Source organism: Colossoma macropomum, unplaced genomic scaffold, assembly GCF_904425465.1.
Source record: "Colossoma macropomum unplaced genomic scaffold, Colossoma_macropomum, whole genome shotgun sequence".
Lineage (NCBI taxonomy): Eukaryota > Metazoa > Chordata > Actinopteri > Characiformes > Serrasalmidae > Colossoma > Colossoma macropomum.
This window is the reverse complement of record NW_023494802.1, coordinates 4099942-4207500: the sequence shown is the minus strand read 5'-3', so window position 1 is coordinate 4207500 and position 107559 is coordinate 4099942. Positions and strand designations below refer to the sequence as shown.

Genomic DNA, 107559 nt, shown 5'->3' with positions numbered 1-107559 from the left:
GACGGCCAGTAACGATTGTGTTACGAGATTGCATCATCTTGTGACAAAGGAAAAGCACTGGACGAGGTGTTTCAGGCAGCTGAGAAAAGCGGTTTCTGTGAGAGAGTTTCTAACTCTGGTGTTTACTATAAGCTTTGTAACTTTGCAGACAGTTTTCATGCACAAAAACTACAACACACTAAAGAACTGAAAAACTCGAAAAGCATAATAGCTCCTCTTTAATACTCTTACTTGTACACCAGTGAATCAACACTGCAGTAACAGTACTCTTACACAAGCAGGAATTTTGGTACTCTTTCCAACCCTGCAATGCACTGGTCAAGAGGTTCTGTAAACTTTAAAGAGGTTCTCACTCATTCATCTCATTACAAAAATGTGTCTCTAAAAAACCAGGTACTGAAATATTCTTAGGGGAACTGAAAGTAGATATTCTATGGCTTCACATCTAAGAACCTGTTTGACATCTTTATTTTCCAGAAAGTATAACACAGTACTCACCAAAGTGGAATCACTTCTCCGTCTGTGTAGTTTCAGCTTTGCATTGCCAGTTTAGTAGGTTATAACAGACGACGCGATGGATTTAAAATTTACAAAAGCTTGTGTTCTGCTCCGTGATCAGTTGAGGGCTGGTAGAAACACTGACAAGCTGTCTGGAGAGACAGAAGCAGCAGCAGACAGAGCCGATCTGCTTTGTCCCTCATATTTCACACAGACAGATATTCCCTTTGTAGACTCCTCACACAAGAGCTAGCCTCAGTTCCAGAGAGGCAGCTGTCTGGCCCGATCCAGGCCTCTTCCTAAGCTTCGCTCGCCATGAAAGCAAACATGCTACAGCTTCTGTGGTGGAGCTGAAGTCCCAGAAAGCCAGGTAGCAGAGAGCCAGGTGTCAGAGTGTGAAAGCTAGCATTGAGCTGTGAAGAATAAAAGTGCTTTTCGAGCGTCGAGTCAGTGAGGAAAGCACTGGGCGCCAAAAGCTGAGTAGATGCACATGCTGTAAATAAATTACACCCTCGTCTTGCACAGACAGATATATGATCGGATCGGGTTGCCCGAGTTCTACAGTGTCACCACGGTCCTTCACAGTAAACCAGGGCTGGAGAAGCGTTGAGTGTTTCAGCTGCCATGAATCTGCACAATGCTTTTGTTTTCTCACAACAGCCTTACAAGTTCCCCTGGAGAGACCCCAGAAAGGACATCTAACAGATCATAACCACTGGAAAAGCTTTGGTACCTTTTTTAACATACCTGAAAGATACCAGTTTCATAACCTCAGAAACTGTCCAGCTGCACCTTTAGAGGAACTAACATAGGTGCATGGTTGAACTGAAAGTGACCATATAGGCTGAAAAAATTATATCTTGGCTTATTAAGCTTATTATAACATTTAAGTCATTTTAAATATCTTTACTTGTTTTAAGTGAACTTGCTAAGTCAAATGATATATTTTATTATGTTTGCAGATAATGTTGCTTATGGTAAGAAATATGCTTAAAACAAGCTAAATTATCTGCCAATAGAGTGAGATCATTTAACTTACTAAAAGCACCTAACCCTTGTGTGGTGTACATGTTTCTGTTACTCAGTGTCACCACATTACTGTTTTTTAAATCAGTACAGCCATAACAATTTATGTAAAAATACCAGACGTTTAAAATATCATAAGTGGCTAGTGTAGGGTTCTCCTTTAGCAGCTGTAGCCAGTCAGCAGCATGTCCATGTTGTCCACCCTCACACACCACACACACACACACACACACTCACACTAACAGCAGGCCATGTAGGATGAGAAAAGAGTGAAGGGACACAGCACCTCCACACTTTTATTCCCCACAGGTTCACCCCAAAACCACATGTGTAATATAAATGTGTAGGGGCTGTACAGTGTGAAGTCACTAAAAATGTGTTATTTTATATGTTCTTCATTGAAAATGAGCAAAGGCCAAGGAATCTGGGGTTGAAATAATAAAAAATCATCATTTTGTCTTTTAGTACACCCCGAATCTTATACAGTGGGGCAAAAAAGTATTTAGTCAGCCACTGATTGTGCAAGTTCTCCTACTTCGAAAGATGAGAGAGGTCTGTAATTTTCATCATAGGTACACTTCAACTATGAGAGACAAAATGAGAAAAAAAAATCCAGGAAATCACTTTGTAGGATTTTTAAAGAATTTATTTGTAAATTATGGTGGAAAATAAGTATGTGGTCACCCACAAACAAACAAGATTTCTGGCTCTCACAGACCTGTAACTTCTTCTTTAACAAGCTCTTCTGTCCTCCACTCGTTACCTGTATTAATGGCACCTGTTTGACCTCGTTATCTGTATAAAAGACACCTGTCCACAGCCTCAAACAGTCAGACTCCAAACTCAACCACGGCCAAGACCAAAGAGCTGTCGAAGGACACCAGGAAAACTGTAGACCTGCACCAGGCTGGAAAGAGTGAATCTACAATAGGTTGGTGTGAATAAATCAACTGTGGGAGCAATTGTAAGAAAATGGAAGACATACAAGACCATTGATAATCTCCCTCGATCTGGGGCCCCACGCAAGATCTCTTCCCGTGGGGTCAAAATGATCATGAGAACGGTGAGCAAAAATCCCAGAACTACACGGAGGGACCTGATGAATGACCTGCAGAGAGCTGGGACCAAAGTAACAAAGGCTACCATCAGTAACACACTACGTCGAGAGGGACTCAAATCCTGCAGTGCCAGGCGTGTCCCCCTGCTTAAGCCAGTACATGTCCAGGCCCGTCTGAAGTTTGCCAGAGAGCATATGGATGATCCAGAAGAGGACTGGGAGAATATCATGTGGTCAGATGAAACCAAAATAGTACTTTTTGGTAAAAACTCAACTCGTCGTGTTTGGAGGAAGAAGAATGCTGAGTTGCATCCCAAGATCACCATACCTACTGTGAAGCATGGGGGTGGAAACATCTTGCTTTGGGGCCGTTTTTCTGCAAAGGGGACAGGACGACTGATCCGTGTTAAGGGAAGAATGAACGGGGCCATGTATCGTGAGATTTTAAGCCAAAACCTCTTTCCATCAGTGAGAGCATTGAAGATGGAACGTGGCTGGGTCTTCCAGCATGACAATGATCCCAAACACACCGCTCGGACAACGAAGGAGTGGCTCCGTAAAAAGCATTTCAAGGTCCTGGAGTGGCCTAGCCAGTCTCCAGACCTCAACCCCATAGATAATTTGTGGAGGGAGTTGAAAGTCTGTGTTGCCCAGCGACAGCCCCAAAACATCACTGCTCTAGAGGAGATCTGCATGGAGGAATGGGCCAAAATACCAGCTACAGTGTGTGCAAACCTGGTGAAGACTTACAGGAAACGTTTGACCTCTGTCATTGCCAACAAAGGTTATGTTACAAAGTATTGAGTTGAACTTTTGTTATTGACCAAATACTTATTTTCCACCATAATTTACAAATAAATTCTTTAAAAATCCTACAAAGTGATTTCCTGGATTTTTTTTTCTCATTTTGTCTCTCATAGTTGAAGTGTACCTATGATGAAAATTACAGACCTCTCTCATCTTTCTAAGTAGGAGAACTTGCACAATCAGTGGCTGACTAAATACTTTTTTGCCCCCTGTAATAAGCTTACATCAATCTCAAAATGAGATATATTGACTAAATTTTAGAGATTTGATCTTTTATTAACCCTCTGGAGTCAACAAACATGTCAAGTTCAGTGTTTCTACATATATTTCTCTTATTATCTTTGTGATAATACAGCACAGAAATACAGTTTAAACATTTCCTGAATCTGTAGAGTCACCTTTTCCATTCCATCTTATCATGAGATCGTACGTGACTCACATCCGGAGTTATGAGCCTATGAAGAGGGGCCAAGATGCACAATATCTGCGTCTCACCATGTGGAGCTGGTGGATTTGTGTGTCCATCTGCGTTTTGTGTCAAACTGACCAACAGACACTCAGGAAATCACTACGGACTGATCCATCATGCCAGAAACCCTTCATTCTTTATTCAGTCCACATCAGAGACACATGTGAAATGGTGTGCAGAGAGTTTACAGCTGCTGAAGTTGCTGCAGCGGTTTTGGAAATTAGCAACAAAGATAACAGAGTATTTTAATGTGAAACATACCATGAGTATCATGTTATATGCAAGAGCCTTTAAAGATGAATTTAAGAAGATATACAAAAGAATTTGCACCTCTACACACCTCTAAAGTTCATTCTCATGAGTTAGTTTAGCATTTTCTGCTTCTCACCATCCAAGTAATTCCAAACTGGGCTCTGGGGTGGTCAGTCCAATGTTCTGTGAAAACCAGCAGCCTCATTGTCTATTATCTTTCCTCAGCAAGGGCAGTATTTTAAAATGATGACGTGTCAAATTTCTATTTCAAGTCTGAGTGCATTCCACTCATTTACATTTTAGAGGGGTCACTGGTGGTGGTGTAGGAGCTCACTGACAGATGACACTGAGAGAAAGAGGGAAAAATCAGAGACAGGAAAAACCTCAGAAGAAACTAAACAGAACAGCGACTAAGCAATGGCTAAGAGCTCCATGAACCACTGAACACGCTCGATTTCGGCTTTCACGAAGGCCGCAGTAAAGATATACATAATGCGAATAAACAACTCGAAAATGTTAAATATTCAAACACGATTTTTTGCATCAGAACTACACACATCGGATGTGACATGATGTGAAAAAACAAACAAACAAACAACAAAAGCTATCAAAAAGATATGCTTTGCTTCTCACAAAACAGGCAAACCACCAAATGTTTCCACTAGAGGTGGCCGATATGGCCAAATATAGTATCACTTTAATTCAGCAAGTTTTTCACAATACACGATGTGTTACAATATTTATTTTTTCTGACATCTGATAAGTTTGAGCGGACAAAGTAGTGCCACTTTTCAAAATACTATCAAAAACTATGAATCCAATTACTTGTACAACATTTCACACACTGTACTGCACTAACTCCAATTAAACAGGACTACTTAGGCTCTCTTTTTAATCAAACAAGCAGTTGAAAACTGATTTTTAAGTGCTGATGATATCCACAAAGTTCAAAAAAGCATATTGGGACACATTATGGTATGCAATTTATCATGATAACAAAAAATATTGTCATATTGCCCAGCTCTACTTTCCTCTTTGGAAAAGTGAAGGGAGAACAGAGAGTTTGATTGATTTTGGAGATGCATGTTCACATGAGACGAAGCATTCATTTTCAATGAATTTTGCATTTTCAAGTGCAAATAAGATCTCTAATGCTCCTCATACAGCAAAGAAATGACACTGGGCTGCTTTCCATTTTGGAAAAGTGAGCTTCATCACGTCATTCAGCAGCTGAATCTTTGACTTCTTCCTCATGTAACTTGGATGTTTATATCCCAAATTGAGCTTTTGGAGATTCTAAGCCTTGTGTCCAGTTGCTGGGACACAGTTGCTGATCCATTACCTTGGTGCCCGCCATGGCAACCAAGTCAGCCAGTTAGCTTTAGTTAGCCAGAGTTGAACATGTTCTGTTTTTCATACCGTGTAGCTAAGCTAATGCTAACCAGCTCCTCTCCTCTTTTTTCTAGCTTAAAATGATGCAGGACGGAAAAAAGTGTCAGGAATGCTTTCATGGCAGTTACTACACCCCCCAAATCCAGGCAATGCTGTATACCGCTGTAATATTTGGAGATGGTTTGAAGGTTTGAAGGACACGTCCATCCCTATTCGTGCATACGTAGTTTCATATGGTCAGGACTGGCACTGTGCTTTCAATGTGTTAAGGAGGACATAATTTGAGGAAACGCTCAGTGGAACTCACTTAGAAAGTTTCAGAAAAGAACGCAAATGATGGTGTACGGCATACAGACATAATACAGAAATACAAATACTGTATAGTACACAATAAAATATAGCAGGATGTCCACAGAGTCACAAAGAAGGATCAATAATACAACCGCAAAAACACATCAGATATTCTGCAAGAGAATGGCTTACAGCCTCACCATTGTTCACGTATTACATACTTTATAAGCATAACTCACACAAAGACTTCAAACAAACTTCAAAAAGTCTACAAACAGCATCCACAAAAAGCGAAACAGTGCGGCATCTCCTACCTTCGGGTTCTGACGGAGACGCAGTACTTCCACATCACATTCCACAGGGCCATGACATCACCTGACGGGACGTGTGACATTCTTTAGAGAAGGTAAAAAGCATGGCGTGCGCTAGGAGGACGCCTCAAAATCAGACACAAACAGGGCCATCTTTGAAGAAAGCTAGAGAACGTCTACTGAGATGCTTCCCCCCCAGAGCGCAGGCCGCTTCCCAATGATTGCATCATTGCCTTCAAAAAAAAAAGTGAAAACTCACTCTCCCTGAGTCTGGCTGTTGGTTGCTGTGGTTGTTCCTCTTTTCGTAAGCAAGTCCTCTGCTGGTTTTTGACCCACTGTGCGTTCACAGTTCACCAGCCTGGCCACAAACTTTTCAAGCTCACCGACACAGTCATTCTGTTAGCCAGTACTTCCACTCTGACGTCTGGCAGTGTGCACCAAGTATGCGCCCTGAACTAAAGCAAAGCACACTTCTTTCAGACTTTCTCTGTTTTTCGTGCTTTCTTGTTTTTCCCTACTCCCGATCCCTCAATCCAGAATTCCCCCCTCATTCTGCAGGACTAGACTGGTGCTCACGGAAATGACCTGCGTGTTCCAACAACAACTAGAACCAGGACAGCATCCAAATATGACTATGCCCTCAGAGCAGCATCCAAGCATGGGGGGGGGGTTACTTTGAGGCCACAGAAGAGGTTAGCCTGTGCTCACAATCAGGCTAAAGTTCAGATGTGCTATTGGAGCATAATAGAAATGTAGAAAGTGTGCACAGGCTTGTTCTTGTTTACTGAGCAGCTAAATACAGACGCGTCATTGTTCCGCGCTGGCAGGACCGGGCTGCACTTAAACTCTGTGAAGTCTAGATTTCTGGCACCAGCAGCGGACAGCATAATGAGCTCTTTGAGATTTATGCAACTGTAATGGAAAAGGTATTATTCTACAGCCTCTCCACCTCATTCTAGGCAGGTCAAATAGACCAACGAGCTAAAAAATGACTAAAGCACCTTACCTGGTTTTATTTAACTCAGGTAAAGACTCTGAATGAGACAATGCTCCCAGAATGTTTGCTAGGATGAACAACAGCACATATCTTTCAATGACTAACCTCAGGAACACTTCTAAACAACTTCTGCTCTGTTTCTACTTTTTACAGTGTTCACTAGTTCAATTGTTTACCATATGACATTGAACTGAACCATTGTATTATCATAATTGTCATTCACAATTTCACAGTATGTATCATATTTAGTTTTGTTTGTTTTGAGGCACTAGTGCCATAATTAACCCTTAGAAGTTAAGTGTTATTTTTTGAAATACTATTCATTTTGTTAGATAATTAATTACATAGTAATTCCACAGTAATAAACTGTATTGGATTTACATTTTCTATTGGCAGGGTCAAGTCAGCATTTCTGACTTTTTTCTGTTTATTTCAGTGAAGAAATGACAAAAAAAACAACATGGCAAAGATGTAAAGGATACTTTTCTTATGCAAAACAACACTGTACACGTCATCAAATCTAAATCATCAATTTAAATCATAATAAAATATCTCCACAGAAATGTGGATTGAATTAAAAGTTTAAAATCTGCACATTGCACCAATTTTCTTCACTTGTTTGAGAAAAAATTCAGATTAAACTATGTTTTTTTCTGGCTACACAATGATATCACAGTCATGTTAGTTTTTTATGCATAAAAAATGATCGGCATGAGATATTTTTTGATTAGTACCTTTAGTCAGAGAACATAATTGTACCATAATCCATTGAAATTATATATGTAATATTAGCTCCACTCACCCCGTCTCGTCTCCAGGCTTTTTATTTTATTGTTCTGTTTTAAAATATTAGGTTATGAAAAGATACAAATATGCACTTTTTACCTGGAACTTATTTAAGGTACACAACCTTAAAACCACTGTTGTACCTGTGAAGGTACATTTACATTGTTTGTACCTTGATGAACATAAAATGTACCTGCACAGAACCTTTATTTCTAATGGGGTGAGAGCTAAAAATGGCAACAAATTCAAATAACTTTTTTTCATCATTTTAATGATCTTTACATTATTATATTCAGTTTAACAAGACTAAATATTTAAGTTTTGGCTTACAAAATCTATCACTAAGCCAACTGTATAGACAGATTAAAACCTTCATCACAATAGTAACTGAGCACCCAGGAATGACTGAGATTACAAGCATCTCATTATTCCTTTTCTAAGCGGATTCTGAAAGCAAAGTTAAAAAGAAGTGACTTTCAGGGCATCTGCTTCACGATGTCTCCTCTGACTTCCAAACCAATTCTTCTGATGAGCATCTGATAATGTATTATTTACATATTAGAGCAAGCTGTGCTGAGATATGCCTCCTGGGATGATCTCCAGCAGGGTTTGATGTTCACTCACACACCTTTGTTATCCCATATGCAAATTCAACTCTTTATCATGGCATCATCAGCCCTGCTTCCAGATAACTCTGAATTAAAGATGCTCAGAGGCCTTCAAGCAGGAGTTAGGCAAGGGCGGATTCTCAGGATGCTCAGCTTCAGACCAGCTGCTCTTCTGCGCTGTTTTGAAGCCTGTCACATCAACCAAATAATGCAGATGCACAGATAAAACAATAAAGGTAGACACTGTTCACTTGAGAGAAAATGATTAATAACTCAGAACCGGTTGCTAATGGTTGTAGCACGTAGCATGACATCTCTGCTTCCTCACAAACTAAATCAAGCCTTAAAAAGAAGACATGATCCAAGAACAAAATACAGCCACTTTTGAAATAACCATAAACAACAGGTTCTCTGTCATGGAGAAGAACCTTCTAATGATGCAAAGAGCTGTTTAACCGCCTTAAATGGTTACTCGATTTGTCATGGTTCTGTGAGACCATCCTTCATTTATTATTTCCCAGTCAAAACAGCGTTTAAGAACAAATGAGGAGGTGTTTCTGAGGAGATCAGAAACCTGAGATCTGAGATGTGGAGTACAGCTTTATAGAAGTATATAGAAATATAACCAACTTCTAAGACTGAACTTTGGAGGTGTGGAAAATATCACTGTAGATTTCTTTCAAAAAACAGAGAAAGTCTCCCAGAAGTTGTATTTATTTAAACAATTTGTGGATAAATTTGAGATTTTGTGATACACAATTAGTTATACAACAGTAGTTACACTATTAAGCTGGCTGGACAACTTTTTTGTATCATTTTCACGGTTTGCGCTTTTTGAGTTAAAACCACAATACTCTGCAGGATTGAATAGTCTATACAGGAATAGGGCTTTTGTGCTTTTGGGACCGACTGCACATACGCTTTTCATACACTGTTAGAAATAAAGGCCCTGTGCAGGTACATTTTTCATTCATCAAGGTACAAACAATGTAAATGTCCCCTCAAAGGTACAACAGTGGTTTTAAGGTCCAAGTGTGCACCTTAACTACATTTTTTCCCAGGTGAAAAGTACATATTTGTACCTAATGTTTTAAAACAGAACAATAAAATAAAAAGCCTGGTGATGAGACGGGGTGTGTGGAGTCCATACAAATCAGAAAATATAATTTCAGTGGATTATGGTACAATTATGTTCCCTGACTAAAGGTACCGAGATGTGCCCTTGAGGGTACCACCCCAATGACAAGAGGGGTACTGCCTCAGTGACAGTTTACTACCTTTTTTCTGAGAATGCAGTGTTCATTCAAACATGATTTTTTTCCCCATAGAAAATGAACGGCACCTTAGTAACCACTAAGGGATACCATAGCAATACATTAGCAACCACCTGGAACACCATAGAATGACTGAGCAACATCTATAGCAACTACCTGGGACAACACAGCAACAAATGAATTTTTTTCGAAATAAAACGAAGTATCATCTATCTTGCTTGGGATCACAAACGTGCTGTTTATGAGCTAAAAGGTGGAGGTGAAAAAGACTACTGACATCAGCTGAGGGAACAGACAATTAGCATTTGTCTGCTTATTTGAAAGACTTATTGCTTTTCTTTGTGTAAATTTCAAGCCACATGTGATCTACTGTGGCCTGCTGTGGTCTTCACATGGCTTTAATGTAACATAGTAATGGATATTTAACAGCGCTCAGAGTTGCCAAGACCTTCTACTGTTATTTTACATACAATAACAGTATTTTTGGAGGTTAAATTTAATATTACAAACATTTTGAATTATTATGTAGTGTAAATAATGTACTATGGCTTACAGTATTTAATAACAATAATGTATTTACAATCATTTATATATATATATATATATATATATATATATATATATATATATATATATATGCATAGGACCAGCACACTTCTCTACATTTATTTTTAAACAAAAATGGTTTTATAACAGTGGGATACTTTAAACCATTTCCTAAATAATTGCAATTCAAGTCATTGTGATATTCGCTCGCCTAGTTCCAACCTAGAATGAACACATGTAATCTGGCCAATCAATGCATGTTTAATTAGTTACAGCAAGTGTGTCCCTTCTGGGTTCCTTTTGGTCTCCTCACTCTGATGGCAGGTCTGCAGATGGGGGCGGGAGGGTATGTGTTCACTGTCTTACACTATTTTCCTCTCTTTTTATGACGATAAATTGATTTCAGTAAAAAGAAAAAAAAAACACAACTAAGTGTAAATCGAATCTGACATGTGGGACAGCAGTCAGCAGGACTTTATTGTCCTCATCCCACATGGGAAAGGTCAGTGTCAGCACAAGGGTGAGGAAAGGAGACTGGTGTAAAAAATCAATTCTTTTCTGAGACTCAGGCAGACTGATCACTGTGTATTAGCAACTCTGATGAATTCTGTTGAATAATTTAACAAATGCAACATCATTTAATCAGTAGTGGGGTTCTTTCATGTTGGATTCAGCCCAGCTGCCGTTTAAAAGTACAGTCTTGGAGGAATTAAGTGCTTTAATAAGTTAAGATGAGCGAGATAAGACTACTGTTCTACTATCTGCAGTGCCCCAGCTCAATCTGCACCTAAAACTGACCAAAATAAATGTGACACAAGTGCTAACTGATAACCACAAAACTATCCTGAGCTTGCAGGAGCTTCAACACGACGTAAGATCTAGAAGAAGTACCTTGAGGTTTACGCAATGCGCTTTAAATGCAGATCAACTATAAGCTTTTGTGCTTACCTTTTAAAAAAGCCGTTAGAAGGCTGAAGGCACAGAAACTGCCAATAGTCTAAGCAAAGAGCCTTGAACCGCAGCATCGTCGGGGTCGTGCTGTTCAATCAGGTGTCAAAATGACAAACATCCTTAATCATTAACGCTCAGAGGAGGAGCCAAAAAAATCACCCTGAGTTTGCACTGAGGGACACGGTAATCCCTTTGCTTTGGCTACCAATGGAGCAGAACAGAGTTGTCATAAGCATCCTCAAGAGGTTGCTGGTGCCAGGGCATGTCCTTTTGACCCAGTATGTCCAGGAGGTGCAGGAAACCACATGGCCACAGCTCTGCTGAAGGCTTCCAGCTGTGTATCGTACAAATCCAGGTCACCCTCGCACCCACCCCGGCCCTGCTTCCACAGCCTCTGACGGAAAAGCCCAGGAGCTTCTGCAGCTTGTCAAATTTAGACCTGCCACACGTGTACGCGAAAACCGCCTTCACACCGACTGCACTCGTGCATTCTGCTCCACTAGTGAAGTCCTTCAAAGGTCCGTCCAATCATAAAAAACAAAGAAGTTCCAATGTCTTGGTGTAAAACGCTGAGGTTTCCTCAAGTGAGCGCTTCTGGGCTGCAGCCATCCACCGAGAGCCCAACACACACATATATATGCCGGTTGCTGGTTGCCAGGCAACAGCACCACTACTGAACTTGCAAATGCTCGCTGACGGCAGCTGATTGGTCAGCCTGTAGGTAGGGAGGGAACTCCCTCAATCTTCTGCACGATGATGTCATTGGAACAGAGCTGGGAGAAGTAAGTTGTACTACACATGAAATCTCCAAAGGTGCTCCTGTTGTGATTAAAGGAGCAGGGGAAATCCTACATGTCCCTGATAAACACATGTACAGATGTCTAAGCAAGTTGACCCTGATCATTTCAGTGTTGGGATTATATCCAGTGTTTACATGCGCTCAATAATCCAATCATTTTCAGATTTCTGCAATTATTTGATTATTCAAATGGTCATGTAAACAGCACACTCTGATTTCTTAAATCAGAGTAAGGTCAAGAAATCTGATTAAGAAATCCGATAAAGAGAGCTGGATTTTAGTTCAGTAATCAGATTTCTCAGTGCATGTAAACTCTTACTCTGATTTCTGAGTCTGCGCATGTGCAAAAACAGACTGCGGTACCGGAAATAAGCAAGCAGGGTTGCTGCGAGATGCAGCAAAACACTTTTGGAGCAATGCTGAAACTGACTACATGCTTGATGAAATGAAGAATTTAAATATTCTTAATCTTCTAGATGATGTATGTTCATATTTTCAGGTAAAGTGGTGCAACATTTAAGCCGTGACATGAAGTTTGAGTTTTACATTACGTCATGTCTTCTTCTGTTTATTGGCTGGTTGCAAAGCAGAAAGCCGATTACTGCCTGACTCATGTAGACTTGGAGTTTCCCCATTATCTGATTACTCAAATGCATGTAAACACGCTGATCGGATTACTGAAAAAACTGCAGTTTTCGGAATATGAAGTGCATCTAAATGCACTCAATGACACATTTAAATCAGATTTAAACCTGATTGCTCAACCCACTTTGTGAGGTGGTCTGACACACATTTCAGGCAGATGTCCTTCTCATGTAAAAGCCACACAGACCTCTGAGGTCGTGGGTCATTCTTTAGTCATCGTCACACTCATTAGGAACTCTGGGTCTAAATAGAATTCTTTACTGGAAAAACAGAATGCCATTTTCAGATACATTAGTCCTACAAACATTTTTCCCCAGAATGTCATGGATTCTTGGAAATACAAGGTCGTTTGGCAGTTGAAATATGATAAATGCATTTATTATACCTTTAAACATTTTCATTGAACTGCTACCTCAGCCTTACTACTCACTTTCATCTGTTGCACTTCACCTTCTGCACTCAGCCACTTTATTATAATGTGAAACATCAACTTCACTCACTTTATATGTGCGGTCACTATGATCTGTACATTGTCTGCAGTTGTATTAATCTTTGTGGTTGTGCTGCTATAGACTATTGTTAATTTTCAGTGCACTGATAATAATACACAACTATTATTGCTGCGGTGGACCAACAGCTGGTGTATTTTGCTCCACTCCCACCCCTTTGCTCAATGGCTGGTCTCTTCTGTCCTGTGGATAATGGTTCTGTTCTGTATAGTTATCATATATTGTACAGAAGAGTTTATTGTACGGTGTCTGCATAGTTTGTCTGTACTGTCTGCACTGTTGTGCTGCTGTTCTATATTTAGCACCGTGTCTTGGAGGAACTACATTTCGTTCCTCTCTCAGTGCATCTGTGATGAGAAGAAATGACAATAAAGCTGACTTTGGCTTTACATGCTACAAGCAAACTGCCAAAATTGTGCATTGAAATTACTTTGTATGAAAGTAAGTGACTGTTAAACTTAAACACTTCCATTCTTATGGCAGCTTAATACATGTATGTCATATTTTGACCTCTTAATGACTTTTTTATTCATAAGGTAAAGTGACATTTGGAGGACATGTATGCATGACAAAACATATGAGGTTTGTAGCGTATTTGTTTAAAAAAGAAGGTTCTCCAAGGGTTCTTTAGTAAAGAAAATGGTTCTATATAGAACCATGAACACTCAGCTTTTTGAAAAGGATTCTATAAAGCACTAAAATGGGTTCTTCTATTGTTACAATGTCAAGCTTGTAATAATAGAAGAATCCTTTTAGTGCTATATAAAAACCCATTAAAAAAAGGTTCTATATAGATCCATTCATTCTCCATCAATCCAAAGAAGCCTTTGATGATGCAAAGAGCCCTTTAATCATGCAAAGAGTTCTTTGAGTGTTTATGGTCCTATATAGAACCATTTTCTTTACTAAAGAACCCTTGAAGAACCATCTTTTTTAAGTGTGTAAGGTGCAATATCAGATTTTCTAGATTTTCTAAAACAGCATTCATTTTTCCCATAGAGAAATCTGCTTCTATGCAGTGTTAGCTTGCATGTATAGCTTGCAATATTTATATTCTGGCTATGTAGTGACCTCGTAATTTTGAGGATCCAGTGACATTCAGAGGAAATATGTATATGACAGAACATACCAGGTTGGGAACAGTTTTGGTTGCCATAGGATGCAGCAGCAGCTTTTCTCCTAAACACTATTCATTTTCCCCATTGAGAAATCTGGTTAGGCCTGAAGCTCCTAATATGGACATGACACCAATTACAGAACGACAACACCTTCCTCTGCTGTTCCGAAAATAGGGAAGACCCCACCCCCTGGACTGCCACCACTCAACAGAGGCATCACTGCTCCCCAGGTCTGCTCCCTCTGTGAGTCCTCTAAATTAAGGAAATTAGCAACTTGCAACTGCTTTGCAAGAAAAATGGAAACAAAAAAGGCAGGCAGCTGGTTATGAGCTGATTTGCATATTTCATGCAATATAACTACAGTATATACTACTATACTATACTATATAGCTTGTATATCATGAAGTATCAATAGCCCTGAGCTTGCTGAGGTTGGGCCTTCATCATTATTCAGCACCATCCTCCTCTCTCCCATCCCTTCCTTCCTCTTGGCAAGACGTTCTGGAGCCATCAGCATCTTCACTCATTCTCTCACTCTCACCCCTTTCACCTACATCCCGCAAACAAGATGGCTTTATTGTCAATTATTTTGGCCAAGAGAACGGCAGCAGAGGAAGATCTGCTGCAGCCAATACTGAGCGCCTACTGTGCACAGAGACAGTGAAGAAATCATCAGTCTTTCTGGAGTCTGGAGGGGGGGAGAAAAATCCACCAGCAGCACAGCGACAGATACAGAAACTTCTCATTGTCTTTGCCTGAAGAAATGAGCCACACTATGGCTGTCTCTGTGAGTGAACACCACAGAGCAAATTAAATGACCGCCAACTTAACCTCAATTCAGAAACAGACTATGATAACACCTACTAGTCTGTATTTGATAAATAATTGAATAAACGTGTTAGTGTGATGTTACTGTTTGGCAGTGGTGACCCATGACTACTTGAGCTAGGCTTTCAGTTCATTAAATGTCAAAATGAGTCTTACAACAAGAAGAAAACACCTCCATATGTTAATGCTAATAATAAAAAAGTTATTCAGTATTTAAGTAGTATTTTGACTTACTTTTGTACATTAACTCAAGTCATTTTGTAGGAATGTACTTTTACTTGTGTCATTACTTTACTCAAGTATTAACACTTTTATGTAAGTATGAGTTTAGGCTTCTCTACCCACATCTAGCACCCCTATGGGATTTCAAATACTATGTAAGCACCTGCTGGGGCATATTAACTTTTTTTGGCTGTTCAAGATTAAACACAGACATCTGAAGCTTGTAAAGCATGTTTCATATGTTCCATCTGAAGCTTGTTACAGACATTAGCATATATATTTCCCTGTATGTTGTAGTTGTACAGTGATTAAAGAACCCTTGCATAGAGCTGCTGCTAATGCTGCTTTCGAGTGTTGGTGGGGTGATGAACCAGCCATGATGAACACAGCATTGTCACAACTCGGCAAAATCGTGCTGCACTGAAAATTTAATATACACAACTTAATCATCCTTCTTCAAAGGGTGTTCATGTTGTGGGGAAATCATGTTTTCCAATAAAATTGAGACCACCTGAAAACAGCTTAACAAATGAGTAAAACCTTGTTAGGCTATAGCTCGTATTCACAGTCAGTGACGCATCAGAAGGCCTAGAGTGGTGTTTTTTCTCACAAAATTGGTCCCTTTGTGAATTAAAATGTGACAAGTTGAATGTACATGAGAGTTAGCATGATTCATGCACATTAATGCTATAACTACTAGCTTTCATTACTTCATCAGCAAAATTAACATTTTCAGGCAGTTGACATGACTATTTTTGTCAAGTGCTGTAGCTGTTATGAACCAGCTCCATGCTAACTCCATGCTGTCAGAATCCATTTGATGTTATGATTCATTTTAAAACCACTCAAACTAAGTGCGTGGGCTGTACTCCTGTGTGGGAGAACAGTTTACAGGCACTGCAAACTGACAACACATAAAAATCAGCAAGATGGACAGATAACTACTCATGATCACACAGGGAAAATGCTATGTAAGCTATAGAAAGAGTGGATGTGGATGTATAGGAAGAAGGTGATGAATCTGATCACTTAGTTTCGGTACACGCCAAAGAATACCAAATCTAAGTGATCTGATATTACTGATGGAGAGTTGATGGAGAATTATTCTTGTGGAAATGTTTAAAAAGATGATCATATTCGTTTAGCCTTGAATACAGAATTTAATGAACCATCAGGGAGGAACTTATTGCCTCCATGGAGTGAAACTGCTTGTCTGGATAATTTGATGCAAGTTGATGCAGTTGAAAAGCACAACTCTGTTAACAGAGGAATTGCACTGTCATCATTTTCAAGCACCATTTGCAAAGCTGGGGCAATAAAACAAGGTACAAATGTAAGCTATGAAGGTGCCATATGTACCTTGTTAACAGCCCTGCAGTTGCATCCTACTAACAGCCCTTCAGTTGTACCCCTCTAAGAGCCCTGCAGTTTTACCCTGCTAATGCCCTGCAGTTGCACCCTACTAACAGCCCTGCAGTTGTGCCCCTCTGACAGCCCTGCAGTTGTACCTTGCTAATGCCCTGCAGTTGCACCCTACTAACAGCCCTGCAGTTGTACCCCTCTGACAGCCCTGCAGTTGTACCCTGCTATTGCCCTGCAGTTGTACCCTACGATCAGCCCTTCAGTTGTACATTTCTAACAGCCCTGCAGTTTTATCCTGCTAACAGCCCTGGGGTTGTACCTTGCTAACCCCCTGCAGTTGTACCATTCTAACAGTCCTGCAGCTGCTACCTTTTAACAGTCCTGCAGTTGTACCCTGCTAACAACTCCTGCAAGTGTACCCTGTTAACCCCCTGCAGTTGTACCCTGCTAACGCCCTGCAGTTGTACCCTGCTAATGCCCTGTAGTTGTACCCTGTTAATAGCCCTGCAGTTGTACCCTGCTAATAGTTGTGTCTCTTCTTGGAAATCACTGTCAATCATCACTGAGTGAGCATTTGGCATACACGTTTTCTGAGACATGTTATATGATTTTCTGCTCTTACAAATGTGCTTACAAATGTCAACTACCTAAGCTGAAATGTTAATTTAAACCCTAAATAAAGTTTAAATCTAAGCTTAAAGTAATGGTGCAAATTAAACTGAATGACAATCAAAAAGTAAAACGTACTATTTTACAACTAGGTTTAAAGTTTGATGCAACTGATTAATAGATAAGCCTTGATTTAATCCAAGTTTAAACCTAATCCCAACCCTAGAGAGAGCAAGAGATAGACAGAGATGCTGATTACAGTTTGACTGCTTTATCTCAGAATCACATGAAGTGTGAAGTCAGCATGCTCTCATTTGTAGCTGAAGCTGTAATAACACAGGACTCTTTTGTCTGGGTGGCATTTCGAGCCCATGCGGGCCAAGTCCACCATATGTCTTTTCAGGCTGCTTAAAGATATTGCTGATGTTCTTTGTGCTTATTAAATTATGCAGATGCTAGAATCAAAGCAAAACCTTCCTGATGTATAAAGCTTCACCTGCTTCAACTTTATGTTACTTAGCCATCTGAAACTCACAGAAACTCATCGTTTTAATTAATGAAGTCGACCTGAAATGAAAAATGTACATGTACCTGGTCATATTAAGCACAGTATGTCATATCTTATAATCCGAAATACAAACTTTTTGTTTTCCTGCAATATTCCTTACATAATAATGACCTTTGCTCCACCTCTAATGCATCACCGAATAACATGCCCTTTAAGGAGCGGCAGTTAAGCTTGCAACTTGCAAGCTTGCAGGTTCTAAATGGAGCGCAGCTACGCAGGTTGCCAGGTGGAGCAACTCCCATGGAAAGGGTGGTCAATACTTTTTAGATTCAAGGCCAGCCACTGCCCTTATCTGGCCAGTCCTCACAGGTAAGGCAGCAGTCTACGTCCACTATGTGCGATCGAACAAATCACCAGAGACGGGGACTCACACTTAATCAAGTCAAAAGTCAGTTAAGTGCAAGTCCATAAGCAGCTGTCAGTCTGTTAAGCACAAGTTCAAATCAATTCACGGGTCAATTAAGCATCCAAGTCGAGCAGCAAGTTAGTTAAGATGAACGTTCGTGTCAAGTCACAAGTTACTTAAGCGTGAGTCCAAGTCGAATCACGAGTCAGAGTCAAGTCTCAGGTCTGTTAAGTGCACGTCTGTGTCATGTCACAAGTTACTTAAGCGCAAGTCAGAGTCAAGTCACAAGTCACTTAAACACGGCTCAGAATCAAGTCACAAGTCAGGTCAACAGGCGAATCGAGTACAACACAAGTCTGAGTCGAAACGGTTTCAAACTGCAAGTCTTTCATTATAGAAACACTTTAAGTCTGAAGGACAGAACAAAGTTTTACATGCAGTAAAGCAACAGCTAATTTAGCTTTAGTTGTCAGCTCATCTAGCTAAAGTTTTAGAAAGTTAAGATCACGTTCCTTTAAAACTTACTAAAACTTCAACTGGATTAGCTACTATGCCAGCTAGCAAACATGTGTACAAACTACACACTAACCCAGGGGATGGCAACCCAAATGTTAAGAAGAGACATTATGTCAAGTTTCAACAAAAATCAAACCACTTTGGGAGCCACAACATTTTATGTGCATTTTCTTGAAGTAACAGTTCACCATCTTGGCTGTAAATATGTCTCAGTATGTGCTGATGTCCTAGTACAGGCTAAAAAATACAATATAAACGAAAACACAGACTTACTTTGCTCTGCTTTAGGCTTTAGCTCAGCTATTGCCGCTTTTCTCGCATCTCTGTCAGGAAACTATTCCACAAAAGTAGAATATTTTCTTGTAAAATTTCTAGCAATGTTCGACTTTTTACGAGGCTGAAGTCAGCTTCTCATTCGCCAGCTTCTTGTTTGAATTTTTCCGTTATGTTAAATGATGCCTGAGGTGCCAGAATGCAGCTAGCTAAGTAGCTAACTGTTGCACCATTTAGGATGGAACGTGAAAATTCCAACAAGAAGCTGGAGAATAAGAAGCTGACTACAGGTTCATGGCTTTTTAGTGTTTTACAGTTTCTCATTGCACACTAAACGTATCAGAAAAACAGCTGGAGTGATTATAAATGCAAATAAGTCCATTCGTCTCTAAATTATTGATGTTCATCTTGAATCTCTCTCTTTGCTATCTCGTTAGCTACTAGCTGGGCGAGACTATTGTCTGTGTCGCTCTGTGACCAGCAGTCTGCACACCAACCTTCAAGGTTAAAGGGTGAATAGGCAGTTATAAACTAACTCCAGTGTTTAAGACCATTTTATTGTTAAAACTTGTTTTAAAACTGTGTTAGAACGATCAGCAAGGTTTTATTTTACTGCAAAGGAGGACTGTTTTATATTTACCTGAAAATCTAATTCTGCTGTGGAGCTGCAATAGGGCAGTAAAAGAGACGCATGCGGCTGCAGAGCCTCGTGTTGTCGACCCCTGCACTAACCAATCATTTCAAGTTGTTTGCTACTTTATTTTAAGCACCTTATTTGCTGTGTGTAGCACTTCAGTTCTGTCTTCCAAATTAAAGGCTTTTCTGTAATGAAAGGCTCGTTATTTAAATCTACTAAAAACCTAAGACTCAAGACGCACCTCAGAGACTCAAACTTTGATATGGATTCTGACTCCCACCCAGTGCAATTAATTTCCAATCAATCCATGTTAAACAGTCTTCAGTTGGCCATTGTGCAACCAAAAGAAACTGAAAAACTTCTGATGGATACTATGATCAAGCAAAGTCCTTCAGCTCTTCATCTGATGAAGGTGTACTGCCCAATCTAAGTTTATAACGGGGAATATACATTATATAGCCAAACATTTGTAAACACTCCTTCTAATGAGTGAATTCAGCTGCTTTAAGATGCACCGACTGCTGACACAGGCATTCACAGATTGCATGCTCTCCATAAAAGAGCATCAATAATAGAATGGGACGCACTGGAGCAGCCGCACATGAGCCTAAGGTCACCAAGCCCAATGCCAAGCATCAACAAAAGGGGTATAAAAGACCCAGAGCATTGGGCTGTGGAGCAGTGGAACTGTGTTCTCTGGAGTGATGGAGCTCCATCCTATACCTTTGGGATGAGTTGGAGTGTCCAGAACTGATCATCCAACATCAGAACCAGACCTCACTAATGCTCTTGAGGCTGCAATCAAATCCTCACAGCCATGTTGCAACATCCAGTGAAAAGTCTTACCAGAAGAGTAGAGGCTGTTACTGCAGCAAAGAAGGGATAGACACATTATTAATACCCTTGATATTGGGAGAAAAGTTGGATGAGCAGGTGTCTATAAACTTTTGGACATACACCGATCAGGCATAACATTATGACCACCTCCTTGTTTCTATGCTCATTGTCCATTTTATCAGCTCCACTTACTATATAGGTGCACTTTGTAGTTCTACAATTACATACTGTAGTCCATCTGTTTCTCTACATACTTTGTTAGCCCACTTTTACCCTGTTTCTCAGTGGTCAGGACCCCCATGGACCCTCACAGAGCAGGTACTATTTGGGTGGTGGATCATTCTCAGCACTGCAGTAACACTGATGTGGTGGTGTGTCAGTGTGTGTTGTGCTGGTATGAGTGGATCAGACACAACAGTGCTGCTGGAGTTTTTAAACACCTCAGTGTCACTGCTGGACTGAGAATAGTCCACCAACCAAAATTATCCAGCCAACAGTGTCCTGTGGGCAGCGTCCTGTGACCACTAATGAAGGACTAGAGGATGACCAACACAAACTGTTCAGCAACAGATGAGCTATCGTCTCTGACTTTACATCTACAAGGCAGACTGACAAGGTAGGAGTGTCTAATAGAGTGGACAGTGAGTGGACCAGTGTATAAAACTCCAGCAGCACTGCTGTGTCTGATCCCACTCATACCAGCACAACACACACTAAAACACCACCACCACGTCAGTGTTACCGCAGTGCTGAGAATGATCCACCACCCAAATAGTACCTGCTCTGTGAGGGTCCATGAGGGGTCCTGACCACTGAGAAACAGGGTAAAAGTGGGCTAACAAAGTATGCAGAGAAACAGATGGACTACAGTCTGTAATTGTAGAACTACAAAGTGCACCTATATAGTAAGTGGATCTGATAAAATGGACAATGAGCGTAGAAACAAGGAGGTGGTCGTAATGTTATGCCTGATTGGTGTATATACATGCCCCATTTTAAAATAAACATATGCAGTCAAAATTGCCACATTCCAAAAAATATCACTGCAAGAATAGACAGTTTCAGTTACATCACTGATATTAAACATGCTGACTGCCAATAGACTGAGTCAATGTAAATGCTAGATGGTCCTTCAGCCACACAGGACGAGAAAAAAAACAACACCTCCTGTCTTACATCATACATTCTGATAGAGCTGAAAACTGTAGCTCCATGGATGTGACATGTGAGGGCACACTGGATCAGAGATGCTGACTGGATTTCACTTACTCAAATCAGTGATCATAATATGACTGTGAACCGGCGATTTAGCCAAACACAGCTTTTAATTGTTAAAGTCCATCTAAAGCACAGGCCTTTGTATATGTTAAACTGTTTGGGAATATTTATAAGACGTACAAGTCATGTGATCTGCCAAACTGGATGTACGTGGGCTAATTTTCAGTGTTGCTTTAACCAAGAAACCCAACCCATAGACAATCATGAGCTCTTTCTTAATAATATTCCATATGTGTGCAAAAAATGAGAGAGAGAGAGAGTGTCAAAGAGAAAGAGAGAAAGAGGGGAGGGGCACACAGCCCCCCTCGCTGCTAAATACCTAACAACATGTCACCGCCTGAGAGACAGTGGGTAATAACCCCCCCATACCCCCATCCTCCATAACCCCACTCTACTGACCCCCAAAGTTACATAACTTATTTGTGTTAAAAATTGCAAATGTTATTAGTTTATTAATTAGTATGATTATAATTACAATGATAATAATAATACTGTAACATTGTGATTATAATAATTAATATGGTTATTATGTACTCATGGTATGGTAATACTGTACCTCACAGTCATGCTAATAAGAAAGGTGTCAGAGAGAAGGAGAGAGAGTCAGACAGAGGGAGAAAGACAGAGATCCAGAGAGAGAGAGAAAGAGACAGAGAGTCAGACAGAGAATTTAGAGAGAGAGGGAAAGACAGTCAGAGAGAGAGAGAAAAGAGAGAGAGAGTCTGAGAGAGGGAAAGACAGAGTCAGAGAGAGAGAGAGAGAGAGAGAGAGAAAGAGAGAGTCAGAGAGAGAGAAAGACAGAAAGAGTCAGAGAGAAAAGGAAAGAGAGAGAGTCAGAGCGATAGAGACAGAGAGAGAGAAAAGAAGAGAGAGAGTCAGAGAGATAGAGTCAGAGAGAGGGAGGAAAGGCGAGGGGAAGAGAGAATCAAAGAGAGAGGGAAAACGACAGAGAGAGAGAGAGAAAGAGAGGGAGAGAGAGAGACCTACTGAGTGAGAGAGGAGAGTGAGACCTACCGAGAGAGAGAGAGAGAGAGAAAAGGAGAGGGAAAGAGAGTCAAAGAGAAAGAGAAAGACAGAGACATATCGAGAGAGACTGACTGACCCACAGATAGACAGATATAGACAGATAGCGAGTGAAAGAGACACACTGTAGATAGATAGGTAAAGAGAGAAACAGACCTACAGAGAGAGAGAGAAAATGCATGAAAGGTGACCAACACAGAGCAAGTCAGCGTGAGACAGATAGATAGATAGATAGATAGATAGATATATAGATAGATAGATAGATAGATAGATATATAGATAGATAGATAGATAGATAGATATATAGATAGATAGATAGATAGAGGACACTGTTCGTGTTATCTTATTTAATACAGCTCTTGACTCTGAGGCTTCAGCTCAGCTGACGGCGGTGTGCTGATGCGCTCCACTGCTCTGCCTCCATCATTACTGCTGCATTATGAACAGCGCCTTTGATGTGGAGGACATCTGCAGCGCGTGCTGCAGCGCGTGCCTTGTAACACTGCGCCCCCTAGTGGAAAACAGCAATAACAGCATCTACAGCCAAGGACACAGTGTTCAGGAAACACAGCTGCTGCACACTGGTCAACAGTCAGCCACTCATCAGGTAAAGACCGCCAGTCTGAAATCTCTGTGCTGATTCTGAATGAACAGTGTCAATAAAAACTATGGAACATACATGACATGATAAAAAATAGAATTTTTATTTGCTTTTTTATTACATTTCAAGACAACATGCCAAGTGACGTCAGGCAAGGGCATACACTACCATTCAAAAGTATGGAAGCACAGGTAATACTAATAAGTGTTCTGCTTATACAGTGATTTGAATGTAATCAATGTATTATACACCAGACACAAAAAGGTTTCCTATGGTTTATTCAGACATTTTCAAATCTTTTGTGAACAAAAGTAAGTTGAATTATATATAATACAGCAATTCTGTATTTACAGTACTTATATATACATTGTTAAGTGCCTCAAGATTTCATTAGTTTGGAAATATGAGGCACTCTGTATATTCATTTAATTCAAAATCAATAATTATTGAATCTACAGCTTTGTTTATCTTTTGGGCACATTTAAAATTCCATTTAAAATCTTCAGAAAATGGTTTTATATTGTTGAAAATACTGATTCCAAACTTCTGAATGGCAGTTTATTAATTAACACAAGCAAAAAAGTACAGTAGCTACAGTACCCGTAATATTAATGACTCCTCAAAACATGCAGCGTTTTACTCCAAAATGAGTTTTATTACTGACTCACTCGGAGTTTCATTTCAGATTCTCTTGCTGTGCAAAATAATCATGATCCTCTGTGACTGCGCTCACTAAAATATTGCAGGAAGAGCACCATCCTCACCCCAGAGGAGTAACGGACAACAGCAGGAAGAATGAGACACAATGAGGTTTAATCTAGAGTAGACTCTTCTTAATCCTGGACAATCTGATGTATCCAGGCTTTGCCCACAAATGCTTGTTTTCATAGCAACAGTTGCCAGGTTGGACAAGCTTTACAGCAGGTTGACAAAAATCTCATTCAAGAGACTGACTCACAAATAGAGAGACAGAATGAGAGAGAGACAGACAGACAGAGAGACAGACTGACACAAAATGACAGACACAGTCAGAGAGTGAGAGACAGATAAAATGTGAGAGACAGGCACAGAGTGAGTAAGACAACATGAGACAGATAAGAGAGACAGACTAAGAGACAGATAAAAAGAGAGAGACACAGAAAGTGAGAGACAGACAACATGACAGACAGAGAGTGAGAGACAGACAAAATGAGAGACAGACAGAAAGTGAGAAACAGACAAAATTAGAAAGACAGACAGAGAGAGAGACAGACAAAATGAGAGAAATAGACAGAGATCGAGAGATAGAAAAAACGAGAGAGACAGATAGAGAAAGAGATAAAAAAATGAGAGAGACAGACAGAAAGTGAGAGACATACAGACACAATTAAAGACAGACCTAGATTGAGAGACATACAAAACGAAAGAGACAGACAGAAAGTGAGATACAGACAAAATGAAAGAGACAGACAGAAAGTGAGAGACAGACAAAATGAGAGAGACAGACAGACAAAATGAGAGAGACAGACAGGCTGAAAGACAGAATGAGAGAGATAAAGAAAGAGAGACAAATTATGAAAGATAGACAGAAAGAGAAACAGACACAATGAGAGAGCGAGAGACATACAGAGAGACAGACAGACAGAGACAGGCAGACATACAAAATGAGAGACAGACAGAGAGAAACAGAGAGACTGACTAAGAAAGAGACAGACAGACAAACAGACGGGGAAACAGGTGGATATATTGAATGAGAGAGAGACAGACAGACACGCTGATACAGAGAAAGAGGAAGACAAGAAGAGAGAGAGTTAAATAGGGAGATACACAGACAGAATAAGAGACAGACAGACTGAGAGACAGAGCGACAGAGAGAGAAACTGAGACAGAGTGAAAGAGACAAACATAGAAAAAGAGAGACAGACAGAATGAGAGACAGAGAAAGAGAATAAGAGACAGAGAGACAAAAAGACAGAGAGACACACAAAGAGAGAGAGAAAGATGGAGTAAGAGACAGACAGAGTTACAGACAGAAAGAGAGAGACAGAGGGTGACAGACAGACAGACAGAGTAAAAGACAGACAGACAGATAGAGTAGGAGAGGTTTTTGTCGAGTAATCAAGCTAAAATTAGCTTGGGGGCAGAATTCAGTGTTGTTGTTTACACCCCAGTTGTTTCAATTAGCCACAACAACACAGTCTGTCTTGGTCTTGTAGTATTTTAGACTGGAAGCTTAACTTTATGCAATGGCTCTAAACATCAACCTAAAGCCTTCAGGATGATTTTTGTCAGCACTCTATAAAGGCTGTCCAACCTCAAGACAGCTACTATGAAAGAAGACGTTTGTGGGCGGAGCCTGAATAGATCAATTCTAAGATGGTTGAGCTCCATATATAGACTACACATGCAGAGGAGAGATGAGGAGCTCCATAAGAGACGAGAGGATTTGGAGAAGGGGAAAGGGTAGAGGAGTCCTAGGCTGGGCTGGACGCTCTGCTGTCCTCTGTGTCCTGCAGGACGCTATCTTGAAGGGCTGCTGCTTCCAGAGGGTGGGCAACAGAACTGGTGAAGACTGTTATCTTCCCTAGCAGGAAAGGCAGATCGACAAAGAACACGCATGCCACTTCACTGTGATCTAGAAAGACACTGTACTTGATTTTACATTGTTTCAAGGATGAAAAAAGCTAAAACATCTAGTTCAGGATAGGACAGCTGTGGTTAAGATCTTTTGATTCCAGTTTCATGATATGATGGTTAAGTGGGGAATGAGGAAGAATGATGAATGAAACTGTGGACTTCTCAGATTTGCTTGTAGAATATACCAGGAGTCGGCAACCCAAATGTTAAGAAGAGCCATTCTGTCCTTTCAACAAAAATGAAACCACTTTGGGAGCCTCAGCATTTTACATCCATTTTATTGGAGTAACGTTTCACCATCTTGGCTGATAATATGTCTTAATATGTGCTAGCTAATGTCCTAGTATAGACGAAAAATATAATATAAACGAAAACACAGACTCACTTTGCTCTGCTTTAAGCTTTAGCTCAGCTATAGCCGCTTTTCTCGCATCTCCAGCAGGAAACCTTTTCACAAAAGTAGAACAGTTTCTTGTAAAATGTCTCTTAACGTTTAACGTTTTACGAGGCTGAATTCAGCTTCTCATCTGCCAGCTTCATGTTCTTTTCCCGTTCCAGCCGCTAGAATGTAACTGCTGCACCATTTAAGGTGAAACGGGACAATTCAAACAAGAGGCTGGCGAACGAGAAGCTGACTCCAGCCCCACAACTTTTTAGCATTTGACAAATTAATCAAATTAGCAGTTATACATTAACTCCAGCATTTAAGATGCTTTTTTACCTAAAAATCTAATTCTGCTGTGGAGCCACAACAGGACAGTAAAAGAGCCACATGCGGCTCCGAAGTCAGATGTTGCCGACGCCTGAAATATACAGTAGCCTCTGAAATATTTGGGCATTTATGATACGCTTTATTTATTGTGCTAATCAATAAAATGTCCAACCATGTGGCATTTATTATAAACAGACCATTCCAAGACTTTCTTTTTGGTAAAGCATTCTATTAAAAGGTGGCTGGTGAGTTTCAGTCTGTCATCGTTTGAGTAGTTTCTTTGCAGATTTCTGCAGGTTTGCATCCAAAAATGTCTTCTGAATTCATAGCCCCTTCAATGAACCCAAGCTTACCAACGCCACTGAAAGAAAAACAGCCACAGTAGACATTTGTGGTATGCATCCATGTTGGGGCAGTTTGCATAGTAGCCTACTTGCTAACCATAAACAGTAAAGACAGAATTACGTCAAATAATTACATACTTGCGAGAGTGCTACACACAATTATCTGTCGCAAAAAATGCATAGATAACCAGCATGGCAGTAGAGAAACTTTTGTGCAGCTGTGGTTAGCCAAGGAGCTAACACAGCAGTTAGCAAGCCAACTAACTCACCTAACGTAAACAATAAAAACACAAAAGTGAATATAATTATGTCAGGTAATTATGTAGTCGCCACAGTGCAATACACAATGCTATGTGGCAAAAAAGCATAGGTAATTGTCATAGCTGGCAACAGCGGGGAGACTTGTGTGCAGCTGTGGTTAGCCAAGGAGCTAACATTGCAGTTAGCAAGCTCATCAACTCACCTACCACAAACAATAAAAACACAAAAGTGGATATAATTATATCAGATAATAATACAGTCGCCACAGTATAATACACACCGCTATGTGGCAAAGTATAGGTAGTTGGCATGGCTGGCAACAGCGGAGTGACTTCTGTGCAGCACAAGCGCGAAACCACAAAAGTAAAGATAATAATGCATAATAATGCATAATAATAATAGTAATAATAATAATAATAATATGTGCATCATACAATCTCTGTGGTGAAGAAATGCCCTGGATGTCTGAGACAAAATCGCACATCATGGCAAATTCCATTGAAATGAAAATAATCTGTCCTGCGAGAAATTCGATAAACGCAAGTGTGATTGTCCTTTACAGTACCATCAGTGCAGTCTGGTTGGCATTCTTCTCCAGCTTTTCTCCACAAAAAGAATCTACCATCAGTATGATTTTCAGTGTTTTTCTCTGAAACAAATTTTGCTTAACATTTTATAAAGTAACCTAAAGAACATTAACGTTTACCAACGGTTAAATGGCTAAAGTGTCCAAATACTTTTGGAGACCACTGTATATTTGAATGCATTGTAGAGAACAATATTAAACAAGCTTAGCACAAAAACCTTCCCTTGCTCTTTTTAACTTGTAAGGGTGTAGAAGAGGTCAGGCTTAGAGAGAACGGCAAGATCTCTTCTATCCATCACACTGTAGCCACGGGGAACGACACGTTAATGAAACAGGCCGATCAGTGTGCTGTGGGTCTTTGAAGATGAACGAGTGAATGCTTTAATCACCACTCCATTAGAACTTGACTGTGTGATCAAACAGAGCAAGTGAAGTCTCATCAGTCTCTGTGGATTCGCCAGTGCAGCAATGTAGGGGCCAAGCACCAGAAGTGCAAATAATGTGCTAGCTGGGTGACAGCCTGCGCAGACTGAGGAGATACACAGTGGTGACATTTTAGGCATACATAATCAAAGATGCATGGCTTCATGTGCCTTGAGCTGCATCAAAGCGGTTTAAATTGGAGGCATGAGCTTGAGTAAGCATGTTTTGGGACTAGGCATTTTTGTCAAACTAAAATTAAAGCCTGTTTAGATTTATATTCCACAGTAAATCCATTGGTATGGTATCAAACAACCCATGTCTTTTCAGAAAGGCAAGCAATTTCCTACCAATATGATTTTCTGCTTATGGAGGTTTTTAATGAATATTTTTGCAGTAAAAACAAATGAAAGAAATGAATGTATAATTAACCAGCACTTTTCTTGCTCTAGGATAAACAGAAAAAAAACAAGCAGTTAGAAGAATGTATAATTTAATGCACTGGAATTACAGCAAATACATTTAATCAAAGCTTTAAATGAAAATTTATAATGGAAGAGTAAATATGGGAAAGCAATTTCACAGTCGCTCACTTTGGCAATGGCACAACATACTTCTAATGTAAATTGAATGCTTTATAAAATGTAAGTAGCTACTAATAATAGGGCGGTGAGGTTTACACATGCACTGAAATGAAAACCGATTTAGGAAATGCAGCTGTGTTCCGCACAGAGGATAAATGGGAGATGTTATTGGATGAGAGTTAAAACAAGTGTACAGACAGCAACACTGATCAATGCGTGACTTATGAAACACGAAACTGGAACAAAATTATTTTAAAATAGTGCACTGTTTGGAATTATTGTCTAAGCATACCTTATACACAATCCCTAACCATGCAAGGCAAATGTTTTGAGTTATTTCTACATTTCTTTTATTTTCAGATAAAAATGCTCACAATACTCCCAGCAGACTAAGGGATAAAGGAGATTTCAACCAAAAATGCTAACATGGGTAATAACAACTGAATGCTAGTAAACGTACACCATGCCAGCTAGTGGCAGTTAGCATGCAGTCAAACTGCCACTACTGTTAGCCATATTAGCATGACCTATCCCTTTGAAATGGATCTAAAATCTTAGAGAGCACTGTCTTCTGACATTAGGGATGCTTCCACGTACCAGGAAGGCACGTGACCGGACTAGAGGGCCTCTTACCTGCACTCTTTGAGAGGGGCAGGCACAGCTAGCTGCTTATTGTACAACGGAGCAGGGCAGCAATACTGGTGCAAAGTATCTACAGACCTATGACACAAGGAGAAACATACAGTCAGAAACCCAGAGGCAAAAGGGCGCACGTCTTTTCATCGACCTGAACAAGCGTGCCTGGAGATAAGAAATGTATAAGAATGCAAAAATACAGCGTATTGTAATGTAGCGAATCATGGCTAACGTGTTAGAGTGTGGCTAGTGTGTTAGCTTGGCCTAAAATTCTAGACTGTGGCTGTACGTTAGACCAACATACTATAAAGCAGGGGTTCTCAACCTTTTCCACCCCAAAGCCCACCTGTTTATAACTATAAAGCATATCGGCCCACAGGAAGGCTAAAGCCAACTTTTTAAAACTACAATTTTCTTTTCTTAAATGCTAACACTGAAAACCTGAGAATTAAGGTCTGAAAAAGATCAGATCATCCATTCCGGTTGTCAGTAGATTTGCTAAATTTGCAGTTATGTTAAAAAGAAACATGACAGGTTAAAAAAACATGACTGTAGTGATATTAAAAAGGGAGAAAAAGAATAGAAATGTACGAGGTAGATGTGGACTTCTGATTTGGAGCTGCAGTCCATTGAATTTTCACTGAAAATACTCCACTGGCCTTCTCAAGAGGAATCGTTTGGCCTCTTTAGTTTTGAGGGTTTTAGCTCCACTCAGCTTTTAGATTAATGCTTTCACTATCAACATATTATTGAGTTTAACCACCCAGGTCGCTGACGCTCGGCCAAAAATATGCTCCGTTACGACCCATGAGTTGAAATCAAATGCATGTCTTTGCTATTATGTTATGGCTCGTCTGTCGTTTTTAACAGCAGCTCATGCTGAGAGTCTGTAAAAAGTCAGATGTAAAATCAGGCAGATTATGCTGACAGTACAACGCCGACGTGCTGCTAGAGGAAGAAAGACAGCTCTGTTAATAATTGCAGAGACTGTGTTCCCACCAGCACTGAACTGAACCAGGGCTCGTTTGGAAGCACGTTTTTTGCCGTAAAAAACAGTTCAGCTGTCTGCTGCAGACCCAAGTATGGGTGGAGTGTTCACACACATCAAAAAGGAGCAAACTAAAGAAAAAAGGTGTAAGTCCACACCAAACAAGGCAGGTGTGAAAGCGCCCTGAGAAACTGCTCCATATCTGACTTGTGAACTCGCTTGTCTGCATCGCGCACCAGTGTTGACTGATGACAGTTAATCAGCCTGCTACTGCGATGTTTTTATGTGTACGTCTCTATTAATATTTTATTGGTTATGATTCGATTTTTAGATTTTTAATTGTTAAGTTCATCTTTTTTTCCACCTTACCGTCCCATTACGAACTACGGCCTCCCCCTAAGCACAGGCCCATAGACCACTACAAATTGCTTCATGGCCACTGGTGGCCCACAGGTTGAGAAACCCTGCTATAAAGGACAACTTTTTGTTTCAGAAATTGTATTCTTGTAATGTTGTATGTGCTACTAAACTGAAAATTTAAACATTAATGTGTTATTATGGTACATTTTTGCTGTATCGAATAGTTGACACGTGCACGGTTACTCAAGTACTCAATTAACTGTTCGAGGTGCCATTATTTGAATACTGAAATTACTGTTTTTTAAATGTTTTGCTTGCATTTGTGAGTATTTTGTGTCATACTTTGCTATTATGAAACACAAGTACCTGAAGATGATCTTGCTGCCAAGGACGCATAGTTAAGGATAACTACTGTTGCTATGTCCAGAAACAAATAACATGTTGGCTCATCATCCACTGAGGAAAAAATACTTCATGTAGCAGACAGGACCTTATCAACATCCAACATGACACTTTTTAGCCCTGTTAACTCATTAACTAACATGACAACCTACCAGTTTTCCTCAGCTGTTTTTTTTTTTAATAATAAAACGTTCTCAAATGTATTCCTCTGCATGCTTCTAGATTATTGTACAACATTGAGGGCATTTACATGCACTCAATAATCTGATCATTATCGGATTTCTGCAGTTATCTGATTATTCAAACGGTCATGTAAACAGCACACTCCTATTTCTTAGATTGGAGTAAAGTCTAGAAATCCAATTAAGAAATATGTTAAAGAGAGCTGGATTTCTAAGATTTCTCACTGCATGTAAACTCTTACTCTGATTTCTTTCAGATTTCTCAGTCTGTGCATGTGCGAACACGGTCCAGTGCTGGAAATAAGCAGCGATGCCGCGAGACGACGCTGAAACAACTACATTCTCGACAAAATGAAGCATTTAAATATTCTTTGTCTTCTAGATGATGTTTGTTCATATTTTCAGGTAAAGTGGCGCAATTTTTTTTTTTTTTTAAAGTTTTACATTACGTTTATGTCACATCTTCTTCTGTGAGTTTATTGACTGGCAGCAAAGCAGAAATCCGATTACTGCCTGACTCATGTAAGCCCAGAGTTTCCCCATTATCTGATTACCCAAGTGCATGTTAACGTGTCAACCGAATTACTGACAAAATCAGATTTTCTGTAGTTATTGGATTATTAAGTACATGTAAATTTAATTCTCTAAATATTGGATATCCATTCATTAACTCTAAAACTTGAATACTCTAATAACAGAATTAGTCAGAACTCACATCCCTACCAAATGGGTTGAAAGATCAATCTCATTTATTTCAAAATAGCAATTTGAAAGAGCAATTTTCAAATCGCAAGAGCTGAAATTTTAATCACAACCTAAAGGCTTGTGAACTGCCTGTAGTTAGACCAATCAGAACCAAGTGAGCAGCCATAAGATGACAACACAACCACAACTAACTGGCCATCTGGCATCCAGAGTTCAGTGTTTGGGTCTGATGCTATTAAATGTGAATAAGCTGGTCTTCTTGGCCAGAAAAACAGTCCTGGACCTTAATGCATTGAAAATTTCACAATTTAGATCATAGTCACTATACTGGTCTGAAACTGAATTACAATTAGATATTTTCCTAAAATCATTCAAACAAGGCACTGCTGTATCATGTCAAATTGAATTCTGAATTTTGTGTATTGTTACATCCCTAGGGTTCTCAACATCCATTAGTTGGCATATCCACTAAAGCAAATGTGAAAATGGCATTCTAGGGTCACTGATGAGATGGGAAAAGGCTCATGCTAGACAGACTATTGATGAAATCTGAAATGTGTTTCTGATAATATCAAGAGTCATTTATTTCTGCCAAGAGGAAGGTCAATTGGTTAATGATTAGCAGGAAAAAGGAACATTTTGGCCTCCAAATGACGCCACTGGACCCTGTCCACATGTTCTACAATGGCTTTACTGTGTGGTGCTAGACCAGTTTAGTTTAATGTTAAAAACGGTCTAAGAAGTCATTACGAACAGCTAATCTGGAGGGAACAACAATGAGTTTACTGTCATGTATATGTTTCCAGACTGAGTTATCTCCCTCTGAGCTCATAGTTCTTTCATATTTCACAGATAACTCTGCACCAGTGTACTGCAGACCTGCTCAGTGCTAGCCCCCATAACACTCCCCTTTTATATTTCATTTGTAAATACGTATTTTCACCATTAATTGTAAAACTGCAGCAGATGTAGATTTTTAAAGCCTTTGCACACATTATAGATCTTGAATAAGAGCCAATTTTGTGTAGTTACAGTTTAACTCATGTAACAAAAACATGCTGTTAGCATGTTTCTTACTATTTCTTACTATTCACATGTGCTTTACAGGCTTTATGATAATCTAACCTCTGCTCACTTTGTTCCATATTGTGGAGACACTATGTGATGTAGACGATTGTGAGGCCTTTAACCCGAGGCTCATGGACACAGTCACCTTGAAAGGGTCATATGATATTCCAGCCTGAGGCATTCTGGCCTCTGTTAAGGACTCTCTCCGCTACTGTTTTTAGACACGAAGCAGCGCATACGCTCAGCAGAATAACAGATGGCCATTTTTTCTTTATTATACAACGGGAGGTGTTAGGCAAAAAAATAAATAATAAAAGTGGATAAATACAGAGGCAAGACAAAAAGGCATTTTTAACAATGCTTTGAATGTAGAACACACAAAAATGGTTATGCACACCCAAGTGATGCAGGCTGTGTACCATAAGATTCAGAGCACGATGATGACAGATACAGGCTGATTTCAGGCTAATTGCAGACACATGATAATTTCATAGGTGTAGACGAGGAGGCACCGCTATTAGACAGTAAGATCCGGAGCACAATAATGAAAGATATAGACTAATTCTATAGCCATAAAAGAGGAGGAACTGCTATTAGGCTGTGTTGAATGGATCACAAGACAGATACAGGCTAGTTTCAGACTGACTGCAGATACAGGCTAATTTCACATACATTAAAAGGGATGACACTGCTGTTTGCACAAATGCAGAAACTGATAGCTCTTCACAAGTGCTGCTAAACACTGAATTCACAAGATTCACAAGAGAAGCCAATGACGAGGGAAGCATCAGCGGATGATTTCAGGGTGTTGCGTCTTACAGCCAAGTGTCAACGCAGCTTTCACTCCCGGAAAGAGTGCAAAGGCCTGCGCTGTCAACAAGAAGCAAATGCAGGCCGTGGGTTCAGGCCATTGTGTAACAATGCAGACGACTGTTCTCAGAGCTCGCTCGCAGGGTGTGAGTCAGATCTGAAGTTAGGATGACTTTCTAATCTAATCAGCCAAAATCAGCTGGAACGGCAGGAACAGCAGAGGAATGAGTCAAAAATAACACAGTGACAGGCTTCAAAGACGTCCACATATGTACAAAGGCACACAAACACTGTTTTATACAATGTCAGAACATGGGGTCACACGTAAGTCTGATACATACTGAATGTAAGCAAGTATGAAACATCCAGACTTTTTTCCAAGTAATTTTGGGGCATTTCCTTTGGTCCATTCATCATGAAATTTACACTCATATATATATATATATATATATATATATATATGTGTGTGTGTGTGTGTGTCTGTGTATGTATAACTACCTGTAAAAGGTAACGTATAAGCATCTATGTGTCTATATGTCCTATACGTATTGTACATATGTAAGTATCTATATGTAACAGTAATATACCACACACATATTATATATGTACTTAAATTTAATAAGAATTTACAAAGGACCATTTTCTGTCCTGTAGGTTAGCTCTCCAGGACATCTCTACCCTGACAATGTAAGAAAATAAACATAAACACACACAAACCACAATACAACCTCCTAATATCTTATACAATTCAAGCAAAACAACTTTGCTCAGCAAACCCAGTGCAACAGCAGCACAAACACTTTCTCTCCATTCAGCTTTGGATCACCTTGTCATGTCATGCTCATCCTCAAGAACACTGCTGAGGCTTTGCACTTGTGACCCACACACGTTCCCTACCTAGGCTTTGTTGTCTTTCATTATCACTGGAAGCAGCCGCTGCTCACGTGACATCCTCCCTGCGGAATATTCTTGTTTACGGACACATGAATGAAGCTTAGAAATAAAAAAAACAAGCCAGCACAAAACCATCACAAAACCAGCGACAAGCTTCTGTAAGAAAGACGTGACTCAGCAAGTCCAACGAAGCTGAAGTTAGATTCTAATTCACCTCTTCTTCGAATTTTCCGTTCCACCTTAAATGGTGCAGCAGTATGTAACTGCTGCACCGTTTAAGGTGGAACGGAAAATTCATGTAAGAAGCTCCCAAATAGGAAATCAACACTCAATGACAACACGAGCCCTCAGCATTCTGAAGCTAATAAGCCGCCAATAGCAGAAAACATTTCAGCTACTCACATTTTGGAGAGTCTGTACGCCATGGCAGGTCTGGGTGTAGGTCTGCTGCACGTGCTGTGCGTATGTGTGCGCGAGTGAGGGGCTGGAGTGGAAGACTGGGCACGGGAGCTGCACTTAGGCGCGTGCACGCTGGCTCAGGGGCTCGGCTGCTTCATTCAGGCTCGTCACAATAGAACAACACACTGTCAGCAGGCTGTGATGTAACACGCGCATCACACATCCGTGCGGGCAGCAACCAAACAAATACTAATACGGGGGGTCATGATGTTTTACTGATGCACAGAAGTCAGAATGAGATTTTTTTATTTGCCAAGTACAAGATGCACGAGGGATTTGTCTCAGTGCACGTGTCAGCATCAATTTCAATTAGACCCAAAGTGACTTAGACTATATATATATATATATATATATATATATATATATATATATATATATATATATGTGGAGAGAGAGAGAGAGAGAGCTGGCACCAGTGCCTTTTCTGAACATGTGTGGGCCCCAAATAACATCCTACTTCATTCATTTCAATGAGGAGAAAAAAGTTTAACCATTTTTTTTTCAAATGCCACTTTCAAAAGTAGGGCCACTCTACCCATCTTTGTAAAGTTTCCACATAATTCAATTGTTCAGATGTAAACAAAGTCCTTCACAGTTGTTTGACGTGAAATGCTCTATTCTCAAGAAACTTACAGAGACAGAATCTTTTCAGTGGTGGTGATAGAAACCAGACGTCTGAAGAGGTTAATAGCTCTAAAGAGTCCCTCACACAAAGTTATGACATAAAATAGCTACAAAAACGGTGTCTGATGTGATGACGTTGTTTTATGATAGTTTTAAGACAAACCTTTTGGCCTATATATATATATATATGACTGTTTACATATTAACAATTAAATTATGCAGAAATTCAGTGGAATTCATCATCAAAACGTAGATTATCATGCTGCTACTCAGGCACTGTATTACCCCCCAGAAAGATCTACATAGCTAACTACATCACATGACACAGTGTAAGTGCTGTTTAAGGGTAGATTTGTCACAGGATTTGATCACATTCATTTATTTTTACTGCTGATATCCAGCATATTATGCTGAAATCACCAATATCTGGTGCCTAATTTAAAAATATTCATTACGGGCAACCAGGGTCAATGATGCAGTAGCAACACAACATAAACTCTGCATGGCATTTGGTTTGGCAGGTAGGTGTCATTTAATGAGCCATAACCTCCTCCATGCATATGAAATTCACAGCCAATCTGTCACCCCTCATTCTGCTCGCCTTGGTACAATCCAAAGCTGAAATGCACCATTGGCTCCTTGGTCTCCATGGAAACTGGAGGAGAGGCTGCAGTCAGAAAGCACAACCTTCCCTTTCCACAAATGGACTGAATGGGCGACACCAAAGGAGCCAATTAAGAGCCTACGCACAGGAAGCCGTAGTGATGGAGAGCGCCCTCTACTGATATTTCAGTCTCTGAAAGCCCTTCTGGGATCCACCTAATCTTGTGGGAAAGATAAGTGACAAAAGCTTTTGTGGCTAGAATGAAATATTCATGTTTACTATGTGGATGACTTGAAATGTGCAATACTAGTACAAACATGCAATGAAAACAGATAAAGATGAATCATGGGCTTTCAAAATATGAATGCATATATACATATATATATATATATATATATATATATATATATATATATATATATATATTGGCCAACACAGGCCTTGTATGAGTACAAATGTAGTAAAGGGAAAGCATCACATGCTCATTTTAAGTTGAAAAGCTGTGCAAAATTTAAATAAAAATAGAATGCAATGATGTGCAAATCATTTAAACCCTATATTTTTTTAGAAAACAGTACGAAGACAACATTTCAAATTTAAAACTGAGAAATTTTATTGCTTTTTGAAAAATATATACCCATTTTGAATTTGATGCCAGAAACATGATTCAAACAAATTGGGACAGGGGCAACAAAAGACTGGAGAAGTTGTGTCAAGCTAAAAAAATCACCTGGTGGAACATCTCACAGTTAATTAGGTTAATTGGAGCAGGTCAGTCACATGATTGGATATAAAAAGAGCTTCCCAGAGAGGCTGAGTCTTTCAGAAGTAAAGATGGGGAGGTGTTCACCACTCTGTGAAAGACTATGCAGGCAAATTCATCATCTGGCCCTCAGGCAGCACTGCATTAAAAACAGACAAAATTCTGTAGTAGAAATCACTGCATGGGCTCAGGAACACTTCTGAAAACTACTGTCTGAGAATGCAGTTCATTGCAGCATCCACAAATGCAAGTTAAATCTCTACCGTGCAAAGATGAAACCATATATGAACAGGATCCAGAAACGCTTCTCTGGGCCCTAGCTCAGTTAAAATGGATTGAGGCGAAGTAGAAAAGGTGTCCAGTGGTCCAACAAATCAACTTTTGAAATTCTTTTTGGAAATCATGGATGCTGCATTCTCCAGGCTAAAGAGGAGAGGGACCATTCAGCTTGTTATCAGTGCTCAGTTCAAAAGCCAGCATCCGTGATCGTAGTGCATATGGCATGGGTGACTTGCTCATCTGTGAAGGCATCATTAATGCTGTGCATAATATACAGATTTTGCAGTAAGATTTGCTGCCATCCAGATGACGTCTTTTTCAGGAAAGGCCTTGCTTATTTCCGCAAGACAATGCCAAACCACATTCTGCATGTGTTACAACAGCATGGCTTCGTAGTAAAATAGTCCATTTGCTAAACAGGCCTGCCTGCAGTCCAGACCTGTCACCCACCGAAAGCATTTGAAAACAAAAAAAAAACATGATAAAGGAGACCTTGGACTATTGAGCAGCTTAATCCTTTTCCGAGCAGGAACGGGAAAACATTTTACTTTCAAAACAACAGCAATTGGTCTCCTCAGTTCCCAAATGTTTACAGAGTGTTGTTAAAAGAAGAGGTGATGAAACACAGTGATAAACATGTGCCTGTGCCAACTTTTTTGAAATGTGTTGTTGGAATCAAATTCAAATGGGCATTTTTTTCAAAAACAATACAATTTCTCAGTTTCAACAAATGATATGTTGTCTTTGTACCTTTTTTCAATTAAATATGGGGTTTAAGTGATTTGCACATCATTGCATTCTGTTTTTATTTACATTTTGGACAGCATCCCAACTTTTTTGGAAACAGGACAGGGTTGCATAATAAGAACTGTACCGTGAGAGAGAACTAGCATGTGGGACTCTTCTGGGCCTTTACTACAGTTTAATTCTACCAAAAACAGAGACAATCTTCTGTGATACATGTACATTTATTTTGCTGTGGCACGCAATATATTAGATCACCCAACAACACATGCCTACCAACACTAACACACTTGAACACAAACATGTAGACACACAACAGCATCAAGTCTACTGTTTTTCTCTGGCCTGTGTTGGCAGTAAAAACTGGAAGCAGATGATGCTAACAGGAGTGTTAATAGAGGACAGAGGCAGCAGTGGGAGAGGAGCAGATTTAAGCTCATTAAGCAGTTTTGAGTGTTGTTATTACAGCGTGAAGAAGCCGGCTTTGACCTCTTAAGCCTCCTAATGAAACTCTCCACTCTGCAGTACAGCTACTCGCCCATTATAGCCATGAAGTCTGCATTGATTCTGGCAGGAAGCAGCCAGGAACAACTGCCAGGAACGAGAAGAGTGTCTCTCCCTTTACCCCTCTCCCTTTTCCTCTCTCTCTCTCTCTCTCTCTCTCTCTCTCTCTCTCTCTCTCTCTCTCTTTTACTCTCTCTGTATGTTTTTCTCTCTAACAGAGAAGTAGGGGGTGGCGATGGGGGGCTGATGGAGGGCACGAGAAAGAATCCTCATTCATGCGCGGAGCTCAGGACGAAACACCTAAAGAGATTAATTAGAATGCATGAAAATGCCTACAGCTTTAATATACAGCACAAATTAAAAAACTAAACACACAACAGCCGTGATGCACCAGAACAGCAATTAGACTGGAAATGATTACTAACAATTCAGGTACCTTACAATAATTAACTAAAAAGGGAGACCTATAATAATTAAGGGTGTAAAAAATGCATCAGTGCTTCATGATGCACTGCTCTGAAGGCGGTGATTAAACTGCATATTAGAATTCAACTGCATTGCTTCTAATAATATTCAGTAAAGAATGCACACAACATAAAATCCTCAGGCTATTTTCAAATGTAAGAATACAAAAACAAAAGCTTGTATTGTTTTATCTTCTGCATTGCACTTCTTGCAGTCATATCCACAGTGTTTTTAAAATAAAGTCAGAATCTAAAATGTGAGATTTCATGATGCAATCAGATTGAATGTTTGTCACCTAACTGAGGTCAGAGATTTATAGGCCTAATAACAATTCTGCAATCCACTTAGTCTTGTGGGAAAGATAAACGAAAAATGCTTTTGTGGTCAATCTGAAATATTCATGTTGTTATGTGTATGACTGTAAATGTGTCCAAATAATCAAACTCATCAAGCACTATATACACCGATCAGGCATAACATTATGACCACCTCCTTGTTTCTATGCTAATTGTCCATTTTATCAGCTCCACTTACTATATAGGTGCACTTTGTAGTTCTACAATTACAGACTGTAGTCCATCTGTTTCTCTGCATACTTTGTTAGCCCCCTTTTACCCTGTTCCTCAGTGGTCAGGACCCCCATGGACCCTCACAGAGCGGGTACTATTTGGGTGGTGGATCATTCTCAGCACTGCAGTAACACTGACGTGGTGGTGGTGTGTTAGTGTGTGTTGCGCTGGTCTGAGTGGATCAGACACAGCAGTGCTGCTGCTGTGTTACTGCAGTGCTGAGAATGATCCACCACCCAAATAATACCTGCTCTGTGGTGGTCCTGTGGGGGTCCTGACCATCAAAGAACAGGGTGAAAGGAGGCTAAGTATGCAGAGAAACAGATGGACTACAGTCTGTAATTAACTAAAAACCTATATGGTAAGTTGAGTGTATATATGTGTATATATAATGTATGGTATATATATATACACACTCCCCATAAGTTGGGACTGATCAATTATTTCAGAATGCTAATCATAAAGGGAGCATCCTGATATTCTAACAGCCTCTAATCGTCTGGGAGGGCTTTACACATTACTGTGAGGATTTGATTGCATTCAACCACAAGAGCATTGGTATGGTCAGGTACTGATGTTGGATGTTCTGGAGGCCACTCTAGTTCATCCCACAGGTATTGGATAGGGCTCCATCACTCTTCAGAACACAGTTCCCTTGCTCACATCTCAATGCTGGGGGGCTTTATACCCGTCTATCTCACACATGGTGATCTCATGCTCACATGCAGCTGCTCCTCAGCGTCCCATTCTACTGTGCACAATTGTCACCTGTGTAAAGTAGACAAAATCACTAATAAGAGGGGATGTCTGGACACTTCTGGACTCATAGTGTCTATAAACAACGTCGATGCGCTTCAGCATGGCCTCTGAATCCCTAGAGGATGAGGCAGGCTCCTGAGAAACAGGTCATTAGCAGACTGCAGCTCTACCTTTATCTCTTTGAACACCGCTCCCCACCGTTCATTACTGGCCTATGAAAGTTTCATGAGCAGGCACCGTCAAAGCACCCTCTGCCAGCAGCAGGACGAAGGGAACAGCCGGGTTTTCTGATTTAAAATGTGCTGAGATCGTTCTTCTACTGTACACCAGCAGACTGGAGTCTCCCCTGCATCCGTTTGGAGAATTGATAGTACAGTTACCAGAGGAGAGCTACAGGAGACGAATTAGATTACTGTGTAGCTGCTGAATCATATCAGTGGTTACAGGCTAACATTGGCGAACTGTCGCTATTAGAGCTAGGCCTTCAGTTAGGACTTTAAATATTAAAACTTGGTCAAAAACAAGAGGAAAACACACATACAATAATGCTGATTTCTGCTAGCACCCCTACAGGATTCTAGTAGTATGTTAGTACTACGATTCTTATTAACCTTTTTTGGCCTAAATTAAAAACAGACATCTGAAGCTTGTAGAATACATTCAATGTTTTATTTGAACCTTGTCAAAGATATATTAACACCAATATTGTAGCAGTTTTACAGTGACTCAGCAAACAGGCCTGGCATGGAACCATTTCTAACGCTAGCTTAAACCTGGTAAAACTACGGCTTGTATTCATAGATTGGACTTCCAGAAGGTTTAGAGTGATGTTTTGTATGAAGAAACTGGTTCCACTCATTCTAAATGAAAACATTGGTTGACTCCATGTCCTAAGTATGTTATTGGTTAACTTGATTTTAATACTGGTGAAACTTCAATTGACCTCCTGTCGTCCTTACTAATGGGAGAGCTATCTTGGTTGTATCGGTCACACTTTATTTGGGTGGTCCCTTAAATCAATAACAAACATTCTGCTGATATTCAGTTGATTATCAACAACATCAAGGTTGGGGATAGGGATAGGAGTAGCTGTAGGTTTTGCTTTGAGGTTAGGGTTAGGTTTAGAATTAGGGATAGATTTAATAAAATCACACTGAACTTGAAGTTCAGTTGCATTTATTGGATATTTAGTTGGATGTTACTTAAAGATATACTGAGCATTTACAAAGCATCTACAGGACCATCCAAATGAAGTGTTACCATTGTATCTACCTAGATACCACAGAAAAAAAAATCTGATTGCTTATTTTTCCCCTTGGCTGGCTCAAGAATTTAATCCTTTTATTCAAAACAAAAGTTAAATAAAAAATGATAGAAATAAGAAAAGCAATGCAATAGTTGCACGACAATTCTATTAAATAAAAATTACAGACATGCATTTTTTTCTATTTCACAGAAATCATTAGGCCTAGAAGACCCTGAGAACTCCAATCTATATGTTCGTTCCTAATATTATTGAACTTCACAGCTGTAATGCACAAGAGTGTATAAATATGAAATTTTACATATAAGTTGATTCTTATGCTATCATGGCATGATTGATTCTTCTAAATGGATATTCTTTCAAGAAATCAAATTTCCTCTAACTTCCTCTTTAGTTTTGCTCTTGAAGCTACAAGGCTAATGTAGCTAATAAGGAAAGCTTACAGCCACCAATTGTCATGTAAACTGCTCAAAAATCATCACATATTTGCCCCAAACTGTGATGAATTGTTCAGTTATCTCAAATAGAATTGCTTATGTGATTTCTGAGATTTTATTTGATATACTGTTATCAATAAACCTGGACAAAAGCACATTAGCATAGCTAAAACAGCATCTGGAAGCATGAATTTTTTCAGTTTTTATAGATAACATAAAACATATGGTTACAATTTCTCAGGATTATTAAACTGATGTTCTGCCTGAGGACAACAGCTTGTTGGGAATTCATGCACATCGTGAGCTGTGGAAACTCACGTTGCGGTATTTCATTCTGCTTGAAAAGGCCTCCACAGTCTGATTATACTTCAGTTAACCATGAGCACAGTGAGAAATACCCACACATGTCATGCAGTTACAAAGCCAATAAATGACTCTAAATTTTAACAATAGAAGTTTAATATGCAAACCATTTAACAACTTTACAAAAATGACTGCCTTTAGAATACATCTTGTCAGATGTTGCTAGCATTCTGAGACCACCAGAGGGCAGTAGTGATGCGCTCAGGAATAAATCCAGCACTGGTACAGTTCTGAATTTGGTCTCTCACAGTCTTAAGAGTAGAATTTCTTAATGTGTCTACTGAAGTGAAGTTTGACCTAAGAGTATGGTTTAAAATGACTGTTACTCTTATCACTGTGAGTGAAAGTTCGGTGAGAGGCCTCCACGTTCCCTAAACTCAAATCCAGCACCAATGTTTTATGACTAAATTTTAGGGGGGGGATAGTTTAGCAAAAATGTATTTAATTTTCCCCTTTGCCTCAAATATATTCTATCCATCACGAAATGTTTGGTGTCTGAAGTTTGATTCTTTAGTTTTGTACTGGAGCTACGAGGCTGATGTAGTGTAATGTAGGCTAATGTAATGTAAAAGGTAATTGAAACTTACAGACCTTCCACTGTTATCTACAAAAATGGACAAAAACACAGCACAATGATGTTTAGTCACTGGGCACAGTAACAGAATTCAGTCATTGTGAGGTGGTCACGTGTGGGTATATAGAATATTTTAATAATGGCTACTAACATGTCTCAGATGTTAGGATTAAAATGCAACACTTAAACAAATATTAAAGGGGGTTAGTTATGATGGTATCCACATCATGCCAGCAATGAAAATTAAAAGAAATATTAAAGTAAAGTAAAATACTCTGGCCCTACGAGACCTTGACAAAAGCAATAGCATTTGACCAGTTCTGAATTGTGGCACCCTTCGCCTTGTGAAATCTAGCTGTAGCCTGTTCCGAAATAAGAATATCTAAGAAATAGCAAAGCCAAGATGAAGATAACTGAGTATCGGGTGTAAACCAACCCTTCAAAATAGACGTTCTGAAAAAGGGCCGTTTTTCATGACGTCACTTTGTGTGCAGAGATGCTGCTTCGAATTCCAGCTCAAACACCTTCCTAAAACGCCTTCCCACGTGCCTGTCCATTCTCAAAGAAAAGAAAAATCAACAAACAGACGTCCTCAATATCACTGTAGTTTCCTCTAGACAGCAATGAGATCAGATGGAACGACAAAACACACTTTAGCTGAAGTCTCTCCTTCTGCTCAGATGTTTCTCCTGAGAAAAGGAGCCCAGTAATCTCATGTGTCTCCTTTTTTCAGTAGAGATCTCAAGTGATATTTCTCCTAAGGAATTTTAAGAGAGGCGTGGGCAGCAACACTTCAACATTACACTGGAGGTCTGCAGGTCAAACACAATGACCAGTCCAAAGGTGCGAAGAGCAACTGAAGAAATCTTATGGCAGTAGCACAGTAAGGTCAGGCACTTTACGTCGGATCTCTATCTCTCTCTCTCTCTCGCTTGTTTTCTCTCTCTGTGCTGACCTCGCTGGACAGATTACAGGCATGGTTCTTTTATCTTCTCTTGCTCATTGACCTGAGCTGTCAATGTGTAGCAGCACATGGTCTTTCCTTGGCCTACTATTTAACCACATCACCGCACCCTAGTACTTCAGCCGTGACCTGGGCAGACAGGTCAGTCAGATTTCATCTGATACACACCAGAATAAACAGCATAAAAATGACAGGAATAGCTCAACAAAAGCTTTACATTTTCACCTTCACTCAAACGGAATCAATCAGCTGAGACGTGTTTGGCGTTATGTATGTGGTTTCTGACTCTATATGACATAGTTAACTACAAAAACTGACACCCATTAGTTGCTCATTTTTATAGAAAACATCATATAGTGTCAGAAACCATATAAGCAAGTCTATCAGAAACTACTCAACAACTCCACACAGTTTGAAGCAACGGTGTGATGATTTAAGCATGTAATTAGGACAGTGCTAATTTCTGGGGTCAAATTACTTGTACATCCAGTGCAAAACAAAGAAGCAGACTTCAGATACCAACATGTGTACGGGAGAAAACTGTAAATTTGATAATATAAATGAAAACTTTATATTACTAAATAGAATTTTATATCCACCTTTGAAAACAGTCAAATATGTACACTCTGCAGAGCTGCACTGTCAAACATACAACATTCACAACAACGCATTATAATCAATCAGACAATATGAGCAGTTTTTAGTGAGGGATATATTTTTAGATATTCACACAGTTATTTTAGAATATTTACATATTTTGCCCTTTTGAAAAGACCGCAGGTAGGGCCTTTCATATTTTAGAGCATTCTGTTCTATTTTGTTAATATAAGCTGGACTTCTTCATATTTATTTTAAAGCATTCAGTATTACACAGTCGAGTCACATTATAATGACCACGTCATGTCCACAAGCTGGTGGTGGCAGCGTTTTGGTCTGGGCAATGTTTTCGTGGTATTCTCTGGGCCCACTCATCCATGTGGGAGGCATTCTCTGATTTGGGTATGAATCATCCTTGCAGATCACGTACACCCATACATGTTGAATGTCTTCCCTGGGGCAGATGGGATCTTCCAGCAAGACGATGCGTCTAGATGTCACACGGCTAGAAATGTCCGACACTGGTTGGAAGAGCATGACCAAGACTTCCAAGTACTACCCTGGTCCCCTAATTCCCCAGACTTGAACCCAACTGAGCATCTGTGGGACCACCTCGATCATCGTGTTCGCTCTATGGATCCTACCCCACACAGCCTCCAGCAGCTGTGGGATGCACTGCAGTCAGCATGGCTCCAGATACCTGTGACAACCTACCAGGACCTTACTGAGTCACTCCCAGCCCACCTAGCTGCTGTCCGTACCGCGCACGGCAGTTACTTTAGATATTAGCTGGTGGTCATAACAATATAACTCAACTGTGTATTTGAGAGGATCATATATTGTTTTTAAATGTGATGTATTATTTAAAAGCATTATGTATTATTTTAGATCATTATATATATATGATTCAATAATATATATATAATTCAATGTTGCTGAGTGACCATATTCTTGTGATTGTGTCTGAGCCTGCAGCTATTGTGGACACTGAAGCAGATTTCATTCTCATAAATGGTTCACCCTGCAGCTCTGTTAGTTTTTACTGTGACCTTTCAGGTTAGATTACCACCCCATGTTCTTCCGTGACTGTACTTCTCTATCACCTAAAATATAACCCATTATGTATCATTAGGCCGCAGAGGCCCGAATGTCAAGTTATTGCATGTCTTGCCTGTGGAACTTCTTGTTAAAAGCATTTTAAAAGCTCTTCGTAACTGTTGGATCTTTCTTGCCCCTGCTCTGCTCTGCTGTATGGCTGAACTAACACATGCACAGATTTTTTATTCTCCTCTAGAGGAACTATTCACACTTCAATCTCCCTCCCTCGAGAAGCAGCCCAGAGCCTTGATCAGAACATCCATCTTCTCCACTACTGCTCCACTGCTGCTACGTCTAAGGCGGGAAATGGAGCTCCGGAATTGCAAATGTGTTTCACTTCTGTTCTTATCAGGCCCAGAGTCACATCAGACGGAGACAGAGGCAGCTTCAGTGAGACGGCGAGGCAGCATGAAGCCCACAGACAGATAAAGCTTCATTTCAGATTGTGTGGTCCTCCCTGATACAATGATAATGCAGGTTCAAAGTGACACAGCTGTTGGCCTCATATGCACATATATGGATATTTTAAAAAAAAAAACAGCAGTGTTTTCAAAAATCTCTACATCCGCACAGGAGCACAAAAACATCAGTAACCAGAAAGTGTTATGACACAATCTATGTTACTTGACATAGGTGCTATGTCAACTTGACATTGAAGATGACAAAATCAGCCTTTATGACATCTGCCACTTACTTATAAGCCTTTATGAATGATACGTCAGTTGTCCTGAAGGGATTATGTAATTGTCACGTGGCCTTATGAACGTAACCTACATTAACTCCTTGAAAAAAAAACCCAGCTTATTACACACTAAGGCTTATTATTCAGTAAATACAGGGACTTCAGTGCAAACTGGCTGAGCTATTCTGGGTTATCCCACCTGTGGGCCATGGCCATTTAAAGGGTTTAAGTCAGGAGTCGGCAACTCAAATGTTAAGAAGCGCCATTTTGTCCTTTCAACAAAAATCGAACCAGATTGTTGTCTGTGTTGCTATGGTGATCAGCAGTCTGCGTGCCAACCTTAAGGGTTAAGGGGTGAATTAGCAGCAACTCCAGCAGTTAAGACCATTTACTGTTACAATTGTGTCACAACGATCAGCAGAGCTTTATTTTAGTGCAAAGGAGGATTATTTTATTTTACCTAAAAATCTCATTCTGGAGCCGTAACAGGGCAGTAAAAGTGCCACCCCTGGTTTAAGTGTTACTTTATTAATTAATTTATTTATTTATTTATTTAGTCCCTTAAACTCCATATATCCAAACAGTTATTGCAAATGAAACACTGGCCTGACACAGCAGTTGCTGCATAATGATCTCTCTCTCTCTCTCTTTCTCTCTCTCTCTATCTCTCTCTCTAGCTTCATGTCTAACCTGATCACTGTTCAGTGCTACATTGTGGCTCTAAATACACATCAGGACAAATATCAAAAATGACTCTGTGGAATTCCGAAATAAGATTCTGTCATTTGCTCGTTTTTTCAGATGAAGTTGGGATTTAAAGAATGAGGAATGCGGGCCATCATCCCCAGGCAGCTCAGTTGCTGACGCCGTCCATCAACATGACTTTCACTGCTCTTCCCTCTATTTCTCGTAAAATCAGACTCCAGAAAATACAGCAGTATCACGGCTGCACTATATGGACAAAATACCACTATTGCTACAATACGTAAAAGTATGGGACCTCTGGTCAAAATTTCTGTTACTATGAATAGCTAAGCGAGTAAAAGATGACCTGATTTCCAAAAGGCATGAAGCTACAGATGACTCAGTTCTTTAATATTTTAAGCAAGAGTATTTTTTATTTCTATCTTACAGTATAAAATGACAAAAAAGGAAAAAGGCCTGGAGCAAAAATTTGAGCACCCTGCATGGTCAGTACTCAGTAACACCCCCTATGGCAAGTATCACAGCTTGTAAACACTTTTTGTAGCCAGCTAAGCGTCTTTCGGTTCTTGTTTGGGGGATTCTGCCCATTCTTCCTTGCAAAAGTCTTCTAGTTCTGTGAGATTCTTGGGCCGTCTCGCATGCACTGCTCTTTGAGAGCTGTCCACAGATTTTCTATCTTCTTTTAGCCTTCTCCTGCTTTGTGGGCAGCAATTATCTTAATTTTCAGAGCGCTATGCAGCTGCTTAGAGGAGCCCATGGCTGCTGGGAGGTTGGAGGAGTCAGAGTATTTATAAAGATTTGAAATTTGCATGATCTGGCCTTTCCTAATGATGACTGTGAACAAGCCACAGCTAATTAAGGTCTAAGATGTATAAAACAAAAATAATCACTACAACACTAATCTTGATAAAATGTTGAAAAGAATATTTCATCTTTAACTTTATGTCTTTTGGAGATCAGTTCATCTTCTGCTCACTTAACTGTTCAGAGTAACAGAAATTTTGATCCTCTTGTCATTGGGGTGGGACCCTCAAGGGTACAGCTCAGTACCTTTAGTCAGGGAACATACACAGATCAGGCATAACATTATGACCACCTCCTTGTTTCTACTCTCACTGTCCATTTTATCATCTCCACTTACCATATAGGTACACTTTGTAGTTCTACAATTACAGACTGTAGTCCATCTGTTTCTCTGCATACTTTGTTAGCCCCCTTTTTTCTTCAGTGGTCAGGACCCCCATGGACCCTCACAGAGCAGGTACTATTTGGGTGTGGACACAGTATTTTTAAACACTGTGTCCACTCACTGTGCACTCTATTATACACCCCTACCTTGTCAGTCCACCTTGTAGATGTAAAGTCAGAGACGATAGCTCATCTGTTGCTGCACAGTTTGTGTTGGTCATCCTCTAGTCCTTCATCAGTGGTCACAGGACGCTGCCCACAGGACGCTGTTGGCTGGATATTTTTGGTTGGTGGACTATTCTCAGTCCAGCAGTGACACTAAGGTGTTTTAAAACTCCAGAAGCACTGCTGTGTCTGATCCACTCAGACCAGCACAACACACACTAACATACCACCACCACGTCAGTGTTACTGAAGTGCTGAGAATGATCCACCACCCAAATAGTACCTGCTCTGTGAGGCTCCATGGGGGTCCTGACCACTGAAGAACAGGGTAAAAGGGGGCTAACAAAGTATACAGAAAAACAGATGGACTACAGTCTGTAATTGTAGAACTACAAAGTGCACCTATATAGTAAGTGGAGCTGATAAAATGGACAATTAGCGTAGAAACAAGGAGGTGGTCATAATGTTATGCCTGATCAGCGTAAGTGTAGCATAATCCACTGAAATTATATTTTCTAAGTCGGATTGACTCCACACACCCCGTCTCGTCTCTCCAGGCTTCTCCAGGCTTTTTTATTTTATTGTTCTGTTTTAAAACATTAGGTTATGAAAAGATACAAATATGCACTTTTTACCTGGAAAAGCTTATTTAAGGTGCACAACTGGACCTAAAAACCACTGTTGCACTGTTGAGGGAACATTTACATTGTTTGTACCTTGATGAACAAAAAATGTACCTTTACAAAACCTTTATTTCTCACAGTGTACAACTGCTTTTGGACGGATATTTGAGGGCATTGTTTGAATATTTTTTTCCCTGCTATGCAGAATGCAAAAGGAATCTACACAGCTGAAGTTATTGGTAACAAGCCAAATCACATCAGAATTTATTAGCCCCTACATCAGAAGCATATCAGTGGATCTCCATGTAAGAGGGGAGGTCCTGATGGTTGTTGGACATATTTGTGTAATGGATGCAATGTTGCACTATAGAATACGACATAACATGACAAATAACATGCTAAATGCCAGATTTAGGCCAGTATGCTCCTGAATCCTTAATATGGCAGGGTTATTAATTGGCCTGCATTGTTCTTTAAGAGTTGTTGGAATATTTACATTTGTTCTATCGAACCAAAATTTGTCAAAACACCCACAGCACACTCTCTGGTTGGTCAGAGGTCTGTGGTTGGTCAGAAGAACTGTTCGAAGCTCAGTTGCAACCCTCAGTATTGCTCAGGAAAATACTGTGGTGACCATTAAAGGGCAAGTATCCTAATTCTCTCCCCTACTTACAGTAAGTGTGACTGATGTGTGTGTTTATATGCACCAAACCTTTTGAATGACCCTTTTTTCTTTATCCATTTGAATTAAAAGGCTGTTTTTGTTACTGTGCCTTTACGACTGATGTATGTAAATGAGCTCATTTGTGATTGGCTGCCCTGTCCAAGCTGAAACACTCTTTGTAACTTCAGCATGAACGGAGCTGAAGTGCTATACACTGAATAGGCAAATATATGCAAATGCACTGGTTTTTATGACCTCACAAACCCAATTATTTCAAAATATGCTGTTTTTGCAGCTTAGCTTCCAAATATAGACTTTATGGACTTTTTAAACTTTAACAATATTCACATCCTAAACCAAACTCTTTTATTAAAAAAAAGAGCAAAACCCTTTTTTCCATGATGTGGGCCCTTTAACAGCTACATAACGCTGCTCCAATCAGTATACAATACACAGTGTTTAACAGAGACGCCCCCTTGCTGTCTCACTACTTACTCACATGCTGAGGAGATAAACACCACTCGTCCGATTTCTTAAGGGCGGAAAGAAGGTGAAAAAAACAAAATAGACGTCAGGGGAACGCGTCCCCAGAGGAGCTTCTCTCTGTGGGCTGCAGAACTGTGCCGTGTCTCTGAGGCACAGCGAGCCAGAGGTAGGGATTCTCCTTGTGCCGTCTCATCCGTACACTCACACCCTCTTCATCATCCTCCAGTGGTGGGAGAAGACAGATTCATTAAACTTAGGGTCTCCAAGATGACAGAGGGAAGATCCATGAGAAATAACTCACACTGCCAGTCTTTACCCTGCTTACACAGATCCACTCGCATCAAAGAGCAGCAGAGTGAACGATCCGCCGCTGTGAAGGACGCTCAGTCCTGACTGCTACAGTTTCCCGCTATGGTCTTAAAAAAGGGTCTTTAGTAAAGGCACGGTTCTATACACAACCATGACACCTCAAAGAAACATTTGAGTGTTTAAATTTTGCTTGTGCGTTTTAAACACAATTTTTACCCCACAGGAAATAAATGGAGGACTGTTGAGAATTTAACTGCCACTGCAGCTGTCACTATGGATATACACTGCCCCTCATAAACATGAAAACACACACCCACACACACACACACACACACCCACACACACACATTATTAGCAACCAACTGGAATAACATAGTGATGACCTAGCAACACCTTAGCAACCACATGGGGTGCCTTAGCATTTAGCCTCAAGCCTACTTGAGTCATGAACTTCATTCATTAACTTTTTGTCTGGATCTTGTTGTTGTTTTTATTTTGTTATTGTTGTTTTTGTTGTTGTCCCATTGTTCAAAATAGCATCTTGTCAAGTAAAATATCTTAATTCTAATCAATCCGTCTAATATTTCTTATCTTGCGATGGTTGTGCTCTTATTATAAGATTATGTAAGTTATTTCCGGGCATGTTGTACGTGTTTTAAACCATTTTATCAAGAAAAATGATCTCACTATATTGGCAGATAATTTTCAAGCATAGCTTCAAGCACATTTCTTAAAACAAGCAAAATTATCTGCCAACATTGTGAGATAATTTATATAATAAAATCATTTAAAACATGTAAACATGTTTGGAAATAATTTAAATAATCTTAAAATAAGCTAACAAAGAGAAATATTAGATTTATTGACCAGATTTCGGATAATTTAACTTGACACGATACCATTTTTTGCAGCGTGTTGTTGTTCTGCTTTTCTTACAAGTCATAGAACCTTTTTTGGTATTCTATGGAACCTTTCTCTACACCTCATGTAGAATCTATATGAATTTTGACTAAAATATATTTTCTATATTTGTAAACATGCAGCGGTTCTAAACATTTCTCTCTAGATTTAAAAGGTAAATAAATATAAAAACATAAAAATATTATCTGCAAGTTATTTTGAGTACAGTGGACCAGAAAAGCCACCCTCTAGATATGCTTTCTCTTCAAAGCTGTGTCTTCCTCTTTACTGTGGTCAGTGTTGCCTGTGGTTAGAAGTGAGCTGTCACATGACCCCTGCGGAACGACCCTCTTGCGTAACTGCAGTGACGTGTATGTGTGGACCAGTAGGGCAGCATACACTGTGTCTGAATGCAGAGTCAATGATCAGTGATCATAAATGAATAAATATGATCACAGATAGACAGACACACAGACAGGCATAGATAGATAGACAGATAGACAGACAGACACAGTTGACTGTTAACCAATGACTGAGCTGATTTCTACATAACCTCTTGAGCAATAATCACTTTTGCAATGAAGTTCTTTTCTTGATGGTAGACCACTGAACCAGTGTCACACTACACAACACAACACTACCAAGCATCAGGAGTATGTTCTCCTCAGAGCTCGCCCAATTGTTTAGATGAGAAAACAGAAATTCTGCTTATAAACGCCTTAAATGCCAGGGCCCACCAGCAGGCCCAAAGCTTTATTATACACTTCTATAACATAAGAATAAGCCAGTTTGCACTGAAGTCCCTGTAGTTACTGAATAATAAGCCATAGTATGTAATAAGTCCAGGATTTTGAGGGGTTAAACACCAACTTGGAACAAAAGTACTGTATTATGCTATACGAAAAACAAATTAGAAAGAGATTTTTTGTGCATAATCATAGTGCATTTGGCACGTGCTATTGTTAAAGAGAGCAGACACTTTCAATGCACTTTCAAATTGCTCTTGTTTGTTTGTTTAGTTTAGCATTGTTAGAGTCAGTGGCTCAAGAGTCAAAGGCTGAGGTGTTGATATGCTCGTTACCATGCCAATGAGCATCATGTGAGTCCAGTCAGAGTGAGACGAGCAGCACTGAACGGTGTTTGTGTTTTTAATTACTTTAAAATGATGTCAGACTCAGGGAAACATGCTTCACATGTACTTATTAAAGAAGGGTGAGAGGAAGACGTCGTGTTCTGAGACACATAAGCTGGACACCCGTCCCACCGCCGTCTTTTAAAGTTCAAAGCATAAACTTCGTCTCCTCTGCAGACCAGTTTCTGCTTCAAACACGCATGCGCAGAATGTAATTACACTTTCCGATTGGGAATGTATTCCGAATGGCCTCAATCGGTTTAGTCTATTCCGATTGAGGAGTATACATGGTCGTATTCTATTTTGATTGAGCTGCTAGTCAAATTATTAACGGCTGCATGTAAATGTGGCTAATGTAATTTACCTGTTTTTATATGTATCTTGTTTTATATTTACAATATTTAAGACATTGTGAGTTCTAGTTGTTAATCTATGTTTAGAAAATATGATAAATGAGAACCCGCAGTCAGTAAAGCACTGTTTAACCTCTTTAAAATCCTAGACTTATTACATCCTAAAGCTTATTATTCAGTAACTGCATGGACAAAAAAGCAAACTGGGTATTGTAAAGTTACAGAAGTGGGTAATGGCCGTTTAAGGGGTTAAATACACCTATTGGAGCCATACTGCCTGATATTATTGGTTATCACAATATTTAACTCTTATTTTTATATCAGTCAGGACCTAGTCCTCATAAAATAATCTCACCCCTGTCTGAACCAGCTGATTATCCAGCCACTGGTTACTCTTCTCCTTTTAGTCTGGGAGGGCAAACTCAGACTGACAGCAACTCCCCTGCGAGCATGCAGGACAAATCGTGTCCACCCAACCTGTGATGGTGTCAGACTGAGCGTTGAGAGGGGTCACTTCAGTACTGCTGCTTCAGCATCTTCCAAAACCATTGCGAAGGGCACTGCACTAACAGCCAACAAACATCGCCATTAACAGGCCTGGACCACTCTCTGGGGATGGGGGGGGCCCTGAAGCTTCACAGATATGGGCAAGATAGTGTATAAAACAGTCATAAAAAGATAAGACTGATTAGCTGGCTTTACAGTTCAGCTTAGATTTATATCAAATCGTGACTGTAGTGGATATGTCCTCTATATATTTCTACTGTTCATGCTATAAATATGAAACAGCCAGTGATCTTTACGCAGATCTAATAAACTGCAGCTCTCTCTCTCTCTCTCTCTCTCTCTCTCTCTCTCTCTCTAAAACGGTCCTCGACGTGACTGCATGCAGCTTAATGCATTTTCCGCCAGTCCACAGTTTCATAGCATCTTTCTATTATCTAGAGGAGCAATAGCATATCACAGCATCATCTTGGAGAAACCAATTTAAGTGATCAACTGCAACTGCAGCACTGGCTCCATGGCCTGTAACACTAAGCAGTCACTGCAGATATGTTTTTTATTTTAAAAAGAACAACAGAACAGGAGCACTTTGTTTCCAAACCACACTGAGCCATATGTTATGAATGTAAAGCGAAATAGGAAAATAGGAAAGATTCCAGTGTCAGTGTTTGACAATGATTCAATTCTTTAGAAAGTGATCCAATGAAATCTCAATTTTCACCATGTATTGATTCATTATCTAGATTTTTTTTTTTTACTTTGAATACACAAATGTGTCTGGAAGAACTGTTAAAACATGAGTAGAATATGGACAATAAACATTTTGTTACGGTTTTCCTGGTCAGGGTCTATCCCTTTCCTTTTCTGCTCCAGTCTTTACTCTTGTTTTTCCTCTAGCTCCACCCCCTTGTTACTAATATCCACCTATGTTTTGTAAATCTTTATAAACCCTCATTTGTACTCAGTGTTTCCAGCTGTGTCTCATCATTTTCCTGTCTTTGTATACACTTTGCTTTGCTACTGTTTTTGTGCATTGTTTGATTCTAGGGCTCGGTATCAGAGGCAGGGACAATTCACTAAGCTGTAAGTAACAAATCTTGACACTCGAGTCCCAAGTCAAGACAGTTGAATCTCAAGTCAAGTGCAACTACACATTTAAAAAAGAAAGGCTATAAAACCTAATAAGAAAAACTTGGTAGTTGAAGAAAATTTTGATGATTTTTGAAGAACTGGGAACATAGGACTAAAATAAAAACTAGCTCAACAAGCTAAAAACAACTGCTAGTTTTAACTAAATGTAGACGGCCAACAACATAAACCAAAATAACAGTGCTGAGCAAAACTTTACAGAAAAGCTGAAGTTGGCTTCTTATTTGAATTCCCCATTCTACCTTAAAAAGTGCAGTAGTTAGGCAGCAGAATGTAGCTGCTATACCAAATAAGGTGGAATGGAAAATTTGAATATAAAGCTGGTCAGCTCAAGCTTTGTGGTGAATATTATGTAACAGTTTTACCTTAAAGTAACAGCTTCAAAATCATTTTGATGGCACGCTGACTTAAAAGAGACAATGGCGTCTCTGTCATTGGCACTCCAGGCCCAGAACACTTGCTACAGTGCTATGTAACTTTGGAGCAGTGAGCACGAAACCTCTTGCAAGAACTGCATAACGCTTTACAGCACCAACAACTCAGGCTCTTCAGCTAGTTATAAGAAGTAGCTCAGTACTCCCAGCCATCATAATGGAGAGGCTGCAAAGAGACAGATGATGTTGTCGGAGGAAGTGAGGAAGAGAAAAAGAAAGAGTGACCGACCAAGAGTGGACAAAAGTACATCTCGGATTGGCTTTTACTTGTTGACGAGAGCTAAAAGAGATGAAAGGATGCAAGACAGTCTCACGGCTAACGGGAACAAAAACCACAATCCGATAGCAGAGTGTTCATCCCTGCCAGCGTTATTTACAAGAGACCGCAACGCAGGCTGTAACCTTATCTGTGTCATTCCGGTCTCACGGAGTTTTATAGTTTTTCCAGATGCCAAAAATGGTCTAACCTCAGTCCCGTTTCAGGCTAGCATACAAAGAGAAAAATTCATCTCACGCCAAAAAGTTTGGTCAGTCTTTGCAGTGATGTAAAAGTTAAATACACTCTGCATCTGTAGGTGGCGCACAAGAGCAAGAAATACTACTTCTCACATGATGTTGCTTTTACTGCAGAAGCCATTGAGCTCGCTCAAAATGAGAGAGCTTTGCTTCGTTTGTTTGCCTACAAGAAATTAAAAAAGGTAAGTTTGGTAGGGTCAGTTTCTCCAGTAAGACTGGAGATTAAGTGCTGAGTGAGTGTTTATTGATGTTATTGATACTATTGATGCTGAGCTAGTTTCTAGCTTGTGGAGGCAAACTTGAATTCTCAGGCTTCACTTGCCTTCCAAAATAAAACAAGCCAAGCATAAACACAGACATTTAGTAATGGTGCTGTACACCAAATACAAATTTGATGCTGTTTTGGCAGGCCTGCATCAGGAAATGAATCCATTCACAACTCCATGTTACTTTCTCTTTGAGTCCCGAGTCTTTTGGCGTCATGAGACTGAAGTCCAGAGGTGGATAGTAACAAGTTACATTTACTCAAGTACATGTACTTAAGTAAAATACTGAAAGATAATTCATTTCTACTCTCTACTTTTTACTAAGTTAAATTTTTTGCTGTTCATATTTAGTTACCAATTTCTTGTTTGTATTTAATTTTATTCTGTTTTGTTGGTGACAGCATGTCTACCATTGTGTGATTGGTCACAGCTCTGATTTTGGGAGCTTTAGCGTTTTATTTTAAACCAAAAGAATCCCACAAAGAGAAGAGTGTTACAAACTTCAGTTCCTGTGCTGATAGATGTTGGATGTTCTAATAAGCTTCACTCCAGTTCTGTAAGTTACTCAGTACTTAAGTAGTTTTTTTGACCTGATACTTTTTGTACTTTTACTCAAGTTGTTCTTTGGGAAGGTACTTTTACTTTTACCGCAGTCACAATTTTATCAGAGTCTCAAGTCATCAAATCTGTGACTCGAGTCTGTAGAATTTTTAAACCCCTCATTCGTCATCAGAACCAGGACCAGGAGGCCAGTCTTGCATCTGTAACACAGTTCTTTATTTCTTCATTGTGTGAAAGTTTCACAGACGCCATGCTGGCCCACTCGACATAGAAAATGGCCGTCTTTATGTAGGCTGGGTCAGGCATATTGTTGAATGGACCATTGCCAAATTAGGTACAGCATAACAACTGTTCTGAGAATGAAAGTGGGTGCAGCCTCAACCAAAAATGAAAGTGGGTATATCTAGACTGCAATGGATTTCAGAGAAATCAAGAAGTGCTTACATTTATAACTTGCGTGCAGAATGTATTTTAGACAGACAATCGCTAGGCTAGATTTTAGATCAAGCATGGTTGTTGGATCACTGAGCGATGCTTGCTTGTTGGCTCACTGACTGTACCATAAATGTATTTTGTGATTTGGAACAATGGCTTCAACATGGTGGTGGTAGTATGATGGAAAACTGATTGAGTGAGGGGGGCAGACCTATGAGAACTTGGACTGGAGTTCTGGGCAGCTTCTGTAGCTAGAACCTTCTGTAGCTAGAAGGCCAGACCCCCCTTATAGCTGTAGTAGGACTGAGGAACAGGGAGGAGATGGGGTGGCAGTGGGGATCGTGAACACTTCGTCATGGCAACAGAAGGTGAGGATGTGAATTTATAGGGCATTAGATTGGAAGAAGGAGGGGTTTTAGGCTAGTTCCCATACTTCAGTTATAACATAACTATGTTGAATTTCAGTACACTGCCATAAAAAACAGTATGGGTAACTTTTTGGCCCCCAAGTTATAAGCAATGAAAATGTAACAAACAACAATGTCTTTAATGTCTAAATGTCCAATTGTGTACCTTAAATGAGTTTCAAAGTTACTCTACATTCACTTGAACATTTGTAGGTATTAAAGGTGCATATTTGTATTTTTTCATTACGTATCTTTCTTAAATAAAAGAGAAAATAAAAAGCCTGAAGTCATTTTTAAAATATGCAATAGTATACAATGCAGTTATGGTCCCTAGCTAAAGGTACTGAAGACGTACCCTTCAGGACAGCAGCAGTGACAGAGTTTGTACCCAAAAAGTACAGTTTTTTTTTCTGAGTTTATTGATTTATTTGTGTTTTTGTCAGTTTCCTATCCTTTCGACTTTCTGTTCTTTGTTTTGTCACGGACCCTCCTGTGCTCTCTGTGTTTGCCTGCTCTGTTTTTCCCAAGAATGTTAACCTGGACTCAGATACACAGACTCAGCATTTGAGGCCAGCTTTATTGTGGGGATTTTTGCAATTGAAAATAGTCTTGTAATTTTATTTTGGTCAAGAAAATGAGTGCATAATCTATTAAACTTTATTACAATTAATTATAATTGATGGTAACATTCAAAATTGAACTGGCAGATGTAATAAAAGGTTGAAAAATTACTTTTATAAAATATTTTTTTATGAATTATAATTGATTATAACATTACTAAATCGACACAGTTCAATCATTACCTTCAGACTGCTGTCTCATGATGCACTGATGCAATTTAAGACCTTTACACAGAAAAGCAATCCTCAGGAGTAACACTCAGACTGCAGGTAAGGGAGGCTTGAAAACAAATAAACAAAAAACATCCCTCATTTCTGTACCTGAATATATTTTGTGGTTATTCTTCCCACTCAGGAACACACTCAGCAACTGCAGCTCATACAAAGTCCTGGAAATGCCTCACACAGGGTCAGCACCTGCCCTCAGCTGTGTTCTTGCCAGCAATAACAGACTAAACACTGCAGATAAAATCTTGTGCTTGTTCTCATTTTCATTCAGATGACCACTCTTATCAACAGATATTTTCCCCCATTGCAGTTATCCAGACAGAGAGGGAGCTACGCTGCAACCGTCCCCATTGTGCCAGGGCCTCGTTCCACTTTCTCTCAAAACAACAAAGCAAAAAACTGCTCGAACTGCCGGTGGGAGGAAAAAATAAACATGTCTTCAAACACTATTCTCCAAAAATAGAACAGTGAAATCACTACCCCACTTGGTCAGACACACATAACAACCAATAGCACACCTCCATGCATATCCAAAATATATCTGGCTGCCACAAAGAGTGAGGCTGCAGCTGAAAATTCAGGTCATTAATTGGTAGCTTGTACAGATAATATGGGGGTTTTCACTTCATGTGTCAGAAATATCACCCGTGTACAATTCTTCCTGAAAGTAAACCTTTTTTTAACCTAAGTTTTACCATCCAATTTAGCTGTGGCCATTTCTCAGCAGCTAATTATGTCTCCCACTATCATACAATGACTGTGACTCCCAATAACTCCCAAACTGGGAAGGTAAACCTTAGGGCATGAAACTTTCAAACCAGAATTAATGCAACCTCACAGAACAGCTCAACATGCTTGAAGGAGCTAACGCTAACTGCTAATTCTGTTATGACAGCATTGGCTTGCTTTACATTGAGAGATGGAGATAGAGGACCATCCTACTCACCCAGAGAGAGAGGACAAATATGCTGTCTTGGACTCCCAGCCTCGAATGACTCAAATCATGATCTCTTAACATTCATTTAAATAATGTTTCATTTAAATAACATTTGAACTCCTGCATGCATCCTAACTCAACACCTCCTTTGAGACAGTTACTAAGACTTTACTATTATAAAATGCTACAAAAACACATACAGTCTGATAGGAAGTGACTTTAAAACCAAATCCCTCAGTATCATTAAAATAAAACTATTGGTTGTAGTGTCACTCTATATTGAACAGATAAAATGTCACACAAATTACATTGAGTATGTCTAGTGAAAGCAGCAATGTGTATAAAGTAGTGTGCAAAAGTCGAGTCGAATTGTCAGACAAAATGGCCAAGAACAACTTATCCTTTTTTCACCATTAAGAAAAAGAACAGAAAACAGTCTTCACGGAAAATTATACAGAAGCCCCAGCTATTAATATCATTTTTCCAGTATTTAGTGTGCCCACTTCTTACCTTATCACAACTTCCATTCTATGGCAGGTATGTTTTTACACACTCCAAAGTTCAGTCTTAGAAGTTGGTTGCATTTTCATCATTTTGATTGTTTCTTACGATCCCAAGTAATCCCAAACACAACTGATGAGGCCTGGACTTTGGGTGAATAATAAAAAAAAATAATAAAATTATCATTTTGTCAATAAATGGAAGGTGGTCTCTGACTTTTGCACACTGTATGTACTCTATTGTGTTACTTTTGAAGCTTAACAAAAACTGGTTTCTAGGTAAAACGCTTATAAAAGACTTGAGTAACTGACCTGACTGCACGCGTCAAATGCAGCTTTTATGAGGTTTATTTCTCCAAATTGAGAAAGCCATAAAGTGGGAGCTGATCAGATGCTGATGCAGAATGCAGCATCATAAAAGGCCTTTGAAATTCCATTCTGGAGCCCCATGTTCACCGCCCTTTCTCATCTCTTCTGTTTATCTTCATCTGCTCAAGGCCTCCATGCACACACCGCCAAACGCCTGTCAAGTGATTTCTCAAGATGTAATAATGGTGTCGAATCGCATTTGAAGAGGGCGGAAAGCGAAAAGGCGGAACGTAATGAATGTAAACAACATCATCTTCATTGCTTCGCAAAGGCTGGCCAGGTCCCTCTCCAGCTCTGGCATCAAATAATGTTTCAGAGATGAGTTTGTTACTATTGATCACAGGGCAACCCGAGTGAAATATGAGGCAGAAAAAGATGACCAGTGGACGACAGCCGAGTTCATCATTTAGGAAACAATTTCAAATGCTTTAGCACAAAAATGCTGAAATATTTGTACACACCAATGTAGCCACATTAGTGATGGGCATTCTGGCTCTTTTCAGGGAGTCAGATCAATTGGCTCAGCTCACAAACAAGAGTTGACTCTTTCAGCTCCGAAAACATCTCTTCATTCAATAGCATTGGTGTTTTTCCCCCATTAAATTAGCCAAAATAGCAATACTTTCTATCATTAAATTTTCAATAAAACCTTTACCTACCTGAACTGACAAAAATGTCAATGTTATTAACGGATGAACTTCAAGAATCATCAACAAACAAAAGGCAAGAATTACATGAAACTGCCAATCAAAAACCAGAACCACGCTAACATAACAAGCAACAGGTGTTAAAGATAACAAGGTGGAGTTGGAAAGTTCCAAGGAGATCCAGGAGGGGTTCTGTGATTTTCTGCTACAGTGTCATAAGATCTATATATTTGTTTCCTCTCAATTTACAAAAAAAGTGCTCCTCAATGAATCAGCTCTTCATTCAGTAGCATTGTTATATTTTTCCTCTGTAAAATTAGCCACGTTAGCAGTATTGTCTATCATTCAATTTTCAATGAAACCTTAGTCTACCTTTTAATTAGCTAATTGACAAAAGATTAGGTAAAATGCAGGCAAATCTATCAACCAGCCATCAACAAACAAAGGCAAGAATTATACGAAAACCACCAAGAATTAAAACCAGAGCCAAAATAACATACCAAGCAACAGGTGCTGGGAATAACAAGGCGGAGCCAAAATGTTGCAAAGAGATCCAGGAGGGAGAGGGGGCGGGTCCTGAGATTTTCAGCTACAGCGTCAACCTATATGTTATGTCTTAACTTACAAAAATCACTAGTAACCACCCAAAACTGTCAGTCAAGTTGCACTGAACATGTCTAATGATACCAGTGATTGCATGTTATGTATTTTATTAGAGAAACGAGCAGTAAAACGGAAAAATGTGCATGTTTTTCTGTGTAGAACCAGCACAGTTTTGATACATTTTGATGCCTGAGCAGCAAAGCAATTGCAGACACAAAAACATAACACGAGTGTGCATTATTATACAGTCAGTTTGTGAATGAAGAGAAAATCCAGCTACAGTACCCGAAAGAGGCCGACTTCCACTGGCGGCAGGGGAAAGTTCTCCTGCACAGGGGCGATATAAGGTTGCCCGAGTTCTCTGAGGCTTCCAGAGGAAGAGAAGCATGTCTCCTACGGAGAGTGAGAGAAAAAAATAGAGTATATAAGATATACCTCCTCTAAAGACATTAACTCCACTGCAGTCTGTACATTACAGCAACAAATCTCATTATAAGCAAATGGACTCCACTGTAAGCAGAACACACGACACATACTTAGCACTGATTTAATAAAGCATGCAGTGCAGAACTGATGCGCTTGAACTGAAAGAGTATACTTGGGCCGTGGTATCTGACATACAGTAATCTAGGGATCATGACAAAATTTCCTATGGACAGCAGACTTCTCTATTTTCAGATTTCATTTAGGTGAAAATGCATATGATTTACAAAAACTAGAAGTAAACTAGAATCTTTATTTATATACGTGTTTTTAGATGCTTGCTTTTTATTGCGGAGGTACACAGATTTTTATTTCAAGAAAACTGCAGTTGCGCTGTCAATGTGAACTGTTTTCACAGCAGGGGGTTCTCACCTCTCCTCTTTCACTCCTCATTGCTCACTAGCAGCTCAACATAGAGACATAACATTTTACACACAATAGTGCCCCAGTTAATCTGATAACAGGGTTCTGGGCAGGGACTTTGGTTATATTGTTTAAAATATCATTCAATTACCATTATTTCCATTCTGTGGGTGGAATGACCACTAAGTGGCCTACAGAAAGTTGACATGAAAAGCTTAGTTTACAATAAATAGCTATTTGCTAATACTGGATATATGAATATAAATAGATCTGCGCTGTCTTATATAGGAGATCTGCTCCAACCCTATTCTTTCTCTTGGTCCTTGAGGTCATCAGATCAGTTGTTACTAGCTGTGCCACGGTCTTGGCTGAAACTCAAAGGCGACCAGGGTTTTGCTGTTGCAGTCCCAAGACTGTGGAACAGTCTACCTCTGGACATTAGGTCTGCACCCTCTACTAATGCTTGCAAGTCTAGATTAAAAACCTATTTTAATCAGTTAGTCTTTGATTCTGTGAATTGATTGTACTGGATGTTCTTTTGTTATATACCTTATGTTGCCTTTTACATGTGTTTTAAACATATCCCCTTTGTACAGCACTTTGGGTTTAAATGTGCTTTATGAATAACTTATACTTACTCATGTGCTAATATGTGAAATGTGTTCTGAAGGTAGTACTGACACAAATACTGTCACAGACATTTAAAAATGTGATACTGTTTTCTTTGTTTAGTCTTTATTCTACATTTTCTTGTGCAGATGTTTTTCTTGAGGTCCACTTTTTGGTTTTATGCACTAAAAACAGTTGAAAACCCATTTTCCAACTTCTTTACCCCAGGCTGTTTTTGTTACTGTGCCTTGTAGACTGGTATATGTAACGACATGTACAAAAATACTCTGCTCTGATTGGTTGACTTGCATTGTGCTTCATTCAAAAAGCAGTCTAGGCTGAAACACTCCTTATAACTTCAATAAGAATGGGTAGAGCTAAACTGCTGTAGGCTGAACAGGATATATAGCTGTGTGCAAAGGTTTAAACACCCTGGTCAAATTATGTCACCAAATAAGTTCATTCTCTACAGAGAACACACTTAAATATGCCATTTTAGTCCACAATATTATCCATTTGAGTTTAACACAGTGGAAAAAAAACATAACCCTAAAATGTGGCACAACTTTTTGCACAAGCCACATTTTATGTTTTATATGTTAAATTCAGGAAAATAAGAACAGTAAGCGTGCATTAAATGTGCAGAAGTGTGTACTTTCATGACAGTGACATCTCAAAAACAAGGAAAAAATGCATATCGGGACTATATGGACTAGAGTCAATGGTAGGTGTTCTTTAAAACTTTAACAGCTTTAACTTTGTACATCAAACTTTTATTTCAATATTGTGAGGAAAAAAATCATTCCATGATATGAGTCCTTGAATGGACAACCTGCTACGTTTAATCTGTGCTACTGAAGGCTACATTGATTCGCACACAATACATAAGACAGCACTTGAAACACAAGGACACAGTGCAGTGCAGGCAGAGATGGATGAGGGAGAGGTCAAAGCGCACAGACATCGAGGAGGTAATGAGGAAGGAATTAACTCACCCGGCTCGTACTGTGGCAGGACGTTACTTCTGCCCTGCCTGAGGGCATGGTGCTACGCTGCCCGTAAATACCCGTAACACATTTCCCCCGGGAGCTTAATTGCCACATCAGGTTGAGGAATGACGCAGGGGGCCAAGTTTAATTGAGTCATTTCCCTGCAGACTGCGTGGGGAAGATGAGGCTGATGCGCATAAATAGCCCAAAATATAATACCTGGGTTACACCAGGTGATCTGCACTGACGGCCTGAACACATGATAGTTTTGGAGAGATACTCAAGCAAGACTGGCTTTCAAATGGACACAATAAATAAATAAATCAGTCAATTAATCAATCAATTGATCAATCAGTCATTTACATAGCTATAAAACCTTAGCACAAACAACTGTAATTATAATACGAAGTGCTCCACAGAGTTCAAATGTCAAATGACCTGCTTTTCAATCTCATCTCTACCTGCTGCATCTGTATTAAATGGTTTATTAGCATCAACAACAGCTTCAACATTAAAAAAAAAAACATTAGAAGTTTTATAATGCTTTTTAAATGTTGAAGCTGCTGTTGATGCTAATAAACCATTTAATACAGATGCAGCAGGTAGAGATGTTGTTTACTCAAAACATACTTATTATAGGAACCAATAGGCAGGTGCTTGAGTGTTTCGAGTCAACAAATTATGTGTTCTGTTCTAAGTACAGAAAGTACTGAAAGAAAATATCTGTCCATGGTAATTGACCATATCCTACAGATGTGACATAGAGATTAGAGTATAAACTGCTGGACTACTCCTTTAAAAAACAGAAAAAGGGAAAGTATTAGTATACAAGGAGTTTTATCAATGTTATTATTATTATTATTATTACTATTACTATTATTATTATCAGGCAGTCAAGGTCTATACATACCCTTTAAAGTACCCCTAAATTTATTTAAACCTCTGCTGAAAAATACACTGTTTAATATTATTTTATGTATCATTGTTATTGCCAGAAAGCTAAGACAAATGCCATAGGGACATCCCCAAAGCTTAACAACCACCAAGAATGTGAAGATTTATGAATATGCACAATTACACAAATTGAAAAGCCCCTTTGCTTCCCAGTTTCCAAACCTCTACACTGCACAGCTTTCACCTTTGGCAAGTGAGCAAGAGGCTACATTAGGGAACACATTTGAGCAGATTGAGCAGAAGAAACATAAGCTCCCAAAATTATTAATCACAAAATAGACTAGTCACATTTTCAGTTCATCACCCAATAAGTGTTAAACAACAACTGCTAATTTTTCACTAACCATCACTGCTTACACTGCTAGGAGAGCACAGTGGAGCTGGTTATGCTAGCGCCAGCTTAGCAAGCTAATAACAGCTTAACACACAACAGAACAGTTAGATTCTTTCTTTCTGTCAACTCCAACAACAACACCACAAAACTAAGTCTAAAGCTTTTTTGGACTAGTTTTAGGATTAGTTTTACATGAGGAGTTGGAGTAGTGTAAATTTTACTGGCGTTTCTCACATCGATAAAGATTCTGGCACCTGTTAGCTTCAATAAAACGAGCAATATAAATAACCCCAGTTTATATTAATCCTGTGTGAATCAACATGTCAGTAAAAACACTGTCCTATCCGGTGGAAAAGGAGTTTCTTAAGTATGGAACTTGTATTCTCTGTGGCTAGAATTGAGCTAATATGTAACGTTACTGTCCTAGGTTTGATTTTATGCGGTGAAGTTGACTGTTGGCTGTGAATTTCCAAGCTAATGGCAATGCTAATGATGCACTGCACTTAAAACAAGGTAAACAGTTAGGGTAAAGGATGTAATGACTAAACTGAATGTTTTGACATTTTGTACTCTTTTTTGGAGTAAATGAGGTGCGTAAACTGAGTATCTATGCCCATCTCTGTCTCTTATACTCAGATTTCTTATCCCACATGAGTCGGTCATAAACATTACAGATGTCCTGTGGTAAACTGGCATTACCCCACCTCCCCTTGGAAAATGAATCCCCTACCAATAGGGCTTAAGGCAGTGAGCTAGTAAAGCTGTTTTAGCTTGCTCGCTAAACTGCAGCCTCTAATGCTAACAAAGATATCTCCACATAAAACAGCCTGTTGCCTCAGATTTTGAGTCTTTATCCTCCAAACCTGTGTCAGTGGAGATTCAGTGAATTAGAATCAAACGTGCTGTGGTGTTCAACACTTACAAAACCATGCAAACTACCACTACCTGCTTGGAGCGTATATACTTTGACTACCATATTAGACAGTTTCTGTATCTCATTATGAGTTTCCCATTAAAATTAGCTATCTACCATTTTTGAGACTCAATGTAGTGTGGGTTGGGAGTGAAGTTAACACAGTCAGTTATATCTCATTGTCTTTTGGTGGTTTAACATTTCATTTTCACACACCATGTCTAACGTTAATGTTGTTTTGAACAGTGCCCGATGTTGTAAATGGCCGGCCTAGTGTTCCTATGTAAGCTAACAACGCTGGAGGTCTTTAAGAACCATCTGACAACATATCTTTTTAATACTGATTTTATTGCATTTTCCCAAATTAATTTAAGTTTGTGTTGGTTAAATGTAACAAATTATGGTGTAAGTGACCTGAGTTATGAACATAGTGGCATTAGTCTTGGTATTGTTCTATTAAACTCAAAGTAGATGCTGTGCTCTGGATCAGCTGGCTCACAGCAAAGCCATCTGTCTTACTTTTTCAGCATCAGAGCAGATTTGTTAAAAATTTAGCAGACAGTGTAGCACGGCACTGTCAGTCAACCGTGTTTTACCTATTCCAGCTGCTGAAACAACAGATGAGGTTGGTAAACATATTGACAACTGAACAGAAAGTCAATGAACAGTGTTCTTAAAGATATTACATCATCGCTTTGTCTGATTCCAACACTTCCAATGAGCTATACACTCTTTACCCACTGCTCTCCAACCTGGGTCTGTGAATAGAGGCTAGCTCCTATGTCTAGGTGTTCTACATGAATGACAATGACCAAATGAACACTGAATAAATGAACATAGCCTAAATATTTAAACCGCTTTGGCCAGTAGGAGTCCTGAACTGTGGTTTATTTAGTCTTCTGTCCCAAAATGGCACATAAAAAATGTTAATGGATAGCTATGATTCAAAAATCTTATTGGTTGAACCACATTCGAAGCTGTTGTAACATATATACAATATACACACATGAATGTATTAACAAACTTACACAATTATAAACTCATCCCAGAGGTAGTTCATCGGCCAAGACAGGTTTGGTGTCCAAATTTTGCTTCTTTAGGTTAGTGCTAGAGCTACAAGGCTAATGTTGCTAACAAACACTAGAAGTCAATAGACACCCAAATCTTTTCTGTAAATATATCCCCAAAACTTCTCTCAAGCCACTCAAATCACATCCTGGTCTACATTATGTCGATGTGATTTGGGACATGGTATGACTTACTATGAACTACAAAAAATATAAAACTACAAAAATAGATAAAATTTCACCATGTAGCAAAACACTAAGGGCAGTCGAGGGGTTTTACGAGGCAAATGGTGAAGCATGGGTGAAGTGGTGGGAAAGTCATGTAAAACAGGGCCTCTCATGGCTAAGGCTGCGTGTATTCCATAAAAAATCTGCATCGTAACCACAAGGGATCCGCCGGTAACAAGTTTTGCAGAGTGGAAAAGGAGCGGAGTGGATCTTCACGGACAGTGTTATGGGCAGGAGTTTCGACACCATGCCACACATCACACTAAATGGACAGACTAAAGAAACCCGCATTTATTGTGCTTCTTCCAGGCTTAATTCTTCCTAATAAGCTCATGTAAACAATGTTAGCAAGTGCCTTAAACACCACAACTAGCAAAAACACACAGCGTATTTCTACATTAAAGTAAGCTACTCACCAAGCTAAAGTGGTTAGAGGTACTCATTGTCATTTCTCAAAGGCTTTTTTTTGTCCAACTGTTCAGCACCTGTTCACTCTCTGGTTCAGTCTTACCCCCCCACCCCCCCCACACTTTTTTGATTAGCTATTGCATGAAAAGTAGGACATGACAAGTGGAGCTTTTCTCCAGAAACTATGGAGAACTATGGTTATGCCATACACTGTTAGAAATAAAGGTTCTGTGCAAGTGCCACCAAAGTGATAAGAAGGGTACTGCCCCAGTGACAGTTTCATACCTTTTTGTCTGAGAGTGCAGGATATAATGCTGTTTTGGCCAGAATACACCCTGCTGTCTAAGGCCCATTTCACACCAGCATGGTTCACATATTAGTCTGGAACCACACCATGACGCTTGCTATTTCACACCGGACGCGACACAGACGTGTGTGCGTTTTCATGTAATAAAAATGTCTGTCCGTTTATTACTCATATAAACTTTATGTTGATGACATAAAGAGATCAACAATAAAATTTGGACTAGCTGCCTTGACTGTTGCTGGCTTTCTCACCAAGTGACGCAGCTCTATCTAAAGAGGAGGAGATGCCTGTGGGTTCACAACATTAACCTACTCAAGGGATTTCAACCTAAATTCAAAGAATTAAAACTAGATTTGTTGATTTATTCATTAGCCTAGATTGTATATTATATTACACACACACACACACACACACACACATATATATATATATATATATATATATATATAAAATAGCATAGACATTGCATTTCTTACTGTTTCTGCCTATAAAATTGCTGGCATGCTGGGAGCGGCACGCATCAGAGATAGACCCAAAGCACATTTTTGCTCTTTATGCCTGCGTTACCGCCATAGTGCATTGGTTATCGCGTCCGGTGTGAAATGGCCTTAAACGCTTCACTTTCCAATACCTGTGAATGTACCTTGAAGCACCCAAGGGTGAGAATACAATGTCTTGGATCTCAAGGTCTTCAGTCTACCTTATTGTTAATTAATCAAAATAAAGAATAATGTACCTTAATTAGGCTGTAATATTGTGATGAACCATTTGTTTAATTGCTCCTCAATAATGGGAAGTAGGCATGTTTTATGTGTGTCTGCAATTTAGTACCTCTCCCAGCTGATTTTGCAGCTGCAGATACAAAAACAGTTCCAACCCCTCAAACCTGCTCTGTTAAAAAAAACTCCAGTGTTAAAAATAAAAGCTAAATGACCAATCGCAGCTTTCTCTAGAGATTACATAACATCTGTTGTCCACTGACCACCAAAAGCCCCAGCCATTGAAGACATCACAGTCACTTTTGAAAGTATTCTTAATTTGATAGTAGGATTTCATCAGTATGCCAGTGCCTTCACATAACAACCCTCAAGTTACATTCCCAAACTCCTCTTTTTAAAATCTGCCTTTTAAAAGCTGTAATTTAGCTCTGCCTAAGGGATAGAACTGTCCCAGCATAAACAGATGTAATAAATACTAAATCTTTCCTGGGCAGACTAATGACTCTTAAATTATCATTTGCTATATCTAAATTGAAAATCAATAGAACTGTGTAATCTGAACGTCCCAGTGCATTATTTGTAGGCTTACATTGCCAGAAGCTTGTGAACTGACTTATGAAAGCACTTATTTAGTGCTGCTTTTAGTATGAAGGCCCACGCCAAGGCTTCCAAGTCAAATTTAGATCAAGCAGCTATAGATCTGGTGACAGTCGAGAGCAGAAGTGGAGCATTGCATCTCTCAGGAATAGTTACAGTTACGACTAAGACTTCAAGGGGCATTTGGGCTAATACTACAGTTTAATATGCAATCTCTGTGTTATTGCAGTATTTTGTAGTGAAACACTATATCTCTCAGCCTCATCCGTCTGACAGAACTCACCATTTTAAATCATTTTCATGGTTTTGTTCATCAATATTCTCTCACTACAATAACCAGCATGCACTATGCAAATACATCATACAACCACTGACAATCCCTGTGGTGTCAGGAAATACTGGCTACTAGACTAGCCACTGATCTACAGGCTAATAAATACAACCAAGCTAACATTAGTATAATTCTTATCTCGGTTGTCGATTCTATCTTTATGCAACACAAAATGGACAGCATAGACAAGTTTTTGTTAACCCTTTCAGCCAGAGAAAATGGGCCAAACAGAATTAAGGTTTCTAGCTACCTTGCTAACTTTAGAAGTTCCCAATTCCTAGCAGGGACATTAGCTATCTGCTTTCCTTCTCTGTTTGCCAGTTAGCGAAAAAAAAACCCCCAAAAAAAAACAGTCTAAAGAAGTCATAGTTTTCAAAAGTTTCCAATATATTTAGACAGAAAGTGTTTTTCCTAGTGTTTAAACCTGAAAATTGCACTCTGGCTACTGCAGAACCGCTAAAGAAGGCAAGTAAACGTGTATAACAGATGATAGACAGTGATAGTTGAGTTTTTCATTGTGGACAGAATATCCTTTTAAAGCACATGCATCAGACTCTAGTCCTGGAAGGCTACAGCATAGCAGAGTCATTAAACACTGATTCAACTCGCATGTTAATTAGCAAAGCCTTGTGTTGAAAGAGGATCATCTATGTTCCCAGGATTCTATGTTTCTAGGGATCTATGCTCCCTGGGCCCTTTATTTTGTCATTCAGATTTTTAGCCCTAAGATGCCAGAGTCCTATTTTCTCTCTTTGTCATTTTGGAATTAGCCCTATATTTCTGGGGTCTTAACTGGTCCTATATGGTCCTACGTCCTAAAATCTGAAAGTATATTGATGTACATGCTGTTTCCAAACAGATTTCCTTAACACATCTTGACTGAACAACTTACTGAGCAGGAATTGCACTAACAATGCAATTTCTGGGCACATCCTCAACGACAGCATCTACCCTCCATTTCAGTACTGTTTTTATCATGCCCTTGTCAACTTGCCCTCAGCATTTCCCCTGATACCATCTCAAGTTTGCTCACTAACCTGACAGTGAGCAAGCTAAGGGCTACACAACTAGCAACAGCAAAAGAGAAGGACAGTACACCACACTTAAACCAGACAAAGCAATTATTCATCTATTCTCTTAAAAAAAGATGGGGCTACCTCAGCTTGGCTAGCCTGAGCTGTGATGGTTCTTTAAGAGTTTTTTGATAAAGAAAATGGTTCTATAAAGAACCATGGATTGATGGACAGTGAGCATGAATGTGTTATAGACAGTTCTACATAGAACCTGTTTAAAAACAGGGTTCTATATAGCACACCAAAGGGTTCTTCTATTGTTACAAGCTTGACACTATAATAATAGAATAATCCTTTTGGGTGCTATATAGAACCATTTTCTTCACTATAAACCCTTAAAGAATGATCATTTTTAAGAGTGCACAACATTTGCTTTGCTAGCCTAGCTGAGGCAAAGTGCATTCCTACTGAAAACTCTGCTCCTCATTGTTCCCTGTATGACCTTCTTTAGTTTTGCACTTTAGCTACGAGGCTAATGTAGCTAATAAGTAATGGAAGCCAATATCCCTGATAGCAAGAGGATAGTGGACCACTGTTGGCCCACTGATGTCAAAGCTGGTGGTCCACTGGTGTTTTGCTCAGTGTTTTCCAGATGGCCCACCGGTGGTTAAGCAGAGTATTAGACAAAATTCCACTTATCATCGCTTTTTTTTTTCGTTCATCACTCACAGTTCAGTTTACTGACTTTTTCTTCCTACCTTTCTTTAGTTATACTTTGTAAATTAGTTTAGTAAATAATTTTAATTTAGCACAACGTCAACAACATCTGTAAAATCATTTTACATTAGGCCTAGACATAATTTTTTTCTCTCGGTTGTTTGTAATATTTGTCTTATTTTCTAAAATAAAAGTCTGTGCACATTTAAAATCTGTTTGGGGAGATTAAAAACTAGTTAGAGTTTGTATGCAGGACAATAATCTGGGTGGTCCACGGGTGGACAAGCAGTGGCAAACAGTCAGCAGGGTGCCAACCTTATTAAGCCAGCGGGCCGATATATGCTTGCTATCTGGAATCCCACCAATTAATACTGTGCAAAACACATGCCTAGATCATACAGCTGTTAAGCTGCGTATGTGGTGCTTTCTGACACTTTATGACCCATAATCAAAAGCTGCATTGCAAAAAAGTTAAAAACAGTTCTAGCAGCCATCTTGAAGCTTGAAATGTCTGTACATTTGTCAATTGTTATGAATAACAGTATAACATTCCGTGTCAGAGACCACATAAGTCTATTCGAGATGAAGAATCTGCCAGAGGAGACAGAAAAAGCAGAGGAGAGCGTATCCAGCCGTGCATCTCAATGACGGCAAAGACTCAGTGTCAGCAGTGAATAAAGAGGTTTTCTACTCAGACATCCAGCTAATGCCTGACCTGTGGTCAGAAACACATTATTCTTACAAGAGGCAGACAGAGACTGATAGAGCTGTGCAGTAGTGCTGCCAACACGTCTATTGTATCTCACAAAATCTCAGAGACAAATAATGGCAGCCTATAAAGGCAGCCAAACACTGCACAATGCACAGCGCTCATCAAAAGTCTGGTGACACTTTGCAAGTTGTTTGATTCTGTTACTTCTCACTTAAATATAGAGTTAGGTTTAGTTAGCATAAAGCAGCTATGTGCTAAGCCATATACAAAGGAATTACATTTACACATACTGTTAATATTCTCAAATGTAGGGAAATATATTTACATATATTTCTGACACATATGTACACAGTAGAAACTGTCCTCATTACATATAATTAATCTACAAGTATGTGTATATATTTTAATATATTTACATATATGTTAATAAATGTCCAAAGCAGGGCTTCTCCTTAATAATAAAATAAAAATTTTCTAGCCTGATCTTTACTTGAAAGCTTTCTAAGACTTCCTTGTTTGGAGATTTGGTGTTAAGACATCACATGTATTGGAATATAAAGGAATATCTGTACATGTATTTTTGCTCCATATGGGTGCATTTTTAGCTTCAACACTCAGGTTCATCTCTTTTAAAGTGTCTTCCTTGGTATGAGAGCAGCAGGCCCATGTAATGACATTTTGAGGGGCAGGGCCTTAGGAAAAAAGTAAAACCTGAATGGAAGTTTTAATTAATTTACAGCATATTCCAGACACTCTTATCGAAAGAGACAGTCCAATTATGTTTCAGGGCAAAGCAATGCTAGTGTTCAGTGTTTTTCCAAGCAAGCCTCAAATATCAATATATTGGTCAAAGGCAGAGGTGAAAAGAAAGTGAAAAGCTTTCCCAGGATTTTGTTCCAACTGGAGAGGATTTTTACTTTCTGGACCCAAATTTACCCCCTCAGGTCAAAGCAGTAAATTGAACCCAATGCTCCAGTGTTCAGAGCTGTGACATTAGCTATTAACTATCACGCCATCTTACACCTGCTCTCTTTAAGTATGTAGTCTGCTTAAGAGATCACACTGCCTAGATCACATTGAGGAGAAATTTTTATTTCACTGCTGTCAGAACAAAACTTTGTGTCTCCATTTTTGTTATTTTTCTGTTTTTGACATAATTTAAAAATGCCTGTTGGCCTTTACATTGTGTGCGAATTTCACGATGTATGGACCAAAAGAAACAGCCCAAAATGGAAAAAAGTCTGGTTCCATTGACTTACATCAAAAGTAAAGTATGTTTTTTCCTTCTCCTGTAAAGTTACCATTTTGGACAAAAGAGGTTTTGTTCTGACAGCTACAATTTACTTTGGAATGTGTCTGAATGTGCCCAAATAATGATCCGACCACTTTCTTTTATTAAACTATAGTTAAAAGCTCATACTGGAACTATTTTTGCCCAAATGTGGCTTACACACCTAAAAGGTTTAAGTGCTGATGACTGTTGACATCACAACAAAGGAATAAAATGTGTGGCCTATTGCTCTCAAATTATGGCTTCTGTATGTTTTTGCAGTTTTGGCAGAGAAACAACAGTGAGATCTAAACAGTTTAATAAGTTAAGCTATTGCAGACCAACAAAGAAATACATGAACAGCTTGGTGTACCCAGACTTTTGACAGGCAGTGTAGTTTCTGACTGCATGTATGTAAAAGTCTGGGTGGGGAATGTGGGGATGTACCTCTTGATGTGTGATAATCTCGGCGTGCATTCAGGGATGCAGGCGTATTTGTTTGCGCAAGTGAGCTGTGGCATTTAGCAATGAGAACACTGAAGGGGAAGTTTCAGAGCACTGGAGGAATGTAGAGCTAAACAGCAGGAAAGACGAACGCTCCCAGAAACAAGTCACGTAGCTGGAAGACTGTCAGAGATTCTGGTTCCCCAGATTAATGTAAACATAACAGATAGTTTCTGGGGGATGGCTAAATATGGAGGCAGTGATTCGAAACATTGATTGCTTTGAGTATTTTCAGCACTGACACATCCAGGTGCGTGCGTGTACTGCTTTGGAACATGTGGTTCATCCTCAGGGTTTGAGCTTCATTCCTGAAAGAGGCTCATCCCCAGCGTAGATGTAAATCAAGCCTTTATCTAAGACTTAAAATGCCTGAATCTCTTCTGCTTCCTGTTTCCTCCCCTATGCACAGCTTGGGTTTCACTTTTGATGGGTTCTTTTGACAGAAGCATTGTGTTTTCTTCTACCAAAAGCTCCACAGGCTATTCTTCTGGTTATGGTACATGTAGAAAAATAATGCTCAGCTGTCTTACCTGGAGCGATGGCATACTACACAGTACACTGCAAATGCCTAGAGCAATTTGCTGCTCATGCTCAAGCAGGTGTTAACAGTAACCACCAGGGTGTATGTTGTGTTATGCATTAGGTATTAGCTTCTGTACAGAATATGCTGCAATGCCTTAAGAGTAACAGCAAAATAATTCATTTTTTGATTAAATATATCATTCCTAAAGGAACAATTCACATTGCCAGGTGACATTACACAAATGGGGCCTTAAATCTGTTAGGTAGTTAGCCACAGATCTAATTAGCAATGCCTAACCAGCTATTGAGCCACCCATTTCCAGTGAGCATAGCCTTTGTAATAGAGGTACAAAGTCAAAAATAAAGCAGGAATGAATGAATGTTGAAGCCTGAACGCTGTCTGAACTCACAGATCTGAAAGATGACGTCCAACAAAATACAAATCTGTATGTTGTCTTTTTTATTGATGTCACTCACCTTTGCCCTACCGGGTGGACAGCCCCATACATCACTCTCTCCCTCTTCCCCCAGCACTCTCACACAAGACCCTCTCCATATGAGGCCCCATTACGGCAGGTGAAAAGCTGTGATTTGTCTTACGTGACAGACCCTTGATCACAACCCTGTCCAAATGTGTTGACCTTCACAGAAAGTGAAATTAACTCAGATTGTCTGTCCTTGGGCTAAATTCCCAGTGGTAGTCCCAAGTGACCGACTGAGTCAGCTCCTTTTTCACTAAAAGGAACATTCCATTTTTTCAAACTAATATCTGCTGTATCTGTAACATGCTTGATCATCACAGACAAAAATGTTGTTTCCTTGCACTGAAGAGCTTCAGACAGTTTTGAAAATATGTGGCTCCAGAGCTCTTTTACTGCCCTGTTGCAGCTCCAAAGCAGCACTGGATTTTTAGGCAAAAATAAAATAGTTCTCCTTTGCAGTAAAATAAAACTTTTTAACAATAAATGGTTTTAAATGCTGGAGTTAATGTATAACTGCCTATTCATCCTTTAACCCTGAAGGTTGGCATGCAGAGTGCTGGTCACATAGCAACACAGACAACAATCCAGCCTAGGTAGTAGCTAACGAAAAAGCAAAGAGAAAGATTTACTTTTGAGGAAACAATTCCTGCCAGAGATGTGAGAAAAGCAGCTATCGCTGAGCTAAAGCTTAAAGCACAGCAAAGTAAGTCTGTGTTTTCATTTATATAATATTTTTTTAGCCTATACTAGAACATTAGGACATGCTGAGACATATTTGCAGCCAAGACGGTGAAATGTTACTTTAATAAAATAGATATGAAATGTTGTGGCTCACAAGGTGGTCGGATTTTTGTTGAAACTTGACACAATGGCTCTTCTTAACATTTGGGTTGACGACCCCTGGTTTAGGCAAACTTAACTACTGGGCAGATTTTTTTAACCCAATCATTTTCATATTTATTTTAATATTTTAATTGTTTAAATGTCACATCAACAAAATGTATTACCTTAACTTCTTATCCTATTACATGGGTTGACCAAATGCTTTTCTATGCTCTTTTTTCCACAGTACTGTTTCACTGACTACAGGCCTCAGTGTTACAGCACATTGCCTAGAGGCCCAAAGACTAACCTAATAAAGTGGCTAGTGAGTATAAGCTATATTAGTCCATGTGCTGCCACTCGCTCTGTAACCAAACTGAAAACCATATTTTACATTTCTGTAAAGAATCCCACAGTGCATTGCCTAATTAGGAGTTTCTAAAAAATGAATTTAAAATGATGTGCCAGCACTGAATCAAACGTCATGCTTTGCACGAGTCTCAGACTTCAGCTATAATCATTACTGAGTGAACTCATCTGTCCTAATGTGACAATGTGCAAAGCAATTAAACAAAGCATGTGATTAGCCCTTTCCCATCAGCCTCCATATACGAATGAAAAGATTCTGCTGTCATGACAGGCCTATTTTTCCCCCCTTTGCTGTGTACTGTATCAAAGCAAAGCGATCCTGAGGGAGACAGACTATTTATAGCATCTCTGCTTCAATGACTCTAAATTATTAATAACTCAGGTTTTTTTTTAGCTAATAAGATCAATTTCAATGAAGTTCACGAGCTTTTGCCATGTTTGGGTAGTAATCAACAGCAGAGCATGGCTGTGCTTGTTGAAGGGGTTGTCATGGTGCTGCAAGCAGCTCTTAAAGGAAATATATTTCATTCTTTTTTTGAACATACTATAGTTCCCTGTGCTCTGTAAAAGACATCTGTGAACAGTAAAAACAAATAACTGCTTAATCAGTCTTTATGTGATGGGTTTTACCCTGCATTTTCAAAGTCATTTTCTAGGTTTTGATGTTGTATGCCAATAAGCATTGCTCTCACTGGCTCTCAGTAGAGGAGATGGAGTAGGGGGTGTAAGGGGTTGAAGAGGTCAACATTAGCTGTAGCAAAGCAGAGTATATAGTAGGAATGGGTATTCCAACTAGTTTTAATATTTTCAGTATCTGCTAAAGTTTATGAACTCTATCAGTGGGAAGAAAAAACAGACCTTGTCCCAAAATTATAAAGGGCTATAGGCTGACCTTATTAGGTGACAACATGAAGATACGTTATTAAAGAATAGCTATCAATATATAGCAATGTTTAATGCAGAAACCGTATAATTCACTGTGTAAGTATGTTTCGATGCTTTTTTCCACTAGCATGCAATTGGGGTTTTCAATGCAATGTTAGCACCAAGTTAACGGTGGTAAATATGTACATTTTACAGCTTTTATAGCTTTAAGGGCAACATAAAAGTGGCCATTTTATTTACCTATTTCTGCTAATGATGCTGTTGTTGTGTTTTTTTTGATACATATAGAACTTAATGTAACAAAGCTGAAACTGAGTTAACAATTTTTATTGTTTGTGTTATAAACTACATTTTCAAACAAGAAAATACATTAATAGGAATGTACGTCACACATCAGTTGCATTATATCCAGTGTGCGAAATACCCCCTGGCATTTCAGGGTCCCATGTTGGCTGGCTACTCCAGCGTTGAATGACTGCAACTCAATCGTCATAGTCTAGCTTTAGTGGCAATAAAATGTTTGGTTTATTCTTCTGTTGAAAATAATCTTCTCTAGTTTGGTAATGAGGTCTTCCTCACATTAATTGAGATCTGACACATCTCTTTTTGACACAGTTCACTCTTTTCAACAAACTCTTGGGAAAATTGGGCAAGTTTTTAGATTTACAGTAACAGTTGTTATGCTATGAAGAACCTACTGGGTGAACTAATTGCTACAGCGCCACACTGAGTTAGAGCAATGCTGCAGCTCTAGTTAGTTAAGAAAACGGGGCACAAAGAAAGCTCAGATTCTACACACGGAGATTGATGAAGTGATTTTACTCTTGCAAACAGGGAGGTGCAAACTCTTTTGGCAGCAGATTTAAATGAATAACTTCCTGTTTTTTTGGCCCAGTACTGGATTGTTGGTTCATGTGATTCAACACAGATGTTTGAAGCTTGTAACATGCACTTAAGTAACACTTGCTTTACTCTGGATGTTGACTAGTTCAGTAAAGAATTAAACCCAAAGTATGCCCCTGAATATTATTGGAGCCTGTTAGCTTGTTAGATATAGGTCCAGCTTACTCTTACTAGGTATCCCACCAAAACCCTGTTAACCCTGTCAAAATTACATCACTGTTTTACACTGTTCTGTCCATCGCAGAAATGGCAGCAGTGATGATAAAAGTATGAAAGTATAAAAGTATCACGTACTTTCTGTTAACCTATAAGACCCAAAGCCTGCAAAACTGTAGGTAACTTCTTGCCTTCATAACTTCCACATATCAGACCATTTGGCAGACCCGGCTCTAACTAGCTAGCATGACATCATTGAGCTGTGTGACGTCAGCATCCGTGAGTAATTTGGCTTGAAAAATCACCAACAATCTTGATATTATTGCTCCGCTTTTTGGCCAGCAATCCAGCACCAAAATCACCCAAAACCCATCTGCTACTGTTATATGTCTGCTTTTAGCCTTCATATTATAAACAAAGGGTTAAAAATAGTCGCTTCTCTTTGGAATCCTCCCACTCCACGTTAAATGGTGCCGCATTTACATTCGGCGCCTCAGTCACAATTTAAGGTGGAACGGGGAAATTCGAACAAGAAGCTGGAGAATGAGAAGTGACTTCAGCCTCGGAAAACAGTTGAACGTTGAAAGACATTTTACGAGAAACTGATCTACTTCTGAAGAAAAGTTTTCTGGCGGAAATTGGAGGAAAGCGGCTATAGCTAAAGCTTAAAGCAGAACAGAGCAAGTCCGCATTTTCGTTTACCTAACTTATACTAGGACATTCGCACATACTGAGACATACTGGACATAAATGTTGTGGCTGCCAAGGTGGTCTGATTTTTGTTGAAAGGACAAAATGGCTCTTCTTAACATTTGGGTTGTGACTCCTGACCTAACCCAGCCTTTAATGCAGAGGGTGCCGGTCGGATTTCTCGCTCATCCGTGTGTGTTATGTGCCGCCACAGACTGTCCGGGCGTTGCACTTCCGCACTTCCAAGTTCCCCCTTTTGCGTTCCACCAACATTACGTTATTAATTAAATATTTAGAAAATCGATTTTTGACATTTGTAAATCGATTCAGAATCGTTCACGTCCGCATCGCGATGCATCTAAGAATCTACGAATTTTTTCCCGCACCCCTATTGTTCAGTAACTACAGGGACTTCAGTGCAAATGGGTTGAGCTATTCTCTGGTTGTAGAAGTGTGTAATAAAACTTTGGGCCTATCGGCGGGTGATGGGCTTCATGTGTTTTATAACTAAGCACGTTTTAATATTGCCTTGTTATTTTTGTTTTTGCCTATGTGATAAGCATTGTTTACTTTTATTGTTCAAACATCAAGCCACCCAGGGACTGCAGATGACAATTAGCCATCTGGCATCTTTTCATTATGAAATAATGATGCTGATTAATGTGTATTCCCGGGTTAAATAAACAAATAAAAGTAAATTAAAATGACTACAGGATTCTGGCATTAACAGCAAGCAAGCATGCACAGTTTAGGATTAAAAAAAGGACCGAAAATGTTACATACCTGACAATTTTGGAGCTGCCATAATCAGATCTGAAACACAAAGCAAAATGGTACAGGGCATTAATCCACAGATGCTTTAGACAATGGTGTAAAGATGCAAAAGTAAGCTGAGCAGCTTGAACTGTGGGAAGAATTTTAGATCATGGCAGGATTACGGAGGGATCTTGGGCCAGCCTAATTGGACTTCCTCTGGGTGAGTGCTAACCTTCATCTTCTTAATTACAGCCACTGCAGCTGCCGCTTTTACAGCACGTTCCAGCCTGGGTGGCAAAGCCAGGAACAAACAAATGTATCAGCAATGTGGACTTCTTTTTCACTGCTTCCATCACTGCACAACATGTCCAAATACATGTCGTTATATCACCCATACCGGTGATCTGCAAGTACTTTCACAAAGATATGACACATCCTCATCATGCCCATGGAATCTGGCCCAAAATGTATGAATTCACTTCTATTAAAGACCCCTATCCAACATTTCTCTTGTTTTTTATTATTACATTTTTTTGAAGGCCCACTTGTAACATTTTATTGGTTTTATCTACCAAAAGCACTTATAACCCATTCTTACACGACCATTTCCAAACTCTCTCTCTTAGAATTAAACAGGCTGCTTTTAAGACTGATATATGCTCTGTTCTGACTGGCTGCCCTGTTTTGCTCCTTATTCAAAATATACTGAGTAGGCGGATAGATGTAAATGCACGCGTTTTTGTGACATCACAAAAACAGTGAATTCAAATGGGCTGTTTGTGCAGTTTACTTTCCTTATATGGATGGTATGAACTGGACAGTGAATGGTACCATTTGAAACATACTACATCAAAATGTTTAATTTAAAAAAGCAAGCAAAATTCATTTTTTTTTCCATTATTGGGGCCCTTTAAAATAGCTTTTTTTAATAAACATTAACAACTATTCATTTAGTATTTTAAATAAAAATGAATGATAGAAGTCTGAAGCTTTAGCATTATAAAACAGTTGATAATTTAGTGCTGAGGTATTTATAGTGGCCTAAACCAATAGTTGATAGTGCTAAGTAAAAATAAAATGCCATTGGGCAAACGGTATACAAAATGTAGGCATATAAAGCAATGTAGGCTCATAAAAAGGCTGTGCTCAATAGATATGTCTGAAAATAGGTGGGAAACACACATGGTAGACCTTTACAACCAATCAAAATGGGATTCAAGTTAATGCTAATAGATTACAGCTTATTAAAGACAATATGATGAAAAGGCCATTTGCCTGCCAGATGAGGACAAGGCTGAATTTGTAAACAATGCAAAAGTATTAACCTATTTTTAACCTGAATCTATAGCGTTTAGTCTATTATTGTGGACAATAATGTCAATGCTTTTTCTCTGTAAACTTAAAGCAATTTTACCACTAACAATGTTTCTTAGGCGACGGTTTGAGGGCTTACTCGACAGATTGAGTGAACGGCTCCCTCACTCAGCCTGATCACAGAGCCGTTCTGATCAGCTTTAAGGCACACAGAGTTCAGTTCCTTCACTTTCTGCAGAACAGGCCTCAGAGAGCCTCCATGTTCTTATAGTAGGTGCTGAGCGTGATTGGCAATAAACACCAGTGCAGCCCTAAGCAAATCACCCACACTGCAGCCACCCAACAGGATATATCACAGAGAGGCAATAAACTTTTGGGCCACAGCATGGACCAATTTCCTCGAGCTGCCTGCTTTATATACTGCCTACATATACTGTGTCCTACACTTCTCAGCAGCGACAAAGACAAAGACTACACTACACAAAGGCTACTGCTAAAGGGTTCTTTAAGAGTTCATTAGTAAAGCCAGCGTACATACATTGCAAAGTGTTAATAATTTTGGATATAACCAGTTTTTGAAAAGAATAATAGCTGACTCATAATTAAAAAAGCATTTTTATTATTCTAATAAAAGTGGTAAGCATAATATAACACACATATTTTTGTATGTGTGAAGCCACTCCCACCAACGTATATCATACAAAATGTTCTTTGCAGTGCAGTTCTTTTTAAATATTGTTGATGTACTCAACAATAAAAATCTCCATTTTCTAAGATGTTTATTTTTCTACATTGTTTGACTACAGCAGCTATACTTTACATTGTATAAAAATTTCAACCCAACTGCTGCTAGTTGCTCAAACCTTAGTATATCAAGTGAAATATGTAATCAGCCATGCTTCCAATATGCACTGTAAAAACAAAAAAAGACTGGCAGCATGGGTGTTAAAAAACAGTAAAAGTATGTTTTCTCAATGATGGTAAAAATCCGTAAAATTACAATCATTTCATTACCTAGAAATGCTGCAGTTTACTGTAATTCAACAGTTTCACTAGGTAAACTGATTAATCTGACATACAGTATTTTACCATCATAATAACAGTAACAACTTTTAAAATACACACAGAAGTGTAAAATAAAGGTGATCACTTGTTTTTGTGGATTTACATTGTACTTATGTACATTAACAACAGTAGTGTTAAAATGCAATACATCATTTTAACCTCTTTTTCAAAAAACAGGAAATGACCACTGTGAAAACATATTGTATGCAGTCTTTTACAAGGAAGGGAAGTGCATTCTATGTTTTTTTTCCGTAAGCTGAGTTTGAGGCTTGTGCACCAGTTTCAAACACAACACAGAATGCAGTGTAGAATGCATCCAATTTGCATTTGAAATAAACTCAGACATTTGTTCATTAACATAATCAAACAAACTCTGAGTAACTTTGTTTACATCTTGTCTTAATGTTAAAATGGCGTGTAAAGTGAGATGGTTTAAGGTGAATGAGTGCTGCCTGAAAGACGCTCCTTCAGCACTGCTCTGAGAGGAGGATCGATAGGGTTACTTCTAGAGGTCAGGAAGGACAAGCGCAATGCATCTGTTCTTGCTCCAGAAGACAAAGCGCAGACTTGTGATGTCTGGAAGAAATCCAGCTGTATGGAGATCAGTCAGCCCTCACTTACTGGACCTCTTTTCATTTTCAAGTAGGATTTAAAGCTGCACTATGTGAGATTGTTTATTTTTTTTTTTGTTAGTATATTCACAAACTGTAAAGCCTGAAACAATAATTCACAAATCAGAGTTCTTGGGGTTTTTTGGGCCACATCATACTTCTTTACTTATTAATGCAATTATCACAAGCACAGGCTCAAAAAAAAGGCCCAGCTCAATGTTTAGGTCTCAGATGCAAAATCAACATTATGCTGATGAAGATATGATGACAACAGATGAATAAACAATAACTAACTTACATCACATCAACTCACATACCTGATTAAAGAAGCTATTTATAAAGTCCTTAATGAGTTGAATAAGGAGTTTTAGATGAAATTCGGCCTTAAACTTCAGCAATCTATGGTACTCCAAGACTCACACTCCCCATTCCTATTTAAATGGCTTTACAAAAGCCTGTTTGTTTATGCTTCTTTTGTACACATCTGAACAAATAAAGCGTATATTTTGATTGACCTGGGTTGGTAAAGTTAGGATTTCTCTAAAGTCATCTGTAAGTCTTCTTACAGAAAGAATTTTAAAAGTAAAGGCTGGCTGCTTTTGAGAGAAACAGCATCAAACAGGCCTTTGTTCGTGAGCAGCAGCACTAAAGTGGCTGGAAGTCTTTTGGTTGAAGCTGGCCCAGCATTTATGTCACCATGTGTCTACAGAGCTATGAAATGTGCTGATAAACATTCCACATATTTCATCTCTTACAAGTGAGCTAATCATTGATTTTAGCATGTCCTGGCTAAACTCCCAGAGCAAGCAGATGTAAAGGAACAGGTCAATGCAATTAGCCTGAAGCTGGAAGATGCATTTTCAACAGGACCCTCAAGTTTCATCAAAAAAAAAAAATCTAATCTTCTCAAATCTGAGTGTTCCTGAACAAAGCCCCCCAACACAGTTTCCCTCAAGTCATTGAACTCCTCAGACCTGCAGTCACTCTCAGAACCACAGAGAGCACCTTCTGTTCCTGCATAAAATTACATTAAAAACTTCAACCTAAAATCAAAATGGACTTTTTTTTACCTTGGTAGTTCATGGTCCCGATCATATTATGCACGATTCTTTATATCATATAATCTTTTCTAAAAATTTATATGTTTCTTTTTTATAAAAAGGGTCAAAATCACAGATTACACAGGCCTACAAGAAAGTGTCAGAGTCTAAGTCTTCCAAGTGGTCAAAAATGTATATAATAGCATAATTACATTTTTTTCTGACAGTTTCAGTATATAATCACAGTATATGTACACAAACACACACATATTTGTGTGTGTATAACTATATCTATATCTATCCATATAGATTGTATTGCAACTATTTTAGATACTGGAATAAACCATTTTATTTGTGGTTTAAATAAAGCAACAGTGGCTTATTATTCTGGGATGTCCTTCACTTTTTAATAAGAAACATTTTTAACAACTTATGTTAATCAGAAAAACTTTTATTGTGCAAAACAGTAAAAAACAAAAATCAACAATACAGAGATAAACGTGTGTCAATATTGTTTCACAAGCCCTTCAGGCCCTGCAAAAATAGTGTGACGTGTTGTTTCACGTGTGATTCTCTACAAAGCTTTTTTGTTATGGTTGAAATTTCACAACTTTTTGTTCAAATTTTCTGTTCCACCTTAAATGGAGCAGCAGTTACATTCTGGAAACTGTACAGGTACCTGAATGTAAAAGCTGCTCCATTTAAAGCGAAACTGGAAAAGAATAAGAAACTTCAGTCATTTGTCTTATACGTGTGTCCCATACACTCGTGCCTCCAACCGTCAGACACTGCTGGAATTTGGAAAATGTTTGTGTTCAGCTGCTAGCAAGCAATGAGGCACAAAGGGGTTATGTAAAGAGGCTTAAAGAACGTCCAGGATTCTTTACCAAATAAAGACTTCCTGTGCATCCTAGTACAAAACCATTTAAGAACCTTTACTTTTAATTAAAGATATTTGCCTTGCAGTCTGCAAGAGCCTCAATATGTTTTTAAATGTACCATATCCACAAAAGAAATGTTCACAAGACCCACTTTTCCCCATATGTTCTCTACGCACGTATAGTATAGTTGGAAGGGAAATACATCCACTGCCTTTGCTAATGAGAAACGATTTCCTCAGCATGCCAAACCCCCAAGAGTTAGCTGCAAATGTTCAGTAGTTTAAAGAGTGCCATAAAATATACAGCACCTCTGGAGCTAAAAGCCTGAATATAAACAACACATTCCAGGTTCTGTGCTGCTAATAGATGTGCAATGAATATAAATATCATTCCAGTGGCCTAAGAATTTAGGAGGATTTCAGAATCAACAATTATGGTTGGAAGAGGTTGTCCCTGTGGTAAAAATACTGAGCGCAAAACATTGTCCTAGATGTTCACATGTTTCCATCAATCACAGTGATTGTTTAAGCCAGGGCTCCAAAACTACACACCCACCAGCTACCAGCCAAACTACCACATCCAACATTCAGAGGCAGCTTGGTACAGTCCCTCATATATTTAAATCTGTTTTGTCTTTAAATTTTAATAATGCTTTATCTTTAAAGTTTGTCTTCAAAATCAGTTTTTATCTTTATTGTAATTGAATAGTTCACAGAACAGGAAACATAATTTTTTTTCACCTCAATAATTACAGGTGCATGCAAAATGACATATTTTGCTGATTTTTAAAATGAAAAGATATCCTCTGCAGTAAACCATTTTAAAAACTAAAACTCTTCTGCAATGTTATATTTTATATTCACATTCATATTTATATTTATATTATTTCACTTCCAGAATTTACTGATATTTAGTGGGATCCTTTTATCTATATATCCATGCAGTGCTTTCTGTGCCACTGACTGCTACACAACCCCAAAACATAACAGACCCCCCCCCCACACACACACACACACCCAAGCTTAACAGTTGTCAAGGTATTCCTTTCATCAAATGCTGCTCCTTTTTTCTCTAAAGATAGTTTTGGTGATTGTGGCCAGAGTTCCATTAACACTTCATCAGTCCACAGCACTTGTTTCCAAAATGCCTCTTGCTTTTCTAGATGTTGTTTTGCATAGCTCAGATGTTTACTTTTGTGATAAGGCCACAAGATGTCCTTCTTATGACTCCTCCATGCAGATCATGTTTGTTCAAGCAATGCTGCACAGCAGAATGGTGCACTGTCAGTCTTGTCTCAGCTGAACCTTCTTTGGTTTCATGTGGGGGTTTTGCTTTGCCTTTCCAGCCAGCATATGAGCTGTTCTATCGAAGAGTTTTCTTGGTTTTCCAGATCGTGGCTTAGCTTCCCCTTAACTGCCATATCTTAATGACATTTCAGACAGTGTCTTTTTATATATGTCTTTTTTATAGTCTTCAACTGCTTTTGTAGGCATCAAATAGCTACTTTTTCAGATACTTTTTCAGTGTTAGCACAAGGTTTTAAAAATAACATAATTTATAACGTTCTGGGATTGCCATCAGCTAATGGTTCATAATGGCAATTCTTGACCTGCCCAACCAGTCATAACGGGTTTTTCAACCACCTAAGGTTCTGCACATGCCACAATTACTACTGTGTCTGTTTCTAAGTTCTACATTTAAAAAGCAATGGTTCATTAACATTTGCAGAAATGTTTTTTTTATGTTTTTTAGTATTTTTTTTTTCAAAATATGTGATTTTGCAAGCAACAGTATAAGCCTAAAAACACTTGTAAGTGGGAAACAATCCATCGTCACGCATACGGCGAACTCTCTGAAAGAAACGGACTTCATCTCCCAGAATCCTCTGGGAGATCACGACTCGGCAACTTCCCTCGGACTCTGACTCCGACACGGACTCCATTACCCACAATTCTATGGGAGATCACGTGACTTCTGACACTCGCTCACGTTCCAATCAGCGCTCCCAATCACCTGAATATTAACTGGCAGCACCTGTGTAGTTTACTTTATAAGCCCAGGCTTTAGTACAGTTCAGTGCGAGGTATTATTTCCTGTTGAACTACAGAGCGTTTGTATACTGACTGCCATTATCCCGTGTTTGAACCTTTGCTTTGTGTATATCGACTCTGCCTTTTTGTCTTTTCCCTTTTGTGCTTTTGCCTCTACTGACTGATCTGTGTTTTGGAACTTTTTGCCTATATTTTTGACTTCGTCTTTTGTTCTGCCCTTTTTCGGTTTGTTAGCCTGGTATTATTAAACGCCATCATCTTTTACTTCCGCGAGCGTCTGGTTTCTGTTGACACGTCACAATCATAAACAGTTTCGCTAAAACAAACTAAAATAACATCTGGATGTGCTCAAGTTCAGCCTGTGTTTGATGAAACATGTTTCTTGAAAACCCATTCAGTTATTAAATGACTCATTAAAATTCATCAGAATTTTCATTCTGCAACCATTCAGCTGCCCCCTCTTGGAGTAGACAAGAAGAGTAGATTACTAAAGGACCCCCAGGTAACTGGAGTTTGAGACCCCTTGTTTAAACCATCTGTTCACTAAAGATAAAGCAATGTAAAATATTGTGTTAGTTGTTCTATAAGACAATCTTTATATTATATTATATTATATATTGCATATTATGTTATACACTATTATTTATTATGATTTGAAATAATTCTCATACCTGTAACACATTAATTCACATGCCCTACACTGCATCTACATGTACTTTTCAAAACAAAGCAATAGGCCACACTGTACTGAAGTACATGGTGTACATCTGCCTCCAAATCCTATGTGAGGTGAAGGACAGCCTATTCAATAACACGATCATACATCTTTTGATCATGAAATCCTCCTAAATACACAGAAAATAAAGACAATTTCTCTGCGCCTGCAAAAACAAAGCCAAATGATATTCAGACGTAGTAGAATGAAAGAGCTCTAGAAGGGACTCTCTCCATTTGTGCTGTCAGAGTAAGCGCACTGTAATGGTTATATCAGAGCATGAACAGAATGGGCTGAAATTGCTACCTGCTTGTTATCCAAGTCCACTGCAGCACACAGAGAGCTGTGCATTGCTTATTACTGTGTGAGTGACGGTCTCAGTACATTCCCAATGCGCTAAATATTTATGTGAGTGTGCACATTTGTCTGTGTCTCAGAACTTGTTTTCATATAGTTTTAGGACGATAATGTGGTGAATATGTAGATAAACCTGAAATAAGCAGGGCAAATCCACCTTCTTAAGACCAACAAAATTTCAGAAACTGTAGTACTTACATATCGTCACCGTCAGAACAAAACTTTGTATATCCAAAAAGGTACATTTACAGGAAAAGGAAAAAATGTTATTAACTTTTAATGGAGGTTAATGTCTACTCATCCTCATATTTTGACACAATGTAAAGGGCAAATTATGTCAAAAAATTACAAACAACAAAAATGGAGATGTGAGCAACAATCTATATGATGCATATGGGATACATTTCATTACAGATGGATACTTACATGTATAATAGATCTGAGACATATTATTATTACATGTACAGCACATGGCAGAAGTTAGAGACCACCTATTATTTATTTCATTTTCAGTCAAAATACCCATTAAGCAGCATTTTTCAGCAGAAGAAAAAATATTTAACAGAAAATTACACAGAAGCCTCAACAACTAAATGTAATACCATTTTGTCAGTATTTAGTGTGTCCACCCTTTACCTTTATCTGATGTTGAGGTCTGGACTCTGAAGTGGACAGTCCAGTGAAAACTGACAGATACTTTATTTGATTTACAAATGTTCTTCTTTTTGTCCAGCGACAGTTTTGGCAATTACCAGGTGTTGCACCATTGTTAGGAGCCCAATTTTATCTATAACTTTTACTCATTTTTTGAAAATCCTGCTTTTTCTTTGACTTTCTCCTTCTGTCAGTGATTTATATCTAATCTACCCTGAAATATATCCTGAAAATGAATAACATGTACTTAATGACAATGTTAATGGAAATAAAATAAATCGAGTTTTCCCTGAGAACAGAGAACACTATATATATATATATATATATATATATATATACCTAAAGTGCTGTGCAAAAGTCAGAGACCACTCTTGATTTATTTGGTACTGTAAGTTATATACAGGGAGATTAACTCAAAAGAGGCCCTGAATATTCTGCTGTGTAATCGATCCGACGCAGGGGCATCCCGGCTTGTTCGAAGCTCCATATACCAAGGAGCACATTGCACGCTGTTTCGTTCAGATTGCTTCGTCCTAGTGACAGTTATTACAGAATATTCGGGGCCCCTTTCGAATGAATCTCCCTGTATATATATATATATATATATATATATATATATATATATATACACACATTGTATGTACATACAATCTTGTATCTTCAAAACTTTTGTAACTTTATAGAGAATAGTAAAAACGTTCAATGTTTCAATGTAAATTCATGTAAAATGATTCCAGCTAATTCTGGACTATTACAGTTGGTCCACTGATGAATGAAATTTTCACACAATGTAAAGGGCCGTTGTCATTTTCAAATAACATAAAAAAAGAAAAACAACAAAAATGGACATACATGTTTTTGTTCCGACAGTGACAATATACATGCTTACATAATACATACAAATACTTACAGATATAAAACATATGGAGCTCAAGTCCCAACATTGTATAAAAACAAGTGCATGTGTTTGTGCGTGTATGCATATATCTGCAAGTAAGATAAATTGGAGGAATATGCGCTGTTTACACAGCACTCCCTGCACAGCTAATGAAATAAATTCATCTTGCGGTGCTTTAAATTTAAAGCGGTCTGTTTAGTATGCAGCTGCTTTGACACGGGCAGGAAGAGGCATCATGTCAATGGCTTTTTTGGCGTAAAGGACCGGCTCTCACGCTCCTCCACCCAGCGTTTAACTGTGTTCCAATGCAGCTGGGGATACTTCATTGACTGCCCTTTTTCATTTGGCATGGAAATGTCAGTACCCATCGGAAAGATCATTCTACACTGCTTCTGGTGGGCTGAGAAGTAATTCAGGGATCCGAAAATGCCTCCGGAGACTCACACCAGCGCTCGTGCACCCGCAGCCTATTTCAAACCTCCAGCATCCTGTAATCTAATCTCAGCCTCAGCTAACAGCACCTCTAACTGAATGTACAGGCTTTGCTGTGATTGCTCTTCTCTGCCTTTGCTTGCACTGGACTGCGTGGCCTGAAACAGCAATCATCTCAGTATAGATCCCTTATAAAGCATCTTTGCAGGGCTAATATTGCTGACTCAGTGCATATCAATCTCTCTGTTTCTGCCTTAGTAAGCATAACCAGCAAGAAAGGCATTAGGATACAGAAGATGTGGATTCTGATTGAGATCTTTAATAGGATAACATCACTGCTTATGAGATATCTGCACTGCATGTACTAGGGATGCACAATGATAATGGCAGGCCTGTCACAATTATTACACAATCGGCTGACCATGTTTATTTGAGCTGATCAGAACAAATATAACGTGAATTGGGTTTGTTTTCATCTGTTGAGTCGAGGAAAATACATGTAAATAAGAGAAAGCAGAAACTGCATTTACTGAGACACATCATGGGTTACAAAAACAACAAAAGTTCTAAAGGACTGCTATAACACCTTCAGAGGGCGATGGTGAGAAACTTTTAGCAGCAGTGAGTGATGTTTGTTTATTAGATGTTTGTTAATAACACTTTTAGAGGGTGGCGGTGAGTAATGTTTGTTTATTAAATGTTTATTAATAACACCTTTAGATGGCAGCAGTGAGTAATGTTTGTTTATTAAATGTTTGTTAATAACACCTTTAGATTGCAGTGGTGAGTAATGTTTGTTTATTAAATATTTATTAATTACACCTTTAGAGCATGACAGTTAGTAATATTTGTTTATTTGATGTTTGTGAATGACGCCTTTAGAGGGTGGCGGTGAGTAATGTTTGTTTATGTGATATTTGTTAATAACACCTTTAGATTGTGGTGTTGAAAAATGTTTATTTATGTTTTCTACAGCCCACTGACTCTGTAAAATCAATGGTTTGAAAGTATGCATTTTGCAACTGGGTTTCAAGTGAGTTGCTGGACATTTTACTTGCAACTCAAATGCAATTTAATATTACATATGTTTCAAGGAACTAAAGTTGCATGGAAGTTTCACCATGTAAAGCCAGCCTTACAGGGCTCATTTTTCATACTGCAGCCTTCTGTGATGTCAGTATTAATAGAGGTACATGTGGCTTTACATCCTCTGTTTCATTTTTTGATCTGGATTGATCAGTGGTTTGGAAATATGTTGTTCAAAATGATCATGTGGTGCATTATGTGCTTTTTGATTAGCTGTTTCACAAAACTGAGTTGCTGCATGCTTTACATTATGCAATTCAAGTGCCATTGAGTTTCATGTAGGTTTTGAGCAACTAAAGTTGCATGGGAATTTATCTGTGTAAAGCCAGCCTAGGTTTCTTCACACTCACATATCTCATTTGCAAAAATTCTTCTTTAGGGAAGCTAAAGTGCTTCTTCAAAAACGCTCCAAAGAAGTATCTGGCAGCTTTATTTTTAAGAGCATGCACAGGGTTAACTGCCTCTTCCTGCTCCTGGTGATAGCAGCATTAGTATTCTGGCTAGAAGAATCCCTTTAATAATCTCCAGCAGGCTGATACGGGGAGGCGAAATCACATATCGACCTTCAGTCTGGTGGGTTTACTACAGCATACTGAGGAAAAACATGCGGACCACTACTCAGCCTTGCGATTCTGAAACGTGCCTTTGTTTTGTGCAGTGACAAACTGCTTCACCTCTTCTGCACATGCACAGCACTTTCAGTTATGCTATTATTGCAATTTGTAATTACTTAGTGACAAAAAATAAGGAAAAGTAGTTAAAGGAGTTCTGCTTAGGGCAATATTGCAACAGTATGACTTTTTTTTATTCTTATATAAGTAAAAAATTATATTGTATCCAATATTGTCTGTAAGTGGAGAGAACCGGTCCCTGTGGGCTTCTTTTCATTAGTGAATTAAGGCACATCCACATGATTAGAGTCCACAGGGGTGGTTAGCAATTTCCTTTGACATTTCATTCGTGACCAAAGGCCTGTATACAGATAAATATCATGCTAATTTACCAGCTGAAAATGACTAGCCTAAAAACTAAAAAATCTGACACACGCTGCTACACATGGGTTCAAAACTACACCACATGTGGACACCTGCTGACCCAGTGTTTCCTCTGAAATGAAAGGTATTAATAGGGAGTTTGCCCCCCTTTGCTGCAGTAACTGCCTCTACTCTTCTGGAGAAGCTTCACACTGACACGTTGGAACACTGCTGTGAGGATCTGATTGCATTCGGAAAGTGTGCAATGTCATTGTGGTCAATAGGCCATTTTGGTAGTAGGCCAATTATGTAGCATAGAGTAAATGCTACACTCCATACAGTTGTGAATTGTAATACAGCTAATTTGGACATGCTTATCATGTATCATGAAAAAAGACATTTTCATGATACATGATAAGCATCATATTTTTTTTTTTAGCTTTGATACAATTGTATGCTATAGTTCAAACACCCAATTTTATGCACAAGACTTTATAAAGAAGGAAGCAGGTCAATGGTTAAAAAATGAAGATGAAAGCTTGTAACGCTCAACGTGACACCCATGTCCTAAAAAAAAAAAGTCATGCCCTTCAGTATAAAGAGCCAGTTGGCTTGCTGGTTATGGAAAAACTCTCAATGTGTAGATATGCACAGCAGCCAGAACAAGTTGAAACTATTTATGCTGTTTTTATCAGATTTTACCCGTAATTATACATTTTTGATACATTAATGTGACTTTTTGTTTGGGGTTTATAGACCTCTCCACATTTAAAGAGACTGCCTGGTCTTGAATGACTGGATGACTGCCCATGGGCATTGCCAAGATGCCCGTTCAGTGGACAAACTGTCATATATGGACTTTGGTTACACATACTGGAAAATAAAAGGTGCCATTACTTCTGCACAGGCCACTTTTTAGGTTAAACCCAATATGTTAAATTTATCAAATAAACAGTGACTGTGCATTAAAATGTGCAGAAGTGTGTTCTCTGTGACTCATTTGCATCATTAAGTGGTTCTCCAGACTGATGGAGAATGTGCTGTAGGTGGTTCTATATAGAACTTTTTTGAAAAGGGTTCTATACATCACCAAAAATTGTTCTTCTATTGGTTTGATGTTAACAATAAAAACACTTTTTAGTGCTATATAGAGAACCCTTTTCAAAAAGGTTCTATATAGAAACATATAAAACACATTCTCCTTCAATCTGAAGGACACTTTCATTATGCACAGAACCCATTAATCATGCAAAGCGTTCTTTGCGTGTTCAAGGTTCCATACAGAACCATTTTCTTTACTAAAGAACCTTTGAAGAGCCATCTTTTTTGCATAGAGCTGTAAGTATGAACAGACAGAAAAGCTTTGGTAGCCCCACATTAAAAAATACAATAAAAAACTATGAATACAATTATTTTTATTCAGTGTTTTACACTGTTCTGCAATAAATTAAGCTAATCAGGATTAATTTTGCTCTTTGTAATGAAACATGCAGTGGCTCAGTGTTCTTAAAATACTGACGATGTCCACGATACAGTCAGAAAAGCATACTGGGTTACAGGGTAAGCCATCACGATAACAATATGATCATACTGTCCACCCTCCATTCCAGCTCATCCCTAAGGTATTGGAAGGAGCTCCATCATTCCAGAGAACACAGTTCCACTGCTTCAAGGCCCAAAGATGGGGGATTTATACCCCTCTAGCCGACATCAATATGGACATGATGACCTTGGGCTCATCTGGAAAGCAAAGGACTGAAGAAGCAGAGTTTATTCTAAGTGGAAGGGAACAGCTTGCTTTACAAATAATAAAAATACTATCAGTCTCACAAACAGAGATACAGCAGAACAACAACAAGCTATGGATAATAACGAGGAGTAGATTCTGAAAAGCTCTCAAATATACCATCAGCAGGTTTTTATTACAAAGATGCATTACTTTAAGTACAAATTTGACTACTGGTGGCTTGTAGATCCACTAAATCTGCACAGATTTGTTCTAAATCAGGAATATATTGACTGCATATCCAGGTGGATATTCAAGTCAGAGAAAATGTATTAGATATTATTCTATAAGTTCAGGGTGTTCTTTTATCCTTATTTTAGTCTCAGTTTTGTTTAGGGTTTGTTTCCCAAAAGCAGTCTTTATGAATGAGCAAATGTGTGCACTGTTGGTGATTCCATACAATAAAAATATACTCCAATATATTGTATTTACATTTTGGAATATGCTGACAACATATAACAATTCGTTCATTTTTCATATGGATAATCAGTGGCAGTACATGAAACAATATTTTGCAGTTTTTAATGAATATCTTAAGTGCATGTAATAGCATGTTTTCTGAAAGACTGCAACAGATCTCTAATGTTGGAGTGCTTGATTGTGATGTGAATGTGAGTATATGAGGGGCATATGTGGATCAGTAACACAGTCCATACAGCTGGGGTCAGAGAGCAGCCAAACAGCAGCATCACCAAAACAAATCCATAGACAAATATCCAGAAAAAGAGGGAAAAGGTCAAAACCAGTGGGGCACTAATGAAGAGAAACACTACCCACTATAACTCAGAAGTAGGAAAAGCAGAACTTGGGAAACTAGAGCAGGAAATTAAGGCTAGGTAACTTTAAAAAACATGGCTCAGATTTGCAGACCAATCTATAATACTCTGCAACAAAGAACATTCAATAGAGGCCAAAATACTATCACACGACATTTTTCCAGGTCATGTAATATCACTATTTAACAATAATTAGTATAGGCATTTCCTGTAGGTTTTGCATTTATATTCAGGTCCAATGCCACAGAACCCATGTGTCAAACACAAAGCCCGCAGGCCAAGTCAGGCCCATGACACAGTCATACTTGGCCTGCGAAACTATTTTAATTTTCTATTCTTACTAGCCTGTTTCACCCTGAGATGCACTACAGTCCCCAGCATGCACTGCAACATAGTGTGCGTTTTGACCTCCTTCCCTCAGCAACAGACTATGGGCCAGCAGTTGCACAAAAAGAAAAGATGCTTGGTTCTCTTTTTCTAGTTCTTCTTCTCTTTTTCAAGAAGCTGTTTGAAGATCAATCCTTTGTTGCTAATACTGAATTGAGGTATTATTTGAGGTATAAACTTTTTATTGAAAAAAACACCTCAAATACATCACCAATATTCAAAAAATGCTTGATTTCAATCATTTATGTTATCGTTTCATTGCCCAGGCCTAGAGCTGTATATTTACAGGTTGGGCTGACAAGACACAGGTGCAAACAATACAAACAAACAGGACACAGGTGTAACAAAGGACAAATGGGCAGTGCCAGGATGAGAGGGAACCTGAGTGGGCAAAATAATTTATTTTTATTTAGAATTCTTTTGAATAGGTATTTAATGCCTATTTTGCTGTTGCACTTCTGGCATATTTTGAATACACTGGCCCGTTCGGGTCATGGCCAATTGTTAAATAAGAATGAAATAAAAACACAGCTGGCCCACGGATTTGCAGAGATCTTTTAATGTGGCCCATTTAGTGGTTGAGTTTGACACCCCTGCCATAGAAGAACCATTTTTGGCACCCTAAAGAACCCTGTTTGGATGAGATTTGTGAGTGTGAAGACCCCTTTAAAGGCTTAAAGAACCTTCATATAATATAAAGTTTCTAAATTTTGTTCCTCTTAGAACATTGACATTATTTGGAGGTTATTTCAAGGTTCTTCAGACTTATAAATCTCATTTACAAAAATAATTTTCTAAAGAATGCTTATTGGTATAATAAAATCTATTAAATCCCTTCTGTCCTTTTGTTTGTCTGTTTGCTTGTTTTTGCAACAATCTTCTCTTTTTCAAGCAGCTGTTTGAAGATCAATCCTTTGCTGCTAATACTGAATTGAGGTGTGGTTTGAGGTAGAATCTTTTTATTGAAAAAAACACCTCAAATGCATATCACCAATATTTAAAAAATGCTTGATTTCAATCATTTTTGTTATCGTTTCATTGCCCAGGCCTAGAGAGGGGATACTATGACAATGTAAGACATAACCAAGTATATAAAGTATATACAAATACATACATACACCCTTGAGTCCTTTTTCAGCATTTATTTTTGCTCATTTAGAACAAACACACTAAAAAAAACATTACTGCATGGTCAACCATACTGTACCTTCAGTGGCCAATGTATGTGAATGGCCTTATACTCAAAATTCTTGTCCAACCTTCTCATTAGGTCAGGCATGTCTGCTCAGAACCCATACAAATCATGTTTAGCAAGAGGTTCTCGTGTTTTTTGTTCCAGTCACAGCAAGTGCTAAAAATAAATGACTGCATTTTAAAAATGTACCAGATCAGAGGTTCCCATCATTACCGCTCCAATATCAAAGCACAGGCAACTACAAATCCTTCACCATGTCAGTCCAAGGACAAACATTTTTTAGAACTATTACTAAAATAGAATTTCCAGCTCCTGAAAATAGATGCAGCTTTGGCAGGCAGTATCACACAGTGCAGTTCTAGGCAGTCTGGCTGAAACAATGCGTGGGTCTGTTTAATTTACTACGTCCTGCATAATGCACACCGCAAACTGACGTCTGATTGTGTATTCTTTTTTGTGTAGATGTTCTTTTTGACATAATTGTACATCACAGAGCATAGAAAACATTAAGCCTACACCTACCTTCTACATTTACCTAACAGTCCATTACAGCATATTGCCATTGGTATTACACCTGTTCTGGGTTTACAGCTGTATTAAAAAGTTGTCTGACTTACTATAAATAACTTGTACTATGTGCAACCAAAAGTTTCTTTAATAGACTGACTTCTTTCTGACTACAGAGCAAGTCTTACTTTAACTGGACAACAACAACAACAACAACAATAATAATAATTATTATCCCGATAAATTTGTTCAGTGATTCAGCACGCAGTATCCGGGTCAGGTGATACAACACTGCCATGAACTTGTTACGACTTCCTTCTCCCTACGAAGTGCAGCAAATAGGCCTAATAGCTACTGCATCTAAACAGAGCACAGTGTGTCTAACAGAGAACCACTTTAGATTCAGGACAATTCATATCGAACATAAAGTGCAATATTTAGGTGTAAAGGCCAAAATTTCATAACTCACAAAGTGCACTATATAGGAAGCAGTGAGCCGTTTGAGATTCAGCCTCAAAATTTTCCGAGGTCTGATCTTATAGATGTTTAATATTACCCATTAATTTGCTGTTGTTGTTGCAGTTTTCAGCACTTTACCTGCTTGATTTATGTTAAAGAATGTGAAATATTACACCAAAAAGAAACTTGTATCCATTACATGGCTTTATGTAACTCTGAATCACAAAATGACCACTGGAGTCTGCTTTTGCCAAAAAACTACATTTAAATAAAAAAAAGAAAATCAATAAAGTTTCATTTTGTACGTTACCTGTATTTTGTTGAGTTATTTTTCAAAACAACCCAACTGCAGTTTGTTTGATAATACCTAGAATACACAATAAAAAAGTATGATTTATGAAAATTTATTTAAATGGAGATATCTGTTTTCACATATATTCTGTACTGTGTAAAAATCGTGATTCATTTATTTAATTTCCAGTCAAAGTGGCCATTGGGTACAAGCTATTCATGTTTAAGCATCAGGACAAAGCAGAAAACATACTTAACAGAAAATTACACAAAGGTCTTAATAACTACATATAATGTCAAAATTTTCATTCTTTTTGCTAGACTTGCGAATCTGCAGGGATATTTTTCACACCTCTGAAGTTCAGTCTTAGAAGTTGGTTGCCTTCTCCAAGTAATCCCAACCATATTCAATGATTTCAATTTCTTATGCAAGTGGATTAAATAAACGAAGCATGGTCTCTGACTTTAGCGCAGTACTGTGTAAGTATTGTGGTGTCTACCATGGGCCACACTGCCAGCAGGGAGCTTAGAGGGTGTGACCATGCAAAGTGGCTCTCGGGAGGTGCCACACTCCCAGTTTAGAAAGTGACTGTTGCTGTTGTTGCTGATGTTGACGTTGTTATCAGTGTAGTTGTGTTACTTGGTGTAAATTGTGTTTGAGGAGGGTGGGCTTTGCAGTTAACTAGTGTTTAGAAGTGTCTGGTCAGGGCCTTTCTCACTGCCACTAAGGTGCCTGTATGCGCAATGTTTTCCGCATCACACTCTATGCTGATGCTACAGTATGTATATACAGAGTATGTCCGAAGTATTCAGACACACTTTCTAATTAGTGAATTTAGCTACTTTAAGGGGCAGCCATTGCTGACACAGGCATTCACACAGCTTGTATAATCTCCATAGAAAGGCACTGACCAATAGAGTGGGACACTCTGGAGCAGCTGCACATGAGCACTTGGCAAGGTCACCCTGCCCAATGTCAAACACAGGCTAGAAGGGCACAAAGCCTTCCAGCATTGAGCTGTGGAGCAGCGGACCTGCATTCTCAGGAGTTGTTGGGCTCCATCCAATACCTTTGCGATTGTTCGAATTCAAAACTGAACATCCAACATCAGTACCTGATCTCACTAATGCTGTTGTGGTTGAATGCAATCAAATCCTCACATCTAGTTAAGGCCTTCCCAAAAGAGTAGAGGCTCTGTTTTAGAAGAAATGGTGAGGAGCAGGTCTGTTAACTGTACTGAATACATTGCATGGTCCCAAAAGAGCTGTGTTTCACTGTGACTGCTTAATAACTACTCATATTTCTCAACAGTAGGTGTCTATAACACTTTATAAAGAATACAATTGGCCTGCTACTGAAATGATTTACCACATTATATCAAATAAAAAGAAAACCTTCTCAAACAAACAGCTATGAAAACTTCTCAAATATGGCCATTTCCTTCCTTCCAAACTCCTCTGAGGAACCTTTACAAGAACTGCAATCTGATGGAGTTAAAAGCCCTCATCAACCCTGTAATTAGCCGTCCTCCTGGGCTTTGCCAGTACATCCAGAGGCCAGCTCACCAACTGCAGCTCGTTATTCAGTTATAACTGTCTTCAGGGGACAATTTATGAATCAACACTTTGCGTGACAGACATTATAAAAAAATGTGTGTTCATCTGAACTGGATATGTCACAGCATTGTGTTCTTATCATTTCTTGCAAAGTGTCAGTTAAGACATGCGCTCTAAACTTTATATCAATTAAAGCTTTGAATGATTTTCATCATCTCAGAGGAAATTCAGTCAAAACAACATCAAAAGGCCAGAAACGAGGGCATGACACGGATCCTGAAGCAGATGGTAGCTACATTGTCTTATCTCCTTCATCAGGGAACCCAAACACATTCCTGCGTGATGGCTTAGCTGAACTATTTTTGGTGCTCTATACTCCGGTGACTTCCAAGATAGAAAACGCTTTGTAACCAAGAATCACAGTAACAAGCCGGTTAGAGCGCCAGCACAAGTGAGGCTAAAGAAATCAGGTTTCTGAAAGCACACATTGTAAAAACCTGACTACCATGACAGTAAGGAAATACAGAAGGCTCTGCAGTGCAGTGATGACTTTTAGTCATATCTGTGTATTGTTATATACAGTACAGAGACGAGCCAAAGTTAAAATGGCCATTAAGTACAAATCACTTATTTTTCAGGAGGATATTAGGCATAAGACTTAGACAAAGACTGAGAAATATGATGCAAAATAAGTGAAAAAAATGCAGTTTCCTAAAGTGGAGTTCAAAAAGCTATTAAAAGCTACAGAGAAAATGGGGTTCCAAACAACCACCTGCAATACCTGGTAGACACCAAAACTGTCCCCATCAGATAAACAGCACTTAAAGCTTTCATCTTTGAGAGAGGAGAAAATCAAGCTGCTTCAGATCTGAAAACATCCACAGGTGTTTTTGTCCATCCTTCCACTGTGAGAAGACAACTCAACACTGTGGGTCTGAAAGGATGTGTAACTGTCAAGAAGCCTCACTGCAGAAAGAAACTGACAAAAAGAAGAACCTTTGCAAATCAAGCTTCTGGAGTTCTTAGAACAATGGACTGACCACCTCAGAGCCCAGACCTCCACATCATTAAATGTGTTTGAAATTTCCTGGATCATTAAAAGCAGCAAATGCTAAACCACCTTCTAAGACTAAACTTTGGAGGTGTGGAAAAATATTCCTGCAGATTTCTTTGAAAAACTGAAAGTGAGAATCCTGAAAAGAATATATGCTGTCATAAAGGCAAAGAGTGGACACACTGAATACTGAAAATTGATAATACATTTAGTTGTTGAAGCTTCTGTATGCATTTCTGTTAATAAGTGTTTTCTGCTAAAAAAATGAACAGCTTGTGCTTAATGGCTGTGACTTGAAACTAAGTAAAAGAAGGGTGGTCTCAAGGCTATGTTTAATTAGTGTAATATTTTGACTGGAGTGTGGGTAGCATGAAGAGGGTGAATTAACTTGAAGGACACTAATGAGTTCTTTCTCTTCTTTTTTATATAACGTCCAAACACAGTTAGCAACAGCTTTTTTCTCTTTTTTCTCTCCATCTCTCTTTCTTTCCATTTGAGACTCCACAGAAATACAACTTTTCTTAGCAATCAAACATGTTTTGTGTCTGAAGTCTGCTTCTTCAGTTTTGCACTAGCAGTGAGGCTAGTGTAGCTAATCAGTAATGGAAGCTAATATCCCAGCAGTTAGCATTGTGCTAACTGCATGCCTAAATCATCACACATTTGCCTCAAACTGTGTTGAATTGTTAAGTAATCTCAAATATCAAAAGAACATATTTTCTTGTATCTAGTACAGTTAGCATACTTATGGCTTCTGACACTGTATGACATACTGTTATCTATAAAAATGGAAAAAACAGACACCACATAGCTAAAAAAAACAGTCTCAGCCATCTTTAAGGCTGAAATTTGTCAGCAGCTAGGTCTCCCCTATCACAAGATGCTACCAAGCCGGGAGGGAGAAGGCTAACATGTGTTTTCTCCACCTGAAGCCACCACATCTTTTCAAACTACTGCTAATGCAACAAGTCAACATGCTAACTGCTAATTCTGTTACCTCAGCAAACATTTGGCTAGCATTGCAGTGGGAGGAGAGGGAAGACAATCCTACCCACCCAGAGAGAGCGAGGACAATTAGTATGTTCTCTTGGACTCCTAGCCATAAATGACTGAGGTAAAAAATTAGATTTTAAGATAAATTATATTAATAAACCTGCGAAATCAGCATCTAATGTCTATCTATTCAACTAAGACTTGCACTCAATAATATACAATTCTTCCATTCAGGTAATACCATGATAATCTGGCTGGCTGTCCATAGGCTTCAAATTTGACGACTTCCCCACTTGAGCCAGCAGCCTATGAGACACTTTTTAGTGGAGTAAATGAATTATATTCGCTTGAGTTCTCTCTTATTATCTAAGGGAGGTTCTAGTATGCCATAGCATCCGTCAATATTTCATGGCTTAAAAGCACTTTTTATGCTCATTCACTCTGCACCTCAAGCTCAAATCTACCAGAAAGGGGACCTGGCCACGCAGGGACAGCCCCACTGCCCAAGGCCTACACCATCAGAGAGGGGGCGAATGTATAAGAAGTGCTGGGCAGTGTTGATAAAATTTAATATTTCAACATTTTCCAAAGATATCATGACATCATGGTCGCAGAGGCTATTCAGTCTAAGTTAGCATTAATAGCATGAATGAACCCATGCTTTCTGTGAGCGGCTATGCTAGAAAAATATCTCACAAACCCTGCTGGATACCCTCTTCAGTCAATACCACTGAAAATCAATATTGCTGTGAAATCAATACCACTGGTCACTCAGCACAACGTTTAAGCAAATTAAGCTCTATTGTAATGAAATCAAGAGGCCTGTGAAATCCACATTTTAAAACATATATTAAAATATCCAATGAATCCAAGCAATGAATAATTCAACTAGTTAAGCAAATATTATTTTCTTGGCTTCCATGCAACATCATTACACATACAGAAATAGCATGCTGTACAGGACGCAAAAGGAATACAGCCAGAGGGGAACCCTCAGGGTCTTTTAGGCCTGAGGATTTCAGAGTACTGAAAAAATACATGTATGTACATTTTTATTCAAAGGAAAAACCATGCTTATTGTATTTAAACTCTGCAAGTATTAAAGTAATACTTTTATGTCATTGTTACATTTTGGTTGGAAACATAGGGGTTAAAATACTTGAAAGGCCCAAGGAAAAATTGTCCAATCAGAATATTTTTCCCTTTGGTATCTAGGTAGATTACTGCCAAGCAGACTCTCCAATTGGTTAGGCCTTCAGGAGCTGGACTGAAGACCTAATGTGATAGACTAACCATCAACATCATTAGGAAGTGATAGTGGAATCAATCAGGTTTGATTTGCAATGAGTAGGACAAATTTTGTGGACAAAAATGTCACTTTACATGTTCTGGAAGTTCTAGATATATAAGTGCCTATGAATAAGAGCAGCAGCCTAGCCGGGTTTCAGTCAGTTGTTAGAAATGGAAAATGGCAGCAGCAGCTCTTCATCAGGATTCTTTGCTACAAGAGTGAATGTAAAACTGATACATACAAGATAAAGTATATGTTCATGTCTATTACAAGCTTCCAATTTACAAGTTTCAAATGTCTGTGTGTCACGTAGAACAGCCAAAAATGTTTATGGGTACCATGAGTCAGCCCTAACATACCATTGGAAATCCCATAGATGTGCTAACAGAAATTAGGATTATTGTAAAGGTTTCATTATTTTTTTGACAGAATTTTGACATTTATAGCCCAAACACACAGTTCTACACTGAATACAGCAATAGGAACTATTTAATGATTAAGTTTCATTCAAAAACCCTTAAAAGCAAGAGTACAACACCAAAATCAATGTGATCTGTCTTTATGCTAAAGATTATAGAGACTGTACAGAAACGAAGGCGAGGAGAAGTGATCAGCTTGCAGGCTTGTGGCAGTGTGCAGGTCAGAGATTTAAGATAGTGTTTACAGCCATTTGTCTACAGCCTGCATACTAATTGAGGCTCTGCAGATACAGCCGCTCGGTCCCAAAGGGACAGCACAGCAGAAAAGAGCAAGTTTCATTACCACAGGAATATTATGCTCTGCATACATACAGAAAGATTACTACAGATATGTCCTTTATTTCAAGCAGGTGTAAATGCCATAAAATGCTATAAAGAAGCTTTTCTTGTAGAGTTTTAGCTCTGAAAGCAAACTTACACATTTACAAGAAGGTGAGCATGATGCAATATTGATATGACTGCTTTACTGACATGGCTTAATGAATATAACTGCATTATTAAAGGGGCAGACAGGCAAATATGAAAAATGTTACCATTGCTACACCTGTTGTAAACATGCTTACTCGCCTCCCACAGTGGTGCCGCAGTAGTCCCAAGACTGTCCAGTTAAAAACTAGGAAAAGCCCCATCTGATGATGTATCTTGAAGCTGGGAGGATCTTTTGAAAAACTATAATATAGAAGGAAGCCATATAGCTAATGTTTCTGCCCGGAAGCCAAATATCATGACTGTAGTTATGACCCTCTACATAAGTGGTCCATACAGAGATTTCTTTATTGCCATGGGGGAGTTATTCCCAATGGTTGTATGAAGTATATATGTAATGCAGTAATGCATGCTGGGTTTTGTAGTGAGAGGACTTGGACAAAATACAAAAAGGATGCAAAATAGAGATGCAATGCTGCATTATAGAATATTACATAACTTTACAACCTATGAAATGTTAGTTTTAGGCAAGGATATCCATTTAATATGATTGCATTCCTGACAATACTGCATTATGAGAAAACTGCAATAATGATCTGCTTGTATTGCATTACTAACATGACTTCATTCATAAGATTGCGTTACATACACATACATACACATATACATAATATGCAAAAGTTAGCAAAAGCCTCTGGTCAAATTACTTGTTGATATTGTATGTAAACAACAATTCTTTGTTCACATTTTCTAATTCTAATTCTAATTATCTACATATATATATATATATATATATATATATATATATATATATATATCAGAGGGTTAGAGGGTCATATGCGTGTCCATGTTTGGACAGCCAACAGCAGCACTCCATAAACCAGCTGACCTTGGCCTAGAAGCCATGTCAGGGTCATGCAAAGTCAAACAGATGCAGTGTTCAACACACGGAAATGAGATTTAGCTGCTCCCATGTGACCAACACGATTGCTCAAGGTGAAAAATGTCTCACTCTAAATGAAAATGACAAATGAGTGCATTTATTAACCACAGCTTCTTACTCTCCCTTCATGACTTAGTATACTATGACTCTCCATGAAAGAGTCATCAATCAGCATCAGCTAATCAGCTCTTCCTCCTTTGCTTAGTTTCTCCTTCAAAGCTAAGCTGTCTATAAGAACTGATGTTCCTGCTACATAATGGTGTTTTATGTTGGAGAATGAAATGCTGAAGTGATAAACCTGCTGGAACCAGATTACAAACCCAAGCTTCAGCTCCAGCCTCAATTCCAAAGCTTTCCCTGCATTCCACCAACATCCCACAATCTTCTCCAAGCTGCACTTAGTGGACTAAAGCTCCAGAGATGAAAGATGATGACAGATGAAATGTCTGAGAAATTCAGTCTGAAGGTGTCATATTTATGAAATGAATGTTGTTTTTATGTGTGTTAAGTGTTGCAATGACCTAAAGGGGAATTCCACCAATTCAAATTTCCTATATAATTAAAGTAATTCAGAATGATATGATGTGAAATGTTTCATTCTAGAGAAAAGTACAACCAGAATTGTTCATAATGGTGGTGATAGGAACCAGACATTCGAATGCCTCTAAAAGACAGATCACAGAACGTTACTGCACAATTTTTTTTTTCCTTTTGTTTTTTCACATTTTAATGGCAGAAAGGTACTTGCAAGGTGTTGTAAGACAGAATAGTCCCCATAGAAAACATTTTTTCAGATTTGCCACTATTTTACCATCACCAATATTACATGAAAAACTCAGAAGACCTGTCCGTCCTCTGGTGGTTTTAGATAGTAATTAAATGATTATATTCGTTCTGTGATCTCTGGTTTCTTTCACCACCACTGGAAAGCAATCTGAATTAGTAAGTTTTTCTACAATGAACCATTTCATATTAAACCACTCTTAAATTTCAAAGCTAGAATTTTACTCAAAGTTTGATTAAAAAAAAGACGGTGGAATTCCCCTTTAAGTATATGCACACTGACCAATGTGCAGTATGATGGTTGCAAATGGGCTGGTAATTTTCTAATCTAATATCGAACCACACTAGTAACACCACACTTGAACCATGCTACATAACATTGACATATTCATGCCATAAACGTGCTGTGACAGATGTTATATGCTGTCATGAGGTGTTATAACAGATTTTGTTCAATAATATAACAGTGTAATGACACATGCCATAATGTTTGATGTTATGACAGCTTATGTCACATACTATTTTTTGCTATGTACTCTAGTTGTCCTCCAAACAATATTACATGTTATGACAGTGAACAATATTGGTATAATGGCACTGTGTTATTACTAAACACACTCTGTCATGACAGTGTAAGACATCTCTCGTGACATGCTTATGGTATGGTTATGTCAATGCTATGTAGCATGGCTGAAGTGCTACCAAAGTATTCTGTGTGGATGTTCATATGACAACATTATAGCAGCTTATAGTTTGAATGCAAAACACTTTTCTGGTTCAGTAGGAACCCTAAAGTTGGAGATACATTTCACTTAGCCTGACCAGCAGCTTGTTTTAAAATGCTTGCATGGAATGTGGATCATGCAGAAACTGGATCCTTAATATCAAATATACAATATCATAATATACAAAATATACAAAGAGCTAAAGCTGCCTGCTATCGGACGAGTACTAGGCCAACTTACACTTATATTGCACCACCCACGGTGAGTCATGATGTCAGGTGCCAGAAACGTGTGTTAATATCCCACTGCATCAAAACTGTAATAAACTACATCATCTGACTCCGGTTCTCTTCCTCTAGGGGTGGCTGTACATGCTTGACTGAGACGACCATGCACCGTGAAGTCAGGAGCCCATCTGGAATGTGTGTGACTGAAGTGCATTGAGATCTTACTATTGTCAATGCATTATTGCATATTTATTTTGACATCATTGCATTATTGATAGGACTGAATTACTGGCATGATTGCAATATTGAAAGGATTGCATTATTGGCATAATTGCATAAATATTATTTGATTATTGACATGACTGGTTTAATAAGATTGCAAGATTGACATAATTATTGACATGGCTGCATTTTTGTCCCAGTATATATATATATATATATATATATGCATTATTGAAACTGCTTTATTGACATGACTGCATTATTAATAAGACAGCATTATGGACTTAATTACTATATTATTTATATAACTACATTATTAACATAACGGCACTGATAATGCATTGATACAGTTGGATTAATATGCATCACTGGCTATTACTGATATGATAGCATTATGGAGAATGATTGCTATGGCTGCATTAATATCATTGCATTTTTTAAATGATTGCCTTATTAATACGCCTTTATTAATGACACGGGTCTTAACTGAAATAATGTTAGAACTGTATTAGTGACTTAACTGCATTATTAATATGACTGCATTATAGACTTAATTACATTTTAATACTTGCATTATTGGCATCACTGCATTAACATTATTTGCATTGTGGAGATGGTTGGATTAATACAACTGCATTATTGACAGATTGCATTATTGATATTGGCTGCATTTTATTTGATATGACTGCATTATTAATATGCTTTTACTATTTACATGGGTCTTAACTAAATTATTGTTATAATTGTATGAGTGATTTAATTGCATTATTAATATGACTGCATTATAGACTTGATTGCAACAATTATATAACTGCACTATTGGCATTACTTCATTAATGCCATTGCACTGTTGACGCGACTGGATTAATTTGTATTACTGACGTAAGTGCCATAATTAATGCATTATTGACTTAATTGCACTATATAATTGCATATTTGACACGACTGCACTACTGATTGCATGATTGATATCCATGCACGAGTCCCTGCGTTATTGTCATGCCTGGCGCGTGGCGGTTCTTACTTTTCGTGCGCGGCGTTCTCCTGGATGCACCCCAGCGCGTTGCCGCTGCCGCCGCCGCTGCTGCTGTTGTGCTGCAGCCTGCAGGTGAGCAGATGCCGCTGGTACTCGTCTCTCAGACCGGCGTTCTCACTGTGCAGATCTGCCACTTGCTGCTCGAGCTCCTCTATCCGGAGCCTCTGCTTGGCGAGCAGCTCTTGCTGCGTCTCTATGATCCTGTTCAGCTCGGTCAGATACTCCGCAGCTTTGCTCGGGTTCTCGCTCGGACTCTCCATCACGCTCGCGCTCGCACTCAGGCTCGGCTCGTCCGGACATACACGTCTCTGATGTTTGCTGCTGCGTAAAGCAGCCACACGCCCCGCTTCACGGCCATCGCTAACGCTGGAGCTGAAGTGGAAGATGGGCGCCGAAGTTTCTGCTCCTGTCCGCACAGCCAAACTGACTGCACCACGCGTTGTTATTTTTCTTTCCCACCCATTTTCGGACACGGCTACGCCCACCGTCCTAGGATTGGCTGACGAAGTCCCGCCCTAGTGAGCTAGAAATGCGTAACAGTTCATCCTCAACGTTTTTACCGATGAACTAGCAGCCAGTCTCCGCGTAGGAGGAGGGGCAATACGAGCCAATCACGGTCAAGGGGGCGTGGTTTGTCTTAAAACCGGTGGGGAAAACAAAGAACGCCTGCAGCACCAACACTAACCTTCAGTTTCAGGATTGTGACACTGTGGAAAGGCTTTGAAGCCTTTGAGAAGGCATTAGGGACACGCGCGAGCGCACGAGCCAAATGTACAGGACGTTCCAG

At 38.9% G+C, this 107559-nt stretch overlaps 2 protein-coding genes across 2 annotated transcripts in view; both read right to left on the bottom strand.

Annotated features, from left to right (window-relative positions):
* The window catches only part of iqsec1a (IQ motif and Sec7 domain ArfGEF 1a), a 91050-nt gene extending 89914 nt beyond the window's left edge, over positions 1 to 1136 (bottom strand). The window contains exon 1 of the mRNA XM_036591652.1: positions 499 to 1136. The gene's annotated coding sequence lies outside the window, so the exon portion shown is untranslated. The remainder of the gene's footprint in view (positions 1 to 498) is intronic.
* A 24474-nt stretch (positions 1137 to 25610) lies between these two features.
* Positions 25611 to 107215, bottom strand: LOC118822302. Its single transcript, XM_036591262.1, has 6 exons — positions 106761 to 107215; positions 79740 to 79844; positions 79585 to 79614; positions 61732 to 61847; positions 29593 to 29671; positions 25611 to 25999 (listed from the first exon to the last, which is right to left on the bottom strand). The coding sequence occupies exons 1-6, from the start codon at positions 107030 to 107032 to the stop codon at positions 25936 to 25938; spliced, it is 666 nt and encodes a 221-aa protein (XP_036447155.1). The 5' UTR covers positions 107033 to 107215; the 3' UTR covers positions 25611 to 25935.
* Positions 107216 to 107559: the final 344 nt, after the last annotated feature.

Excerpts from the sequence above, each read along its gene's own strand:
- LOC118822302 (XM_036591262.1), bottom strand. The coding sequence starts at position 107,032 with ATGGAGAGTCCGAGCGAGAACCCGAGCAAAGCTGCGGAGTATCTGACC. Across the intron at positions 61,848-79,584 it reads GGCAGCTCCAAAATTGTCAG|GAGACATGCTTCTCTTCCTC; the intron begins GTATGTAACATT and ends CACTCTCCGTAG. Across the intron at positions 26,000-29,592 it reads GCCCCTCTCAAAGAGTGCAG|GGAAGATAACAGTCTTCACC; the intron begins GTAAGAGGCCCT and ends CTTTCCTGCTAG.